At 33.8% G+C, this 125,912-nt stretch overlaps 11 protein-coding genes across 25 annotated transcripts; 4 read left to right on the forward strand and 7 right to left on the reverse strand.

The window, feature by feature from the left end:
* Nucleotides 1-2,821: 2,821 nt before the first annotated feature.
* LOC132308387 (V-type proton ATPase subunit e1) lies at nt 2,822-8,517 on the forward strand. Of its 2 annotated transcripts, none has more exons than XM_059806448.1 (4): nt 2,822-2,981; nt 3,220-3,355; nt 5,247-5,294; nt 8,210-8,517. In XM_059806448.1, the coding sequence occupies exons 2-4, from the start codon at nt 3,258-3,260 to the stop codon at nt 8,274-8,276; spliced, it is 213 nt and encodes a 70-aa protein (XP_059662431.1). In that variant the 5' UTR covers nt 2,822-2,981; nt 3,220-3,257; the 3' UTR covers nt 8,277-8,517. The 2 variants fall into 2 exon arrangements, with proteins under 2 accessions (XP_059662431.1, XP_059662432.1); XM_059806449.1 differs by having other exon boundaries at nt 2,854-2,981; nt 3,223-3,355.
* A 6,634-nt stretch (nt 8,518-15,151) lies between these two features.
* LOC132308388 (uncharacterized) lies at nt 15,152-34,469 on the forward strand. Of its 2 annotated transcripts, none has more exons than XM_059806450.1 (8): nt 15,152-15,490; nt 15,641-16,189; nt 20,238-20,619; nt 21,118-22,490; nt 23,196-23,309; nt 23,773-23,959; nt 32,653-32,779; nt 34,136-34,469. In XM_059806450.1, the coding sequence occupies exons 2-7, from the start codon at nt 15,749-15,751 to the stop codon at nt 32,727-32,729; spliced, it is 2,574 nt and encodes an 857-aa protein (XP_059662433.1). In that variant the 5' UTR covers nt 15,152-15,490; nt 15,641-15,748; the 3' UTR covers nt 32,730-32,779; nt 34,136-34,469. The 2 variants fall into 2 exon arrangements, with proteins under 2 accessions (XP_059662433.1, XP_059662434.1); XM_059806451.1 differs by having other exon boundaries at nt 15,157-15,490; nt 23,773-23,927.
* A 6,457-nt stretch (nt 34,470-40,926) lies between these two features.
* On the forward strand, nt 40,927-44,941 carry LOC132308390 (indole-3-acetate O-methyltransferase 1). The gene is made up of 4 exons (XM_059806454.1): nt 40,927-41,054; nt 41,510-41,926; nt 42,925-43,203; nt 44,144-44,941. The coding sequence occupies exons 1-4, from the start codon at nt 40,944-40,946 to the stop codon at nt 44,495-44,497; spliced, it is 1,161 nt and encodes a 386-aa protein (XP_059662437.1). The 5' UTR covers nt 40,927-40,943; the 3' UTR covers nt 44,498-44,941.
* A 390-nt stretch (nt 44,942-45,331) lies between these two features.
* LOC132308389 (uncharacterized) lies at nt 45,332-53,240 on the reverse strand. 11 transcript variants are annotated; one of them, XR_009482426.1, is made up of 5 exons: nt 53,093-53,240; nt 52,908-53,008; nt 49,525-51,759; nt 48,041-49,367; nt 45,332-47,622 (listed from the first exon to the last, which is right to left on the reverse strand). XR_009482426.1 is itself a non-coding variant. In XM_059806453.1 (2 exons), exons 1-2 carry the CDS (start codon nt 48,543-48,545, stop codon nt 47,579-47,581), a joined length of 549 nt encoding a protein of 182 aa, XP_059662436.1. In that variant the 5' UTR covers nt 48,546-48,678; the 3' UTR covers nt 45,332-47,578. The 11 variants fall into 11 exon arrangements, 1 of the variants encoding a protein (XP_059662436.1); XR_009482429.1 differs by having other exon boundaries at nt 48,041-48,711; nt 49,227-51,759; nt 53,093-53,239; XR_009482430.1 differs by having other exon boundaries at nt 48,041-48,711; nt 49,051-51,759; nt 53,093-53,239.
* Nucleotides 53,241-54,070: 830 nt separating this feature from the next.
* LOC132308391 (65-kDa microtubule-associated protein 1-like) lies at nt 54,071-60,994 on the reverse strand. Its single transcript, XM_059806455.1, has 10 exons — nt 60,789-60,994; nt 59,616-59,710; nt 59,250-59,453; nt 58,880-59,128; nt 58,560-58,775; nt 57,398-57,553; nt 57,003-57,314; nt 55,731-55,818; nt 54,901-55,049; nt 54,071-54,711 (listed from the first exon to the last, which is right to left on the reverse strand). The coding sequence occupies exons 2-10, from the start codon at nt 59,685-59,687 to the stop codon at nt 54,430-54,432; spliced, it is 1,728 nt and encodes a 575-aa protein (XP_059662438.1). The 5' UTR covers nt 59,688-59,710; nt 60,789-60,994; the 3' UTR covers nt 54,071-54,429.
* A 4,514-nt stretch (nt 60,995-65,508) lies between these two features.
* On the forward strand, nt 65,509-69,139 carry LOC132308393 (uncharacterized). Its single transcript, XM_059806459.1, has 3 exons — nt 65,509-65,908; nt 66,878-67,036; nt 68,644-69,139. Exons 1-3 carry the CDS (start codon nt 65,513-65,515, stop codon nt 68,806-68,808), a joined length of 720 nt encoding a protein of 239 aa, XP_059662442.1. The 5' UTR covers nt 65,509-65,512; the 3' UTR covers nt 68,809-69,139.
* A 971-nt stretch (nt 69,140-70,110) lies between these two features.
* Nucleotides 70,111-75,275, reverse strand: LOC132308392 (grpE protein homolog 2, mitochondrial-like). 2 transcript variants are annotated; one of them, XM_059806458.1, is made up of 6 exons: nt 74,838-75,268; nt 74,145-74,334; nt 73,864-74,060; nt 73,575-73,742; nt 72,276-72,404; nt 70,111-70,469 (listed from the first exon to the last, which is right to left on the reverse strand). In XM_059806458.1, exons 1-6 carry the CDS (start codon nt 74,985-74,987, stop codon nt 70,365-70,367), a joined length of 939 nt encoding a protein of 312 aa, XP_059662441.1. In that variant the 5' UTR covers nt 74,988-75,268; the 3' UTR covers nt 70,111-70,364. The 2 variants fall into 2 exon arrangements, with proteins under 2 accessions (XP_059662441.1, XP_059662440.1); XM_059806457.1 differs by having other exon boundaries at nt 73,864-74,334; nt 74,838-75,275.
* A 1,067-nt stretch (nt 75,276-76,342) lies between these two features.
* Nucleotides 76,343-79,903, reverse strand: LOC132308394 (upstream activation factor subunit UAF30). Of its 2 annotated transcripts, none has more exons than XM_059806461.1 (3): nt 79,667-79,903; nt 78,674-78,888; nt 76,343-76,779 (listed from the first exon to the last, which is right to left on the reverse strand). In XM_059806461.1, exons 2-3 carry the CDS (start codon nt 78,845-78,847, stop codon nt 76,651-76,653), a joined length of 303 nt encoding a protein of 100 aa, XP_059662444.1. In that variant the 5' UTR covers nt 78,848-78,888; nt 79,667-79,903; the 3' UTR covers nt 76,343-76,650. The 2 variants fall into 2 exon arrangements, with proteins under 2 accessions (XP_059662444.1, XP_059662443.1); XM_059806460.1 differs by having other exon boundaries at nt 78,674-78,871; nt 79,667-79,898.
* A 1,462-nt stretch (nt 79,904-81,365) lies between these two features.
* Nucleotides 81,366-91,749, reverse strand: LOC132308395 (EH domain-containing protein 1). The gene is made up of 16 exons (XM_059806462.1): nt 91,354-91,749; nt 91,173-91,252; nt 88,484-88,552; nt 88,291-88,348; nt 88,065-88,120; nt 87,935-87,977; nt 87,790-87,854; nt 85,866-85,979; nt 85,570-85,672; nt 85,429-85,478; nt 84,401-84,529; nt 84,059-84,310; nt 83,864-83,943; nt 82,925-83,051; nt 81,917-82,060; nt 81,366-81,825 (listed from the first exon to the last, which is right to left on the reverse strand). Exons 1-16 carry the CDS (start codon nt 91,436-91,438, stop codon nt 81,640-81,642), a joined length of 1,641 nt encoding a protein of 546 aa, XP_059662445.1. The 5' UTR covers nt 91,439-91,749; the 3' UTR covers nt 81,366-81,639.
* A 3,802-nt stretch (nt 91,750-95,551) lies between these two features.
* Nucleotides 95,552-103,307, reverse strand: LOC132308396 (uncharacterized). Its single transcript, XM_059806463.1, has 4 exons — nt 102,786-103,307; nt 98,078-98,527; nt 96,811-97,117; nt 95,552-95,983 (listed from the first exon to the last, which is right to left on the reverse strand). Exons 1-4 carry the CDS (start codon nt 103,185-103,187, stop codon nt 95,847-95,849), a joined length of 1,296 nt encoding a protein of 431 aa, XP_059662446.1. The 5' UTR covers nt 103,188-103,307; the 3' UTR covers nt 95,552-95,846.
* Nucleotides 103,308-110,834: 7,527 nt separating this feature from the next.
* On the reverse strand, nt 110,835-112,230 carry LOC132308397 (ethylene-responsive transcription factor 3-like). Its single transcript, XM_059806464.1, has one exon. It carries the CDS (start codon nt 111,931-111,933, stop codon nt 111,265-111,267), a length of 669 nt encoding a protein of 222 aa, XP_059662447.1. The 5' UTR covers nt 111,934-112,230; the 3' UTR covers nt 110,835-111,264.
* Nucleotides 112,231-125,912: the final 13,682 nt, after the last annotated feature.

Consider the following 125,912-nt stretch of genomic DNA (forward strand, 5'->3'; position numbering starts at 1 on the left):
CTGGACAATTCTTTGCCACTTCAATCTTCTCGATCTTATTGTAGAACTCGGATTATCCTTACTATATGTTGTTCAATCAGTCAAAACCCTAAGGCTCCACCTTAACTACTCAAGCTCCATGCCATGTAACCAAGCAAATTGACTCTACCTACAACTGAAGCCTTTTATAGCACATGTTGAGGCTTCTTGTGTTTTCTAGATCTCCTTTACCTTTGGCTCTGATACCAGTTATTGGGGCACAGCGGAAGCAAAAGAAAGAAAGAAAACAATAATTCAAACCACAACACAAGATATATACGTGGTTCACCCAAAATCAGGGTTACATCCACGGATGAGAAGAGATTCACTATATATGTAAAAAAATATTACAATAGTAGAGAATTTCAATATCGGACCATGTATACAAACTCTTGACCGAGTTCTCCGTGTACTCCACGAGACTCCTTCTCGCCATCAGTGTTCACTCTACCAAACCCGTAACTCACCCCTACCATCAACGTACTCCCTCATGAGGCTACATATCTCTCAACTCATAACTCTCAACAATAACCTAAGTGTCTATTTATATAGTCACATACCAATTCCTTTGTGGACAAGGATTACAATTTCTTAGAGCTCAATTCACAACTCTATAAGAAATTACCATAAAAATACACTCTAAAATAGAAACTAATAATAATGGGAATTTGAGACATAATTCATAACAATCTCCACCTTGGTTCAAATTTCATTACGTCAATCATCGCTTCTCATGGCAATTGAATCTGAATAATTCTCTGCCACTTCAATCTTCTCGATCTTATTGCAGAACTCGGATTATCCCTACTATATGTTGCTCAATCAGTCAAAACCCCAAGGCTCCACCTTAACTATTCAAGCTCCATGCCATGTAACCAAGCAAATTGACTCCACCTACAACTGAAGCCTTTTGTAGCATATGTTGAGACTTCTTGTGTTTTCTGGATCTCTTTCACCTTTGGCTCTGATACCAGTTATTGGGGCACAGCGGAAGCAAAAGAAAGAAAGAAAACAATAATTCAAACCACAACACAAGATATATACGTGGTTCACCCAAAATCAGGGTTACATCCACGGATGAGAAGAGATTCACTATATATGTAGAGATATTACAATAGTAGAGAATTTCAACACCGGACCATACATACAAATTCTTGACCGAGTTCTCCGTGTACTCCACGAGACTCCCTCTCGCCATCAGTGTTCACTCTACCAAACCCGTAACTCACCCCTACCATCAACGTACTCCCTCATGAGGCTACATCTCTCTCAACTCATAACTCTCAACAATAGCCTAAGTGTCTATTTATAGAGTTACATACCCAATTCCTTTATGGATAAGGATTATAATTTCTTAGAGCCCAATTCACGTTTCTACAAGAAATTACCATAAAAATATACTCTAAAATAGAAACTAATAATAATGGGAATTTGAGACACAATTCCTAACATGGTTTACAAGTCAAAGTTTAGGAAATAGATATATACCATATACTCCTTCTGTAATTTTTATTGCCATAGAAGAACAAATATATATATATATATATTATTTTTCCTTCTGTAATTTTTATTGTAATAACTTCATATATGAATGTTTTAGTATAGTATATTGTAAATGTTTAACAAGAAATTTGGAACTTTTATTTCAGGAAACTGATGATAACTTTATTGTGATTAGATGATGTGTTTCCTTGGGATTGTTTATAGGGAGGATTTGTGGCCATCTTTTATTAACATTGTTCATGCATTTAAGATGATAGGTTGGATGCAATTATTTCAATACTACACTTGTCCAAATCTTGATTTATACATGGTGTGATATGGATGAAAATGCCTTATTTTATTGTGAAGATGACAAATAGGTTCAAATATTTTAAATAGAAGTAATAGGGATAAAAAAAAAGTTTCAAGAGGTTGGAAGGAATCACTTATGCATGGTGTGATATAAATGAAAATGCATTTTTCTCCTTATTCAACTCTCTATCTCTCTCTCTATCACATACACACACACGTCATCATTTCAGCTCTGAAGAAATGAATTTTTTTTTTCCAAATTTTCAGTTCTTTATCTCATTTCCTCTATTTATTAAAAATAAAAGTAATACCACTGATACAAATATTCTAAAACTTTGAAATAGGAATATAATTTGATATTACAAACTGTTCTAAATTTAAAGTTTGAAATTCATTTCATTAATGTAAATTGAATTTATATATACACACTTCTGTTTTACAATTTTTGTTGGTTATTGAATAACATTTTTACAAAATTATGATATTATTTATATAATTTAATATTATTATAAATAATTTAAAATAATAAAATATATTAATACAAACCGTCTTTACCAAAAATATATTTTCACAATACTGACGTTACGAAACATATTTTTTATGACATGTTTCCAATATTTTCACAATACTGACATTACCAAACATGTTTTCATTTTTTTGGTTCCGAAGTATGGACGTTATCAAACATGTTTTTATGTTTTTTTGCTTCCGAAGCATGGACGTTGGCAAACATATTTTTATGTTTTCGCTTCCGAAGCATGGACGTTGGCAAACATATTTTTATGTTTTTGCTTTCTAAAATCTTACAACAAATAGATGTTACCAAATAAATTTCAAAACAGCATTTAACACACCCCAAAACCAAAAATATTAATTCTGTTTCAAATTAAAGTAGAAGTACAAAGGTACTGTGGTTGCCGAACCGCCCTAACTTTTTCAGAATTGTATCCAGTGAGCTCAGATTGGTCCAGCCCATTTTCACTCAATTGGTGGGCTGGGCCGTTTAAGAGTTCTACTACTTGACACGTGTCCAAACTCGATGGATCAGAATCGTTTATTGTACTCCGACAAAGACGCTGGTTAATCAAAAACATCGATCTAGTAAAGTAAGGTCCAGTCGACGACCTTCGGATCACCGGAAGAAACATCGCCGATCGCCGGAGATTAAGGTTTTCTCCATATGTATATTTGTATATACACATATATATGAATATTTATTTATATTTTAGGTTCTTTATTTGGTTCAATCTAATTGAATCGTTTCAGATATACATGTCGCAAACGCATTAAAATTTTCAAAATCTAGATAACTATAACTTGCAGATAGGAAAGCAATTTTTTTTATATATTATTCAAACATGAATTTCTTTATCCTAATTCGATTTTGAACTCAAAATTTCGTTGCAGAAGTTTCGCTGCTTGTCGGTCGGTGAGATCCAATCAATATGGGTTTTCTGGTAACAACCCTAATTTTTCTTGTGATCGGGATCATTGCCTCTCTTTGTACAAGAATATGCTGCAACAAAGGGCCCTCTGCAAATCTGTATACCTTCAATCTCCATTTTTCAAATGTCCTCGCTTAATTTAGATTTGCCTATCATAATTTTTGTTATTAGTGTTGTGGTTTTTGTATGTTGAAATAGTATTAACGTTCTCGAGTTTGTTGATCAAAATAACCACTTCGTGAACCAGTAGGAGATCTTATTATCATTACGGCTTCAAGCTAATTGTTTCACGAACGAATTGATTTGCCGCATATAGCATGATTTCCATATTTTCTGTTGTCTCAATGTGAATATCAAATTTTGGACCTGATTAGGTCGGACTTGGAAAATCCGTAATATCGATGGGTTTCTACTTCTACATTTTTCTGCAAAACCCTGAATTTTTGGCAAGTGGTGAAAAAAACTTTTCATTCATCTTTTCCAAGAGATCTTTTTGTCTAAGGAACTAGTAACATTAACTATACATATATTTGCTAGCATGGCTTGCTGATCCACTGGTTATCAGTTCGATAGAGGTGGTGGCGAATTTGAAGTTCTTGTCAATTTCGAGTCAGAAAGAAATAATATTATGACAAATAATATTATGACGTATTGTCACAACCAGCTCCAAACTAAATATTTGTTTAGAAAAGGATACATGGTTTCAGTGGTCCAATGCAGTCCATCCAAATTGTAACAAAGTGCAGAAATATTTGTACTATATTACAAGTTAAACAGACAATTATTATATGCAGACAGTAGACACAAACCATTATAGAAACCAAAAAGTCAGCTCAGAGCTTTCTTGCTATAATTCTCTCCTCAAAAAACTGATCTTTTTTTCTTTTTTATTTTTTTCTTTTTTTTATTTTAAATTTTTATTTATCTCAATATAAGGATACATTAATAAGTTCTCTTTTTCTTTTTAAAATTTTCTGAATTAGTTAAGCTTTGTACACATTTATTTGATATATATGTTGGGGTATGAAATATGAATACATGCCTAAGTTTCGAATTTATCAAATCTCAAACCCAAGAATATGGGGCATGGCTATTTTTAACATTATTCTGCTATTTTCTAGTTAAAATAATATATTCATATAAGATACAGTGTTTAATATAAAAACTTCACTCATTTGAATGAGAATGTAACTAAAGGAACGTGATGGGAGTGTTTTATAACCTCCCGTCCTCTTTATAAAATTTTCTGAATTAATTAAGCTTTGTGCACATTTATTTGATATACATGTTGGGTATGAAATATGAATACATGCCTTAAGTTTTGAATTTATCAAATCTCAAACCCAAGTATATGGGGCATAGTTATTTTTAGCATTATTCTGCTATTTTTCTAGTTAAAATCATATATTTATAAAAAGATACAGTATTAAATATGAGAACTTCACTCATTTGAATGAGAATATAACTAAAGGGACGTGAGGCCTGGGCGTGGGCAAAAAAAGTGTGTGTGAGTGTGTTTCTTGTCAATGAGAAAAGAAGAAGGAAAAAAAAGGTGAACTACTGGATGCTTGCTAGGTACATGCTTAATTAGGAATGTTAGATGTATTTTGCATAATCATCCAAGTATGACGATATGAGCATTTCAAGGATTAAGAAGAGCGCATAGAACATAGTTGATATGTCATATTGTACTTGTCAAAAATAAATAAATATTGGGCACTACTTTTTTCACTGAAATTTAGTATTGGATAATGAATCCAGAGTCCGGCATGCCTATTGCAATGTGTACGATGATCTGCATTACATCTGTCGGCACTTAGAAAAGATATAATAGAGCCTTTGGAATAATTAAAGCTTATTGATCTTGCTAGTAGTTATCTACTCTTTTGTACTTGTTTTCTCATATAAGCTTTCAAATTATCTTCCTTTTTTTTTTTTTTTCTCTTTTGCATATGCATATTGCTAACGTGTAATTATTATGCAATGCAGGTTCCATTTGACGTTGGTTATTACAGCAACAGTATGCTGTTGGATGATGTAAGTTACGAGTTCAAACTGATTTCCTCATTTCAGCCTCAAAACTGAAACATATAGTTTTTTGTATTTCAATCAAACTTCATTCCTTTGTCTGGTGTAGTGTTTAGAAATCTATTTTTTATATGGCCAATTCCAATTTTAATGTGCAAAAGAAAGAGGGTTAGGGTTTGAAATGAGAAAGTAATTCATTGGTGATGTACTGGTGTTGCTTATTAAGGGGTGGAACACAGGCTGGTTAGGTGGGTTGAGTTTTAGCCTGGGCTCAATCCAGTGTATGAGATCCTCAACCCAAGCCTAAAAAAACTCAAGTTGTCCAATCTGAGCTCAACTTGTTTCTTAAATCTTTGAGTCTGAATTAATCTTGAGTTTAGAAATCTAGCTAAAATTCGGGTTGAGCTAGGTTGGGTAACTTGGGTTGGTCGGGTAAAGTTACAAATTATTCAAAAAGCCCTTCAAAATAGCAATTCTAGCACTAAGACATCATCTTTGACAAATAATTTCTCTAAAATTGCATTATACTTGAGTAAATGATTGAAATCTCATTAAAAAATCTCACATTACATATAGATTCCTATTTGGGTTAGTCTCCTTCATGCTGCTTTTGGGTTGTCCCGACACCTTGATCCAAGTAAGGTTAGCAGATTCAGCCAGAGTTGATCTGTTATGGCCTGATTTATAATTGAGAATAAAAATCACAAGGGACTATTTGTTACTCAGCCTAGCCTCATTCAAGTTGCACTGGCTCTTTAAGCTAGTAAGCTCCATTTTGGTCGTTTTCCCCATTTTTTCCCCTTTAACAACCCTCTCTCACCTCTAAACTCACCTGAAACCCTAATAATATATGAAGAAACCTAAAAAATATGATCTTGGCATAAATTTTGATTAAACCACTCCAAGCTATTAACTAATCTTTAAGTTTTCAATTTTATTTCACCTGGATTTAACATGAAAGTTCTTTGGACACTAGATCTAGCCTTTTTTGACGTTGCAACTTCCATTATAGGACATTGATATTTATGTTATATTGTTCTTTTATTGTGTTTTATTTGGTCATTTTTAGTTCTCCTATTTAAGTACATTTGGAGTCATAAATTAATAAAAAGTTGCAAGTTGGTAAGTTTTAATGCCGATAACAATTTAAAATACGATATATAGGCTGTTACTTATAATAAATCGCCTTTAAATCTTCTTCAAAATTCAGTAAAAATGATTACAAACTCATAATTATTAGATTTTGGAGTTAGAAATACTCATACTGGCTTGATTATGTCATAGTGTGCAATGTTGAACAAATTTCATGACCTTTCATGACCATGATTTTTGAAACCATTATGTTGTGCTCATTACATCCTGCATTCGTTACACTGCGACTGCATCCACTTCTGCGATTTAAAACCTTGGGTACAACATGGTTGATTTTTATTTAATGGAAGATTACCTATAATTATATGACTCTTGTAGTTAACCCCCAATTGTTAGCATAGTGTTTTCTCGAGTTGGGTTAATATCACATGCAATGACGAAGCCAGAAAATTAATTGAATGGGACGGTCTTCAATAACTATAAGATAAAAAAATAGAAAATTCCAACTACCATAATAAACAAAAGAATGTCAAAATTAATTGATATTTTAATTGAGTAGGTTTATAATTGTTGTCTCGACGCGATTTCATATTTTGAAAATATTGCATGATAGTTGAAAAATAATAAGCCTTAACTATGATCTTCACGAGAGAGAGTCGATGGGCTACATTTAGAGAGTGCGAAAATGTGAGAGCGAGGGTTGAGTATGAAGATTAAAATGTCAGTGGGGGAAGGTTTTTTTTTTTTTTTGGGGGGGGGGGGGCGCGCGTTATTAAATATTTTCTAGGGGCATTATTAAGATTTTAACAAAATCATAGTTATAAAATGTAAATAAAAAAAGTGGGGTTGCTCTGTCCTTGATCATGTGTATGCGTCCAATTTTGAGATAGCTATCAGAAATTTGTTTACCAGCTTCTACCCATTTCCCGTGTTTGATGTTATGTGGCTTCTTTTTTGAGCACAGGAGTTGAGTTCATTTCACATTTGTAGTGCAATTTTAGAGGAGCCGCTTTCGGAAGCAGGAATTTGTTGCCAGTGTTTACCCATTCTCCGTCCTTGTGTTAGATGTGTTATTGGTTCATTTCATATATATATGTAGTCTAATTTTGGAGGAGCGCTGTCAGGAGTTATTTGCAGCTTTTACCCATTCTCCATCCCCGTGTGAGATGTGTCATTGGTTCTTTTTCGAGTACTGAAGTTGGGGAGATATTCGGGTTAATTTCCAAGCTTTCTTATCTATTCAAGCTCCATTAGCTTCTATTGTACTGTTGGGCTTGGGCAGTTTATTGTAGAACTTCAGCCATACTCACAACCTTAATGTTCTTGAGGTTGAATGAAAAGCTTCCCTTTCTTTGTGTTGTTGGGGGATTACCCATTAAGCTCCTGTTTCTTTGTTATCACTTGTACCACTGCATCTTTTCACCTTCTTTTTCTTTTTGTTCTATTTTCATTTTTCAAGGAACTGTCATCGCCTAAACTTTGGGCACCCTTTTCTGTTTTTAACAAATTCTGTTCTGCTGTCAAGGATAAAAGTACATGCCATTGTTGAAGATGGGTTTCAAATTGATAGGCAAAACATTTTAATGCCATGAGATTAATGTATTGTTGTCTACCCTTCGAGTCTTTTGATGCCTGCTTTGTGAAACTTGAAATGCTGTGCAAGAATTTTATGCGTAACTTCTTTCCTGGAGTAATTTGCTTTAATTTATTAAAATATAAAAGTAGACTTGACAAAAGTCAGTATTATAACAGTACATGTTATGCGTTTCTGTTCTTACCCACACTGTCGTCTTTTAGTGGTAGTTAATTTTTTATTGCATTTGATTGGGCAGGTGGGCAATCGTATACCTCGCGCAGATGAAACCACTCATAGTCCCAATTTTGAGTGAAGGAGAGTGAGCGGCTCTGGGAAAGAACATGTACAATCCTCTATGTGGCCATCATTGTTGATCATGAATTGGTTTGGAGATTGAGGATAAACTTAATCCAGGTCTCGTAGAGTTTCAAAGGTCATGTGTGCAACTTTTATTGATGATAAGAAATTTAAATTGGTTTTGCATTATTAACTCTCTACCTGCTGTATTCAGATAAATTAGTTCTTTATAAAATATCTACTGGCACAGATAAACTTGTTTATCAATCTTGTTGCTACCATTTACAAGGTATGCTTCGTGAAGATGGAAGAACATCTATAATAATGCAGTAGGAAACCTGAAATGAGTAGAATCCGGAAGCCGCTCAAACCCCAGTAACACCAGAACTCAGTTTCGAATCAGACACTAATTGTTGACTACTACTAATAATATTCTGTGGCTTCTGCTGTATGCTAAAAGCATGACATTTTAGTCTGTCAAAAAACTTCACATTATTATCATAAACCATCTAAGTGAAGTTTATATCTCCAGGAGGTGTAGGGTTAGTAACTTTACATTCATAGGAAAAGACCATTGTTCAGAATTAATCTACATACTATAACCTTTGGCATTATTTTAGATGTTGTAAATGTTATAATTTTGAAAAATGATCCTCTCTAATCGAATATGTGGTTGAAAACAATCGGCTTAACCCAATTATTTTTCATAGCCAGTTGTGGTTGAAGACAATGAGCCCAACCCAATTATTTTTCATAGCCTGTTGGGTGTAAAATATGGACTTACTATTTAGTTGGTGAATTTATGGGACCGATCCATTTGAATAGTTGGTGGGATGAGTATTTTATCAGATTTCTTTTTCATTATTATCTTTTTATTGACAATGGTAAAATTGGTTTTTTTTTTGTGGGGAATTTGGTAAGCACTTATTAGTACATTTCTACAAATTGACAGAAATTATTGGGTCGTTCTACTCGACCACGTATTCAGCTCTCGTGGCACAAGTGTCAAATGTCTGTAACATTTCTTCTATCCCTCGTGGACGCTACGCTGAATGCATGCAAAAAATAAATCATTTAAAAAACATAAAAAGAAAAATCAATATTGTAAATGAAAAAAATACTCATCAATTTGATTGGTTTATTCCAAAATTATGAGTCTAGAGTGACAAGAATTTAGCCATTAATTTTCTTCCAAAAGTGCTGAAGTTTGAAAATACAACAACTGTTTTTTTTTTAATGTAATTTTTTTTTTTTTTTTTTTACAATGGATGGTAATGGTAATATTAATTTTGAAAACCAAAAATAAGGAGAGAGTAATTTTGAAGAGATAAATGAATTTGAAACGTGATTGTTAAGAGTTATTGACAAATAAAATATATAAAAGCACGTACAAGTAAAATGAGATTTATGTACTTCAACAAATTGCCTGTGTCTTTGCTTCAAAACTTAATTACAAACTCTTTCTCTTTTCACTAACTCAAATCATTTTTTTTTTTTCTCTCTAGAATTATTTCTCTCTCTTTATACCCAAACCCATCTCTATTTATAGAATCTACAAAATCTAATTACTTATTGTACAATAATTTCACAACTTGACTACAAAGAGTTACTACAATGGTCACAATTGTAAAATAGAAACATCACAAACCGAAAAACAAAATTAATTTTAATTTTGAGCCTCAAACCCAACAATCTCCACCTTTGCACGTCTCACATGCTCCTCCATAACTTCACCTCGGCTGAAGATCTTTCCACCTTGAACATAACGTCTTCTTTTTCCTTTATCGTTCTTCGCATTCCGCCAAACTCATCTATTCCTAGTAAATTCCAAGTTCCAATAATTGAACCTGTAATCTATTTTCGTATCACCAAATCAAACTATCCTTGCTTTTGGAATAAATGTTGGTGTTCTTATAATTGCCAAGACTTCTTCCTTCTCTTATCGCTCTTGATCCTCCAAAATAGTAGATCTTGAAACGAGATTCCGTTCAGTCTTTACAATTGCTCCACCTACCATATTAGTCCCAACAAAATAGAGATATTAGTGACCTTCCTTCCCAAAAGCATAACATGTTGTCCCGTTCTAATTTTCATCAATCCATTCTTCATTTCATACCAACAACCTTTGTAATTCAATGCTCCCATAAAGATCACATTCCTTCTAACACTTAGATATGACGTACATTTGTTAGAGTTTTTGCCAAACCATTCGTTGTCTTGATTTTGATAGTTCCAATTCCAATTGCATCATAAGAAGCATTATTCCCGATAAATACCTTACCACTTACAGGTTTGTAAGTAACAAATGACCCTTTATGATACACGTGGAAGGATTAAACAAAATCAAGTATTCACTTCTTAGTTTCTCCCTTGTTATTAATGATTGATAACACTTCATCATTGTCACTCAATTATTTTGTATCCCCATACACAACAGCAACAGGGATGCACCTCTCATTTCTTTTCGTACAATACCACTTAATTTGTTCTTTTCTCCCACACTTGTGGCATTTTTTATATGGCAATGACACGATGTTTCTTGAAATTCGAAATCTCTTTTTCTCTTGAGCAATAAGAACTTGAGCTTGAGCATCACGATTTTCTTCACCATTCAACTTTTCATTAGAGAGCAAAACACTATTAACTTCGTTCCATCGAGATGATATCTCTCTCATAAAACAAGTTATTGCATAAATACTAATGAGTAGAGCATACCAATGTTAACAAAATAATTGTTTTATCCTTATCATTTAACTTGACATCAACATTAGATAAATCACAAATAATTTTGTTAAACTCACCAAGATGTTCTTGTAGGCTTACCTCTTATTTTCTCATAAATGAATAAATCTCTTGCTTCAAGACTAACCAATTGGTGAGATTCTTTCCCACATACAAATTCTACAACTTCTTTCACACGTACACTACTGAATCTTTTTCTATTACATCAAACACAATATCATCTGCCAACATCAATCGAATCACACGCATTGCCTTCGAGTTGATCTTTTCCCAATCTACATCTTCCATTTTTTCCGATTTCTTACCCAAAGCCTCTCCTAACCCTTGCTGAATTAGTAAATCTTGTATCCGAACTTGTAATACCCCGTAATTTTAAAAAGAATTAAAGGGATTTTTAATTAGTTTTATTTGATTTTAATTAAATTTTAATTGGTGTTTATTTATTTAATTGTTTATTTTTAATTAATTAGTTTGTTGTTTATTTAATTGTTTATATTTAATTAATTGGTTTGTTTCACTAAATTATGCGCATGTATTTGGTTATTTAGTTGTTTGTTTGATGTGCATGCTTACTTGACTTTACTTGTGTTGATGTGAGTTAGCTGTGTAAAATATTTGTTACTTGTATTTATTTATTTGTTTACTTATTTATTTTGTTTTTGGGTTGGACTTAAGGTTAATTGGGCCAAATGAGCTATTTGGGCCATGAAAGAGGGCCTTGATGGGCTGTACTATAATTTATATATTATTTAGTATCCTGGGTGGTGGGGTTAGTATCCTACATATAATCAAAAGACAGAGAGAGAGAGAAACTGAGAGGCGAAGAGGAGAAGGCAAAACAATTAACCTAGGACTGCCGGAGTTGGAGAAGAAAGATTTGAAAGGCTTGAGACATTGTCTTCATTACGAAAACCTAAGGCAAGTCACTAATCTTCTCTTCCCATTTGAACTTAAAAACTCTTTACCTTAGATACCAAAAACATATGGTTATTAATTATAGTATAAACATGATTAATTTGGAAGAAAAATACGAATTTGAACATATATATATATACATGTATGTCTTTGTTTCTCTAAAATTGTTAACTTAGTTTTGAAAACCCTAATTTGATTAATTGTTGTTGTTTGATGAATTTGAACCATATTTATGCTTTGATTAATTGTAATTACATGATTTAATCCATTTTGTACAACTATTACGGATATGTAGGATAGAAATCTGCACCGAATTCTGAATAGCAGTTCAATAAGTCATTTTTTGACAAGATCATAGTATTTTCTGGGTGGAAACAATCGATTGAGAAAAACCTATTAGTTATAGCTTGTGAGCCATGTCAGTTTATGACGGAAAACTGCCGTTTAGGGCTTTAAATCGTGTTTTTTAATATGTTATGAGATATCAGAATATTTTTGTGATTTTTGTTGGAGGCTTAAACAAAGTTCAATTGTTCTCATATTTTAAATTTGGTAGTTTTTGCTGATTATGTTTTTTATTCAATTTTTTAAGATTTTTTTTAGAAACTTTATTTTTAGGTTTATTTTCGAAATGGCTTTCGTCATATAGGGTGTATGATGAACTTTAAAACTCGATAAACTTTAAATGATTAATTAAATACAGGATGTATGTTTGATAAATGATATTAGTCCTAATGAAAACATACTGTGTATTGTATTAGAATATAATAATCATAGTTGAAGTTTATGGTGTAATGTGATAAACGCTATTAAAGATAATTATTAATTCTTGTTGATAAATGATACTTATCATATCAGAGTTATAATTGGGTATTTTGATAAATTATATTAATCATATTATAAATGATGTTAATCATAATGTAATTTATTATGATTTATGATATTAATTATATTATAAATGATATTAATCATAATTGGATTTATAATATTAATCATATTATGATTGATATTAATTATAATGTGATTTTAATTTTGAATCATGATATTAATTATGTTATCGAGCCTAGTAGATAGTAATTGTAATTCATAGTATTAATCATGATATTTATGATATTATTCGTATTAGAGTGGTAGTTGTGAATTATGACACTAATCATATTGGAATATTATGAAATGTTGTAACAAATGATGTTGATCATGCTTATTTCTATTCTTAAATGTTGTTTATCATATTAATGATTTATACTATGCACATGGATGGATTTATTTAACTTATAAATTTTAAAAGATAATTATCATTTGTATGTTTGTTATGTGTAATGTGGAAAACACGTGGATTGGTTAATAAGCATATATTCACTTTTACTCTCTGGTGTGGTTAAGTTGTATGTTATGCCATTGTAAGGATATGGCTATGTTGTTTGTTTATTGTGACATTGTAATGATATATCGATGTTGTTTGTATATTGTGTCCTTGTAAGGATATGACGAGTTATGTGATTTGATTGAGTTGTCTATTGTACCATTGTAAGGATATGGTTATACGTGGGCTGGCTAATAAGTTTAGACTCATGTATATTATATTATTGTGGGATGATCTGATTAATAAGTTTAAACTTACTTATATTGTGTCATTGTTATATATGGTTTGGTTGATGATATTATATATATGTATTTGCCCTGATACGAGTTGATTCGGGATCAGTGGTTAGGACTGAGACATATATTGCCGGAAACGAGTAGCTTGCATAGATGATTTGTTTGTCCTGATAGTATAAGGGACTCTTGACCATTTTGTGTGCGATTTTTCAAGTGATATCCTCTATTAGGTTGAAGTTGCCTTATACATAATGAACGTTTATTAGCGTGTATATATATGTATGACTATAAAGCTATTGAGATGGTTTTGGTTAGAAATGGCTAGTTTATTGGTTCTTTATTGGGCTGTAGTAGAAAGGGCTTGCTCATGAGTTTAACCCACATTTGTTGATATTTTTAGGTCTTCGTCCGATCCAACCACAGGGATGAGGACTCAGCTGTTTAGAGATCGATTTCATCCATCTTCCATTCTTCTGGATTAAAAGTTCTAATTATTTTATTGTCATTAGATCTATTTATTTGTATCATTTGATTTTTTGAACTTTGTTTTAAGGGTCTCTACATTATGAGATTCCCGAGTTGTATTAATTAGTATATTAATGGAGTTGTAAAGTTAGGGATTAATATAATTGGATTTTATTTATTAATTAGAATTTTATTTCTACTTTTTATTTCTTTTTATTTTTTCCTAGTTGGTACTCACACACACTTGTCTCTCTTGAGACTTGAACCCGTGACTTCCCTTTGGGAGGTAAGATCATTTTGTATTCCGTGTTTGTTTATTATCAATTATTTATTTATTTTATATCCCCTGATTTTTGGGTGTTAGTCTATCCAATCTACACGTGAAAATTGGGGGTATCATAGAACTTGCTAAAGATTGAAGTTTATTCTTTCATCAAACTTCTCGATGATGTATTTTTTATCGGTAATAGTTGCTGCCATGGCTATGATATCACTTATTAATATCACACACACTATTGGTAAATAAAATAGATAAAAGCGCACACAAGCAAAAAGAGATTTATGTGGTTCAGCAAATTGCCTACGCCCACGGGCAAAGAATAACTATCTTTACTTCAAAACTTAATTACACACTTTTTCTCTTCTTACAAACTCAACTCACCTTATTTCTCTCTACAATTATTTCTCTGTCTCACTCTCTTCCCAAATCCATTCCTATTTTTAGAATCTTCAAAACTCAATTTCTTGTTATACAAAAATTTCACAACTTGACTGCAAGTAGTTACTATATCAAACACAATTCTAAAATAGAAGCATCCTATACGAAAAATGAAACTAATTTTAATTTTGAGCTACAAACCTAACAAATCTATAATTGTGAATAAATTATTTTGCTTTCCAGAGATCACCCTTATATATATATATATTATATTTTATAAATTAAAGATATAAGAAAAAGCGTTGAACACTTGATAGCTATTATTCTCTCTATTTTTCCTTCTCATATCATTCATAACATGTTCTTAAAATTATACATAAAAAATGCATTGAAAAAATCGTTATAATTATTATAGCTAGGATGTTCTTTCCTAAATGAATATTTTGGCTCCGCACTTGAATTAATAGAAAAAGAAAATGTTATGGTTTTTTTTTTTTTTTGGCAAAATATATATCAGATGTGATGATAAGTTAATAAAAAAAAAAAAAATAGAACAAAATAAAATTGGGAATATGCAAAAAAAAAAAAACTATAATGGCATTATTGGAAATAAAAACTTTTATCAATGGTAAGGGTGAGAAACAGCGTAAAAGTTGCACAGCCAGAGAGTGCAACCCTCGTTATCGTAACGTAGTAGGAAAAAAAAAGCCCCTCTCTCTCTCTAAAAAACGCTCTCTCTCTCTCTACGTCCCTCTGCTCTGTTTGCCCAAACCCCTACTCTCACAAGTCACAAGTCCTCGCCATATATCTCACTAATCACTTATACACAAAGCTCTTTCTCTTCAATTACGCGCCAAAAAGGTATATATTTAACTGATCAAAATTTCGTGAGTTCAAAAAATCTTTAAACGTCTCTCTCTCTCCTCTCCCCTTCTCGCTCTATTCCCCCCTTTCTCTCTCTCTAGGGTTTCTCTCCCCTCCCATGTCTTCTCATCTCTCTCGAATGTGCAGGTTTCCCGGGGTCACTCTGTTTTTTCCAGGTATTGTTCTTCAGAATTCGGCGAGACAACGGCATTTATGGAATTCTTTTGGTGAGAGACAGTTAGGGTTCGTTCCGAGATGGAACCAACGGACGAAATCGGTGGCACTGATCCATCGGAGGCGAGATCGGAAGGTTTAGCTGTGCTAATCGGCGAAAAGAGACCGGCGAAGAACAGAGAGGACAATGAATTTTGCGTTCCGTCACCGAAGAAGGCGAGGAATGGAGGACAATTGGTTGGTACTATGAAGAAGGTGGCGGAAATGGTATTGGTGTTGGCGTCGATGGGGAAGATGAGGGCAGGGAGGAGTCCTACGGCGGTGGAAAAGGAGATGATGGTTGAGGCGAGGGGGAAGTTGGCGGAGGTGTGTGAAGGTTTTGCTCCTAAGGAAGTTTTTCCGAGGGATGCCTTTGGTGCCGTTATTGAGGATATTGGACTCAATAAGTTGAAAGAACAGATGTCAGGGTTTCGCCCTCCTAAGGTATCAATTAGTGAGAAGTTGCTGCTCACCAAACAAAAGGTGAGACTTGAATTGGCTTTTAATTTTATTCTTTCATTTGTATTCCCTTATTTGTAATATTTTCACTATAGAATGTAGTAGTTTTGCATGTATCAGTGAAATTCATTTTTACAATGAATTCTCAGAATAATTATTAATGCGTTCTAGGAACTGCTCTTATTGATTGTTAGCAATTGTGGAATGCCATATATATATTTTGTAATGTGTGATTAATTTAGGGATTTATCTCCAGTAAGAAAGATTTATCTGGAGTACTAATGGGATTTATTTTATTTTATCTTTGTAAGGAGTGTACAAGTAATTTAAGGTGTTTCTCATGTAGCATGTGGTAAACATGTATGTAGGGATGTAATTGGTGATTTTTGACAGTAAAAACAGTTAAAATTCCGTATTGGAATGTTACTTCTAATGCCCTAGGATACATTCATTAGCTAACTTCTCAAAATTATAGAGTTGGCTTGATTAGAATTTACTAATCAAAAAATATAGTTTGATTAGAACCTTAGAAATGGAAACCAGAACTCCATTAGGAGAACAACGGAACCTCCTGCCTATGTTGAAATAAGAAGGGAATTTTGTTGCATCTAGAGCTTTCTCATATATGGGCAAACTTGTGCCGTCGTTAACAACTAATTTGAGTTTCATCTCTGCTTCAGCAATATGTATTGTTATAGATAAAAATAGCATTTGCTATTTAATATTAAACTGAAATGATGTTTTATATTTGCAATTTAATAACCTACTAAAAGTTTAAGTTCCTGATTTCCAAAATATGTTATTAGCAATGCGATGGAGTGACTTATTGTCACAACAATCTAACCAACGAGTACCAAATATTTTCCCAAGTTTTCTAGACAATCATTGTGTTTCCACAACCTATTTTTGGGATTATATGGGGGGCATACACACATGCATAATTATGTTGAGGTGGCTGATTGTCTTGTAAGGTCTTTTGCTATCCAAAATCACATGGTATGTATTAAAACTTGTTTTACGATGTTGTCATAATGATGGGGAACGGGATATGATTCGAATACATGAGTTGCACATGCTTCATCATTACTTTTGGAGAAGAGGTAAAGAGAAATAAAATTGGGGATTTTAGTAATTTAGGGTTTTATTTATGCTTATTGTTATTTTGATAATGTTTGAATTTTAGGGTTGCTTTGGTATTTTTATGTTTTAGGGTTTGCTTAATAATTTGCCTATTTAAAGGCTCCTTTGTAATTTGAGAACTCAATTTTTGGAGAATATTGATTATCGTTTTCTTTAAGTCTCTCTCTGTGTTCTATTGTTTCTGTCATTTCTGTTCTTGCTTTTCTCACCTTTTCAGTCCATCCTGCCCATCTATTCACTCTGTTCTCACCCCCTTTCGTCTATTTTCTCATCCCCTTCTTCTAGTCTATCTATTCTTCTATTTTCTCATCCATTTCTTTCTTTCTGGTTACTTGTCCTGCGTCACATAATTTACTCATTCACTTTTTCTTAAATATCATGAGTGGAAAATTTTATATGGTATTAAAGCAAAATGGTTGAGTCATAGTTTATGAGAATATTAAAGTTTATGCATGAGAGGACATGTTCTAACTTCATAACCATATAAATTGAAATTTGTCAACATACTGATTGAAATTTGTCAATAAATTTATTTTGAATTTTACTTTTACTTAAACGGGTGAAATCTATAATCTTTCGTTTTCATTTGTTTGTGTCTTTTATTTTTTTTGAAGACATTTAGCTCAATTGTTGTTTCTAAACAAAGCATTCCCCTTCAGAATTTGTATTAGAAATTTATTTCCATCAATTTCTTTAACTCGAGTAGTCTACTAATCTCAAGACCATTACAGACGTATGTATTATGTGAGGCTCACGTCCCTTTTCATGACCATGTCCTCTTCTGAAGGGGAATGCGTTATTTGGAAACAATTGAGTGAACGAATGATTATAAATTTCACCTGTTTAAGTAATAGTAAAATTCATATTAAAATTTGTTGACAAATTTCAATCAATAAGTTGACAAATTTAAATTTATATGGTTATGAAGTTATAACATGCTGTTGAAGGTAAAATGCTTTTTAAAGTCACTAATTCAAGATGAATGTATAGGATTTTATAGCAAGATTGAAATTAACAATTAATTGAAAACCTTAAAAGCAGGCACATCTGGTGGGTTAGAGAGTTTAATAAAAAAGAGAGGGAAAAAAAATACTTGAAAGTATCACAATCAATTGGAAAATCATTAATTTCAAACTTAGTGTGAAAAGCTTTTTGAGGATTGCTTTAAGGTTTGTCTCAAAGTGAAGCTGCGCATGACGCCTTTCAACTTCAAAATTATGCAAGGTTCTCGTAGAGATTACACCTCTTGAACCAAGGAATTGCCGAAGGTTTTGTGTTTTACGCATTTACTTACGAGGAATATGTTTCATGTTTTTTTTTTTTTTTTTTTAATTTTAATTTTAATTAATTAATTAATTAATTATTTATCGATAGCAGTTATATAACCATGGATCTTTTTGCGCACACATATTTCTTTTCTTGATTCATTAATATTTATTATATTTCAGTAATGTTTCTCGAACCACAATTTTGCTACTTCTATATATATTCTTTATACAATAATAGAAGTGGCATAATGTTAATTATTTTATCCTCTGAAATTTGCTAATATGCTATTATGGAGTATGATATTTAAATGAAGTTTTTATGTTATTTTTTATTTACTTCCTATTCATCATTTACTTTTTTCTTCTACTACTTTTTAGTTTTGTGTTTGAGGTTTATGCCTTCCTCATGGGCAAAAGACCGTTTTGGATTATTTTATCACCTTGACCAATATTCATGTTTTAAATAAATTTCTTCACTATTTCCAAGTAAAAGTCGGAAGTTAAAGTGGCTATTTGATACATGTATTCACATTCAAAGATCCCTCAAAAATGAGAAAACACATAAATGGAAAATTAAGTGCTGTTTGATAAAATTAAGTGCTAATTGTAAATTGCAAAAATTATTTTAAGCTTTCCATGTTCAGTATAAGTGAAGTCTCCTTTACTTAAAATTGTCTGCCATCTTAAGCGAATTTTTTTTTTTTTTTTTCCTGTGATTTTTTAATTGCGTTATCAAACACACTTAATTGAATAATCACTTAGTTTATTTGTAATTAAGTACTAAATTGAGTCATCATATGGCTCTTTAGTCTTAATGTTTCACTGGCTCAACCTAAGACACATGGCTCTTTCAACAGGCATATAAAAGTCTTGAGGCGCTTACTTTTGTTAGGCTTACTTTTGTTAGGCTCCAGACTCGGAAAGAATGCCCCTTTGTTTTTGATAATACTATAATATCTACTTTTTTATTTTCCTTTTCTAAATGCCATTGATTGACATGCTCTTCTATATCATATTATGGTGTTATTTGATAGATTATATTATTTAATTATATTGGATAATTGGGGAATGGAATTTGTGGCCTTATGGTTGGTCTATTTGCATTAAATGTTTCTTACATTTAAAATCTTTATTTTTGTACCTTTTATTATTGCACATTTCTGATGATCTTTGAATTAGTTGATGCATAGGTATATTAAAACAATAAAGGATATGCACATTGATTTACCTAACTCCTATTTGATATGAAAGAAGGTCCATTTTAAATTTTTTTTTACTAGTTTCAAAGTTGTATATAACTTTGATTAATTGAATGAATAAGTATACAATGATTTAGCCAACTCTTTAAATTGATACGTTGAAAAATGTCTTAGTTCATGTTTAGTTCCTTCGTTTCGGAAGTTGTTCCTATTTCTGCTTTTGTTTCTTTTACACTTTCCCTCCTTTCATCCCTTTTTGAGGTTAGAATTATGTGGAAAGCCGTATTCAATGAAAGTCGTACGCACGGCTTGTACGGCTTGTAGGCGATATTTGATGTTGATTAGTTTGTGTTGCATATTATAGATCTTTTAAATTGTAAGTATATTTAGTATGCATTTCTTCCCTTTGAAATTATGCCATTTATTCTTGCTGATGTTTGCTTTTGTTTCTTCCTCCCCTTTCAGATGGAAAAGTCTGAGGAATTTTCTTTACATTCTACTGCATCTTCATCTCAGCGGTTGCAAAGAAACTCAGATGCAGCAGCTGAAAGCCGTGGGACATCACATACTTCTCGAATGTTTCCATCAGATAAACCAAGTCATCCATTGATTTCTTCTGGAGGTTTCCAACCTGCTTCACCTTTAGCTCATGTTTCTGCAGCAAAATCTACATCTTTACCATATCAGTTGCCTGCCAGCGAAATAAGATCACCTGTTATATCAAGTGGATTGCCTTCCAGTCATTTAGGAAGGGATTCTTTGTCGTTAGCATTGCCTAGTGTTGAGAGAGTGCATTTTAGATTGGACGGAAGATCAAATGGTTCTTCATATACATCCCAAGTTCAAGGTAACTCTTCTTTCACTTTCTCAATCACATATAATGATAGAAGATCTGTTTTGTGAATTTTATGTGAAGATCGCCGAGGGGAAGTCAAGGATTTATCATCTGGAAATTAGGACAGGAAATTCAGGTCTAAAGGTTATGCTCCTTATAGAAAAGCCATTTTTAACTTAATGTTCCTTTTGGTGATTTTAACCTTTTTGGGTGGGTACTAGAACATCACCATCATTATCATAGTGAGTTGTCATCATTATGGATATTAGTTCTCACTGTAATGCAAATTTGCTTCATTTAATTTTGCATAATTATTTTCTTGATCACAAATGTTTGGTTGTTCAGTAATAGTTCGATATTCCAAGTTTCTAGCACTTGGGAGGCTTAAGTTAATTTGTGAAACATCATACCCAGTTTGGCCTTCATTTTGTTGATATTTTCGCATTAGTTTTCGATGTCCTATTATTTCTGTTGATTTTTAATGATTATATTCCTACATTCCATTTACAGCAAATTCTTCAGGAAGAACTCCAACTTGGTCTCTGCAACACCAATCTGCCACATTTGATAAAATTGGACCAGATAATAAGGTGCCAGCTCATACTCCTGTTAAGTTTGATGGACCTACTGATTTGAGCGCATCACGGGTGGCCCCTCATGTAACGGCATCTAAACCATTTATCTCTCAGACTGCATCAGGAAATCTACCGAGCATACATCAGCATTTACAGGGCATGAACTTCGTTCAAGGTCCTTCACTTTACAATAGCCACAATGAAATTGGCAAAATTGTTCAGAAATTGTTACAACCACAGCTTGCCGAACAGCCCACATGGACTCCTCCTTCGAGGGATTACATGAATAAGGCTTTAACTTGCCAAGTGTGCAAGCTTATCGTTAATGAGGTGGAAAATGTACTTCTATGTGATGCTTGTGATAAAGGTTTTCACCTAAAATGTCTTCAAATTTACAATCAAAAAGGGATTCCTAGAGGTGAGTGGCACTGCCAGAAGTGTCTGACGTTAAGCAATGGGAAGCCTTTGCCCCCTAAATATGGTCGTGTCATGAGAAATATGAATGCACCAAAAGTTTCTTCTGACAATCCTACTATACAGTCATCTCCTGATAATAAAGTGGGATTCTTTGATCAGCAGATCAATCAGCAGAAGATAACAGCGAATGGAAACTCTAATTTGCAAAGTGCTACTGTTACCATGGGCAATAAACATAACAATTCAGCATCCGATTCAAATATTCTGAATGCAAGAGAAATGCAAGGGGATGATGTTTCATCAAGTAGAGTAATAATGGATGATAAGCGTGGATCAGGACCTTGTCCAAATGATGTAATGAATAATTTAGATGGAGCTCATGATTCTCCTGCTGGCTCATCATTGGGAAGATCATTTGAAGTGGATACGGTTTCTAAATCAAAACCACATCCTCCTGTGCAATTGTCAGAGAAAGTTATAAATTCTCATGACGACTCACAAGCCTCCCACAATTCTCAATATAATGTACAAACAGAGCTGCCAAACAGTGCTGATATTCCATCAGAGCAATGTCATGACAATGGCCTTATGGTTAAAGATACGAAGAATTCCTGTAGTACAGAAACTTTTGACTGCGATTCAAATTGTGAAATGAAGCAAGTTGCACGAGCTAATTCTGTTGAAGTTTCTGGAAGCAGTATTGGGGCTCAAAAGCATGTTAGGTCCTTAGCAGATGGTTTGCGTGCTGTTGATTGGACTGGTGATGTACTAAACGTCGTGGATGAGAAGACATATTACCAGTCTTGTTGTGTCAATGGAGTAGTATATCAAGTGCGGGATCATGCTCTTTTTCGTTCTAATGATGGCAAATTGATGCCTCATAAGATTCAGGTAACCAATTTTTTATGTGCAAGTATACCTTGATTCCTTCAATATCTTGTCATTGATCTATTAGTTACGGGGAATGGATCCTCTCCAATAGTTTTCCTCTCCATTTATTTACAAGCCTCCATCCAACGGATACAAAAACACCACATCAGTATCTTGTTTGGATTAAGTTGGTTATAAAATCATAACATGGTGGGTAGTTAGACAAATGATGACATGGCACATTTTTTATCGTTGGATGAAGCCTTGGAGATGTTTGGAGAGGTAAATTATTGGCGAGGATCCAAATCCATTAGTTACAACCTGCAGCAAGGGGTGGCAATTTCTGAACAGGCCTGCCAATTGAACGTAAAATTTGTCTAGTTTTGAACTGTGCTGGGTTTCTTTTATTAGACTTATCCTAGTTCTCAAGTCCACTTGAGTCGATGTAAACCAGTGTAGACCTATCAACCAAATGGGTTGATGATTTAATCTATGAACTCAAGCAGCCAGTTTATGATTGTCTATCCCAGCCCTGATTGTGTGTATCAATATGACCTGATTTGTCTCTTTGTGCCATCCCCTACAGTGAAATTAAGAGAAAATATATTTGTTCATCTAGCTGCTCACGGGAATCATTTAACTTTTCTTGCCTTGACAATAGTTTATGATTTTCAAGTCTACGATATTAGTGTTTTTATACAGAGAAATCTTGCCTTTCCACTGCAGGCCATGTGGGAGGATAGCAAAACTAGATCAAAGTGGGTTATCGCCAATAGATGCTACTTTCCTGGTAACTTGCCAAAGGTTGTTGGCCACCCCTTTACTCCGGAAAGCAATGAGGTGAATTTACTACATATCATTTAACGATGTTTTCTACTTTTCTTGTTTATGTGCATGTCCACAAGATTAGGCCTTAAAATCACGGTCCAAATGGCCCAGGTTCGATTCCCCATCCTATATATGTTAGTTGCTTTAACTTCCAAATTTTTACTTATCAAAAAAAAAAAAAAAATCACTGTCCAAGCATACTTTTGGCCAAGGCTATCTGTAAGACTAGCTCTTGGGTCAGATTGAGCAACATCATAAAAAATCTACATATTTCCTTTATTCAATTATTTGGATATTTTATTTTAATTGGTTGGTTGAGTAGAACTTTTTTTTCCCCTTCCCCCGATCACATACAATTTAGCGCACACTGTTGATGCCATCACTTCTCTCACCACCTTTTTGATTTGGCATTATAGCAGGAAGTTTATTATGTATAACTTTTAGTATGAACTTCTTGTTGCTACTGCTACTGTAGGTCTATGAGTCTGATCATGATAGTACCACAATGGCTGGCTTGATTCAAGGCCCATGTGAAGTTCTTCCTCCAGGCAAATTTGTTGAAGAAAGTGAAAGGAGAACTCGTTTAGGGAAGGGGGAAAATAATGGTCTACGGCCGCTTTTCCTATGCAAGTGCGTCACTTTTCTTCCTCCATCCATTCCAAGTATTTCCAATACTCGCAATTACTTTTTTGAAAAAGGTGCTTGACATTGAAGCATCTTTATGCATGTTATGGATGTGCCAGTGTATGGCTTGACTTGCTATGAGGATTTTTGTTTGTTTGTTTTTAGATAATGTTAAAACTTCATTGTCAATTGGATTTCATGATTTTGGTTAATGAAGAGCGATGATTGCGATAACTGGATTAGTTCTACACTACTACCACTACTTCTTCTTCTGGCTGTGCTGTTTTACTTAGTATTATGAAAACATTTTTCCTCCATAATATCAGTAACTATTTGTAGTTGCCTAGGACACTTCTTAAACCAATGTTGTAATGATTAAGTTGCATATTTAAGAAGAACTTTGATACACAAGCTGTTAACTTTTGCATATGCATCTTTGATACGTGCAAACAACCGAGAGAATGTGAGTAAAAACCTGAAGGTAGTTTATATCATTAGTAAAGAGGTTTATACTATTAAATTTGTGTTCTAAGATTGTAAAGAAAAGATGATCTGTTGTAAACTTTGTGGGTCCATTTGCTTGGTGCAATTGTGAAAGCTTATAATACCAAATGTTAAGTCTATTACCAACGGGCCAGTGGCCCAACAGTACCAAGCCCCTATTTCTCAAAGGGAGGTCAGGGGTTCAAGCCTCAGTGGAGATATGGGTGTGTGAGTACCAACTCAGAAAAAAAAAATTGTTAAGAAGGGTTAATTGGGTGGCTTTGATGAAATAAGGGATTGGCAACACCTGTTGCTAGGAGAGTATTGTTGAGATTGAACTTTGAAGACCTTCAATTAGAATAGGTTTAGAATTCCTTTTTGAGTTTGTGCCTTCTTGCATTAGTTTACAAATATAATTATAATTTTCAAAATGAGTTTGTTTGGTATTTGTGCATTTTCATATAGTGCGTCATTGGTTACCAAGATGAAAAAAGGAGATGAATTACAAACTGGATTGTTTGCGTAAGGCCTTTGGTGAAGTCACATTAAGATGGAACATTAGGTTTGCAAATATTCTTGAGCAGTCTTATTTTGGCAGCGACTTGTATTGCTGATAGTGGGTAGATAATAATGTTTGGTTGTTTCTACCTTCTAAATTAGTTTCACTCTCTCTCTCTCTCTCTCCCTTTGACACAGATTGGGCTGAAATTCAATTGTATTAAAATCACAATGAAATTACACTGATATATACACTTCAAAGGATCTAAATTAGGAAACTCTAAAACTAGGAAACTATCTAATCCTAGAGATATTGACTAAAAACTAATTCCCTAAAATTAGGGATTACAATGACTAAAACATTACAAAATCTCCTAGCTAATGATAGCTATACACACACAGTTTCCTTAGCTAATTACAGCTATACAAACATGGTTTCCATATTTATAGAACCGAATTTTCCACACTCCCCCTCAAGCTGGTGAATGGATATCATCCATTCCAAGCTTGCTTGCTAGTCTCTGAAAAAACGTTCCAGACAATCCTTTGGTGAGTATGTCTGCAAGTTGATCGCTAGTGGAAACGAATGGAGTGCAAATTAGGCCACTATCAAGCTTCTCCTTTATAAAGTGCCTGTCCACTTCAATGTGTTTCGTATGGTCGTGTTGAACTGGATTATGTGCAATATTAATGGCCGACTTATTGTCACAATATAGCTTCATTGGACATTCCCACTTGACTCTTAGATCTTCTAAGACAATTTTCAGCCATAATAATTCGCAAATCCCAAGTGCCATTGCTCTAAACTCGGCTTTTGCACTGGATCTTGCCACGACATTCTGTTTTTTACTCCTCCAAGTCACAAGGTTGCCTCCTAGAAAAGTGTAATAACCCGAGGTAGGTCTCCTATCAATTACAGACCCTGCATAATCTGCATCAGTATAGGCTTCAAGAGTTAGCTCCTCCCCCTTCTTAAATAGTATTCGTTTGCCCGGTGTGCCTTTCTTGAACTGTAGGATTCGATACACAGCCCTAAAATGTGACTCTTTGGGATTGTGCATGAATTGACTTACAACACTAACTGCATAGGCTATGTCTGGTCTTCCCACAAGTCTCTGATAGGAACCTTTATCTACTGCCGTGTCTTCCAGAGCATCTCCAAGCTTGTGGTTGAACTCTATAGGCGTCTCTGCTCGTCTGCAACCTAACTTGCATGTTTCCGTCAGCAAATCTGTTACATATTTTTGCTGAGATATGAAAATTCCTTCCCGAGAATGTGCTACCTCAATGCCGAGAAAATACTTTAGTTTGCCGAGCTCTTTGATTTCGAATTCTTTCACTAAACACTTCTTTAAATTCTCCATTCCTTCCAAATCATCACTGTCACTATAATGTCGTCTACATAGACTAACAATGCAGTCACTCCCCCTGAAGCCGAGTGCTTTACAAACAAGGTGTGATTGCCTTGGCTTTGTTTGTATCCCATATCGAGCATTACCTTGGCAGACCTTCCAAACCAAGCTCTTGGAGACTGTTTTAATCCGTACAACGCCTTTCTTAACCTGCATACCACCTGTCCTGTATTCGAACCAAACCCCGATGGAACTTCCATATAAACTTCCTCCTTGAGATCACCATGTAAAAAGGCATTTTTGACATCGAATTGCTGTAATTTCCAGCCCAGATTAGCAGCCAATGAGAACAACACTCTAACGGTGTTCATCTTCGCAACAGGAGCAAATGTCTCAAGATAATCTATTCCATACGTTTGGGTATAGCCTTTAGCAACCAACCTTGCTTTGTACCTCTCCGACGAACCATCTGACTTGTATTTCACCGTGAATACCCATCTACATTCCACTGGTTTCTTCCCTTTCGGCAATTTCACCAAGTCCCATGTCTTGTTCTTCTCAGGTGCTTCCATTTCGACCTTCATGGCATTATTCCAATTCTCATTACCTAATGCCTCGGATGTGGTTTTGGGAATGGAGATTGTGTTTAAGCTTGTGAGAAAGGCTTTGTGGTTATGGGACAGATTCTTGTATGACATGAAGAAGTACAGAGGGTGTTTAGTGCATGCTTTAGTTTTCTTTCTAATAGCAATGGGAATATCATAATCACTTTGATCAAGAACTTCAGTGATACCATATTCATTAGAAATAGGTTCAGTAATTACCTCGCTAAGTCTAAGAGCAGGGGTTGATTTGGGTGATTGAACCTGCACATATTGAGTGATTGGTGCCCTTCTTCTTGAAAAAACCAGCAGTGGACGAGTAGAGTCTTGAATTTGCTTTCCCTTTATCATCTCTTGTGACTTGGGTGTATGAGGCTCGGTTTCAGGTTGTATGGATTCGGATTGAATGTTTAGCTCAAGCTGGGCTAGCTCAGGTTGATCAACAGGAACGGACTGAGTGTTTGGTTGGACAATAGAGACAAGAACTGAGGAGGAGGACAATGGAAAATCAAGAAGAAAAAGATCCTTGTCCTTATCTTCCGTGAATGAGGTCTCCCCCTGAAGATAAGAACGATTAAAGTAATGATCTTCTTCGACAAAAGTGACATCAGCTGACACATAGAATTTTCTTGTGGGAGGATGATAGCATTTGTACCCTTTTTGAGTGGAAGAATAGCCAATAAAGACGCATTTGACAGCCCGTGGATCAAGTTTTCCCCTGTTTTGAGAATTCACATGGACAAAAGCAACACAACAGAATATTTTGGGAACAAGACTACTTGAAGCATTGAAAGTAGGAAAGAATTTCGTTAGAATTTGCATAGGACTTCTAAAATCAAGAACCTTTGTAGGCAATCTGTTTATCATATGAGCAGCAGTTAAAACCGCTCCCCCCCAATATTGCTTGAGAACATTTTCTTGAAACAAGAATGCACTTGTAATAGCTAAAATGTGACCATTCTTTCGTTCAGCCACACCATTTTGTTGGGGTGTGTTAACACAAGAAGATTCATGTATTATACCCTTTTCTCGGAAATATGGTGAGAGAAACTGATTAAAATAGTCTTTAACATTGTCAGAATGAAATCTTTTTATTTCAGTACCAAATTGTGTTTTGACCATGTTGTAAAAAACAAGGCAGAACTCATATCAGATTTATTTTTCATAAGAAAGATCCAAGACACACGAGTGCAATCATCAATGAAAGAAATGAACCACCGAGCCCCAGAAATGTTAGGAACAGTGGACGGTCCCCAAATGTCACTATGAATAAGAGTAAATGGAATAGATGTTCTTTTATCGCTTATTGGAAAAGAAGCACGTTTGTGCTTTGCAAGTTCACAGTGAAATTTTTCAACATCTAATCCTTTGAACAATAAAGGAAACATAATTTTAAGGACTCTAAATGACGGGTGACTAAGACGGAGGTGTTGAAGCCAAATCTTGTCTTTATTGGATTTAAAAGACTCTGAAAGAAATGATAATGGTGAGGAATTCGCAACACTAACTTGACCACTGGGTTATTCAAGATAGTAGAGACCATCCCTTTCTCTAGCATGTCCAATCATCCTCCTCGTGCCTTGTTCCTGAAATACACAACGAGAGGGATAAAAACACCACACTGCAATTAGAATCTTTAGTGAGCTTGTGGATTGACAAAAGGTTGGTAAATAATTTTGGTACATGGAGAACATTTCTAAGTGTGAGGGTTTTGCTTATAAAAACATCTCCCTGACCAGCCACTATTGTCACAGAACCATCGGCTATGGTTATCTTCTTTTTGCTAGGACAAGGTGTATATGAGATAAATTTTTGTGGGGAGTGGGTCATGTGATCTGTAGCTCCTGCGTCAATGACCCAGGAGCTTGTGGTGGATATATCCAAGACTTTAAAAGCATAAGCAGAGGAAGATATACCTGAGAACGCCAAAGTGCAAGTACCTGTTGTAGATGGTTTCTCCAAAGATCCCAATAGATTCTTCAATTTCTCAATTCCTTCTCCATTGAACTCAATAGATGATTCTTGAGATTTACCTTCTCCAGCTTGTTGTATATTTGCCACATACGCCTGCCCCTGTCCCTTTGGCTGTCCAACTTTTGCTGTCCAATTTTCGTTTGCCGTCTCCGGTTTGCCATAGAGTTTCCAGCATTTATCCCTAGTATGGCGGGACTTTTTGCAATATGTGCACCATAGAGAATCTTTATTGACTGTCCTTGTAAAATCTGCCCGCTTGTTGTCATCATTAGATGGCTGTTTTGGGCCAAAGTTCCTCACATTTGCAACTTTTGTAACCAAGGCCGAACTGTCCACTGGGTTATTCTCAATCATAACTCCTCTTCTTCCTTACTTAGCACGAACAATTGCAATTGTTTCATTAAGTGATGGCAGATCTTCCTTTCCGAGTATTTGGACTCTTACTGCATCAAATTCAATGTTCAGTCCTGCAAGAAAATCATAAATTCGGTCTTTTTCGACAAACCTCTTAAGGAGGGCTGCATCCTCGCTACATTTTATTTGAATGCACTGGTAATGATCCATCTCTTGCTATAAGCTCTGCAACAGATTGGAGTACTCTGTGATTGATCGACTTCCTTGCTTGGTGGATGAAATCTTGGTCTTGATTTCATAGATTTGTGCAGCATCCCGGACTTTAGAGTAAGTTTGCTTCACGGCCTCCCATATTTCTTTGGCTGTGTTAAGAAACATACATGTATCACTGATTTCTGGCAACATAGAGTTCCATAACCAGGACATCACCATAGCGTCTTGTTCATTCCAAGTATCAAATTTGGGATCCCCTTTGTTAGGACCAGTACCGAGTAAGTGACTCAGTTTGCCTCTTCCCTTCAAGAACGTGCGAACCAGTTGAGACCACTTTAGATAGTTCTTCCCGTTCAACCTGTACACTGCCTAGATGTTCTGCAATTCCCCTGTTGGAGTTGAGTTGCTGCCTTCAGTCAAGGGGACCTCCGAGGTAGTCGTGGTGTTGCTGTTGTCAGCTGTTTCTGACATGGTCTTTTGGTAAAAGGGTTACGGTCTTGAGGGGTGATAGTGTGGGGTTGGAGATTGATAATAATTAGTCTAGCGATATGAGAGTTCGCAAGACCAGAAATACAATTCCCAGAATTGAGCCTACGGCTCTGATACCATGACACAAATTGGGCTGAAATTCAATTGTATTAAAATCACAATGAAATCACACTGATATATACACTTCAGAGGATCTAAATTAGGAAACTTTAAAACTAAGAAACTGTCTAATCCTAGAGATATTGACGAAAAACTAACTCCCTAAAATCAGGGATTACAATGACTAAAACATTACAAAATTTCTTAGCTAATTATAGCTATGCACACACGGTTTCCCTATTTATAGAACCGAATTTTCCACACCCTTAAGTGTGTTTTTGTTGGAATGGGAGCTATGTTACCTGGGCTTGGTAGGTTAGCCCAGGGTGTCGGTGTCGGTGTCGAGGCCACACGACACGGGCACCGACACGGGATATGGGTCAGACACCCTTTTGCAACCATCGGACATGGCCGATGAAGACATGCTCATAGAAGATTGTATCGGTGGATGCTTGCTAGGGATTTGAACTTTTTTCAAGTCTCTTTGTTAGATCGGATGAGTTCTGTAAGTTCATGGAGGTGGCTGGTTCAAAAATAGGGTTTTTGGAAGGTTGAAGATGGTGGTTTCTTCACGCGCAGCTGTTGCACTTTGACACATCATTTGAATCCAATTCTGGGATTTCTGCTTCTGGCAGAGAGTGTATTCACGATTTGTAGACTTTTCATATCTCTATTTAATGATTATTTAATGATTCGCGTGGCAGACTAATGGTCACCTTTGTTTGTTGCTGCCAGCTGTGTGCTTATCATGTAGCCCTATTGAGTTACTTATTAATCTGTTTAAATTTTACGTTTACTTTTTACTACCACAACTTACTTTTCAAATAAAAATAAATAAATGTTATAGAAAACCATGTACTGTACCAAATAAAAGAGTAAAAACAGATGGCATATATATTTCTTTTTCATTTTTATTTATAGAACTAGGTAGGATAGATGGTCTCCTCTTCATTTAAGAATATTCATCACTCTTAAATAATAGATAAATGGCCTATACTTCTTACCACTATTTATTAATTATAACTGCGTCCAAGTGTTTGTGTCCAACTTTTGAACTCTTTTTAGCCGAGTTCCCCGTATTCCATAATTTGAAAGATGGACAAGTCCGACTTCTAGACACACACCAGTGTCCAACACCAGTACCCGAGTCCCTGCTAACATACCATGGGAGTTAATTTAAGGGAAACTCTTGCATAAGAATTAGGTCACCAATGCTACTATCAAATGTCTTGACAGCTCTAACTTTTGGTCATGTTGGCTAACTACTATCAGAACCATCAGCTTGGATTTGACATTATTAGACGGTGCAATTGGATCCTATGTGATATGAAGGCATAGTTGATGTAGAAAATGTTGGAAAATAGTTTTGACTAGAAGTTGAATAAATAATTTAGTAGACAGCATGGGTCTGTACATTGTAGCATGCAACATAACAAGCCTTTGGCACATTATCGGGTTCCACAGTTCTTGGTGTTAGGCAGCCCTTGATGCGAGATTTGGGTGGCAGATGTGCAATATCTGTCAGGACTTGGTGAGTTCTTGGTTCAAGTTGTAAGTACAGAATTCTGGAAGATTATGACTGCTTTTTTAATCTGGTGTCCCATGCTTGGTGCGTGGTGGCATTTCTTTAAATTGCCATTGGAGTGTTTCTCTAAATAGCATTCTAGGATTATGGCTCGAGGGGTGTAATGTGTATTCTCCAACCACATTGGTAAATTCTATTATTGTGTTTACAAGGGATATTCAAACTCTGGCTTTGTACTTTTGACCTTCCCGCTTTAATTGTAGTCAGTGCTTAGTGCCAAGTGCCAAAGGCCTTGTGCCTTCATTATTAAACAAGGAATGTGGCTTATGGTCCTAATATGTCATTCCTCCTCGGACATTCATTTCACAAATCCTATTTTAGGTTGCCTTTAGTGGAACTCCCTTTTAATTCTCGATTTCGCCTTTTAAGCCTACAGACCTTTGAACTACAGAACTTTAATCCATCTTCATTTTATAAGCCTTGAAAACATAAATTCTCTTATTTTCAAATGCTTTAGTCAATTACTGTGTTAAATCTTCAAATTGCATCGGATAAAAATTGTTTTGTTATGATTTGTTTTGATAATGAAAAAAGGTTGTATTGTGAATTGTTATAATACTCAATGATCTATTTTATTTGAAATGCTTCAGTTGCGATTTATGTAAATTATTTGAGTAGTTCTCTTTCAAAATTTAGTCAAGTTGTTCATATTTAAATCCAAGTTACTAGTTACCTTTATAAAAGGTCGGGCAACAAACAGTAGAAGATACATGTGGAGGCGCGTATAAAACATTAAGGGTCTGTCTTCCTAACGTTCCACTAGGGCCCAACAAATCAACTTATATTATTTTCTTCATAACCTTCTTTTGACTAAATTAAGTTAGGAGATAAAATCTTTAGGATTCGACTCTCTCTCTCTCTCTTCCACCCATTTATAGTTAGGTCTATATGTATCGCCCTTCCTCCCACCTCACCCGTCCTAGGTTGGTTTGTGTCCACACACCTTTCTGCACTTTGTGTGTTTGTCTTATTATGAGAGTGTTTGTTCATTGTGTCTTTTAATTTTTTAAATTTTTATTCAGGTGGACGAGAATTGTGTTATCATGGATTTTATGTAAATTGAGAACAAAATTGTTTTGCAGATGGTTTTATGATGAATCAAAAGGACTATTTCGAGATGTTTCAAGTTAGTTGCAATCAGACATACACTTTTAGCTGACTTATATCCAGGCTCTCATGCAGCAAGTTCATGGATCTCCCTTTGATCAGGTACACTCAACACTTTGTAACAATTGATTTTCCTCTTTAATTTTTTTTGGCAAGTATTTTCCTCCTCGAGTTGACGTTTCTTATATTAAGGATATCTAGTCATTTGGAATAAGGGACTTGGTATTTGATATATGACGCATGTATGCTAACATGGGGGAAATATATAATTATGATATAGATACATCAACACAACAAATTATAGAGAAGGTACTAATAGTACTGCAACAGTATGATATGTAATATAGTATTTGTGTATATTATTGGAGGATATAATTAAATACATACTCTTTTTAATAGCTTAAGCTTTTAGGGAATTGATAATTTAACATACTACTAGAGCCCTGATTTTAGGTTTTTGAGTTCAAAGTTTTCCACGTCTGCATTTGTTTCGTCATTTTGTTTGTTTGTGCAACTTTGCACTCTGTTATGTTGTTTGTATGCCTCCATGTGAGAGATGGGATCAGTACTGCAACAATATGATGTATAATATTAGTACGTGTATATATTTGTTGGAGGTTTTTGAGTTCGATCCCTTGTCTGCATTTGTTTCCTCATTTTGTTTGTTTGTGCAACTTTGCACTATGTTATGTAATTTGTATGCCTCCATGTGAGTGATGGGATCGCACGTGAGAGAGCATGTGAGCTTGATATACATTGTTGTGCCCTTCCCTTAACAATTTAAGCTTTTAAAGTTGATGGGGATTAACATGGTATTATAGGTAGTAAGGTCTCAGTTTGAACCTCAATGCCACCCTGAAAATTATAATTTACACTTGTTGGCGGGCCCCCACTCATAAGGAATAGTTTTGGCCACATACTAGGGGGCATGCTTGTGGATATATATTAATGAATTCACATACTAAGAACTTAAGCTTTTAGGGGAATTTTAAGTTTAACATATATAAACAAGTAGTATGTAAACAAATAGAGTTACGCCATCTATTAACTTTAAGTTTTCAGGGCAACTGTCAATTTGGCTTATATTGACTAGTAAAAAGAAAATGTTAATTTATCCTTACACACAGAAGTTTCTGTGCTACAACATATTTGATAACCAAAATTGCCTGTAATGCTTGTTTATCAATCTAATAATTTAGTGTGTATTTTTCAGTAATTTTATAACAGTCACACCTTTGCAAGGTTCAAATGATGGACTCCTCAGTCATCTATTTCACAACAGACAAAATGTGTGCACGAGAGAGGGAGAGGGAGAGGGAAAGGGAGGGAGTAGAGTGCTTGGCCTACTCCCTTCCTTTTACACTATTCTATGATATTATTTTAGCATGCTTTTTGTTTTATTATTTCTTATATCATGCATCTGTTAAGGAACACAACTGAGTTAATGCTTGCAAACAGGTTGCGCAGCGGTGGGACATTGGACAATTGATCAAGGGGATTTCCTCCAATGCTCATTTCATGTACAATATGTGGCTTTAGCTTAGTCTGTAATCCTGTATCACATTCTTGATTGTAATTTAAGTGGAATTTTTTCTTGCCCATTTTTTGGTGCCCCAAGACTACCCAATAGAATATGAATCATGTTAATCATATCAGCTTGCTCAATGTTTAAGTTTATTCGTTAGATACAAAACGTTTTTATTTTTCAGATGTTGATTAGGCCTTGCTTTTTGTGCTTCTGATTTCTAAATGTTGATAAAATTGAAGGGGAAAGTGGTCATTCTGTATGTAAGTAGCTGTATTTGCATGTTCTCCTACTTCCTGCAATGAGTACAGAACCTAGCCTTTGTGCAGCTTGAGTACATTTGACCCTATCCAGATTTTGTAACACTGTGAGCCTCGTACACTGGGTTTATACTCTTTTTTATTTTTTTTTATTTTTGCCGGTTTATAAATGGTTAATTCTTAAGGTTGATAACACACTGTAGCGTTGAAGGACGTGATAAATTCATTGTGCTAAAAAACCATATCATCCAGTTTTGGGTTGTGGCATCATTGACATTGTCCGGTATTTTCTCTCCATGTGACCCTATAGGGAGGAATTATTGAAGTAACTTCATAATGATCATATATATATATATGCTTGGCGTATCGGCTTAATCAATTCACATCATTTGAATAATGCAAAACCCTAAATTTCATGCATATCTATTGTTCCCAATGCAACTGAACTTGATATCAATTTCTGCCGGCTATATTTTGCTTCTACTAGAACCTACATCTTGAAGACTTGCCTGTGTTTAACAAGACATCAATCCAAGTAAAATTTAGTTACATTATTGCGCGCGCGAATGAGTGCGTGTGTGAGAGAGTGTGTGTATGTGTATGTGTGACAGTGTGAGAGAGAGGGAGGTGTTGAACTGTTGAGCTTTTGCTTTATAGTTTTTTTATAGGTAGTGGTAATTTTTGAAGAAAATGTGCCTGCCTATATGAACTCGAGGTATAGTGAGTGTACTTTTAGTTTCTGTGAGAGAGAGTTTTTAAAACTTCTTTGACCCAAGTTTTAAATTTGTAACCGTTGGTTGAGGACAAAATTTAATGAGTCTATTTAGATTTTAAATTTACAAAATTTATTATGCTTCATTGTCTATTTATTTATTTATTTATTATTATTAGGACGAATTCCAAAAAACACTATCACTCATTTGCAAAAAAACATCCCTTATAAATACTTTTAGTAAGAAACCCCCCTTAACTATACTGAGGGAGTATTTTAACTTATCACCCTGTAATGATTTTTTGAGATAATTTTGTGAACCAAATTACCCCTCAACTGTATGAATTGGGTCATTATTCAGTCCTCTATTAAATTCAGTGAACAACAAATTCAGTCAAACCCAAATTTTCTAACTATATTCATATGCCCAAACAATACTAAAATTATTACAATTTATGCCAAAAAAAAAAAAAAAAAAAAAACTGCATTGACAACCATTTACGGTGAAACTTTTAGCAACTTATTTTTCATTTGTATCGTTACAATAGTTTAGAAATCAAGAAGCAAAAAATGAGAAATGAATGGTAGTTGAAAAGCCAGATGAAAAATAGCCAATTCACGCGAGTCCCCACCTTCACTAGAACCCCGGACCGTGAGAAAAGGGATTGCCCACTAGTAACTAAGATAGCTTTGCCCTTGGAGATCAATAGAGTGAGACTGCCGGCGGGCCAGAGAGAGCAGCGACGGAGGAGACGCCGCGGCGGGCGGTGCTGGACTGCCAGACCAGGTCGCCGCCGGGAACGATCTCATCACCGCACCATGAAGGTTCATCCAGCTCCGAGGAAGAGGAACATCAAGCTGCAATACGACGTCGCTTCGACCCTCTCCAATGCACTTGCTTGCCAGCAAAAGAAGCTCCGGAGACTCCCTCACATCTTTGCCAGAGTTCTTGATCTTCCCTTCCACTCAGACACCGATGTTCCGATTGCCGTTACCACCGACAATATCGACGTCGACGCGATCAAGTACTGTGATCAATCGCCTAAAGCACGGAACCGCCGATGAGATGGAGAGGAGTGGCCCCGTGGTGTATGCAGGGCCAATTTCAGTGCCGGTTGCAGACCTGGTTCAAGGGGGGTGTCAAGGACTTGAAGGTGTAGACGACGCAGGTGGGGACTGGCGTGATCCGGCTTTTCAACATCAACTTTCTTTCGTCATTAAACACCCCTCAAACACCGGAGATGCCGGCATTGGGAGTGCGTCTGGTTACCCATGTTTCGGCGAGCCCTTCTCTGACAGCTACCCAACCGGAGGAACGGGGAAGAAATAGCCGAAATCGAGTCACTACAGTAACCTCGCTACTCAAATCTCATCACCCGACTGTTGAACTCACCATCCTCATCCACGTTCTGCTAAGGGTTAATTTGGTCCAAAAGTTTACCTCAACAAATTATTACTTGGTGTTGAGAGAGCTCCTTGTTAAAAGTATTTTTTTTTTTATTTTTTTTTTTTATAAGTGAGTAATAGCCAAGGAAGATTTTTTTGCAATTTGTCCTTCTTCTTCTTCTTCTTCTTCTTATTATTATTTTATTATTATTATTTTACTGTTTTGAGTGTTTAAGGAGAAATAAGTAGCTGTTGTGCTCTTAATTTATAAATAGTTAGGTTGGCCCAATAGAAGAGAAATATAAACAGGCCAACAATTCTGCTCTCTCTTTCCTCTTTTTGTCTTTGAGTTATATTTCCGTATTGACATATATTTTAAAAGGGGGGATGAGTGTTTGAACTTGGAATAGGAAAAATTGGCATTAATGACGGACTCATAAAATTTTGTGAGAGAGACTGTCTTTTAATTTGTTGGGGCAAACTTATTTAGTGGGTCAATTTTTGTAATTTTAATAGAATTTTCTTCATAAATTTTTAAAATTTAAAACATAAAATGCAAATGCAAAAAAAAAAAAAAAAAAAAAAAAATTCAGTGAGGGCAAATTATAATTTTAGTAGAGGCATCTTCATAAATATATAAAAATTTGAAATATAAAATGCCCAAAAACAAAAAAAAAAAATTCAGTCCGGACGAATTGTAATTTTAGTGAAACATCTTCATAAATTTAAAAAAAATTAAAGTATAAAATAAAAATATAAAAATTTCAGTAGGGTGTTGCTCCGTGCCTAATTGACACGCAATTTTATTAAAACTTTCGAAAATGAATTTTTTATTTTTTTAAGAAAAAAGTACATAGAAAGAATTATTAATAATATTGCACTAGTGCTAAAAAAACGAGTAGAGTCTATATATATGTATATATAACCTAGAAGAGGTTACTTGTTGCAAGTATCCATAATAAAAGTACCGTGGTAGACTTGATAGCTACACAACACAGACCGTGTTTGATATTGCCTGATGAATCCGAAACAAAACCATCAATATGTTTGAATGATTGAAGGAACAGTGTCCCTTGTATGTATTGCAACCATGCCTTTGGACAAGGTGTTCCAAGCATGCCATGACAACCACCTCTTTCAATTTGCTCACATATATTTTTTCAAGTTTAGGGTTTCGTGAAGTAAGCTATTGTAACAGATGGACGCCTTATTTATTTATTCAAAATTTTAAATTATTGGATAGTGTTACATACCCATCTATTTATACTTAATCATTTTTTCATTCGGATCCGATGTGGTATAAATGACCCTTGTTACAGGTATACTAAACACAAGTCACAGCAGCATCATCACCTCACTATTCGACAAATTTTGCAACTAGTGATTTGATAATCGATCTTGATTAAGAGTTTCTTGTTTTAGGAGTTGGGCGCTCTACCATTAATTAGGCCACTAAATAATATCCAAAAATAATATCATTAAATAAACCTAATGACAAAATGATACTTAATACTCAGTTGATTCAAACTTCAATCTCTAGCTATTTCCTTGTAGTTCCGTTGGTATGAGGGAGCAACATGCAGAGGAAAGAGAAGGATCGAAAAGGGAAGAAATCGAGAGAATTTTCTTCATTTTGATAAGAGGGAAAGAGGAAAGCAACAGGAAACAAGGGAAATGTTTTTCCTTCCTGTCATTTTCTCTGTTCAAAATGGAGGGACAAAAAAGAAAGATAAAGGAAGAAAATTATAGTATCTTTTATGTTTTTGACCTTATGTTACTATACAAGGACATAATAGTAAAATCAAACAGTATTCATGTACATCCCTTCTTTTCCTTCTTGCTGCATCAACCTACAAACCTACTAGGGAGAAAAATAATTCTCCTTTTCAGAAGTACTTTTCTTTATTTAATTCTTTTTAAAATCATTCTTACTCAACCTTTTTCTAATTAATTTTTCACTAATTCAAATACCACAAGACAAGCACCTAAAAAATCCATTTGTTTGATCGATCCCTTTATTTTTACAATATAAGGGGCCATATATTGTTGTGTTAGACAAAAGCTCGTGAACAAACATAACTACCACCTTTTTTGACCACTCCACCACTTCTCAATTGATCATATTTATATGTAACTTTCTCTTCTCCCTTTTCTGATCAGAAACTAACCAACAGAGCTGATATATATATATATATATATATATATATATATGCTCTATCAATCTAGGCAATCCAAATAACAAATAAATAAATAAAATATTATGGAATGGTACGTCGTCTCTATTGATGATTTTGACGAGGGCCAATCGAGAGTAATAACTGTATATATATATGTTATGATACCAAAATCACTTTTAATTACTTTAATTAACTTTGCATGGCTTGATTTGCTGATCTATATAGGGTAGTTGATGAACGTTTAAGATAAAGGCTAGAGAGAGAAAATTTACTACAAAAAGAAAATAAAAAATTTGGTCATGGTCCGGCCTAGTATCACGTGAACCGGCGACTATCACGGCGTGTGGACTAATTTCACAGTGATGTTGGACAAAGAAGAGAACAAGATTCCGGGTCTTTGGAGCGAAATATAAAGATGATTAATTACACTAATTACAAACAACACTCTCTTTCTCACACATTCACACAGTGCGTGACACTATCACTACGTTTTGTACTTTCAATAACTTTGTCAAACCCTACCTAGCTAAATCCACGTTGTTAATTTGGACATGTACATGGTTGGCCTTGAATATCGAAGGTTGAATTTAAATACTCTTGACTAATTTCATGGCTGATTAAACGTTCCAGATCCCATTCAGACTATTTAGTTAGAGAAAATTTTCGATATGTATAGCATTAATCTTGATTATATGGTCGTACCTCCTAAATCAAACATTTTGTTAATTAGGTACGAAAGCAAATGTGTAAGGATTCAATTGATGAACGCGCGAACTAAGCGCGTTGAAGAGGCTCCAACAATCCAACAAAGCTCTCTTAGTCTAGAGCTAGTAATAGTAGTAAATTAAAGTCTAGAGCTAGTAATAGTAGTAAATTAAAGTGTTTGGTGCAAACTGAACCTTGATTTCTGGGAAGACGGTTTAGAGAATAATCAATCATCATTTGGCTTTTAATTGGCTTAATCCGCATTAATTATCTCGAAAAGTCTTCTCTTACTGATTATAATGAATTAATTAGCGAAGTGGATTAATTATGGCCCTAAACTAGTCGACTATAGGACCTTCTACATATATAATCACTTTTTGGGTATTAAATACAGTGTTCAAAGTAACATGCATTGATTGTCTTGTCTCTTCTGTGCTTGAGTTTGTTGTTTGCCATAGACGTATTGTCCTGGATAGGATTAACAATTAATTATTTAGTTTTCTTTAAAAGTACATTGCATATTGTCATAATCAATTACCATTACATATTTTTTATGCCTTCAAATATATATCTTAATTAATCATTCCATTCACATAATTCAGTAGGTAGTTTACACTAAAACCCATTTATATATTGCATGGATTCGGTCAATTTCGACAATACATAAATCATTATTTTTATTTGTTTAGTAACTGTTAACAGTAAACTATAGCAACCAAATCCAAACAATATTGATATACTGTGTTGTCCCAACCGAACTTTTTCCTTTTATTACATTGTTTAGAAAACAAAAAGCAAATATATAGATATATATATACACACACATTAAAATACAATGTATGTAAACGTTGCACGCACTAATTACCCCCCTGCGATGTCGTACAATACCATAAGGAATTTTTTTGTATTCTTATTGTGTCCATGATAATTAAGAACAAAACAATTAATCAAGATTTGCCTGAATCTAATTGAATCGCATCTACCCTCTTTTTGTTTAGTTTTAGTTATTTATAAATATATATATACATGTGTGTGTGTGTATTTGCTTTCATTTGTGCAATATTTGATTAGAATAAATAGAGAGAGGTTGGGTGGGTAGCCGGAGAGGGGCTAGAGAGACAGAGTTGCTTAGAGATGCAAAAATAGAAATCCGGCGTCAATCTTGGGCCTGCTTTAATTGTTATTGCATGTGAGGCCCATATATCGCATATGTGTGTGACTGTGTGTGTGGATTTGTTTGTGTGTGCCCACCATGCACCTCTTTTTTGCTTTTAACTCTGTTTATTCTATAAATAATGGACATCCATTATTCATCTTTTGCATGTACCCTACCCATAATACAAACACAACCCTCCTCACCCTTCTCTCTCTATTTCTCTCTCTCTCTCAACAATATATATATATATATATATATATATATATATAGCCTCCTTTCTACCTCAAATCCAAATACCAATTAATCTCTCTTAATTAAATTTGGTTAGAGATCGAGAGAAGTTGTATGGCCCCTACAGGAGACAATGTTGTTGTTTCTAATATGAATCTTGAAAGGATGCTTAGCATGAAAGGAGGCAAGGGAGATGCTAGCTATGCCAATAACTCCCAAGCCCAGGTTCTTAATTTCCCTTTAATTTCTCAGTTGCTTTCATTTCCATAATTTCTTATATATATATATATATTTGGTTCATTTATATATTTATCATGAATGGTTAAATTATATTAGATCATGAGTTTGAGTAAAATTAAAATGAAAATCTATATACATAATGTCCCATTTGAGCTCTTTTTTTTTAAAAAAATGGATATATGTTTACTAAAAGGCTAGTATTATTCATAAATTATTGTAATAGTAATTACAAGTTACAACTATTAATATCTTTTAACAGAATTCTTTTATCGTTGCTTTTATTTTCTTTACTACTTTTAGTTAATCTATTATTTACTATGACAACAAAAATATAATTCTTTTATCAGAAACTTCAGAAAGCAATGCTTATTTATTTTTTCCTCTTTTCTTCCATTGAATATTGTATTCACTTATCCAATCATGCGATATAATATGTATAGGCACAGCATGCTCTGTCCATGCTTCATCTTCTTGAAGAAACCCTAGATGGGGTGCAACTCAACTCCCCGGAGGTCCCCTTCGGGGTGGTGGACTTGGGATGCTCGTCCGGCAGTAACACCATCTTCATCGTGGACGTCATCATCAAGCACATGATCAAACGATACGAGGCGCTAGGGTATGAGGCACCGGAGTTCTCCGCATTTTTCTCCGACCTCCCTTCAAATGACTTCAACACTCTCTTCCAGCTTCTTCCACCCTTGGCCAATAATGGGGGTAGCATGGAAGAGTGCCTAGCCGCCAACGGCCACCGCTCCTACTTTGCAGCTGGCGTTCCCGGTTCCTTCCACCGCCGCCTTTTTCCGGCGAGGTCCATAGATGTTTTCTACTCTGCGTTTTCCTTGCACTGGCTCTCTCAGGTTAATTTTGATACCTTAAACTTTACTTATTCTCTTGTTAATTATTTGTATATTAATACGTATAAAAATAATTAATAAATTAAGGAACCTAGTTTGTTCCCGAGAATGGTATGCAGTCCATAAGCTTTATATACACCAAATATATATATATATATATATATATATATATAATATGTTGAGGGTAAAAAATATCTTAATTCACTCTATTTATGGCCCCTGGTTTGACAAAAACCGCTTTGAAAAGTTCTCAAGTTAGCTTTTAGAAAGAGAGATTTACCATAAATAAATAAATAAAAATCATATATATTTAAATTACTTTCGGCTGATTTTTAATCAGATTTTTTCTTGTTGGGTTAGGAAGATGTTATATATTTTTATTTTTTTTCCATTTTTCTTTGTTATAGGACTTAGCTTTGCCTACTTTTTGTGGTATTTCAGTTTCTTGCATGCATGTCTTGCACATATTCCTTTTATCTGGCAGGTTGCAGACTTCGTATAAGTCACCATGTGTATATATATATACACACACACACATATATACGTGAATCAGCATCCTCCTGTTTGGATTCTGTACAACACAGTTACATCATATATAGTGCAACACAATTATTTCACAGATTCAAATGCAACACATCTCAGTTACATCACAAAATGTGTAACATTATGATATTAAATTAAAATTTTACATCGTGCTTTAATATTATTAAATAATTAAACTGAAAATTTACAAAATTATATTGGATTCATGATGTAAAATATTGTATTAAACATGGGACAAATATGAGAGAATCCGTAGGCATGCATGTTTTATAATTCATTTCAAAATAAGGGCTAAAAATGAGAGAATATAGTTAAAGAATGTTAGAAAAGATCAAGATTATATTATTTACAGTATATATTTGTGTGTAAAAAACCAAATAAAAAGGACAAAATGAGGTTTGTTTGTTCATGTGTATATAACTCGCACTGAATTATGGTGTTTGTTGTGGACTTTGCAGGTACCGGAGATAGTGTTGGATAAGAGATCAAAGGCATATAACAAAGGAGGGGTTTTCATCCACGGTGCAAATGAGAGCACAGCAAAAGCATACAAGCAGCAGTTCCAGACTGATCTAGCAGGATTCCTCAGATCAAGATCACAGGAGATGAAGAGAGGTGGGTCCATGTTCTTGTTGTGCTTGGGCAGAACCAGCTCTGTGGACCCCACAGACCAAGGTGGGGCCGGCCTCCTCTTTGGGACCCACTTTCAGGATGCTTGGGATGATCTTGTCCAAGAGGTAATCATATCCTCCCATTCCCATCATTCTGATTTTTACATGCACCCTTCCTTCTTATTAGGCCATGTCATGAGATGACTACTATCTTCTTATAAAGGGTGATATGATCAAGTGTTCTTATAACAACATCATTCTAAATTGTCACTGCTCATCATTATTTAAGTTAATCAGGGCCGTTCAATACCTTTATCATTGATGGATCGGACCCTCAACTTGTCCATATCCCTTGTCGGCAATATAATAGCCTCATGGCAGGTTGGGGCCCAATTCATTGACCATGGTTTGGATCTTGTGTGTTACTGTTGTGCAGCCCACAGCACCAACCCATAATCATACGTATGAAAAGACACAAGTTGGTTCCATCCATCACCTTCTTGATCACATAATTATGAGTCTTCATGAGGGTGTGCTTGGTTAATAGTGTGACCTAGCGATCCTGATTCAAATAAAATAAATAATTTTTTTATAAGTAATGACAGAAATCTCTTGTATTCAAATGTAAAATACAATCATTTTGTATTAATCTAAATATAAAATTAGGTATATCCAATATCTTTTTAAAATTAAACTTCTTAAAATTAGACCCAGCAATAACGGAATCTCGTAAACTGGCCTAACTCATTAAAATTTTATCAATTATGAACATTCATGTCTTGCCTGTGCTTGTACTAATGGTCCTTTTCCCTCCTCAATCAATAATGTTCTCTTGTCAAAATCGTACACATATTGTACCTTAAGAATGTTCAGACAATCAGAAGATGAATAGATTTTCAATCCCATGTCGACAAACAAGGCCATACCATATTTTACAAGCCTACAGGTCCACAAAGCCAAGCCCAACTAAAAATGGGCCAAAGTTGGCCCATTGAAGAATGCCATGTATTTTGTGGTCCTATGAAAAAATAACACTTTTTGATTGAGCACATGATGAATAATGTAGGGACTCATTACTAGTGAAAAACGTGACAACTTCAACATTCCGGTTTACGCGCCGAGCCTACAAGACTTCAAGGAGGTAGTCGAAGCCGACGGCTCATTTGCCATCAACAAGCTCGAGGTTTTCCGGGGAGGAAGCCCACTTGTCGTTAATTGCCCCGATGATGCAGCCGAGGTGGGTCGAGCCCTAGCCAACAGCTGTAGGGCCGTGAGTGGGGTCCTAGTCGACGCCCACATAGGCGACCGGCTTGGCGAGGAGCTGTTCTCACGGGTTGAGCGCCGAGCCATGAGCCATGCAAAAGAGCTACTGGAGAAGCTACAGTTTTTTCACATAGTTGCCTCTCTTTCTCTTGCATAGAGAAAAAGAAGACAAAGAAAAAAGCTCACTCTTGTGTGTGTTTTTTATGCATAGTAAAGATAAGAGACAAAACACAAAAAGAGAGTAGAAATCAAAAGTTCACCATCTTTTTCTCTCTCTCTTTTGAGTTTTTCTGTGTAATTACTGACGGTAGTTACCTTTATACGTGATGGATTTGTGTTTTTGGTGTTCCCTTTGACTCAAAACTCAGTTAAAAAAAAACTGGTAGACCCTGTTCATTTCACTTGCTTTTATGGGCTCATTATCATGTCTAGTTATGTGAAATTGTGTGACTTTTGAGTCTGCTTTTGTACCTAACAACATGTGAAATGCCATTTGATTTTACACTTTTAAGTCACTTCAATTGTCATTTCTCTGCTTTTGTACCTAACTACATGTGAAATGCCTTTTGATTTTATACTTTTAAGTCACTTCAATTCTCATTCCTTTTTCTTTTCTCTTCTCTTGGTCCAATTAATCATTTATTTATTTCATTCCTTTGAATTATGGAGATGATCAGTGTGATGGACAATGGTAATCACCTCGGATAGGCCATACTATCTTTTATTAAAGTCAAATTTTCCCTTTTTAACTTGTAACTGTAACCACAATATTAAAACTACAAAATAAAGTGTAACTAAAAAGTAGTCAATATTAGGGTATCCCATTACAAATTCTGCACATTTTCACCACCCAAATACATAGTAATTTTTTAGGATTTGGTAGCACTACCATACCAGAGCTTTAATGCATATGGAGGACTGGACCTGAATATATATACCAAAAGAGAATGATACATGTGTGTGTGTTGTGTGATCATATATACTCATCAGATTATAATCAACAACAAAACTTTATAGAATAGAGGTAAATATGGAGGAAAGTATGTATGGTATTAAACACTTATTTCTTGCACTACACCAAGAAGAGAAAGGAAAAGGGGTGGTAGGGAATCTACAAATCCAAACAGGGCTGAAACCAAGAACAACAAACTGCAAACCAGATTTTCTAATGAAATTAAGTACAGTACAGAGATTCTTAACCACTCTTAATAGGATTCATCCGATAAATCAAGCACGATAATATCAGCCACTTCTGGTAATCTAAAGCTCACCCTCTTCTTCTTCTTCTTCATCTTCACACTTTGGCTTTTGCTTAGTGATGAATCTTGCATCTCTCCTGCATCAACCTCACAAACGTGCACAGCACTCTTATCTTCATGTTCTGAAGCTAAAGACGGGTGAACCCTATTCGAGAATTGCTTAAGAACATGGAACTCACCTCCACTTAAGGAACCTTCATTTAAGCCCGGTGAAGTGGAGAGCCAATCCTCTAGAGTATTGAGCTGATTCATTTTCTTTAGCAGCAGCTGTTGCTTCCCTTGTGGCTGCAACTGCCTCTTCTTTTTCTTTGCTGTCCATAGACATATCGGCTTCATGAACTTGATAATGGATGTTGTTAGGACAACATGACGATCATCAGAGTTGTTTTTCGACGGTCTTTTGGGACTTTTTTGCCCAAAACCACAGAGGGTTACTCCCATTTCTTATACTCAAATGAACCAATGAATGATTAACAGAACACCAGGTTGAAATGGTATATATGGAATAATGTTCTGAAAGAGATTACAAAAGATACCAAATTGGATTCTCCAAGGATCTTTCTTAGGAAGGTAGCTTAGTTATTATCAATATCCAATGTGGATAAAATCAGATTAGACCAAAGTGAAACATTGTGTTATGTACACACAAGAAGTCAACTACTGTTGGCTTGTCCAAACTTTTTGTAGGACAAAGAATGCATCGTAAAATTGGTGATGAAAGCAAAGGAACTTTAATGGTAGATTAACATTAGGATTTATTTTCCTATTTAGGGTATTATTGCCTTTCTATTTTATTAGACTTGCGATTGAATATATAGAGCAATTCTTCTTCTTCACTATGCAAATATAACCGTTATAAATCTATCATGGTAACAGAGCTGCATGATTCGGGCCCTAGACTTCATCGTGTAGCATCACACTTCATCTTCAGTTATCTTCATCACACTGCACTGTCTCACCGCAAGGCAAACTCATTGCAAACCCTAACAAACGATTGAACCACAGTGCTGTTTGCAATCCTAACGATTAAATTTAACAAACCAAGGGAGACAAAGCCATCGATGCAAAAGATAATATAAGAATAGAAGTGGGGTTATGCAAAGATCGAAAATCTAGATATATCAAAAGAATCCATCACTTGGTTCAATTGTTTAAGGAAGAGAGAGAGATTGGAGATGGTATTCCCTATAGAATCAAAGTATGGTATGTTTGCATTGGTATTCACTATAGAATAGGTTAAAAATATGGTTCAAGTGATGGATTTGGTGAAAAAATAAAAATCAACTAAGCTACTTCTATCTGTGAAGGGATTTTTGCCAGAAGAGTATAAGTAGTGTGATCAATCTTCTGCAAAGCAGTAGCGATATCTATCAAAAGAGCAAGTGCACATCCTAGGTTTGACATGATACACCAGGCTATTGAAATATTGAACCTAAGAACAACATGCGCCCCGTTTACCCACCAGCCAGAAATAAGATATGGACAACCTGGGGCCAAGACATCAGAAATTTATTTTCTGATAAAATTAAGGCTCCGTTTGTTTGGATGTAAAATATTTTTCAAAAAATATTTTTAATTTTCTGGTGTTTGGCTGTCATAAAATATTTACGAATTTTTTTTTTATTTTTTTAAATCTAACAAAAATAACTCATCCATCAATTTTTGGCAAATTATTGTACACGCCCCGCCAGATAGACTCGACCTAGACTTTTGCCAAACACTAAAAAATAAAAATAAAAATAAAATATTTTACTTGAAAAAGAAAAATATTTTACGTCGAAACAAACAAAGCCTAAATGAAATGATTAATCATTTAACTTCTCAAAGTCAGGATATCCCGATACCTATATATCATAAGTTACTGTCCAGTGTCCATGCAAGATAAAGTTACTAGCCATGTGATCTAAAACAAGTCATTGAGAATTACCGTGCATTTAAGTTCCACCAAAAGGGGGCTTCGAGCAATGCAGCCCTGGGTTCTAAAGTGTAACCTGAGAATTGTTGCCGATTAGCAAGAACTGCCCTGTGTTGAGAAGAAAAAAGTGAGTGAGGAAATGTGTTGTAATTCATAACTGCATACCCACCATATAGATGAATTTAATATTTAACAAATAATACATTGAATCGTTTAATCTATACGAAATTTGAATATCGCTCATTCAGGGACAAGAAAATGAAATCGTGATTTGGATTGGATCTTGATGGCTCCTTGAATAGCCGGGACATTGAGGAATATCCAGAAAATCATTTTGGGAAATATATAGAGAGAGATGCTGCAAAGATTTTCCAAAACAACTATAACTTTACTTTGGCATAATATTGAAAGCAGTAAAAAAATTCATTAAAAAACCAACGAACTTTACACAAAACCATACAAAATCAGAAAAATTAAAATAGATTTAAAAACCGCTGCTGTGAGATCAAATAATCAACTTACTGACCTGCTGATGGATTTGTCAGTAGTTCGAGTGATTTCCTTAAGGTGGTCCACTGCAACAGACACATCATCGAATGCCAGAGCCCCAACTGCGAACCTTGCAGCCTTGTGTGCCTCACCAATTTTCTCAGGTGGTGCCTGGTTATTGCTGTCATATTGGTATATCTGTGCAGGATCTGGTTGAACTTCTGGAAAAGTTCCATTTCTGCTGCCTTAATTGTATTGAACAGTTGGTGGGTAGTTCCTATTGGAAGGAGCTGACAAGGTAGGGTACAAAGAATCAGAACACTCCGGATAGGAAGGATAATGAGACGGTGCTTCTGGGAGGCTACTCTTTGCAAAACAAGGGTAAGATTGGAAATTGGGATATGAGTACGAGGGAATTTCATGGGATGGGTAATTTTGTGCCACATGCAGTTGAGGCTCTTGTGAATATGGTTGATGGTTATATGGCTGAGAATAAGTAGAATCTTCTGATATGTTGGTTGAAGTTGGTAGATTGAAATCATTGGAAAAATAACCGGGAGTAGGGTAAGAAGGAGATGACAGTGAAATAATTGGAGTAGATTATGGAATGTTCGTGGAATTCTGGGGGTTAACTTTATCGTAGGACTGAGGTGATGGGTCAAGTTCTGGAGCAGGTTTCATAGTATCAGTAATGCTTGGTTCAGGGTCCTGCAAAGGTAGAACCATATAAATAATCAGATTCGTCAGAAGTTCTTCAAAATGTCCAACTACTACTATAATTCTTTCCTAATCAAGGTCTAAGCAGATGTATCTTCATGTGTGCATGTGCATGTATATATCTGTGTGTATGTTTGAACGAAAAAACTTGTTCGATTCTGTAACCAATGCATAATGTAACCCTCTACAATGCATACTTGTCAACATTTTCACCATCAAATACAAGAACTATTGCATTAAATGTTAGTTGAAAGTGATGTTACATATTCTTTTGAGGATGTAATCTGTTTCTTTGTCTAGTTTTCATTATCTGCTGTTTCAGAAAAATACCAATTCTTCTTTCACTAATGTTTGTGGCCTACAAAATCACATTGATTCTGCTCATTCCCGTCCTTCTCTTCAGGGCCGTTTAATAGGAAACCCATCTTGCCTCCCTCACAAGATTCACAATAACTATGTTACCCTATCAACAAGACAGGCAGAGCCTATTAAGTACAGAATCATACAAATTCCCTACTAGGTGTACTTGACGGTATATATAGATCTTTATCACCACCAGGGGTGCCAGGTTCAGGCTTCCTTCCTTCTGTCAAAGCTTTTCCTATATCGGCAGCTTTCCACGCTGCATATAACTGTTTCTGCTCAAGCTGTTTAGAGGGTCATAAACATAAAAATTAACCCAATATTAGCCAATATAATAAATCAACTATGCCCAGCTATTTTAACACGATATCTATTAAATATGAACATATAGAGTAAATGAACCCATCAGTGTAAAAATTAATAATGTAATCAGAAACTCACATCAGGTTGAAATTGACCAAACTGATTAAGAATCTCAAAGAAAATACTTGCAGCATAAAATGTCTTTGTAGTATTTCTGTAACAAATTCAATAAGTTATAACTATTATCAAACAATTACCAAAAAATAATCAACTTTAGAGAGAGAGAGCTCTTCATAGACAAAAACACTTATGACCATGGTTTAAATGAGAATCGGCATGATCCAGCATTCATTTACTCGCACAGGTTAGGTTTGGTTGTAAAAAGAGGGACTAGAGTGGCAGAGACAATACACATTGACTTTGTGTGCCTGTTCTTTAGTCACAATATCACTGAGGATTGGAAAAAGTACTTATGTTGGAGGAAGATGTGCTTAACTTTTATACAATCATCGTCTCTCATATAATGACATTCTTTTACTCAACTAGAAAAAGAAAAAAAAAAATTTAATTTTTTTTGTCAAAATTGTTCCTTGTAGATCTAATGAACAAGCCTAGTTTTTCCCAAACAGATCATTTGTTCAAACTTCTATATATATCAAAGTTAAAAGTGCAAAGAACAAACTGTTTTATTTATTTTAATCTAGCTTTCAATCCAAACAAACAATTGATAAGAAGTACGCTCAAAGATCAGCAGCAGATGTATTGTTAGCCATTCCTACGATGACGATGAACCCGATAAAAATCGATACTGGCCCAGTGGCTGCCCAACTTAAATGGGTTAGAGAAGTCAGTAAACAGAGTCGGGACAGGCTTCAGCAGGGAGTACCCACCATGCCCCGTATATAAGAAGCAACAGGATGAGAAGACCAAAAGGACAGAAGGCACTCAGGTCTTTATGTGAAATTAAGGAGCAACAGGTAATGCAACCATTATTACCTTTGCAAAAATTATTGATCTATCTTGCTACACAACATGCCCACTGCTTGCGTCCAAGAAGATGCTTAAACTTTATAAAACACTTTCAGGTTACAATCTGTCTTAAGTGTGTGACCAGGATGACTGAATTACTGCATTGCCTCCAAAATGGGTGATACTACATCATTTTATGCCTTTGTCGAGTTTTACGATAACGAAATCGTGTGACCTCACATCCACAGTAGATATTGGGTATGCCATTGCCATGCCATGCACACCAAGTTATTGGTATGTCTACCCAATTAAAATGCACCACCCAATGAAATTTGTCCCACCTATTTATAAAAAATTGCTGATTCCAAGTTGATATGGTGCATTTTCATTGGTTGGGCAATAGCAATGACGTAGTAAGCCTTGAGTACCCTATATCTTCTCCACATCCACTACCAGACTTTTGGATACAGTACTCCTGCCCCACATTCAAAGTGTAGTAACAATGAGGATTGAGAAAACCTATTTCTCTGTAAAAGTAATAAAGCCTTTCAGCACTCCATATATTGAGCTTAATCAACCGTGTCAAGGCATGCAATGAGTACATGCCACCTGTAAATTATTTTCTTAAAAAATGGTTTCGGAAACACTTCCCTAATGAACAACACCACAATGTTAGAAAATAACTTTTTTGAACCCAATGGGAAGACCTACGAACCCCATCTGCTTGAAATTTTAAATTGGTTGCACCCCCACCAATCACAGGCTTAAGAGTGATACCTCCGCCCTCGGGCTAGGTCAGGGAAAAGGGACCAACCCAAACTCAACCTGTTGCTCTCCTAGCCATTCCACTTCTAAGGGCTAGACTAAACAAAGGTGTGCACCTTGCAGAAGCCCATTCTCAATGTGTAGCATCTACTAACGTGCTACAAACCCTAAGATACAAAGCGGATCCAAGAACATAACAACCTTATATAACAGTATAGTTTAGCTTGTCCACAAGAGTAGTAGTCCAAATGCAAGCAGATTGGTAAATATCATAATGGGAGGAAACGGTTTTCAAATCTAATTTTGTGACAGGAACATTGGTTGACACATTGTGCACATATCACAAACATAAAAGGGAACATCATAGAAACATGTATGTACTTCCAAAATGCCTGTGTGTGGACCTCAAACGATTTGAGAGAGTTAAGATTACACCTAAATGTGGACCTCATAACACGTGTTCCAATTCCTTGTATAATAATCATCAAAAAGAAAATGAAAAAAAAAAACAAAGAAGGAAAAACTTATCACACAAATCAGCTCACCCGGTCCGGTCTTGCTTGTCTGCCTTCGCGAAGACATTCAAGGCAAATCCTCCCAGGTGTAAGTGGACATCAGGTCCCAACTTCAGCGATTATCCTGTTAAACGGACCCAAATAATTGAAACAAATGAGAAGATAGTTGTAGTGAGCATACTAATTTCAGATACTTGCAAATCATTAATGTGCTTCAGATTGATATTGCATCTATAGTAATCACTGGAACAAGTTGAAATCTGCAAAATATGACTTCAAGTTGAAGAAGTACAGACACAAATTATATCTTAAAATGATCCAGATATACTTCTAGTAATATTCGTGATGTTGTTTCTGCTTTTTCTCATAAATGCATACCGGTTAACTACTACTATCTATCAGATATTAGAAACATAAAAGGTCAAGGTGAACAAACTACTTAGGACATGTTTGAATATCTAATATAAGTATATAACTGAATGGTCCTATTGACATTTTTTAAATCGTCCTGATGCAAGTTTTTTATCACCATAAACAGAGCCAGTAGGAAAAATAGCAGCCAACTCTCAAACGATATTAAAATTTCAAATTTGGTCATTTCAACAAACCTAAGCAGCACAGCGAAATGAAACATTGTAAAGTATTGTATTTTCCTTGATGCCCCAATTTTGGGTGAAATGTTCTTACATCAAAGTGTCAAAGAAATTGCCACTAGGCTACAAATTAAAAGTCCTCAATATGTGGACCAGACAAAAACATGAATTAGACAATCTTGAACAAGGTTTTGGCAGTTGATTTTGAACATATTTGAGCTTATTATGAGATAGAAGTCAATCGGTTGGAGTCCAAATTCATCCTTGGAGAGAGCATACCAAAATGCAAAATGTAGTTAGTTTTAAGCCTAAACTCTGATACAAAATGTTATGTTCCTAAGTAATTAAGATGGGGAGAATATCTGTGTGTGTGTGTGTGTGTGTGTGTGTGTGTGTGTGTTTTAAAGAGAGATGATCACTTTTATGGGTGATCTTCAATACTTCATTTCATGACAAATACCTCTCCAACTTATACAGCGAACTTCCCAAAACAAAGCTAATCCAGTCTAATTTGAAAAATGAATTAGCTAGTAGTACTCAAGCCTAACGATATGGATACAAACTTTAAATTCCAACATGTTTATTCAAATAAGTAAAATGTATATATAAGTTCGTCATATTTTCTAACAATTAAAAAATTGATTGTATCCTATCAGCGCATAAAAAGAAATAATTAGACCTTCTCAAATTGATTCATGATGGAAACACGGAATGAATTAGCGTATATGGTACGCTCGCTCTGCGGAATTTTCTACCCTCCATCCATTGCATACAATCGACCTGGACAAGATTGCATTAAAATCCGAATCAAACGAAGAAAAAAAAAAGAAGCAAATTTGAAAATTAGGGTTTCATTTGTGTTACCAATAAATAGTAAGGTTTTTGAAAATTTTCAAAGGATAGAGAGAGGGTGTGTTACATACAGGAGTAGACAAACGGGGTTGGTGTTTCTGCAACTCATGTTGAAGGTAAGGCAAGATGAGCGGTAAAAAATGATACAATATCAGAGACAGGTTTCGATCCTGTGACCTGTGGGTTATGGGCCCACCGCGCATCCGCTGCGCCACTCTGATTATTTTTAGCTTCCCTAAGTTATAGTTACTCCACAAATTATAGTCAAAGGTGAAGTATAATGACGTTCAAATGTAATAAAAATGAATCATCCACCTAATATTTCATTTTTTTTCCAATGCAAAAGACAAATTTTCTCAAGAATAAATTTATAAAAAAAAATTTTAATTAATTAATTTAAAAAAATGGACCCGAGCAATGACTCCTGAATAGTATATTCATGTGAATAGTAACTGTTATCATCTTGTGAAATTTATAAAAAAGTGAACACGAGCAACTATAAGCCATGTGATCTCATAAACTTCTAGTATCCATTTTCCTTTTCTGTTTTATCATAAAAGTAAGGGGTGGAAGAATTTTTTTTTTTAATACTAAATACGACTTCCTTTATTGCGTCATATTTGTCATGTCTTTTGATTGTGACATTATATTATAGGATTTAGCATTATGTCATTTAAATTGCTAAATAACTTGTCAAAAACTGTTAATATGGCTTGCTAAAATTATAATTAAATTTTTTGCTTATTAGTTTTGACCTTAAACTAAAACTATAGCTCAAGAACTAGAGCCTAACAAGTCAAGTTCAAGCTAAATGATTAAGAGCATGAAGTTGAACTTAAACAAGAGATGAAATATTACATAGTCCAGGTCAATCACAATCGCATAAGTAAAAAAACTGAATAAAACTAAAATATTTAACTACTAATGAGGTTATGATTGATCAGGTTCATGTTTTCTCGGGCTTGAACACACTCCCTCTCTCTCAGAGAATAACCAAATTCAACTCCATTTCTTATTTCCTTTACCATTAATAAAAGAGAAACACAACAGCTTTTATTGTCAACCCCAGAAGCTTGGAACACGGGCTTGTACTCAGTTAGTGTCTGCCTAATAGTAATACTGAAGTTGGAACAAGGGATTGAACTCCAAAAGCAAACTCAGGAGCAGAAGTTAATCTTCAGAGAAAGTCCCAAAAAAATAAAAAAAAATAAAAAGAAGAAGCAATTAACCAGGTCTCAACATTCCAGTTACTCAATGTTCATATATGTATCCCACTGCAGCAACTAATCTAGTCATTAACAATCACAATATCACGGGTGTGTAAGCTACAGATCTCTCTTATTCAATTATTATGGTGAAGCCGGAACAGGTTCAGTACCAGAAACGTGTGATGCAGCATCCTCTTTCGACATGGCAACAGGCCTAATATCCCTTTTCCCCTCTTTATTTGAGGACCTGGCACCATTTTGATGAGCATTCAAAGATAGCCTTCTGCTAGGAGTTCCATTTGCACCTCCATTTGTGCGTGGGCCTACCACCTTTTTTGCACCAACTGCTCGTCCAGGGCTGGACTTTGAACCAAAAATGGTTTCCGGTTCTGTGTTTAGCTGTTCATTAAACTTCTTCTGATCCTGTATCATAAAAAATAAAAATAAAAAACAAGAACATTTGTTTAATTAGAAAAGCAGATTTAGACCGGTTATTACTTAGCTAGCCTAAAAGCTAAAATTGGGCCGTTCAAGGACTAATTGGCAAAACTTCTTGCAATGTGCTAGACCCTCCCTGAATATCTCTTGACAATTCCGTCAATATGGACTTACCTTCATCCTTCGTTTCTCTTCTTCTCTATCATGCCTGAGCATTGCATATTCGTCTAGCATGGCAAGTAGAGGAACACCATCATAAGTAAATGATACGCCACGATCTTCTTCCCATGCTCGGGTTTTGGCGACCAAGGTGTCAACAAGAGCTACATGGCAAAGAAAACCAATCACTACTTGTGAGAATTCTACATGTAAGGTGTCAAGCAGATATTACATGGTTGCACCCATGAGTTCCCATGTAATGTGCATAATTAGACAATAAACTTTTTAGGTAGTATCCCCAGTATGCAGCTTCATACAGCATTAATAATGATCACCTCAGAAAAATTAATAATTTTTCACCATTTTGTTCAATTGAAATTATGGCTAACATTGAACTCTGTTTATCTATAATTTTAATAAATATAGATTTACAATTAATCAAGAGAATATCTTAATCTCCTCGCCAATTATAAGTCATTCATAATCTAAAACAAGGTTTTAAGGATAATATACGCCATGCTACGCCTACGCGTATACAGTATACGACACATCCACAAAAAATATAATAATAATAATAATAAATAAATAAATTGCACACGCAGATTGTAATACATGAAATAAACAAGCATGAGCATACTTCATCCTTAATGTGCATATTAAGTATGGAAATGAAATAACATTTTATGTCACACAGCAATTGTGGTAACCTTGTAGTCCGATTCTACATGAAATAAACAAGCATGAGCATACTTCATCCTTAATGTGCATATATTAAGTATGGCAATGAAATAACATTTTACGTCACACAGCATTGTGGTAACCTTGTGGTCTGATTCTGTATATACCTGGAATTTTATTGACCAGAATCCGTGCTTTTTCAGCCCTCTTGAGATTTAGATGTGCACCTCTGCTCGCATTATACCTGTTTTCATCCTGTTTCAACAAGGCAAGATCAGTGACAAAGCAAGACCCTAATTGTTGCTGTGAGAAAAAGTAACCAAGCATGAACTTGACAGACACTCCCATTTTGCTATATAACCCTACCATTGCCCATAGAGTAATCCTACAATGCATGATCGTTTTTTGGTGCGACTCCGTCCAACAAGGACTCTTTGTCAGTAATAGATAAGTTACACTCCCTTTCCTCTTAAAGTGTTACTATCAATATTGCCACATCATTAACCAAGATAGTATTTTTCATTTTTGGATTGCAATTCTGCTTTTCATCAGTAATATTTTCAACTTGATTGCTGGGAAGGCAAAAAAAAAAAAATTTTGCCACATCAGTCGGTAACAAAAACTGGCAAATTTATCCTTTTCCTTGCCCATAAAGACGTGAAACCTTTGTGAGCCAATAGGTAGAAGAATGTGCCCTTTATACAAGGAACATCAATAAGGTCATGTGAAAAATGTGCGCGCCCTTTATACTAGGAATAGGGAAATTTATGTTCTAGTGTGTGTATCATATAGGACTCCAGGCTACTAATAGTTTAGTAGGATTATACTAACCATAGATCATAGATGAAAAAATTAGAATGCTACTCGAACTTGCGCACAAGACATCCTCAATTGTATATCCTCAAATAATAATTTTGACCAATAAGTATGTGTGACTGGAACAAGGATCAGACATTTTAAGTTCCGACTGCATAATAAGAAAGAACAGCATGTAGAAGAATCACATAACTTTATTTTATTTTAATTTTTTCCCAATTGGGACTCACAACCTCACTTTGTCCTATGGAGACTTGAACCCTCAACCTTCTACTTTAGAATGTCAGAAAGTACCACTGGGTTACAACCCCTGCTAGTAGAATCATATAAAAATATATATATTTCTTAGTTGGTACTCACACCCCCATGCCTCCACTGAGGCTTGAACCCCTAACCTCTCTTTGAGAAGTAGGGGCTTGGTACCGCTGGGCCACTGGCCCATTGGTGAATCACATAATTTTAGAAACAGTAGATCGCATCAATCATGTAATAGAAAATCTCTCCGGCATTGAGATAATCAACTGAATCGCATAGACTGCATTGACAGTAATCAAAGTTCCAAATGTTGCTGGATCAAATAAATAGAAGAATAATATTGAGAGAGAGAGAGAGAGCAGAAATACCCTATTGTAGTCTTCAAGCCAACTCTCTTCTTCACAAGCTGACATCCATTTCTCAACCTTATCCAATATTTCTTTTCTACTGAGAGACTCTTCTTTTGCGTTTACTATCTGATTATCCATGTCAGCCAGTAACTCAGTCGGCTCCACATTCCCAGAGTCAATCAGTGCCATAATTTTTTCTCTGGCACGCTCCGGATCAATCTCAACATGAGCATGAGCAAATATCTCTTCAAGCTCAGCTTGCTTCTTAAAAGCAATTTCCTTCATCTTGCTAGCTTTGAGCTTATCAAGCCGTTCAACTTCCACTTCAGCCTTGACAGAGGCAAACAACTACATGAGCACACTGATAATGCATATTCAATTAAAACTTCAAGAAGGTAGTGGAAATGAATTACCTGCTCTATCAGATCAATAGCAAGGGCCCCAGGGATGGTTACTTCGTCTACTGAAGCTGATATGTTACAGGTAACGTGATCAAACAAACTCCGTTCTTCTTGGGGGGTATCCATCAAATTCCAAAGATCAATTAGCTGAGTTGCTAGCTCTTGAAGCTGTGTAGGAAAAATGAAAATATTACTCGTGTCCCGAACCATGGGTACACCACTAAGTGCAAAGAAGAACAAATTAACTTCTGTGTTTGGACATGTGCAAAGAAGACCACTAAGTGCACCAATTTGGAAGAATGACATGGTCCAACTTCAGGATAATGCTAGGAGAAGTGGAGGACTAAAATTAACATGAGTATAAGATATGTGATAACATGCGCTTTGATTGAGCCTATGGTCTTAAATAAGGCGTAATAGAAAAATAGGATTCATGTAGTCGACCATAAGAAATTGGGAAAATACTTTGTTGAGTCAGTTCAGTTTCCCTAAACCATATTTTACGGAACCAAAATGTGGCCAAAATCACTTCTTATACGTTGTACCAAATTACTTAACTATATACAACAACAATCATTCCATAACTGAATAAATATATTTATTAAATATTTTGAGGATGCAACACAGTACCCAGAAATACCATATGAAACAAGAGAAAATCTCGAAAATCAGCACAGTTATTATGTGCATAAGTAGCAATCTAAACATAATCTGGTTAACTTAAAAGGACAAGTTTCTCCAGAATTGAGAAGAAGCTGCCAGATACAATAGAATGAAAGGACCTATCAAAAAAAAAAAAAAAAGTGCAATAGAATGAAAGGACTTCTCAGAAAATATTCCCTGTAAAGCGCATAATAGCAGAACAGTACAGTAGAAGGCCATATATTTAAACTCTTTTTTGGTAAGGCCAACAGTACAAGATCTGATAGTGCTCTTAAAGTTCTATTGATTCTAAAAAAGTAATTCACATAGCATATTTCTGCAATCTTAAGATATCTTCTAATAACAAATAATATGTGCCTTGACAAAACAGCAAGCAGAGCTTTTTAGTAACTGTATTCTCGATAGAACACATGTCTAGTCCATGTGATAGAAGTGCAAGGCAAAATAAATAAATAAAAATTCTGATGAACTTCTCTAACCAGTATCAAAAGCTGAATACTGAAAGACTTACCTTATGCAATCTCTGCTTCTTATCTTCTTTTAGTGCTAAAACCGTCTTAGCCAGCCTAGATAGGGTGTCATTGCTAATACTTTTGGATTGCACACCAGTTGAGTCATTTAAGCTTGGATGAACTTCAGTAACAGTGCTGAAGAAGTCCATCCCAAGGACAGCGCAGAGATCATGTACAGTGCTTACAAACTCAAGTACCTTGTGCAACCTATCACTCTGCCAGATCAAACAAACAATTAATAGTCAGTCACAAGTTAATAAGTGTAGTGGTTCCAAACGGCTATTAAGTAATGAACTGTTGACTGATGTAGAGAATTTACCTTTTCTTTTTGAAGTTCTTGGAGCTGAGATTGAAATTCATCTAACTTCTTTAAGGATAGGTTGGCCTCATCAACAGCAGGACTACCTACCTGCTCAGTTGCCCCTGCAATTTCTCGGCATATCTTTTGTATTTGTGACTGTACATCAGAAAACTCCTTTATCCTCTCCTCTTTTTGGTTCCACAGAAGTTCAAGTACTGGTGCTATGGCAGCAAGTTGTTCCTTGATTGTTCCTGAAGTCTTCTCAGGCTGCAAATGACCAAATATATATATAGAATAACCCTGTTTACTAACTTGAACAACTTCCACAACTTGAAATCCAATGAGGCTCATCATTTTTATTCCACATAAAAGTGAAGTGGTTACTTACAATCTCAACATGAGTTTTGTCTCCAAGAGCCGAAAGAAGACTTGAAAGTTCAACCTTAGCATCTGCCAGGGCTTGAAGAAGGTGAGCCCTCGACTTTGCAGCCTGATCAACCTTCCTCTTGTACACGTCCAAGCACTCTTGGTCTATTTGAAGAAGCATCTTGTCCCGCTCTTCATCACTTTCACCAACCTCATCCCAAATTTGCTGCATTAGAATACATTGTTTTTTTAGCCTATCATATTGACAGCTAAATAGTAGTTCCAGTCAAGAAAGTGCTTTTTCGGGCTCCGCTTATAAAGCTTCTCAAATCCTCCCAAATAAAATTTGATCAAAATTGCAAGTCAAGAAAAATAGAAAATGGATTGCCTGCAATTGCTGCAGCAGAGAACCGCAGGTAGTTCCTCCAGCAAGAGAATTTTGAGCATCCGCTACAGCCATGAATGTTGTTATTGCAATCTATCCTGCATCAACAATGGAATATTCAAAATAGTTTCTCAATTTTTTTATGGATTATAATATATTCTCCAAAGCAGAAACAAGATACAGAGCCAACGAAAAACAAACCAAATCCATATAAGATATATACTAGCAACAATATTTCTTTACCACAGAATCAAAACAAAAACACATGCGCTGGCATGTGTTTTTAAAAAAAGGTCGTTGGTGCAAAGGAACTATAATTTACATAACTAAACAACAACCAAGAAAGGAATTTGTAACTGTCAATGAAGAAAGACTAAACAATTTGGGGGGAGACGAGGATTCTACATTTAAGGTTAAAAATCATCTAAATTCATTGTCAAATTGAAAAACCCCAATGCCATAAACAACTTGGAAAGTATAACAATGGAATTATTAGAACATGAAAATGGTGTGCAGTAGATTTATCAAAGAAACCCTCTAATTTGTTGAAGAAAAAAATTAAAATTTTATGTACAAAAGATGTAATTGCCAGCACCATTTCGTGAAACAAATACCAAATTTGACGCATTAAATGTTGAATCAATTTAAGATTTTTCTAAATCATCTTTGACCTTTACAAAAGACACAGCACCTGAAACCACATTACAAACTTCTAAGCTTATAGAAAGTTTATTCAAAACTCATTTGCACCTAATCCAGCTTAATTAACCAAATTATAAGACTATATGAAAAATTAAGACCTCATTAACAAAAAAAAAAAAAAATTATTCACAAGATCTCAAGCTCAATCACACCAAAAAAGACAACAAAACCATGACACGAGGAATCAAATCCACTAAGACAGTGCAAAACAAGAAACATTTCAAGCAACGTAGAACAAAAATCCCCAAACCCTTGATCTAGCAAAAAATGGGTATAATCCAAGATCATAAACACCACATTAAATACAACAAAAGTGCTATATGAACTTCAAATGTCCCAGATCTCCAATTAGATCCATTTTAGCCACTATAATGAAGTTTATTCAACAAGAGATCACCATAGATAATCCACATTTTTCCTGAAACAATGTAAAAAAAAAAAAAAAAAAAAGGTTGAATGGCAGTGAATGCTTACCGAGATTGTACTTCAAACTAGGGTTTGTAGGGTGTGTGGTCGCAGATCTAAAAGAGTCTTCGTCTCAGTGTTTGTGTCGAGGAGAGAGAGAGTGCGTAAAAGAATAGTGATGATCGAAGCAAGCAAAGGACGGAGGAAGAGCAAGGCATTATAGGAGAAAATGGAACGTGTCTGGTCCCTTTGTACATGCCGTTTATACTACTAGTGTATAAATAACTAGTATATATAATTGTGCTGAAGATTTTGATGTCTTATGCCCGTGGTTTTATGATTATTTACGAACATGACACTGACCGTTGGACTAGATTACTACATGTTTGTCCCTAATGTAATCTAGTATTGTTTGAATCAGAAGGGCCACAAAGTTGTAATCGCGGTCGGAAACAGAGAAAGAAGATTTCAGTATGATGGCCTTAACCAATAAAAGAAAAATGACAGATCATTAAATGGATTGTGTGATAGAGATGATATGTCACCTATATAGTGATGTGCTTGTTCACATGGCGGCCACGTCAGAATTAAATGTCCATCATTCACTACTTGTATTGGTTGGAATAATTAAAACTTACATAAATAAATAAATATGCCCACATTTTTTTTTTTTTTTTAGGTAAGTATCGACCTCACTTTTTTCAATTTATTGATAGAGTTTGAAACTCTCACCTTAGTTTTTCGAAAAAGATGTTATATTATTGAACTAATAATTCATTAGTTAAATATATTTATATTAAAATGATCTAAATATGTAATAACAATAGCTTATCTAAATATTCTGTCTCCGCTAAATACTTTATTGCTCAAGTTATTTTATTAATCACGTGGTATTATTAATTTATTAAATATTGACACGTAATGATATGTCTTATTAAAATAAATAAAAAATTTACTTACATGATAAAATATAATTAATTGATGGCACTAATTATATAATTTCATCGGAAGGGAAAAGTCTACATCTGAGATTAGATTTTTTTTTTTTTTTTTTTTTTGTTCTTGTGTTAGTAGTATGAGAAATTTCAAAAAAGAATATTAGTATTGTGATATTATATTCAAAGCAATCAAGTAGACTTTGAAATACTTGAAAATATATCTTAATAGTAAGAAGAGCAATGAAACTAGAGTTGAAATTGAATCATTAAGAATTTACACCTGGAGCGAATCTGGTTCCTCTTTATTAATTTATCCCTCTAAATATCTTCTTATAATATTTTTTATTAGGATTTAATTGTATATGTAATTATAAAAAATTAACCAAAAATTTTCATTTCCATTGACTAAATTAAGTTTGATAGGTGAATTGAGTGGGGCACATGAAGCTAGGGCTAGCCTGCTAGACAGGTAGCAATAGTAGCAACTGCTCTTACCCCACGTGGCACAGACAGTAATGTACTGAACCGACCAGAACGCTCACATGCATTTTGTACTGTTCTCTGTGCTCGGTATTGTTGGCCATTAAAAATACTTTGTTGGCTAAAGTTAAGAGAGTGAAAAGACTCATTTGTAAGTGGGGCTTAACCACTTCGTTGGTTTTTAATTAATCAATTAAATACTGTCCTATATTGTTCTTATCTGTGTTTCCTCTCCCAATTTTTTATTTTTTCTTCAGGTAAGTGGCACCAACACATCTAGTGTTCATTAACCTTCGCAAAGAAAGGCGGTGGCGGAGAAAAGAGATAACGGTGCCACGGTGACAGTGGTAGTGAAAAGCGGTAGAAAATGGTGGTAAAAGATAAAAGTAATTTTTAGAATTAGATTGTGAGGATTTTTTAAAAAGTTTATTTTTTAAAAAATAATTTACTTAAAAATAAAATAGTCATCAGTTATGAAATAGATTTTTATTTATTTATTTTTTTTCATTTTAAATTGCATACTAAACGAATGAATTAGAATAAACATTTCATTTTATGCCATCACACCAAATGTAGCATAGAGACTTACAAATTTTTAAGTTTGCTAATAATTGAAAATTCAACATTGCGTTATGATTAAAAATAATAATATTAGGCTATTTAGAAATAACCTAATTCGTATAACCAATTTAATGTGATCTGTGAAAATATTTAATTCGATTTGATTTAATTTACAAAAATAACAAAATTAAATTAATTTTAATTTTCACCAATCCAAAATAATCAAATTGAATTATATTTAATGCCTACTCCAATTATATCCCATGGATGGCCACCCCTGTCATTTTGTTCTATTGAAAACTCCAACATCATAACATTTGAATACAAACTTGGACCAGATACAAACTTTATTTGTTAGAATTAGCCTCTAGCTCAAACCATTATTTAAATAAAAAAAACCCTATACATTAAAGTACCAAGTACTATTGATTTTTATTATACTTTATGCCATACAAAGATTTGACATGTGTTCGCTTGATTTGTTGGTTCAAATGTTCCGAAGATTACCTTCTTAACTTTGAAAAATTATAGTAGAAATTTTTTTTTTTTTTTCATATTGTTAAATTTTTCAAAAAAAAAACTGAAGATAACAAGAGTTGAATTAAAAATAAAATCAAATCTCGACTAGCATATGCTAGACGATTATTAATACCAATAGAAGGTGAGCATCCAAATGTTAGGAAAATAAAAATGCATCCAACTGCCTGTATATAAGTAGGATAATAATTTGGAATTCAAAAATTAGACAACTTTAATTAAATTTTCGTGAACGAGAGTTGATGTATCATAATGTTATTAATAATAACACGATTACATCATCAACTTCAATTCACATAAAATTAGTCATCATTACTCATAGAGTAGTGCTATTTCCGACTAGTAAAAAACCTGCAAAAATACGACACCAACATGTATATATAGTTGTGTGGGGCCAGCGGTTCCTCCTCCCTTTTTTTTTTTCTTTTTTTTTTTCCGTCTCTCCACCAAAGTAATCATGCATCATCTCTCTTCCAATCACAACAAACTCTAATAGTGCCGGTATATTCATCAAGTCGCTAAATTAAACATCCCCAAGAATGGCTACTTCGGTTTTATTTTTTTTTTATTTTTTTTTTTTTTATGCATCAAACTAAATTGAAATTAAATAATTCTCTATACCACTCAAATAGCTAATTCTAGAAAGAAATTAAAATATATATATATATATACATATGATCAATGATCTCAAATTCAATCCAGGCATATATTACCCAAATTCAATCCAGGAATCACTTTCGATTCAATGTTGTTCAAGTTGTTTTTGATGTGATTGTTTGGGCTTCGACTAGTGTCGAATTCGACAGCGATGATTAGGGTGAGACAGTGGTATTGGAGAAAACATTGAGGTAGAGTTGGAGACGATGAAGGCGAGATCAAATTTGGAATTGAAATTGATCTCCGATAAGGTGAAGAAGACAAAAAAATGTTTAGTTTTATAGCCTTAATTGTTTCAAAACGTGAATTGATTTTTTTTTTTTTTTTTTTCTCAATAAGAGAGAAATTGGGATATATCTCTGAGATTCTGGAATAATTTCGCTGGCAGAGATGAATCTCTATCACCAAGTCGTCGTGGTTACGACCAATGATTTCAAATGAACAGCGACAAAGCAGAGGAGATCGTGTGAACAAGAGAGAACATTTACGATTATTTCGTTACTTGTCAAATTAATATTTTTTATTTATGTCGATTTTAAGTGTCAAAATTATCATTTTTCTTGCTCGTATAACTATTAGTCATCTTCAAATTTGCCAGTTGTGCACTCATTGGGCTTCTTGATGTTCGGTAATTAATTAACTTGTTCAGTCCGGGCCTGGGAATGGAATGAGGCCTGTTGGCCTTTCTTCTTGTTGCACCTAGTGTAGCTGTGTGTCTATATTGTTGGTCCACTAGACTTTTTTTTTTCTCTACACAGAAGGTTTTTTTTTTTAAAAAAAAAAAGTGCGAGCAAATATCATATAAAGGAGTGTGTTTTGCTATATACAAAAATAATTTTTTTTATAAAAAAAAAAAACATATAAAGGGGGCATATCTTTGGTTAGGACTATTGTTAAAATAACTTTTTTAGGCCTATTGCTAAAATAATTTTTTGTACGAAAATATTATGCATTTGTATCTCAATTACAATGAAAATTAAAACATGAAAATTGCTCTCTCTACTGGGGTTCATTTGGTTAGTCGGAAATCGGTGGTGGAAAGTGAAAAGAAAAGAAAATGCAGTAAAAAAAAAAAGAAAATTATGTTTTTATTATGCACTTGGTTAGTATGATTTTTTTTTTTAAAGAATTTGTAGGAAAATGTTGTTTCATTAGTTTGGTTAGCAAAAAAGTGAAAAGAAAATAATTTATATATCAAAATTATCTGATGAATTCAATACTAAGTAAAATACATCATGCAAGCATAATAAAAAATATAAATAATTATTTTCTATATCTCAATTCTCAAATGTAATAATAAGTCCATTTCGTGTTATACTTTTTATATATCTCAATTCTCAAATGTAATAAAATGAAAATATGTATACATATTTCAATTATTTTTTCACTAGAAAAGACCATTTTCATGGGTAATTCTAGACGTTTCCTGAAGGGCGTATTAATTTTCTTTGGAATTCTCAGTTTAATATTTAAATCTATTTTGTAAATTAATCTTTTGTCAATAACTTGTAAGAATAGTTTGAATATGGAAACTTGCTAGTACTTCTTTTTTTCTTTTTCAAGGCTAGTTTTAAATATTTTATTTAGTGCCATAAATATGGTACTCTTTCTTTATACAAAATGTTCAGTGGTACTACTTTGTACTATAAAACTCCCCCCATTAAAGCTCTTTCTCTAGTAGAGAGAGACAGAGCACTGGTTTTGTCCTCCCAACGACAGTCCGACACACCGGAATTTCGACAGGAACAAATGGAGGGAGTCAGTTCCCGACTCGGCCGAGCGTCGGCCAGGTACGGTTCGACCACCGTTTTCAGCGGCCCGGTCAGAAAATGGAAGAAGCAGTGGGTCCAAGTGTCATCATCGTCCACTCTCTCCTACCAGAACAGCTCTCAGTCCAACGGCACCGGTAACGCCTCTGCCCTCCTCCTCTGTCGGTGGACCCCAATCTCTCCGCCCCACACTGCCGACTCCGGCGAGCACGAGGAGCCACCGAGACGGAAGTTCCGATACACTCCGGTTAGATAAACCCTCTTTGAGTGACGTCACTTGTTGGTTCTTGTGTTATGAAGTTTTTTTTTTTTTTTTTTTTTTGTTGGAATTATGTGAGGTTTAGGTAGGGTTTTGGTACTGGAGAAGTGAACTTTTGGTTGTTAGGGTTTTTGTTAGAAATGAGCGGGTGTTTAACCGTTTAAGTAGGGTTTTTCTACTGGAGATTTGGGATTTTTTTCTTCTTCCTATTACATTAATACGTGTGAATATGTGGATTGATGAATAGACAGATAGATCGACAATTAGAAGTGGTTTTAAATGAATTGGTTTGAGTTTCAAACCCTAGGCATTATATACAACTCTTCAAGATGTTTTTGTTGCTACGGTATTTGAGAATTACTGGGGTTTAGCCATTTAGGTGAGGTTTTTTCTATAGCGTATTCGTCTTTAGGGTATCAATGCTCATTTAGCTTCTAAAATCACTGGATGATCACTGTATGGTTGTGTAATTTTTGGATCTTTCTTGTATTGACATCTTAATTAATTTAATATGTGCTTATTCATGCAAGCTTTGTCACAACTAAATGAGCTCCATCCGGAATTTGGAGGCAGTATTTAAGCTCACAGAAGAGGAAGCCGTAAAACCATAGCATCTTCGGTTTTGGGGAGCAGGAAAAAAATAAAAATAAAAAATAAAATTATGAAAACACTTCAAGATGATCCACTAGCACATCTGCAGCTTGACACTGAGAGTAATGATTCTATTCAGTTTTGTTATAACAAAACTCAGCGTCCATACTTGTGCCATAGGGCAGGATGGTGAGAGACTCCAAACAGAGAGTCGATTTTTCTTAGAGATTTCTTATTTCTTGCCTTTGTTTTGTTATTTTAGCTCTTCTTGTCTGGATGTTGAAAATAAAATAAAAATAAAAAATGAGGATATTAATTGTGGTAATTTTCACATAGAATGAGTTATTGAAAACTTGTATTGTGCAGATTGTTGTGCTAGAAGAACAGAAAAAGGAGGCTGCTAAAAAGGTTGATGATGAAGCTAAAACAAGCAAGACTGACCAACCTACAATGAGGCCAGTTTCAAAGGTTGATGATAGCTATGAAAGTCCTAACATCGATAATCCTATTCTGGAAGAGAATCGGGTAAGACTGTTGAACTTCTTGTTTACTTTATTTGCCTTGAACTTCTTGTTGTCTTTCTTTCATAAACCGCTTCCAGTTTTTGGTGTAGTTTTTCTTTTCGTGATGTTACATTCATGTTATCCTCTAGATTATGCCAAAGGGTGTAACCTAGGTATTATTTTCAATTGCGCTGATTATTGTGAGGACAGTTTTGTTGTAGCAAAAAGAGGGAATTGCTTTGAAATTTGATGATGCAGTAAATGTAGCTAAAACTTGTAGAACTTCTTATTAAGCAGTAATCATCAAATAAATTTATAGTGACTAAGTATAAAACTTGGTCTAACATGGCTTTAAGCCTAGGAACTGTATTGGTTCTTACCTAGTGTGGCATGCTTTACGGTAAACCATAATTAGCAATGCCACTCAAATGAATAAGAATAGATTAGGAATGTCTTACAATGTGTGCAGGGTTCTCGAGGTACTTTCTCATTCAGAGACATATTAGTAAGTCCAAATGCTAATAGGAGTAACTAAAGAATGAATCAAACAAGTGTTCAAATTTTTTTTGTTAATTTTCTCTTAGTGAGAAAATCTGTCTTTCGTCTCCTATCAACTCCAAAATAACATTAGTAATTTGGTTAGCGTCAAGATTTGCCTCCGCCCTCCCCCAACAACATAAGGGAACAGGGGCTGGAAGAAAAAAGGGGAGGTAGGGGTTGGAAGATGTTAATGACAGGTGCAACTTTTTACAGAATGTCATTGAAGTGCAATTTTCAGCATTGTTTCCATGTAAACAGTCTTTGAGAATCAAATGTCATAAAATGGTCAGATTCAACACAACACTACAAAAGTGGAAGAAGGGCATGACGGGCCTTTGTAATGGATTTTTGAATACCCATTTTGATTAAAAAATAGTTAAATTAGTTAATATTTTACATAAATATTTTCTATTATCCATTACCAATGTACACTACATGCTTAATGCTGGAAATTAGAGACTGTGAGCTTTGGATATCTTTCTTATTGAAAGATGACCTTAGATGGTGCAATATGGAGTGAGTAGACTCTCCCTCTTTCCCTTTTGTTGTGGCTTGGTAATTTGGTTTGTTAGATGAAGTCAGGTTATATATCCATGGTTTGATTCTCTTGCAACACACTGTCCACTGGTACTGTCTTGAGACATGTTGGGTATGCAGAGTGGAGCTTTTAAGGTTATTGCCAACATTAATCTATTCAAATTTGTATCAGTTTGTTTCCGGGTTTTACTAACTAATCTTCATAACAAGTTTCCGTAGCCTGAGTTCCTTGCAGATCCACTAGAATTAGCAAGCATATGAATGATGTAAAATATTCTTGTCCAATTATGTTCTCTTATTGTATACACTCATAAGAAGGAATTAGAAGTTAAGAGGTTTCACTCTAAATTACTAGAGTTTCTCTACTTTTGCCAGAATTACTATCAAATTTCACAAAGTTGCCTTAAAATTCAAGTCTTTTTTATAAGTCGTTCCCCATTCTGCATGAAAATTTGAGGTAAAATTTGGATATTCTGTTGGAGATACACGTATGTTATTATTCATGACATAATATAACAGGTTCTCAACAGTTTTAAACTGTCTGTGTTGCAGGCACCAAATGGGAATGGCTTGGCCTTGCAACACCCAGACAAAAGCCATCTGGACTTGAGTTTGTGCTTGAAAAACCCCGAGAAGAATAAGGAGGATTCAGATAGCGAAAACAATGAGGCTCAGCTTGGGAGAGTGGGCTCGGGTGGGTTTAAGGCACTGCACTGATGCAGAGCTTCTTCTGGAGACTGCTGATAACCATTTGGCGATCCATTGCGGTGCCTAATGTAAATGATATACTAGCTTCTAGCATAGAAGATGCATATAAATTAAACTTTAGTAAGCTTTTGTATAAAGTAACTTAGGTTTAGACAAGTAGTACATGATGAAAAGACCAGTTGAGTCGTTAATGTAGTGGTGGTGAATGATAATGCCGTTGAGAAGCTTGCATTTCTTAGTGCTCGCACCTCTTCGGCTGGTGCAATCTAAGTCCTTTTGTATAAAACACCTGACTTCAGCAAGTCTTCTTGGTTCTAACTTCCAATATTTCACCAGGCTATCATAATGAGTGAATAATGTTGGGATCTCAATATCTGGAATTATTACAGCCAAAAATGATAGATGTACCAGAAATAATTAATCCTGCTGGTCTTTAAGGAGTTAATTTTGCAATATGCCCAAAATAGCATGAGGTCTTTGCCTTTTCTAATCTTTAAGTAGCAAGTAGTTCGTCACTACACACAAAATATTAAATTTTGAACTACATTTCTTCCTTCAAATTCAAGGTACTAATTCTGTGCAATCAAACAAACATAATATTACAGTATTTAGAATCTCAAGATTCTTTGACACTATTAGATGATTAATGGGACCAAGTTCGGTCTGAGCAAAGCTTATTTTATTTTATTTTTTTCTTTTTTTTGGTGTGTGCACCTGAGCAGATCTTAATGCAAAATATTTCATCCATCCGCATATACACGTTTGTTTATTTAATAGAACGATCCTACATATTGTTGTAATCCATGTTAATACTCTTTTACCTCGAAATATATAACTTTAATTTAATTCTGAATTTGAATTTGAATTTAATATTAATATATGCATATATATATATATTATGTCAAAGTTATATATTATAAAAATATTTGTAATCATCTTTACACACATATTTTGATGCAACCGTGTATTCCAAACATCATATAATATAGCTGTATTTTTGTGGAAATTTGAGAAGTAAAAAACATGTTCTCGCTGTTTTTGAATGAAAACAACTTATATTCTTTACTTGCTTTAACACTACCCCAAAGAAAATATGTTCATAGTTTATTTTTAATCACTGGATCCATTTTTTTCTAGTAATTTCATTATCTTACCATATTCTTGTATTTTTCTCTACATATTTTCATTTTTTAATTATGGAGCAGAATGAAACGGCAAAAAAAGTGACACGATTCAATATCAGATTCCTTCAGACAACCATGCTACAAATACCCATGCGGTGCTACCAGAGCCAACAATATCAACCGTCCATACCATAATCAAAACTGTTTTTATAATTTTATGATGTAAATGTTGGCAACATATTTATAAAGTGACAATAATAAACTGAAAAGCGAAAAAAAAAATAATAATAATAAAAAAAAAAATAAAAGTAGTAGTTCCATCCTTTGCAATAAAAAGGTTACCTAAAGCTTATCTAACCTGGGAAGAACTAACTCAATCTCTCACAAACAGACGCAAAATTTTCTAATATCATCCAGCAGGCATCCTTCGTGGCCATTCCTTCAAGCTTCTGATCCTTGGCCTTCCTCCTTATTGTCCTTTTCCAGTTCCACAGTCACACCGACTTCAGCTGGCCGAATAACTCTATCATAGAGCATGTATCCAGCCTGCAACAATAACACAATGCACAAGTATTTAAGCCAACCATTCAACCGCAATCACAAAAATGGGAAGTGTTCCAATTCCTTGAAGCATTTAGAGGTAAAATTTCCACACAAAAGGTTCATTGTATAAATACCGCCCCTTCAGGGCATTTTCCTCAATTAAATAGTCCAAGGAAAGCTGAAATGGGGCAAAATACTGTCCAGCCCATCAAAACCAAATGGTCCAAATATTGGAGGAAAACAAGGAGGAAACTTTAGATGGGGGTTCATTTTCACATTTTTGGACCGGAAAAGTCAATAATTGACGACATTGCAACACTGACTAAGAGAGAGAATGATGCAAAGTGGTGGACCCCACACAATCTCCTCCCTCTCAGTCGTTGTGCAATATACTAGTCTCTCATCTAGGGGTGGCAAAAATCTCCAACCCGGTGGGGAACCGCCCCACCCCCGCCCCATTTAAAGCGGGTTTGGAGAACCGTTTACTTAAATGGGGTGGGGATGGGGGTTAAAAAAAAAAAACCGGCCCAAAAATTGCCGACATTGCGACACTGACTGAGAGAGAGAATGATGTGAAGTGGTGGACCCCACACAATCTCCTCTCTCTCAGTCGTCATGTAATGTACTAGTCTCTCATCCATCCCCCTCATTCCAGAACCGAAGAGTGAAAAGTGACACCCTCTCTTTCCTGTTCCAGCAAACAGAGCAGTATCCTTTCCCTCCCTCCCTTTTTTATTATGGACTCAGGGATGCAGCTCAGGTGGATTGGGGCTATGGGTAATCCCAAGTTCAACCGATGGCATCCAACCTTCAACCAAAGCCCAATCCAACCCGACCTTCAACCAACCTCCAAAATCCAAGCCCAATGCACATTCCAATTTCTCAGTTTAAAAACCGGGTTAGCCTCAAGTTTGGTTATTCTTACACACAAAAATCTAAGTAACTGAATATAATTGTATAAAAAAAATATAAGCAACTTCACAATAAATTGATACTCAGAGGACTGAGATAAAATAAATCAAGATTTAAGAAAAAGAAATTGGGAAAAAAAAAAAAAAAAGGTAAATCACATTTATAAATTTATATAGTATATAAGAAATTATAAATATACAAAAAGTCATGTTGTAATTAAGGTTTTGAGTTGTTGACACGCCAACCCAAGCCTAAACAATTAAGTTTGAAATGAGTTTTAGCTCAAGCCCTTGTAAACATGGTTGCCAACCCTTGTGAAAAATCAAGTTGGGACCGACCTCCCCAAGTTGCACCCATATTTTCATCATTCATACCAAATGAACATCAAGGGCCATTGACTTATCAAAATAAAATAAAATGCACCCCTAGTTTTCACCATTCATACCAAATGAGCATTACGTAACCACTAACTTACAAAAACATAAATCATAAGTAGCCACTGGAAAGAATGACGACCCAAAAACTGAGACCAACCACAAAGTGATTTCATTAGAAAATTATTATCAGCTGTATCCAACGGTTTTTTTTTTTTTTTTTTTTTTTTTTTTTTGGGGGGGGGGGGGGGGGGGGGGGGGTGGGGGGGTCAACAAAAATATATAGTGGAGTATTATAAAAAATTGAGTGGGGGCACTGTTAAGATTTTAACTAGGTAATTTTGTAAAAAAAAAAATTTTCAGTGAGGGGTGTAAAAAATAAATAAAAAAAATCAGTGGGGTGGCTGCCCCAACTGATCCCTTAATAGGTCCGTCCCTTGGGAGATTGGTTAAGAAAAGGCACCCATCCTACTCAATTTCTCAAGGATAACACTTCAGAAAGATTCATTCAGTAATTATTTACCTTCAAAACAACAGCTACGGTGCCAGGAGGCTTAGAAGCATCTGGTACTTGGAATACTGCATTATGACTGTTAGGATCAAATTGCTCATTTGTAGGATCAAACTTTTCCACTCCAAACTTTTTGAACACCTGGAATCATCAACATTCATAAGCCCAACAAGAAAAATCTCCAAATTACATTTTATATAGCAAAGCCCATCTTAGCACATGATAGTGCATGGAACATCAATTATGCCTAGTCCTCTTGGACGGGCTAGACATTAAACTAGCTACTATCATGAATTCTTTCTAAATAGTATCCAACATAGTTGTTATAGGTAGCTGCCTAAGTAGTGGAAGCTGCACAAATTGCCTGTGCAACCATTGTCTGGACAGACATGACCTTGACATCCATTTACCAAGTTTTACCCTATTAGATACATTTAACAGAAGTATCCATTATTTGCTAAACTTTAAACTAGCTGCCAATATGAAATGTTTCTGAATGACACCTAATATAGTTGTTATGGACAGCAGCCTAACAGTGAAAGCACCCTCAAGCGCTATGGAAATGACATAGGCATCACCTAGGTTTTTAGCCCTCTCGTAGGTCCTTGGGCAGCCTCGCAACTAAGGCTTTGGTAGAAATATTTTACCTGGTTATTATCCTTCTAGAATACATGTGGAAGAAACATGCATTGTTTGGTTTTATTGAATAATATGTAAATATGTGCATATAATAGATGTAAATATACACATACAGACTTTTTTTTTTATTATTTTTCTTGACATGCAAGACTCAATCATCCGCATTTAACTGAAAGTGGTAGAAGACACCACCCAAGCAGGGAGTCTTCACATACAAACACATGCAATATGGATGCTAAGGTGAGACTTAGAAATGTCAAAATGGAACTTAAATTATCATATACAATGTTCACCTCGTATTCCTTGAGGCATGTCAACATGTTACCTTATAGAAATGAGCCTAAAATCTGAAAATACAACTGAGGTATATTGTCCAAATTAAAGGATGAACAAATATTATGTTTTATGATTTCTATCACTGTTGCCTTGACTATAGGCCAGCTCTATTGCCTAGAGTCACCAGAGGTCCAGAATGTTTTAAACAACTATGATATCAAAAGACTCACACTTAAAGCAAGGGAAACTCAACTAACTGAAGAGAAAGACAAAACAGACACACACACAGACACACTTATGGTACTGTGATGCCTTAGCTTTTAAAGAGTCTCATGAAAAAATAAATATGCAATAAGGAGATGTGCTGAATTTTGCTGAGTAAAGAGAAAATAATACCCCTGCAAGCTGTTTTTCAGTCATTTCAACGCCTTCCAGAAGTGTTTTAAGAAGGGGCACAGCTCCAGAGGTGTCTTTAGATGCATCAATCTTTGAAAAACTCTCTTTTACAAGAGAAGAAGCCCTCCCCAGATTATCTGCAACATCCAATAAGCTCTTTGCAAAGTTCTGCAGCATACTTTCAAAGAAAGGGCAGAGTGAGACACCCATATACAAATTGAAGCCCCTTTAAGTGCTGGTCCAATATGAAAGTACATAATAATTATTGGAGGGAACTGCTAAGACAAACCTGTATGGCAAATTTTTTTGAGTTCTCAGCTTCACGTCTTGTCCTTTCCATGACATTCTCCGCCTCTGCATAACTCCTTAGAACTTTATCTTGCATGTTCTCAATCTCCTTGTGCTTTAACTTTAGCAGTTCTTCCTTCTCCGCCACAAGTTTCACCAGATCCTCAATGGACAAGTCTTCATCAGAATCAGAAGAATCTGAATCAGAAAATGCAGTTCGTTTAGTAACTCTTCTCCTTGTGCCGAAGTTGGGCATGTTAGAAAGCGATTCTGAATTAGAACCTGATTCTTCTTTCTGATCAGGAGTTTTCTCCTGTCCCGAAGCGGATGCTTGTGTTTGATCAACAACTTCAGTATCTCCACTTGATTTTGCATTCTCTTCTTCAGTGGCAGACGATGAGATTCGAAATCGTTGGAAGCCAAATGTACTGGGGATTGAATGATGTAATAGAGACACCTTACCAGTAATCAACTGGAACAGTAAAAGTAAATGTATTATGCTCTGTTTTTTTGTTTTTGGGTGAATGAAAATTTCATTAGGAGAACAAGCAATAAAACAAAAGAAATCATATAACAACCTCAACATCAACCCTAAAGACTCAAAAAATGCCAACTTTATGGAAGAAAAATTAAGAATAAGATTACAACATTATTTCAATGTAATCAAAATTCAATACTGAAGTCCCCAAGAAAAAAGATTAACTTGCAAAATCAGAAGCATTGAAAAATCTAATAAATCGAATAGAGAACTACCAAAATTAAGTATATTTCAATAAATAAATAAATAAACTGAAAGTCGAATCTCAACCACGAGAATGCCAACTTTATGCATTTAATGGGGGAAAATGGTTTGGCAAATCGGAATTGAATACTGCCGTGTCGCTAAGATGCCTAAAATTCACAGCGTCGCTAAAACCCCGATAAAACCCTAAGTCGAACTAGAGCATCAAAATCAGGAAGATTGAAAGGGCTTACCTTGTTTTGAGAATCACTGAGCAAGTGAAACTGATTGGAAGGGATCGGAATGTGGTGGTGTTGGTGACGAGCGCTGAAGAGCAAGGAGTTCCGGGACTGAGCCAAGACACTCCTCGAAAGCCGAGAGGAAACCCTAGAAAACAACATCATGGATTTATTGGCGGAGAAATGGGATACCTGTTTAGAGAGAGAGGGTAGAGAGAGAGCGGTGGCAACTGGTTTGGATGACAGAAAACACAGAGAGAAAAATAGGGGTTTTACGGAATGAAAGGAGAGAGGGTTCCTCTGAAGCGCCGTCGTATGATTATTTTATATTGCTTTTTATTTTTATTTTTTTTTATATATTATTTATTTATAAACGTAGGTGTCTATTTTATTTGAGGACAGGATTATTAATCACTTTGTACATTTTTATCTTTATTTTTTTTCTTTTATATTTTCATTAAGACAAAAAATTAAACACAGTACCCCTTGTAGAAACTTGAACTCACATCTCATAACATATGTTTTTTTTAATTTTTCGTTAGGTGACTATCACATATTTTCTTATTAAAAAAAAAAAAAAAAAAGCAAACAGGCTTCTTTTTTTTTTGAAGAAATTGAAATATTTTAAGAAGGGCATTATTGTCCATGCATAAATAAGTTTCAAGTAAAGTTGGTTTTAGAAGCGTCCAGAACCTTTGGGTAAGAAGCGGGTGGGAGACAATCGACGCGCCTCCGCAAAATAATATTACAATTATTTTATAAAATGGTTTGAGGTGTGAAACCCAGATTTATTCGGTTTTGAAATGTATTCATCATCTATTATTTCATCTAAAGCTAATTTCAAACAAAATTTTTCAATCAGTGAAAAATAATAATTTCACTAACGGGAAACGTTTTGTGAAAGCAAAAATTATGTTAATAATATATATATATATATATTTTTTATAATAAAAAATATTTATCATGTTTTTGAATAAAATAGAAAATACAACCTTTGTTTTTTCAAAGTAACAGGCAAAACATTTTAGTACTGTATCCTCATTTACTATATCTTTAACCTGAGAGTTTGATATGTTGATAATTTGTTTAATAAATATTATTTTCAGATATGTTGTTAAACATTTTAGTACTGTAGTGGTCATCTCTACTACATCATATATTTTGTGACAAGAGGAAGGTTAAAAACGTTATGTCTAATTCTGTTTTATTTTATTATTATTATTTTTTTTTTGTGAAAGTAAAAATAAAAAAATGAAAACATTAACGAACGCAGCCTTAAAAATAAGTGCAGGATATATTGGCATGTAACAAAAATTGCATAAACTGGAAAAAAGCAGCCAATGTGGAGAAAGCTATATGAATTGAGAGTGAGAATATAAAAAATAAATAAATAAATAAATTCTCTCCATTATAGATTTCATGTGGATTTTGAGTAACATCATCATTATAGAAAATCCTAAAAGAGCACACTGTAAACCTGAGTTCCTTTGCTTGTTCTGATTACCTGAAATATTTCCTCAGAAATGATGAAGATAAAATATATATATATATTATCTTGGAGCATCCATAATTATGCATCAACCACGGTGAATCTCAGTACAGATATGAAACATTGTTTACGAAATAAAGCAACTAGTCCAAAACGAAAAAGAATATAACGGAGATAAACTAAACATTCAATTCATCTAGCCATTCAGAAACTAAAAAATCAAAAATACTCCGTCAATTAATTCACCGCAACATGAAGCAGCTAGAATTTTTGGTAAGGCGGCATAAGGAGTGCATGCGTAAAGAAGAAGACGGGCACCATGACCTCAAATCCTGAAAGTCAATTTGACGCCTTGGGAAAATGCAGTTTGATTAGTGTAGGAAGTTCAGCTAGCTCAACCTGAGGCTTACCCAACAAAATTTTCTTCAACTTTTCATCACAATTGACCACATTCTTGTTGTTTGGATCCTACAAGAAAAAAATAAAAAATAAAATACTTTATAGTTGAGGCAAAAATCATCAAAATCTGGAAAAATATTGTGGAACAAAGGATGATAAGACAATGACAATGCTGGAACATGGTCTCACATTTGTTTCTCAAAAAACATAGGCATCATGGAAATCTATAACTTTTTAGGATTTCGGTGCCGTGTATGACTGCTATGAAACTGAGCCGTGGAAAGAACAAAATGTGCATTAAGATAAAAATATGGAAAAACTGGTGGTCATCGCGTTGGTGAAAGCATACAGTACTAACGGAAAAGAGTATCAAGCACATGATGCAAAAGTTCACATGCCTGTCTTTGGCTATACATTGGATATCTAAAGAAAGTAGAACAAAGAAGGCGGTGGAAAGTGCAATTTAGTTCACTTTTGAGAATTATTGATGCTTTAATACTGATGCTCAAAATTTTGGAGAGTAAGCTGGCTTAAGTCAGATTTGTGCAAATTGAGATTTAGTGAAGCAAAACCATTTGTGCAAATTGAGATTTAGTGAAGCAAAACCATAAGTGATTTAACACTTCAATTCTGCTGAATAGAGAGCAGCAAATTGTGTCAGCTCTGCTTCAAAAGCTTTAAGAAACAAGTTGTTAATGGCATTTCAGTATGCTTTAGTAGTGTTCAAATTCTGAAGTGCCCTTTATTGCTGAAGAAAGCAGTTTCTGACCTTCTTGCTCACCATTCATGTGTTCAGAGTTCATTCTAGCCACATTCACAACCTTAGCCTATTTCTTTTAGTATTATTAATTTTATTCGTGTAAGCATCACACTTCTGCTGCTGCTATTTTTTCAAAATTCTTTAAAAAATATCATTGCAAATGAATTGATATGATCACAAGTTTTGAAATAATTGATGCCGAGTTTTCTTAATTTTACAGGCAATCAATGCACAGGGTGGCTTGATACAAAGACATAATAAATGAGATGGATAAAGTGACAAACAAACTTTCAAATCTACACCGAGATGAACAATCTCCATTTGGACTATTGAAGTGCATTTTGTATGACAATAAGCTTAAATGAAGTAACTTGATACTTGTTGGACGCTTTAACACGAATTGAGATAGTAATGCTAGGTTCAATTTCTTTTAAAGGAGATAATGTAATTGATATGGTTCCATCTGGTTGAATGTGTTGGTTTACTAAATCCTGATAGACATTGCAGAACTTTCTCTTTTCCTGATCGTATAATTCAGTCTCCGAGGAGAAACGATCCTATAGACCCCCTTTTCTCCAAAACATATACACATTCTGAAAGAATTTCTTAGAGCATGACACCTGAATTAGTTTTTCACCTCTTGTTCTGAGATATTATTTTGCATTTCTCTATGCTTCACTAGGATGTTGTTGGCAAGGATGCAAATGGATGCAAAATATAATATCGCAAAGCTTCTGTGCAAAATTGATATACATGGACCTTAAAACATAATGCAGATAACGAGATAGACCTTAGGATATGAGAGACCATGTCAATACAGCCTAAAAGTAGAATCCTTCAAAAGACCAAAATAAACATTTTCTGTTCCCCAAAAGGGAGATTTTTCTTTTGACGACTGAAATCAAGTGAAAACATATACAGTCAAAATATGGAATGGTAAATAGATCCTATGCCCATTAAATATTACTGATCCTCGGGGAGACATGTCACAAAATCACAAAAAATGAATATATAAATTCTGCATTTCCTCAATGAAATGAAGGGCCAATTTCCAAATAGGGTGCTTAAAGCCGGGGGGGGGGGGGGGGGGGGGGGGGGGGCGCATGAGAAACAGGAATATAAGTAGAATTATGTGCATCAGCTAAAAGATAATCTTTCATTTTTTACTAGCATAAACAAATATGTTGAAGAAGAAATTATTACCTGCAGATTGTTGGTCTTGATGTATGACCAGACACACATGAAAAACCCCAAACGAGAGGTCTGCGATTGACCCACAAATTCTCGAATTGTTGAAGGAAGATTTACAAGGTCAATCAAGTCGGCAACTTTCTTTGGGTTATCTGTGATGGCCTTCTTGAACCGCTGGGGCAACATTATTCTCAAATCTGTTTCTGATTTCTGCAGCTCAAAGTCCACTAAAAGGTCATTTAATTTTTATATATATAAAATTGGCATTTGAAAGACCAAAGATTATCTGGTACTTGTCCTACTTAACCCTAAATTTAAAGAGAACAAAAGGAAACCACAACCCCCCCCCCCCCCCCCCCCCCCCCCCACCAAAAAAAAAAAAACAAAGAAGGCCTGCTCTTTAGCATGATGGGTGCACAACCACAAGCACTATAAAGTTTTCACTTCAAAACAATTGTCTAAGTCGTGTAATATCTCATGAACAATCTATTAAAAAAAAATAATCATCAAAACACAATGAAAATCAAGATTCATAAAAACAGCAATACAAGGCATGCAAATGGTCATAAGTAATTCTTCTGAAATAGAACACCCAATATTTCCAGCTTGCAAATTTTGTTAGTATCTAATAAGTTCGAGAATCATACAACCAATTAACAATTGGGTTGCAAATGGATGGCTGGGAGGCTATTATACATTTATGATATACACATACACAACGATAGTGGCTAACAAGTTGAGTGCATATCTTTATTCCTCAAAATGTTAAAAGACATCAATTCTAAGGGGAATTAAATCAAACACCTTAACTTCCATTAAAAGAACTACAAATTCAACATACTGACGTCGGTATTCAAAGATTCGAGTTTAGCTTTGCAAGTTTACGGACCTGACTAGAACTTAATACAGCTAAGCTAAGGTTGGATAGATACGCGCATAGGCATAATCAAGCGAAGAAACTATTACCCGCACACAGTTACACACACATACGTACAGGGATCATACCTGGCGAATGAGAGAATTAAGAGCACAAAACGTCAATAGTGGACTGTGTGTGTGCGCGCGCGCGAGAGATTTCAACGAGCCATCTACCTTTATATGGGAATTTTCAGAAGTTTTTCGAAGTACTGTATACAATTCTTATGTGCCCAAATTACATATTTTTTTCGGCAAACCAGAGACATTAGGGTAAATTATACTAAGCCTTAACGTGTTTTTAACCGGGAGAACTGTTTGCCAAATCGTATAAAATGACATCCTTATATAAATATATTTAATACTACGTATATGAATATTATTAACATTTTATATTCAAAGTCACTTTTTAATAATAGATGAACAAAGAATGTCAAAATAATAAGTGCCCATCCATTTATTCATGTATAATATTTGCCCAAATTTTAGAGTTGTTTATCCATGCATAATATTTGTCCAAATTTTAGTGTGAGACAGTATTTCTAGGCCAAAATTTTTATTTTTTATTTTTTTTGTCATTTACACGATTAAAAACGCAAAATAGGATTGCATATATCAAGCAAAGGGTGATATTACTTTCAGAAGATATTTAGCAACATATTGTCTTTATGATGGCAATTAAATGGGATTATTTTAGTATTTTATTATTATTATTTTTTTTTGGTAGAAAGACATTAGGGTGAAAATGCGGTTGATTTGAACAAGCTAGCTCTGGGTTCATTACTACCAAACACTTAATTAAAGAAAGTACATCAAATATAAACAAATCATAATTCAGTTTTCTACTGGGAAAAAAAAATATTGTATTAAGAAAAAGATAATACTTGGGCCTCCGTTAAGAGGACAAGTCTCATCCTCTGAGTTAAGGTGGTCTAATGAAACATGAACACTCAAAATAAAAATTTTAAAAAATTAAAATTATATCATACCATCTTTTACGGGTAACCCGAATGATTTATGTGAGTGAATTCATCATCTCCGACCCTCACGCAATCGATGGCTCCATCGCCGTCATTGCCACACCACTCTCCTTGTAGACATCATTTCACGTCTCTCCGCCGCTACCCTCTGTAAGTTTTAATTATCTCTTATATTTATTTATGAATACACATATCTCTTATATTTATTTATGAATAGACAAGCGTTTATATATATATATATATATATTCATCGATGGAAGTTAATTTTTTCACTTATTACATTAAAATGTCCCTCCCTCAGGGCGTGGGCAAAACAACTCGGATTATTAGAGTATTGGAGATTCTTTGAATTTCAATCCCTAACTTAAAGTTTAAGGTTTTTTTACTCCAATAATGTGCTGAGATTAAATAAGTATGGATAATAATAATTCTGCTAGAAAACAATTTTTTCACTTATTACATTCAAATCTCCCTCTCTCAGAGTGTGGGCAAAACAACTCGGATTATTAGAGTATTGAAGATTCTTTGAATTTCAAACCCTAACTTAAAGTATAAGGTTTTTTTGCTCTAATTATGTGCTGAGATTAAATAAGGACAATAATAATTCTGCTAAAAGCCTAAAACTAACAATGGAGATATGCAGAAGAGTGAGAAGGGGATGAAGAGAGAGATATGACCGATCTTTAATTATTTTCTAAAATTTAAACAGGTGTCTATATTTTAGTGGGCTACGTATGAAGTATGTTCTCCCAACGAAGAACCAAAGTATTGTACATAATAAAATTGTCTCTTCTACATATACATTAACCTTCCAAAAAAACTGTCTTTTTGCCTTTTCAAATTTAAACACCAAAGTATTTAAAAGGTGTACAAAGAGTGGACTAACAAAACTTACATTATTTGAACTAATATCTCTTCCACTCTTCATATATAACAATCAAATTATAAGTTTAGGTAGACAACTAAAAAATAAGTATTAAAATAAAGAATACATAGATGATGCTCCAGCGTGGATTTCTGAAACTGCATCAATTTCTGTTTCTCAAACCACCATCTTTGAATATCTCAAAACTGCTAACATCTTTAATCATAGGGATTTCGGAAACTCTTGAGCAGTTCTGGGATGTCATACCCGAGCATGTCATCAACAGCTTGTATCATTTTAGGCTTCAACTTCTCAAACTTATCGAAGCTGTAACTATTCAAGACCTCCCTAAACTGCTCGACGTTTGGGAAATCTCCTGCTGGTAGATGCTGCTCTCTTTGAACCTGATTTAAAAGAAACAAATTAAGAAATGAAAATATATAAAATAATAACGACAGACACTAAAAGTGTTGTGCCCGGGGAGAGAGAGAGAACCTTTCCGAACTCGGTTTCTAGATTATCAATGAGTCTCTGCTGAGTCTTAGCTTTGCCCATCATAGCAGGCATCTCTTTCCTAAGATGACTAATAATGTAAGCATGAATCTTGGCAGCTCTGGCTCGTTTTACAAACTCATTGATCTGCATGCAACACATAATGGAATATTATTACATCATTTTTTTTTTTTTTTTTTTCACATGGACCACTAAGGCCATATTTGGTAACACTTTGAGTTTGGGTTTTTTGTTGTGGTTTCAATTTTTTTTTTTTTTTTTTTTTAAAACGGCAACAAAATCATTTTTGGCAACTCTATTTTGACTTTTCACATTTCAAGACTTTTGAAAATTAGTTGTCATTTACTTCAAATTGAAGATTTTGTTTTTTCTTTTGGTTTTCAAATCCGGATATTTTATTATTCTTCAAAATGAGAATTAGAGAAATGTTATTTTATTATTTTTCAAAATTAGAGATATGTTATTTTGTTATTTTATTATTTTTCAATAATACTCAAATATTAAATAAAATAATATTTTATTATTTTTCAAAATGAGAATTAGAGAAATGTTATTTTATTATTTTATGATTTCACAATTAGAAAAATGTTATTTTATTATTTTTCAATTATACTTAAATAGTAAATAAAATTAAAATATATATTTTATTATACTCAAATAGTAAAATAAAATGTTATTTTATTATTTTTCAATTATACTCGAATAGAAAATAAAATATTATTTTATTATTTCATTATTTTTCAATACTAGAATAATAAATAAAGGAGTTAATTTTTTTTTAAAAAAATTACCAAACATATTTTCCCCTCTTTTCAAAAATTCAACAGATGTACATTACCAAACATGTTTTGATTTTGACAGAAATGACAGTATAACTTTTCAAAACTACCATTTTCACATAAATGAGAGCAAAAAAAATAAATAAATGAAAACCACAGCTTTACCAAACGAGCCCTAAGATTGTAATGAAAAAAAAAAAAAAATTCTCACCCGACGATCACAAGCTTTCTTTGGTATGTCTTTTAAATCGGCAAGAAGGTCATCCTGTTCTCTCTCAAAAAGTTCTTTACCGATTGGACCCACAGCAGCCTCATTTACAGGTTTATCATTGAATGAACTGCAAAAGCAGGAAAATAATCCAACTTATGGTAAGAACATATAAGATAATCTTGGTTAAGTTTAACAATCTCCTCCTAAGGAAACATGAGAAAGAAAATTCAAAAGGTCATATTAGTTATCAAATATAAGAAATCATATATCTTTTTAATTTGTATACAACACATAAATTAATCAGGATTAGAAATACCATTTTCTGAACATTCCGGTTACTCAGGCTCAATTTTCATAACAAAGAAGAAATTGTCAATAAAACAGCTATTAGACCAGCTGTACTTTATGGAAAAGAATGTTCAGTTAAAATACAACATATATACAAAGTGAGACTAGCGAAAATGCAAATGATGCGATGGATGTGCAACAATATAAGAAAGGGTAGAAATAGAAATGGGCAAGTTCGTGAAATGGTTTTAGTAGCCAATAGGACAAAAATTGAAAGAAAATAGATTAAGATTGTTTCAACATGTGCTAAGAAGACCAATAAGTGTGTCAATGGAAAAATAGGATACATGTAGCCAACCCCAAGTAATTGGAGAAATTCAATGGGCGCGGAAAGACCAAAAAGTTAATATGGGTAGAATAAGTGTCGAAGAAAATGTTAACATGTGATTTGACTGATGTTATAAATTTAGCTATAGCGAATGAAAAAATAGAATTCATGTAGCCTGGGAAAAGGCTTTGCTGGGTTGAGTAGTTATAAATTAGTCATGACTAATATTACAGTTAGGTTTTGCATTTCATTGTTAATTTTAGACATGGAAGCAAAATATAAATTATTTATAAAAAATAATCCAATTAAGATAGAGAGTCTACCCAATGTAAACACGCATAACCTCGGGTGTGTTTATAACTTTTCCAAGTGACCACATCAAAGCTCCATATACCCTCATCAGCTACAATATAATACCAATTAGTAAGCAGATCAAATAGCTATAGTGCCAAAGGTGCAATTAAAAGATCAGTCTGGAAGGAACCGAATCCTAACAAGATTGTTATACACTTTCTTACTTGTTGGGTATCAATTTGGTCAGCCTTGTTCAAGACCACACGTATTTTGTCATCATGACCTCGTAGGGATGAAATCACACGCTTGAATTCATCACTAATATCAAGTTTATAAGGATCAAACAGAAGAAGAATGAGGTCACACTTTGCAGCAAACCACGATGTCACGCCAGTAAAATCATAGCTTCGTTGTGTACGTTGCTTTTCTCCCGATAGGACTCCAGGAGTATCAACAAACGTTAGGTGCTCCAATAGCTTCAAAATTTCAAAACCCAAATATATTTTAGGAACCACGGAAAGATAATATGAAGACTATACATGAAAATTTTAAGAGAACTAACTCACAGGATGTGGCATTTGAGAACACTGGAACTTTGACAAAAAAGCAGTTCCAAATGATGTTAGACCACTAAATGGCATGTCTGCTTGTACAGCAACGGTGTTTCCTGGAACACTTCTTTCATCAAGACCATTCTGAATGGAAACACAATAAAAAAGTGAAAACTAATGAACAAAAAATGACAAGGATTAAATACAATTAGGTAGTGAACACCACTGAGTGAAAATATTATGTTAATCAAATAAACAAAGTAGAAGGCACAATAACTTCTGAAAAACAAGAGAGCCATTCCAATTTAACCATAATTATATGAGAGGGTGAGAAAGAGAGCTCTTTGACCATGAATGCGAGAATCCCCACTACTGTTTGGCATGCCGGCAGGGCGTCAGTTCGGTGGGAACTGCCTTACCAAAAGGCCAAGCCGGGCCAGGTCACCAAACTTTCAACAATTTTGTTAAAACCTTGTATTCTGCACTGAGCAAAAAACTAGGTTTCATTGTAAAATGCATGCCTCCAGTTAACCCTCGCAGAGGGGGACATGGGGCAAGTTCAAATTTAAAACTTAAAACTATATGTTGTATTCAAATATAAATACCAGTGAATATGTTGAGATCTCAAAATCACTTGAAGTTTTCAAACAGTTAGAAGTAATATGTGTATTCGTGAAGTTTGATAAACTATTCAGGAATTACAAACTTGACAGTTTTTGATCAATTTGCCTGCTGATTGCTTTGGTTCTTCGATCATTTAGGGGCAGTTTTATGTGGGAAGTAAGTATATCAATTGATTTCTCAATTTTGATTGCCAATGGAGATACAGTATCTAGTTGCTTGTTATTGTTAATAGAAACTTAATGTCTTTGATTATTAAGTTTATTTGCTGTTGGGTATTAACGTTTTTTCTTGTTGCTTTTTTAGGCCTTCTAGGTGTATGGCCTTGGTTGGCAGTCTATATTTTTTTAATGTGGTAATATATTCACAAAACATTCAGAACTACAACACTGACAAGGTAAAACAAAATGGTCTTTAAATACCATAACAACAACAAATCTGTCCGTTGTTGGCTCTGGTCCAATATGAGCTCCTGTAAAGAAATGGAGAGAAAAAAAAAAAACAAAAATTACTTCTTCTTCCAAATGAGAGAGAGAGAAAGAGAGAGAGAGACAGTAGCATGCCTGGATAACTACTTTTGAGCATATGTTTGATGAATGTTGTTTTCCCTGTGGAGTATTGACCCAGAAGCATCACCATGGGCTTGGCGTCAAAATCACTGTTTGTCTAGCAAACACATAGCACCAATAACAAGAGGTAAGCCAACTATTATCATCTGTCCATAACTAAATGTACAACAATAATAAAATTTAAAAGAATATAAGACTTCACAAGAATTAGAAGAAAAGTAATGAAATAAAAGTATGCTGGTAATTCTCAATGCCAGAGAAGTTAAAGGGCCAACACATCACCTACTCACCAGTAACGGGGACACAAAATCGTTAAAACGATATGTAACTTCTAATGGCTTCAATTTATCAATGTACAACTTCTTCAAGCCATCAAAGATTGATGTAACAGAGGATAGAGGTACCTGGGAAAAACAAAAAAATCATAATAAGAAAGCATCATTATAGACTAAGATAAAGGATATTGCACCTACAAATTTTTTTTTTTCAAAAAAAATCAGTAAATAAAAGAGAAACTAGAGTTAAAAAGTAAGTCAAATAAAAGGAAGACCTAAACTATTTGGGGTCATGGCAACATAAGAACACGAATAAGGCCAAAATTGTTCTTTAAAGTACAAATAAGTTGAAATCAATTTATTTAAATCCCGGTTCTTCAAAGCATTTTATTTAATAATCATCAATCTCACCTCAACTGAAAGTTTTGCTTATCTGGGCTATTTTAAGCCCAGTTACATTTAAACCTTTTCCTGCATTCATCTTTTTCTAGAGTCATATCCTATCAAACCTTTGTAATCATTTCTTTGTTAAGCCTCGACTCATATTTCGTCTTATCCTTGCAATTCACCAATTCGTTAACCATTTGGTGCCTCAACTTGAATGAAATCACTATTTCAATAATGTTCAATGCACACGGCAAACCATCTCATATGAATTTCATTAAATTTGTCTTGCATAAGTGCCATCTAGAATGCATTAATTTTTATTCTACCTTTTTCTTCAATTTTCTAACCATCCATTTTGGCATCCTCACTACCAAAGTTGTTCCGTATGTCGTAGAGATTCTTAATCCAACAACTTGCAATATAAAACATAGCTAGCCTTCAAATCATCTAAGAAACATAACCATTTCTAAGGAATTTTTCCCGTTCTCCATCAAGCTCTTTAACAATTATTCTATGCCTTTGGTTTAATGTTCAAGGGGCACAAAAATAATGCGAGGTTTTTATAGAAACAAACATGTAAAAGTTGCAAAAGAGGGCCAACTAACACAAGATTCACAACTCAAACACTACATAAAGGGAAAAGTACCAGGCATGATCATCAGTTTATTTACTTATCAGGTAATAAAGATGGGAGAATGCTACAGATAAATGTAACAGACAAGGATTAAACTAGAAAGCAGTATCTAATAAAATAGGAATCCATACAAAAAATCTTGTTATGGACTTTGAGGAAAAAAAAGGTCCTTGTGGAACCAGTAGCAGCAATTTTAAAAAACCATATTAAATCTGTAAAATGTTCAAACTATCTCCTCACTTGTCTGAACATGTAAAAACTCCATCCTGTGTTAAGATGATCGAATGTTGAAATTTTAATTAGTGTAGATATCCATAGGCAATGACCCACCTTACTATGTTGAGCTGAGAGCATAAAAGAAATCTTTAATAGTTCTTTAAGAGATTTTATTTATTTATTTATTTGATAAATTCTTTTAAGAGATTTTAGAGAACAACATAGGATTAATATCAGATAATTCTCTATTGTGACAATTCTAAGTCGAACTCCATTGAAGATATAGAGATCAACAACCATGACATCTTTATATCATATCTTGGTGTGAAGGCCTGGCTCATTGAAGGCTGGTGTGCTCACTATCTATGATAAATTTATAGAAGAGTAGGTGGACTTGTTGCTGCCTACATTAAAGACATAGAAGCAAGAGTTGGCTGAGAATCACAATAAAGAAGGGTGAATTGCATGGGACAAATTCATTGATTGTACACATCTAGACTTGTTTCAAGTTACAACAAAGATCAAGAGTGGGTTAGACGTAAATAATTCCTAGGATAAGAGTTTGTAACATAAAGTTGTACTTCTTTCTCTTATAATAGATTGGTTGTTGTGGGAAGGTGCCCCCACGATTTTTCCTTGTCTGGATATCCTACATATAAATTGATATCTTAATGAAAGCACCAAAATAACTACAACACATACCTTCTTCGCAGATTTTGAAGAAGTGAACCAATGAGCAGTTGGAGAAGGTTGAATTTGAGAACTGCCTGTATCATAGCCAATTAGCGGACTTCAAAAGAAGATAATACCATTACCCTTTTAGTATTTTAAGGAAGAACTTTCTTACCATTCAGTTCAGGATCACTTGTTTTTGGTAAGCGCTTATTCTTCTGCATATCATCAGTAAACAAGTTTATACTATCAGAAAATGAACCCTAACGAACATAAAGGGGAAAAAACAAATGAAGCATACTTACAGCCAGTAATACATCCAAACCATCCATGAATGGAGGCTTTAAATTTTCCAAATCAACTGCAATAAATTGTTATGTTTTAACTCCAAGTGAGATCATCATTATAAATTATATACAAAATCCAATAAACAGAAAGTGCTCACTCATGACTAAAGTAGTCAACTAAAACTTGCAGTAAAACAACTCGGGAATGTTCCTACAAGACAACAAACTGAACCGTACTGCATACCTCCAGCATCCAAGAGATCCTTAGTTAGTGCATGCCCAGCTTGCGACAGAGAAACAAGCTAAAAATCAAGAAGCAAAGATAGGTCATTTCCTAGAAAATAAATTAAGAATACAAAAGAAAAAAAAAACAAAAACAAAACAAAACAAAAACAACACAAAACAAAAATAAAACAAACATATAAGCGAATTAGAACCTGCATTGCAGTGATGAACTCTTTAAAACCAAGAAAGCCTTGTCGCTTGGAATCAGCAATTGCCCACACCTAATGAAAAATAAAAGAAAAGAAAGACACGCACAAACATACATATATAGAGAATGAGAGAGTCGATAAATAAAAGCCATCAAAATATTCTTGCAAAATCATTTAAATCACAAAGCCAAACATACTAGTTGACTAACACCTAAATTTAAATGCGAGAACACGCTGACAATTAAAATATTCAAGCACATAAAATTTGTAAATAGGTCAAATACATATGTAGGGATGTATATCTGTGCACGTAATCGTATAGCCATATATATGTCCAAGAGAATGCCACTCGGGTTAATTAAATTTGCACAATTTGTCCATTATCCTCGGTCAATTGCAAAGAGGAGGCATAGTTGAAAGGACACCATTCCTCCCTCCCAAAAAAAATATACAAACAAATCTCTTATAATGTATTAGATATGAGAAAAAAATACAATAAACCCCATTAAAAATCTTACATGCCAAGCCAACAAAGAAGGAAAATGTAATATCTAACACAGTAGTATATCCTAAAAAAAACTGTAAATCTTCCCCTTATCTCGAATTAGTTTTCTATTTATATTTGTAAATAGTAACCACCAATTTTGTCCATTAAAACTATAAAATCTTCCCTTATCATGAGAGTTTCCAGTAATAATTCAATTTTTTTTTTTTTTATTTGAGTGAACCCTAATGATTTTAAGCATCTAGAAAATTAGGGTACCACATGTAGTTACATGACTCCCTCGTTGCCTGTGGCACCAGGGAGCATGTCATGCCTAGTCACGTGGTATAGATGGCAATGAAGGACAACTCTGATTGGTGGCATGTCCTGTATAACCCCAATATATATATATATATATACATATATATATATATATATATATTTGATAAGTAAACTACATTAAAGGCGATCAAAGGGGAGCGATTCCGAAGAAACAAATATAACCCATAATATTGAGGCATTTTCTACGGGAAATAATAAGTAAACTTATTGCCGATCTCATGACCTTGACACTGATATTGAGGTCAAGGAATTGTAAAAAAGGGAATACCTCACGACCTTCAAACTCTTGTAATCAAGGTAAAGGTACTACTAAAAGTAGTACCTAACACCTTCTGGCCTTGTTCCACCATGAGTTCGACAACTGTTATCCTTTTGATTTACATAATGTTTGATTACAAATACCGTCCATTTTGGCCACCTTGGCAAACTTATCTCTGATACGCTAACCTAGCTCACGAGCTATTGTCTTTAATGAGAACATCTCCAGAACAGATTATTTATTTCTCGAATTCAAAGAATTATCTTCAAACAAGCATCGGTCCCTGGCAATCTTTATCTTTTCTCTCATCGCTCACCTATCCTGCAGACTGTCTAGTCCTATGGCCTTCAACAAAACCCGAACACACTCCTCTGGCCATAGAATCTGTCTATCTACTGGATCTTTTTATTTCTTAACCGTGCAACGTTCTGTGTATTATGCCCATAAAGTATAACTAGTCTAGTACCTATTTTATAAAAAATCACCTTTCAAATTCAAAGATTTACATTATTCACAGAGTATGCAAAAGTACTCCTCCATTTAACCCATTCTTGTTTAGTTCTATTATTTCTATAATAACCGTTACCTCCAATTTCTCCCTTCTTGTGAATAATCAAGTTTAGGGAACAAAAGTGTTCACTTTTGGTATATTTATCCTCAATTCACACTATATCTCCACTAGTATTTCCGGTTACACTAGAGTTAAATTTCATAGATCAAACTGCAATCTTATCTATCTTGAAGCCTGTTTTGAATCTAGAATTTCACTCTAGACCTCTAATTTAGCACTTAGCCCTAATCTAGTTTTATCAACCATAAAATAAAAAGTAACACTACCAAATACCATACACCAGAAAATGTCATCATAATTGTGTTTTGATAATTCATCATAATTAAGGTCAAAAGATGCGGACTTAATGTAAATATTGATATAAACCTATATTGATTGCAAATTTATTTGTTTCTTCCCCAATTGTTGTTAGTCTGATAATAGTTTCCTGATAGATGTCCTTTAGCATACCAATATGCCTACTTGTGATCAAGCCTCAATTGCATACTATTCCTTCAAATCCACAGCTCCATTGTCCTTAATCAGTACAGAAAACTGTGGTCATCACAAAAACTTCCACATAAATGTATAATTTGTAGCTCTATTCGGAACAATTGTACTAAATGAGTGTTAGAGGCCGTACATTTAACAAAAATAACTAGCGCAAGTTTGGTTCTTAGCATTCAGAGACTGTAGTTCCATTGAAGAAAGAGTGTACCATGTTAGGCCATCAATTTTACCGATACAAAGTCAATATTACATTAGGCAATTAAATGATAAAAATTAGTATAAAAATCCGTGATGAACACTTTAATTTTAGAATTGATAATTAAAAAAGAAAAAGAAAAAAGTAAGCAGCACAACCCTAGTTCTCCATTTGGTTGCTGAGAAAATATACATAAAAAATAGGACCAAAAGAAAATTAAATAAATAACAATCCTCAAGTTATCTAGAGAAGGAATTACTCCAAAAAAGATATATGTCTGTCCATGCTCTTATTCCTTTTTCTAGGCAGCCAAACAGATAAAAGAACTGGAGTAAAGCACAGAGAGAGAACCTGCTTGAGATCTTGTCGGGGCACGTTGGACATGGAAAAGAACTTAATGGCATCGCCACCCGTAATGCGCCCATCGCCATCTGAACTATTAAACGGTTGTTTAACAACAGATTTACACAAAACTCGACAATCATAGATCAATATACATACATATACACACATATCAGTGTATAAGACAAACCTGAATCAGCGAAATTGAACCATTCCTGGTAGATCTTCTGGTGCTCTTTGGAGCACCGACTAATCGGAGCCGAATCAATCTCCATTTACTATACTCAAATTGATCTTGGTAACTCTGAAGTTGAAGACAGAATTTTGTTTGTAAAGTTTTAAGATCCACGGCGAAGAGAGTCCCCCTCTTGCCGACGGAATGTTGCACAGGCGCGAAAACAATTGTATAAAACGGCGCCGTAGTTGGGGTATATACGGAGAAAGAGGGGTGTAGATATATACTGAGAAAGAGGGGTTGATTTTATATTAGTATTTATTAATCCATGAATGTGTTCCGAAAACAGAAAACGACTACCGTAAATGAGAAGGGGATCGTTTATAACGACGCACATAGAATGAGTTACGACGTCGTTATGATGAGAGAGGAAGCTTAGCTTCCTTTAATTCTGTGGAAGTGCCACTTTTGCCAGTTAAATCTCACAACTGGATGACAAGCCAAAATAAAGACATAATTTAGCGTGCAATTCGGGTTATGTTCCATTTGAGGTTGTCTTTTTTTTTTAACAAGAATTAGGGTCAGTTTGGCGCAATGAAAAAGAGAGGAGAGGAGGGAAGAAGTAATGGAGGGTGATTAAAAAATTGTGTTTGGCATAAATGGTTGGAAGGAAATAGAAGGTTGTCAATAAGCTTAAACAATAATTTCCTTATTCTCCCAAAAATGGGAGGAAAGTGAAGGAAAGGGTTAATGTGTTATTTGTGATGCCAAATTTACCCTCAAGATGACAATTATTTTAGGGCAAGAGAGTTGAGAGCCAACGGGCCAGCGAATCAAGTTAGTAGTTGCAGAGAGAGGGGGCGAGCAAGAGAGTTGAGAGACAGCGGGCCAGCGGCTGAAGCTTGTGAACGGCGAACCCAAACTGGAGCAGCGGGCAATGGAAACTGAAAGATATGGGTTTTGATTTTTTTAACAATCTGAAATGATATGCCGATATGGGTTTTGATATAGGTAATAGGTTTTGAACTTCTTATTCTCGTAGATTTTGTAGTTTGCAGTTAGAGAGAGAGAGAAAGAGAAATGGCAAGTTCAGAGTTGAGTACGATAATAGAGATAGAGGCAACAGGGGAGGGTAAAATGATTTGTCCTAAATATATATATATATATATATTTTCTGGTGACCCATCATCCATGGGCTAATAAATTTTGAGCCCCATAAAGTTATCTTTTAAATTATAGAAGGGCATAATAGTAAATTTATTAAAATACTTTCATTTTCTTTCTTTTCCCAAACATGATTATTATCATTGCCTTTCTTTTCCTTCATTAATCAACCAAACACGATAAGAAGTTAAAATTACCCTTCCATTTCCCTCATAACTAATGTTATCCTTTCTTTTCATTCCCATCGTACCAAACATAGTCTTAGAGTGCGTTTATATGTGATGATTTGAAGGGATAGGGAAATAAAAGAAATGATATGGTTTAAGTGTATTTTGGTGGTTTAAAAGGAGAGAAAAGAAAGAATAGTTTATCCCTCCCTATCCCTCATTTTCTATCTCTCAAAAAATGAGAAGATAGGAAGAGAAATAATGGTGTTCAAGTAGTATTTTCATTATTCTGACATTGCCTTCATTAATTAAAAGGAAAAATTATTATTCCACTTATATCACTTTTATTTAAAAGGATACGATAGTAATTTGGTTGTTATATTTTCTCCGATCTATAATATTCAAACAATAATACTGTTATTTCTTTTTCTTTTCTCTTCTACCTATCCAAACATAAATAGAAATTATTGATATCATTTATTTTTTCTTTTCTCTCTTAACTAATACTATCATTTATTTTATTTTATTTTATTTTCTCCCTAATGCTCGGTTCAGTAGGAAGAAAAAAATTTGAATAGAAAGGAGAGAAAAAATGATGACTGAGACATCCGAAGAAATTAAGTGTTTCCCTCTTTTTGTTCGGTTAGATAGAAGAGAATGAAAAAAATTGACAATTTAATTTGATCGGTGGGATAAAAGGAAAAATAAAATTTTAAGTTATTTTTACCATTAAACCCATCCCTTACTTTATTTATGGGATTTATTAAATATTTATAAAGGATGATATAGTAATTTAAAACTTCTATAATAGGTTTACTTGTTTCTCTCCTATCTTTCGTCCATATTAAGTTATTTTTATCATTAAACCCATCCCTTATTTTATTTATGGAATTTATTAAATATTTATAAAGGATGATATAATAATTTAAAACTTCTATAATAGGTTCACTTGTTTCTCTCCTATCTTTCGTCCATATTAAGTTATTTTTATCATTAAACCCATCCTTTATTTTATTTATGGGATTTATTAAATATTTATAAAGGATGATATAATAATTTAAAACTTTTATAATAGACTCACTTGTTTCTTTCTTATCTTTCGTCCATATTTGGGTAAATGAAATTTTGTGAAGAAGAAAGGATAATTCATCCTTCTTATTATCATTTTTAACTTATATCTTCTACACCTAACTAAGGAATTTATTTAATTTTTTTCTTTTTTTTTAAAAGACTTAAGATATGAAACGAAATGAAAGTTAAGATTTTATTGGGACAATCCTCCCCCGAAATTGTCCAAATCCTGCCGAATTTTTCAAAACAGGCTCCATCTCCATATCCCATCTACATAATTGGACCTCCATTTACGTAATTGGGTCTCCAAAATATCTCTTTAATTGTGGGCAGCCAAAATAAAGAGATATTTTAGCGTGCAAATCCGGTTTTGTCCCAGGGAATATCCAATTGCTAAATTCAGTGCTATATGCCAAACCAAACTTAGTCTAGGTTTCTTACTTGCATTCCATGTTTCCCCACCCATAATTGTAGGCTCTTTTTGCATGTTCACTTGCTTTAATTCTAATCTCTAGCAATAAAAAAATATTTTCAAAAAATTAAACCAAACACACACCAACACAATCTAATTGTAATTATAGTTGTGAAATTCATTTTTCAGTGGAACTATTTAAGAAAACATGCGTACAACATTTATACTATTTCTTTAAAAAAAATTAAACCAAACACACACCAACATAATTTAATTGTAATTATAGTTGTGAACTTCATTTTTTAGTGAATCATCTTTGGTACACTGGCCACAGAGAATTTAAAAAACTGAATAGAACTGAAATTCTCTTTACACATGAGAAAATAGAAATCACTCCACAAAGAGTGGGGTTCATTATTATACCTGCAGATGACTAGGGTCAGTCTCTTGGGAATGAAGTGATCGCCCTGACACAAGAGTTTTACCTGAATTCAAAAAGATGTGTGGCTCAAAAGTGTTTTGACACCTAATTTTAAGTACGCCACACAATATAAAGAGCCCACAACCCGACTCAAATGGTCACAAATCTAAAAAAAGCCAACAATATTTTATTGTCTTGTTTTTAAGTATAATATTACCTAAGAGAATATCTAGCGAGGCGTTAAATTTTTTTTTTTTTTTTTTTTTTGTGTAAAATATATATGTAAGTTTTTTTCATTTTCAAAAATATATTAAAATATACTATCACATCACTAATATATAAAATAATGTACTATTTTTTTACACAATCACATCATCATATTTTATTTTTCCTCTTTTTTTCATTCCATTAATGAATCAACTCTATATTAAATAAATTTGTAAAAATGATGTAATATCTGAGTGATTGGGATATATTTTTATACAAAAGGTATAAAATAACCAATGTAGTTAAAAACAAATAATTCAAATTTTTTTGTCAAATTTACATTAAAAAAAATATATACACAACTGTTAAATATGCTCCAAGTGTGTGTGTGTCTATATATATATATATATATATATATACACACACTTATATATATAAACGAAATAAGTTTCAGATTTGGAACAAAAGATTGCTAAGAAAAAAAACAATGAATTTCTGCTTCACTCCTGCATTAATTAAAGATTTCACAAAAGATAAATAAGAAAGGCATCCTCGCCTAGTCTGCATAAAGACGGGGGTTCTTGCATTTGTATCAACGATTTCATCAGTAGAACCAACGTTCAAGCCCTAAAATTATAATTTTCTTTTCTTTTTATCTTCCACACATAAGTGCCAAATGTTAAAAGAGAAGATAGATGATTTACAATTAGCAATAAAATTACAATCAAGATTATAAAGCTTTGGTGAAATTAAAATCAATTTGAAAGAAGATAAGAAAAATAAATAAAAATTCATAAACTCATCTTTGCTAATTTGTATGGCCAAAAACATAGTTTGACCATAGCTTCTCTCACCTAAGATAGCACATGCATGATTACAATAACAAATGACAAAAATAAAACAACTCATGAAAATAAAAAGAAAATGAATAAATAATACAATGAAATAAAATACAAAATCTGAAGCCAATAAATAAAAATTAAAAAAAAAAAAAAATCTACATGCACCCGCCACCTATCCACAAGTGGGTAAGTGAAAGCAGCCATATCATGATGTAAAGAATGGCTTAAGAAATACCAATGGTCTTCCCAAGCAACCAGAGGACAAGGGACAACTCTATTCCAAATATGGTGTGAAGCGAAGTCCTGTCCAGCATGAATCCATATACTGTAATCCCAGCTCTGTTGTTCTCAAAATATGTCACTGTTCAAACAAATAAATGGGTAAACAAAAAAAATATCATCAGATAAACCATGTATTTTTTGCTGATACATATTATTATTACTCATGAACAGAAGTCGACAAACTCTGTCATCACATATAATATCATTCACTTTTGTAATGTATTTTCTTCAGTAGCACAGCAGTGACACTTACACATATACAATGCACGGAATAATACACAGAAAAATTCTTTCTTCCTAATTTCTGCATCAAAGATCCAGTTATGTGCTTTATCCATTACCACACTGCAATTACAAAAGAGAACATCTAACGCCACAACGAAAAAGCCATTCATGTAAATCTAGGCCCAACAATTATTTTCACAAAAATCTGATTTTCTTTTTCAAAAACTCAAGCAAACTTGCACACACACTCACAATATTGTCCCTAATAAGACTCTTAACGCTCAATCTCCACTTTAGAGGAGGAGAGATACTAATGCCCATAGGTGGAAAAATATGAAATTTGATATATATAATAATACATATAAATCCAGGATTTCATCATAACATGATGAAAATATTATCTTAAACTGCGGGCATATTTTTGGTGTGCAAATAATGTCTCCCTTTTTTCTATCAAGTGGATGGATATATATTTTGGTGCATGAGCGGCATATTGGTAATTTTTTGGGAAAAGGGCAAAAGGCTTTGCTATGGTGAGTTGAGTAGCATATTGATAAATGAGAGGAATCACCTAATATAAATTATAACGGTAAATAAACCAACAAAAATAAAATTTTACAATAAATAAATAAATATATATATATATATATATATACTGAGAGGTGTTGCGAGGTGGCTCACCTAAGGCTTGCCTTTTCTGAAAAGAAATTGAACTATATGCATATGCTGGGATGAGTTTGGTGTTGTCCAGATCGTCTTCTTCATCACCAACATCATCGATGTCCGATGACAAATCACTCACTGGAAAAATTCGGTTACTGGTAGCCTGAGCCATTGGAGTCTCACTTTCGGCTGTATCAAAATATTCTATTGTTGCAGACACATGCCACTTAGCTGCAAGGCACGTGATAGCTTGTGCCTTGTGTGTGATTCTCGTTGCACTTCGCAGTAAAATCATTAGCCCAACAAGAAGGCTGATGGAGCATAGCTACCAAAAAAAAAAAATCCAAAATCATTAGCCCAACAAGAAGGCTGATGGAGCATAGCTACCAAAAAAAAAAAATCCATGATGTATGACATGTCCAATGAAAAAATACAAAATAAATAAAATAAAGCCCAAAATCCAAACTTTTGCATTTCATAATTACTATGTTTGATGTTCTTTATATATCTACAATTGCATATTGATCATAAACCAGATATACAAAAATTAATTCAATCTCATGGCTGTTAGTTATAAGTTTTGCATACCACGTATATAATATATATATATATATATTTTTTCCTAGTTGACACGGAGATACACATGCCTCCATGGAGGCTTGAACCCTTGACCTCCCTTTGAGGAATAAGGGTTAGGCCACTAGCACGTTGGTATATATATTATATATTATAATACATAAGCAAAATATTAATCACTTTTCAAGATTGATTAAAATCAAATGGCTTTAGGTCACATTTTGTTTAAATTACTTCAACAGACTGTGATCATTACATAAATGATTATTAGATAATTAAAAGAAATTTATATGGTTTATCAAAAAAATCATGTTTGATTAAATAACAAAGAATAAATTTTATAAGCTTTCAGTTTTTTTTTTTTTTTTTTATTATTACTTTTTTTAAAATCTAAGGATGCATTTGTTTGAATAAATTGATTATGATTTAATTAATTTATTGCTTGATATATGATCAGTTTCATTCATTTAATCAAACTCTATTGAAAAAAAAAAAGTCAAAAATAGTCCAACCGGAACAAAACATGCATATGTATGTATATCAATCACTTCATGATTTCAGCCTCTGTAAGACTCAAAAGGAATTACATAGAACTGAAATCATAATGATAGTAAGGTGACATTGCACGGCGCTCAAATCAGGCTCATTGTCATAAGCTGCAAGCATATATCTTTAAAAGAGAACAATTATGACTAGCAAGAAAGCATACCGCAAGTTCACCAGCTTTGTATATATTGACATCCGAGGAGGAACTTGTTGTCATGAGAAGGGAGGCAAACTGACTCACTGTAATGAATATTAGGGCCCACAAGATATATACACGGTACCTATGACTTATGATCCGCAGATGCCTCCTGATCCTGAGGTGTTCTCTCAACACTGATTGCACATCAGAATCCCCCTGGAAAACTTGAGCAAAGTCTTGTAGTCGGAGAATCTGTAGATAACAGATCAGACGGAAGAGAATACAGACCAGGAAGAAGACCACTGTCCGATAAAGCCATGAACACAGCTCTAGGATGCATGCTGCAGTGTCACTCACGTAAACATTGCCCAAGAAGGGAATACGAGTGGCCCCTGAACTGTACCACCAAATCTTGTATGCACTCTCAGCAGTGAAACAAGGTAGAACGAAGAAGAAGAGGATCTTCAGTGAACTCTGCATAAATACGAGAATGTGTAGTAAGCTAGCTATACATCCGCAGCCAACAAGATGAAACCTTAATGCCCAATTGTCAGATTATTAGAAGACCACGGGCATGATCAGTAATTAGCAGGATCAGATCCTACTATCAACTCTTTCTCTCATGTGAACCTTAATTTCAGTGTCAATCATATTATCATATATACATAAATTTAATGCAGTGATCTCTGCATAAATACGAGAATGTGTAATAAGCTGTCTATACATCCACAGCCAATGAGACAAAACCTTACTACCAATGTGGGACAAGACTCCCCTGGTAACAGGAGTCATCTTCCTCCGTCCCCTTTTCCCTATCCCCTTTACCAAACAGGAGAGGGTCCATTTCCATTTTTCCTCACCCACTCCCTCCATTTTTCTTCCCTAGCAAGCATTACCAAGAGAGTTTGTTCAATAAATCAACTTGGTATCACTTAAAAAACATTTTCACTTAATAAGTGTCAAGATTTTAAGTGAAAGGCACTTACCTATCAGTTAATGTGGAACACACTCAATTAAAAGATTTTAGAAGCTCTTTTATTGAGACTGACAAATACTGCAACAGATGGTAAACAGAAACATATTTTGTATTTGATCATTGGTAATTGAAAGAAAATTATATTACAGATTGTGTTAAAAATGAATATCAAAAGCCATACAGAACCCTTTTTTACTGACATAATGATTCAAAAACCAAATGTCATCTTATTAGGGTAAAAGATTTCTTGCCAAACCCACAAGCTAATGAATATTTTAGGCCATATGAAATTGTCTTATTTGATGCTCCAAAATTCAAGGAATTATCATCTCTGATAGACACCTAAAGAAACAAGGGTTATTCAAGGACTTGGCAAACTATATAGGGAGCTGAGACGATAATCTTAACTCCTTCATGTTCCAAAAGGAGGAAGAAATTAATAAGTATACTCAATCACGGTACGTTTTTGTAGTTCTAAAACTTCGCATTTCCTACTGTTTCAAGGAGAAGATAGGAAACTTAATAGGGAAACCCTAGAAGTTGATGCGCAAAGAGAATATGCAGCTGGGCAACAAGATCCTAACAGCTAATAATTTAATTCAATCAGTAAATCCCTCGTTTTACATACCCAAAATCGTGCTTCTCACAATTTCAGGTATAAACAGTGGATATAGACCTGAATTAAGAGCAATACCTTACCAAACTAACAGCAATGGAAAAGGAGGAGTGAGAAAAACTCAAGATTCAGGCCAGTAAATGACGGAGCGTAAAGCGTGACGCCCCAATCTGAGTATGGCTTGAGTTAAGGACTGCCCTGAAAACCCAGAGATCGGTAGTTGCAGAGCCAGAGGCGACGGCGCGTGTGGCGCCTTTACGTCGCGGTTGTGCAAGTGATCCCTTTAAACGGTCGGAAAATAGAATATGCTCGGCTGTGTAACACAACGCAACCCATTGAAAGCCCAACTTGCCAAACTCTTCGGTTCAGTGGGTCCATCAAAGAATGGGCTTTAATGAAACCGATCAAGACTTAATATTGGGCTATCACAATTTTTATAGGTGACAGAAATCCCAACTTCCAGAGGAAGCCTGCCACGAAAAATTAGATATAGAGGTAATGGCAGCTGGAATTAATATTGTGTTTGGAAGCGCCAAATTAGGTATTGGAATTGAAGAAAATTTAGCATGAAGTTAGAATTAAATTTTCTTCAATTCTAAACCAAAACAACAATTCAGTACTTCCAAACACAGCATAACAGAAATTCAAAATACCGCATGAGCATTGAAATTAGTACCAATTGGGACCAATGAAGCTCATCAATTGGAACTGACTAGGGTTGGAACTCGATAGATTAACTACTGAAATTTGAAACTATTATGCAAGCAAGCAAAATGGAAAGCTTGAAAAGTATCCAATGCCTGACTGTGGCTGTAAAGTGGATCCAGTGGCAGTTGGTTTATCGGGTGGAATTGGAATCCTCAATAGAAAGGAACCCTCAATAGAAATCATAGAGAATATTAGGATTCTCATAGATGTGGAATGCCAATTCAAGCAAGACCAACTATCATGACACCAATGTGAATCTAGATTTTTCACATTGGCATGGTGGAACAACATGGAAAGGCCTAAGAAGAAGCTTAAGACCTTCAAACAGCAGGGATGGGGAAGGAAATGTCACAACAGTGGAATGGAGAACAAAGTATTCTTTTGCAATAGACACGTTTACTGCTCGCCCTGCTGTTGGCTCAGATACAAGCCCCTTGGTGGCTGACTTGGAACCAGATAGTCCCAAAGCAAACAGAAGATTTAAAGTTCAAGGTGATTTGGATTGAGGACTCCAATATATACAAACTCAACAAGTTGGAAGAATGTAGTAAGCAATTATCTAGATGGAGCTCTGCTACCACCTTTGGTAATGCAAGGAAGGAAATCGAATCTATAAAATACAAGTTTGTTGTATTCAGAGTGCAAAAGAGGATCCAGTGATCCAGACCTTGGAGAGGAAGCTCGTAAAGCCACGCATGACCTGGAACACTTACGGAGGAGGCGACACATCTATTGGGGTCAAAGGTCTAAACTTGAATGGCTTAGGTAGGGTGATCAGAACATCCAGATTTCATGCAACCACCATTTAGTGCAGGCAGTAAAACAAAGTTATAGGACTTATGGATGAGAATCTTCAACCTCAACTTTTTGATCCCACGGAGTTTAACAACATAAATAAATGGCACCACTACCCACTAAGGAAGCCAAATCAGCAGAATTATTCTCCCAAGAAGCAGTTAATGCCATAAAAGCGATCTCAATGAGCTAAGGAATCAGGAGGATAGGCTTATTTGGCCAAAAATACCCTAATGTGAGTTCTAAAGTTGGCCATGATCAACAAAACGAAAGATGAGAAAAGGCCAAATATCAAAAGCTTCTTTATCCTACCCCTCCTCCAGAGCTATGAAAATCCATTTGGCAGGTGAAAGTGATTCCAAAGGTTAAAATGTCTGCCTTAATGCCATTGGACCTAATGTTTGAGGAAGGTCTTCAACGTTGTTGAAATAGTTAAAAACAATTTCTCGTGTCACTGCTGTTCTCACTACTGTTCTCACTAGGAATGTACAGTTTGGAAGCCAAATACATTGCTATTTAAGCTGAATAATTTTGTAGATTTGATCAATAGCTACTCAGTCTACTTCAGAGGCAAAATGAAGATAACACTCAACCACATCAAATCAGATCCTTCTCCTCTTCGATCTTTGTTGGTCCGTATGGAAGGTCACAAATAAAAAGTTCAATCCCATGTCTGTAAAGCCGATTAAAGCTGTTACCAAAGCTTAAGTTGAAGTGGATGAGAATCTTCAACTTCCATTGAAATCCAATGCCACTACATCACCTATCAGAAAAGATAGGAAAGTGGGAGGAGAAAAGCTAATCCTATAGACAACAATTGCCAAGAACTTACAATTAAAAAATAAAAAATAAAAATAAAAATAAATAAATAAATAAAATCAGCTATGTCTAAGCTTAGGAGGGACTCAAAAGCTCCAAACTCATTATCTATTTGACTATTTGTACCTTTTGCTCCCAGGCTTGTGCCTACAGATTCGCATATGCATAAACAGTAGTCAATAACTAGTCCAATTTCTCTCTCTATCTTCTCTTTTCAAAATGATTTGTGGTTCAGAAAATGGACTTCTTGGCTTTTGGACAGATTACAGTTGGGCATTCAGCATCAATCAGTTTCAGGCACAACTAAAATTTAGGACTTTTTAAACCCTAAATTTGACTTATACACTTATACCACCATAAGCTTCTCTGTTTGATGAATGACCTTTAGAAAAAATGAAAAGTTAAGTTGGAGAAAAGCAAACTATATAAATATTATTTTTTCCTTAAAAAAAAAAAAAACAGTATTTCCAGTCGGAAGAATCAAGCACCCATATACGATCATATTTTACTCAATAGAAACTGTTATCTCTGTCTATCTCTGTTAAACAAGTGTGTGTTTGTGCATATACATCATTTACAACTATTTACACTCAAATGTGAATTCAAACGCTTGCAAAGATGATTCAGATAATCAAACTCTTTCAATCTGTGCTCATGATATTGGAACTAATTTTTTCACAAAATGCTTATATAATGAATTCCCAATTCATTTTCGGACTAATATTTACTTTAGACCATAATTAACTGCTATACACAATTCAATCAAACCAAATTCAAATATTCAATAAAAAATATATAGAGAAAGAAAGAAGACATACATTGAGCTGTGCTGTATAACCCTTCCTCACCGTCTCGCTCTCATCACAAAGCTTATCGAAGAAGAGGAATCTCCTGAGGCCGAACTTCTTCACGAAACGAGTGAGGCACAAAAACGACAGCGTGGCGACGCTGCTGAGCGAGAGCTGGACGACGGCGTCGAAGGGCCTACCGTGTTTCGCATCGCAATCGGAACAGGCGAGAAAGAAATGCGACAGAGCCGGAACGGCGATGGCGAAGAGAAGGAAAACGAACCACGAGAGACAAGCGGTCCACCAATTGGATTGATCCACACACATCCATCGAAGCCACGATCTGAAGCTGTGTAACTCGTCGTACGCGTGCGAAACACTTCGCGAGTATGGTTTGTTGCTGATTAGAAGCGATTCCCCTTCATCTCCCATCTTGATGTATCATCAATTTTAGAGAGAGAGACGGAAACAGAATTTAGAGAGAGAAAGAAGCGGACAAATTGATTGACACTCTTTGTAGTAATTGCATAAACACACGCATATATATATATATGTGTGTGTGTGCATGTAAATAGCTGTGACGATGAAGGTGTCTTCAATGGAAGATAAAAAAAAAAGTTGGGTTTGCGCTTAGGTGGAGATGGAGGTGGGGCTGAGATTACCTGTTTCGGCGATTGTTTTAGTTTGGCCAATGAGAGAATGCAACGTGGCGATTTAAGGTTGGTTATAGTACGGGATTAAAGTGGACGAATTTAATTTTGTCATGTAGTAATATAAAATGGAAAGTTCTTAATGTAGTGTTGGCTTTGTTTTGGACTCTTCCAACCGTTGTATTCAAGGACTACCGTCCGATTTTGGTCGTCGAGTGTGGTCTACTGATCCAATGGTCATGTTTTTTTAGAGTAAAATCTCATATGGTTTGTTTTGGGGCACCGAATTCACATTTTTAGATATAAAATCAGAGAAAATTTACTACTTAATATAAAGTTTGAATTAAACCCTATCCAATTTTAAATTCGGTCCCAAAATAAATATTCACTTTTAGAAGAGAGAAGGTAAATAATTTAAATTACACAATCATACAAATATTCTTAGAGGAGTGTTAATTGAAGTCGTACCCACAATTGCACTCTTAATTAGTTATGATTTCTAAAATTACACGCTAATTAATTTTATATCTCCTACCATTATGAGACATTAAATATATAAATTTATGAGCTAATTAATTTTATATCTCCTACCATTATGAGACATTAAATATATAAATTTATGAGACAAAGTGCTTTTTAATTGTTTATTTTCTTCTAAGTTTATCCGTATACATATATAGATACTATGGATTATGATTATTTTCTTTCTTTCTTTCTTTCTTTTAAATTGTCTATTGGGAATGAATTTTTTTCTTTCTTTCCTTTTTTAAGTGTCTTTCTATATCAGAGTGTATATATAATTTTATATATATACACAAACTATATATGAATTCATAATAGAGAGATAAGATGGTTTGATTATCAAAAATTCGATGATATATATATATACAAAAAAAAAAAAAAGAAGTAGAAGCTATCCCCCCCCCCACACACTTGTTGCTATTTTATTGAGCCACATTAACATGTTTGATGTATTTAAATGTTTATTGAGGGGAGTGAAAAAAGTGTTAAAAGGGCATTTTTGTTCTATAAATTTATATTTTAAACTTTTCTCTCTCTTTAATTGTCTTTCTATGTACATAACATGTATATAATTTTATGGATTCATAATAGAGAGATAAGATGATTTCATTATCAACGATTAGATGATATATATAATTATATATGTGTGTGTGTGGATTCATAATGGAGATATAAGATGGTCAAAGATTAGATGGTATAGATGTACAAAAAGGAAAGTAGCTGTTTGTATATATAGATACTCAATATATATGGTGTATCGAAAAAAAAAAAAAAAGAGAGAGAATTTAGGTGTTATATATATATATATGCCATCCGACTAAGGGGAGACAAAAAAATGATGTTTAAATGTTCCATAATGGTAGAAGACCTCCTATTAATTAACGTATAATTTTAGAAATTCTAAACCAATTAAGAGTGCCATTGTGCAAGACAATAGGAGAAGATGGTACTGTATTAAATCGGAAAAGATAATAGTGTATTAAATAACTAATTTGATTTTTTATAAATCATAAAAAATTGTTTCATTCTATAACTATTTGATAGTTAAATTAAATATGAAGAGCTCATAACTCTTCTCATGATAAGGTGTTTCCATTTTTGTTATTATTATTATTATTTTTTTTGTTACTATTTTTTTCCAATTGAGTTTGAATTAATCACATAAGAATGGGTTTTAAGAAATAGTTAAAACATAATTAAATAATGGTCAAGTCTAAAGTTCCAAACCAACACCTTAATCCAAAAACTGGTTGACACACTACCACAACAATTAATGTTATTAACCAGTTAATAACAACATATAAAACAACATATATATACATATATTCAATTTTCGAATCAACTAAACCAAAAATCAAACTAGCTACAAGGATTTTTAAAAAAAATAAAATGTTAAATCTTTCAAATTCAAAAACACAAAATGAAATGTTAAAATTTAACTCAATTTTATTCAAATTGTGGCTAGAAGGACTTAGTGTGAATCTTTAGTTGAGAATTATAATCTCACTAATCAATTGAAATAAGTTGCAATGGCATTGGATTAAACAACAATACCAAAAAAAATCAAGTAGTAAACGACAAAATCATATGACAGTGTATATTGTACCCAATATCGTGTGCCACATAACTACTCCTTGGGGGTTGGTTAAAAAAAAAATTCATTCCTACAGCTGGCGGTGGGGCCAATGGGTGCAACGTGTACAATCATAGCGTGAATTAAGGAAATGGGCAACATGACATTGCCACATGGGTTTTCTTCTACTTTGGTTAAATTATACGTAGTAATTGATGCCAGCAAAGCTTTACCACTGCGAGGATTACACTTAACCAGTTACAATTCATATAATATTTTCTTTCTTTCTTTAATAGAGAGAATAAACATAATTTAGGGACTAAAAAAATCACCAATGATGGTCAACGGTTTTGGTTCACAGACATTGCTTGTGAGTTGTGACAATTTGATTGGCTCTAGATCCAGCACCCTTGCCTTTATCAGGTAGTAGAATAGAGCAGGAGTAGGTCATTTTGAATTTGACCTATTAGAGCAACCCAGCGCACAAGGAAAGTGTACAATATCTGATGAAGTGTTGAATGAATATCCTGCCCATGCACATTACACACTTGTGGGCCCCTTTCATATTCCACATCCAATTCTTCAAATGTGTGGAATTAAGTAGCCACTCTACCCATGAAATGGTGAGCCTTATAAAATAAATTGATTGTGTATTAACTGTACGTGGGTAAATTTTAAAATAATAAAATGTATAATTAAAAGAAGTGTACATAATAAGAGAAATAATTTTTTTTTAAATGTGTAGAGCTATGTTACCATAATTACTGACATGGCACTATAGAATGAGAATGAAAACGCTGCAATGGGGATACTATTAGTGTATTCCAACAAAAGAGGTTCTTCATTTTTTAAAAAATTGGCTATGAATAAATATATTTAATGAAAAATAAAAATTGTATTAAATTTCATTTGGGTATAATTTATATATATATAACTATAGAAGAAAATGATATTTTATTGCATACGATATAGTGTACATTAATCTAACAATTGTGAGAATAAATATTTTTAAATAAATATTTCTAAATAACAAAAATGCATATTTACAGTAATTAACTACGTAAAAAATTTAATTTGTAATCTTGAAAACACTACTATTAACCAAAAAATTTAAATACATTCTACTTCATGAAAAAATCTGTGTTTTTAATTTTCACCCTGATTCACACTATGTCTCATATAATTTGATAGTAAATAACTTGGAATTGCACAGTTGTTAGTGGCATTTTTAGTATTCATCAATGCTACTTTTTTTTGAGATAACAGGCACCCCCACTCTACGTGATTTGATACAAATACTCGGATTTGAAATCAAAAAACAAAATCAAATGTGACTGGCAATGGTTTAGAACACAATAGGTCGTTTCACGTTTGATCGTGTACGTATTATGTTGATATAACCATAAACCATTGGATATATCATCTATAAAAGCAAAAAATAAAAATAAATAAATTTACTAAAAAACAATTCATGGAATGCTCGTGACTGTCATAATTAACGTTAGAGGTGGATGAATTTGGATCACCCGTTATTGCGGCATCTGAAATTTTGAACTACATGCATCTGTGTGATCCATACTTGTAAATACAAGTTAGTTGACATATTCACATTCATCTCTACATCTTTTAGCCCTTACATGCTGACACGTACCAAAGTTGTTGGAGAGGAACATTTTTATTATTTCTACTTTTTTTTTTTTTTTTTTTTTTGATAAGTAACGTTATTATTTCTACCTTTAATTTATATGAGAGGAATTTTGAACGAATACTGCGTCTTACCTAATTAAAAAGTTGATAATGCATATTTTTAATAATTCATCCACGGTCTACTATAGCAATTTTATTTATTTTTCAAAATTTTGAAACATATCTTTTTCTATGAAAAAAAAAAAAAAAAACATATCTTTTTCTAGACAAATGAGAAATTAACTTTTGTATATGATCTCTAGTGACTGACATGTTATTACTAGGGTAAAAAGTAATGTAATATAAACTTTTACCTATAATGAATATTTTAAATTTTAATGAAAATAAATTAAGACTCAAGTAAATTTGAAGAAATTGTCTGATTTCTGGGGTACTACGTTATCATGCTTAAGGTAAGCAGCAATGAAAAGAACGAGTTACTGATTCTTTTCTTCTTCGCTATCATAATAATATAGCGATTCTTTTCTTATTCGCTATAATAATAATAATTTCAAGACAGGAATATTGTAACTTAACCAATTTTTGACCGGTGTTTTGCAATTCAATCCAAAAATTTAAGTTATTTATTTAGTAGTATAATATTACCACCCGACCATATATACTCAAATACTTTCCTGGATTCATCATGGTACAGGGCTCCCCAAATAACACCTAGCGTGAGATAGAAATTGCTGTTAAAATTTGGAATGATGCAAAGAAAAGAACCAATACTGCATATAATATGGCATCCTCACGCTAACAAAGAAACATGCAACCAAAAAGTAAAGCTGACACCCCATTATGCTATTGCGTCCAATTGGTACCAATCTACCATGTACTACAATCAGGTTCAGGCCACAAGGTGAGAAAGAGCTTGATGGTGATGGTGCATTATTCTTAACCCCAACACACAACGGCACTCCAAATGCGCACACATCTTCTACATTGCCATGCCCCCCATTTCTCAGCAACCACTTCAGCACATCTATAGATTCGCTTGCATAGCAGTTTATGTCTAAATAAAAGCAATGTCAACATACCAGGTGAGGAACAACAGATTTACGGAAGGAATGCATACACCGAGCAGTTCCAAATTATGGATTTTTCTAGTAATACTAACATTGCTACCACCTTATAATAATGCTTTCAGACTACTACAGGGAGTAGAACAACAATTTCTACCAAGAAAGAAAGCAGTGGCCAAATTCTTAAATATGTACGGATAATGGACCTACATTACACCTAAACCTTAATAGCTACTTGTGAACCATGGATTCAACGATCTAAAATGTTGTTCTGAAAAATGTTCCATACAAAGATGCATGTTCTGCTGGATTCAACTATAAATCAACCATCCCATACATGAAAACAAAATGACATCTACGTTTCTTCAAACTTGCAATGAATCAACCCACATCAAGAAAAATCATACACTAACTTAACAAAAACACATAAACATGCATGCACGTACATATAGACATATAAACATAATAAATGATAAAAATGAGAGCAGTATTGGAGACCATAAATATTCTCATCAAATCGAATACATTATACTTACAGAAAATGAAGGGTGAGAAATATCAGAGATAGAGAGGAGGAAAAACCACTCCAGATTGAAACTAATACACTACGTTTACATGCAATACAACTTCAACAACAACAGTATAGTTCATAGATTTAAAAGCCTGTGTAATAATTGAAGAATTACACAGATCACTAAATGAGAAGATCATCATCCACAAAACAAATCCATTGTATACTCTTAAGCATAAGATTAAATTTTGAAAGGGAAAAAAAAAAAGTTCATTTTTTTCAAAGAAAAAGATGAGTAGACTTGTAGAAGTAAAAGATTGATGTTTACCTTCATCTTATCTACTACCATCATCTTCTTCTTTTCTGTTACTTTGCACGAAAAAGAGAACCAAATATGGTAAAAGATTGAAAAGTGATTTTGAGCTGTTCAATTATCAGAAATTGGACAGTAGATTATGACGACCATAACTGCGGAGGATGAATGAAAAAGAAAGCCAAGGGTTTGTGAAAGGACGAAGAAGCAATGTTCCGGTCGATATCGTCTATGACCAAAGACGATAAAACAGACTCACTGTGTCAATCACCAGACAGTACTAGCAGCATTCCAGGGTGTCACCTAAACAACGAAAGTTGTAACATCGTTCATCTGAGGTCACTTGAGTCCAAGGAAGACTTGGTGGTGCTACTAAAACTGCCTTAATCTTATCTAAGAAAAGAGAGTTAATTTTCTTCAAACAACACGTTAAAGATGAGAAGACAGTCGAAGTAAACAATTGATCTATACCTTAATCATATCTATCATCATCTTCTTCTTGTCTGTTACTTTGCATAAAAAAGAGAACTAAATATGGTAACAGATTGATTAAAGTGATTTTGGCCTGATCAATTATCTGAAAAACAGGACTGCAGATCACGACTACCATAACTGCGGAGGGAGAATGAAAAATAAAGTCAAGAGTTAGTGAAAGGACAATGAAGCAATGTTCCGGTCAACATCGTCTATGACCAAAGACAATGAGACGGAGTCACTGGGACAATCGCCGGGAAGTACTAGCAGCATCCCAGGGTGCCACCATGACAAAGGCAACTGTAACATTGTTCATCTGAGGTCACTTGAGTCCACAGGTGAACATGATGGTGCTACTCAAACTGCCTAAAGTTGGCCTCTGGGAAATGATCTGGTGATCCTAAAGGTGGTTGGAAGGATATAACAAGTGGCCCATGAACACATTGTTGGGGTTTTGTTGGAAATGGAAGTACAGCAGAGGTAATGAGGGGAGCGAGAAAAGTTGGTCTTGGCCTTCAATATGTGAAGTGTTCAAGACACAGCATCTTAAACTAGGGCTCCGACTCTGGCAGAGCCGAACACACAAGTAGGCCAATGCTTAATTTAGAAGACAGAAAATATAGAGAAATTAAAAGACCCTACTAACTGGGATTCAAGGTCAAACCGTCAACGTACAAGTCTTATGATTCCAAAATGTGAATTTTGTTAGCATCCAATTGGTGCACAAGGAATATTCGCAATACAAGGCATATTAACATAGTCAATTACAGCCAAAAGCTAATCATTATGATCAGTTATCAAACTGTGCAAAAAAAAACACATAAAGCATCACAATCCCATGAAAAATCTACGCAAATCTATCCTTTTATGAAGCTTAAGACCATAACGATCAAAAAAATAATTTTCTCCCAATAAAGAATGAAGCAATCATATTATTGCCATTTACAGACCTACATTACCCATGCACCAAATTATTCTCATAAAAAAATGACTAAGACGACCTCCAAATCCGGGAAATCATCCACATCGACATCACGATGCATGTGTACCATAGATTATTTGTTCTAAGAGGTTCTTCTGCAAAAGGTTCCATATAAAGATGCATGTCAAATTAGATACATCTCTAAAATAAACGATCCCATTACATAAAGTGAGATTTACATTTCCACTAATCTGCCATGGATTCATTTACTAATTCAAATATGCAAGCAAGAACACAAACTAATTCAACAAAAAACAAATATGCAAACAGGCATTTAAACATATACTGCAGATGCATATACACAGACATATACATACAATAAATTATAAATATGAGAACAGCATTAGGGATTCTAATTTTTCTGAGTAGCATTAAATTAAATAAAAAAACATTTTTTTACAGGAAATGAAGGGTGAGAGGCATCAGAGATCAGGAGGAGATGAAAACCCACTTCAGATCAGAACTGATACACTAAGTTTATATGTGATACAAGTTCCATAAAAACTTAGTAAAGCTCATAAATTTAAAAGCCCATGTAAGATCATCATCCATACACCAAATCACTCTAACCATGAGATTAGAAGGGAAATAAATAGGTAAATTCTCTTCAAACAGCATGAAAAGACTGAGTAAACTCGAAGAAGTAAGACGATTGATCTTTTTCTTACTTAACCTCAACTATCCTCATCTCCTTCTTGTCTGTTCCTCGGCATAAAAAAAGAGAACGAAGAATTGTAAGGGATTGATTCAAATAGTTTTGGGTAGATCGATCATCAGAGACATAAAGCCGTGCACTGCAGATCATCGTCACCATAACCAAAGTCAACCCCATCAGGAGGAGGAGGAAGATTGAGATCAAAAGGCAAGGGTTTGCGGAACGACGACGAAGCGATGTCTCTCTCTCCCTCTCCATCGTCGATGACCGAAGACGATGAGTCGCAATCGCTGCGACCATCGTCCGCCAGCACCGGCGGCGTCCTAGGGTGTCGCACCACCGTCTGCGTGGGCGGCTTGGGACCACTGAAGGACTCGACGGTGCTGCTCAAACTGCTTGAGGTGGGTCTCTGGGGAATGATCTGTTGGTCCTGAAGGTGGTTCGGAGGGTAAAACCGGTGGTCAATGAAGGGATCGTTAGGGTTTTGGTGGATATCAGCGTACGGAGAGAGAGGGAAGTTGGTCTTGGCCTTGGGTCCGCGGAGGGTTCGAGCAGCTGCGTCGTAGGCTCGAGCGGCGTCTTCGGCGGAATCGAAGGTCCCGAGCCAAACCCTAGTTTTCTTCCAAGGGTCTCTGATCTCTGCAGCGAATCTGCCCCACGGTCTCTTTCTCACTCCTCGGAATCTAATCTCGTTGGCGGGGTTTCTGGATCCAGATCGGTTGGCTTCTCCGGCCACCGTAGTCGGTGGCGCCGCCTTGGCCGCTGCGGTAGGTCTGACTCTCCGCATTGGCCTGATTGATGAAAGGAGGAGGCTTTAGAGAGAGAGAGTGTGTTAAAAAATAAAAAATAAAGGGTGAGACAGAGAAATGAAGAATCAATTGATATGAAACATGGTGAAGATCAGAACTCCACTCTTTTTTGAGCAGAAGACGATAATCTTCTCTTTCTCGTTCTGTATTTTACTCCCTGTTTTCTCAATATTTTGTGGGGAGAGATGAAATCGAGAAGGCGAAGAAATAAATAAATAAAAGGCGAAATTTCTCTCTCCACAGACTCCACGTATCGACTCTCCTCCAATTACTCCTTCGCTTCTTTTTTCCCTCTTATTTTCTTTTGATTGTAATCATCATGTATGAAATGACGAAAAGTTCCTTAGTATTACTTTTTTTATTTTTATTCTGTAGCAATTTTTCATTTGCCAACAAAAATAAAAAAAATAAATAAGAACATCCTCAATTATTAATGAAAAATAAAGAAAATAATTTCTTACACTGAAAAATATGTATTATCTATCACAGCATATGCTATTGCTATGCGTGAAAACTATTTTAATATTGTAAGGAAATAAAACTATTTTAATAAATTTATCAGTATACTCTTTTTTATAAATTTTCTCTTTTATAAAAGTAAGAATAAATTTAATATTAATAATGTTTAATTTGAAATGCTAATTTTTCGTTTTCTTCCCTTTCCTAACAAAAATAGAAGAATATCAAGAATTAGTATTCATACAATCATTTTCAAATCTTTTTGTTTTTATTTTTTTCCTTTAATTTTCTTTCCAACATTTTGTACCAAACACAACATTTCATCTTCCCACATTGTCTTCCTTTTCTTTTTCTTCTATTTGTTTTCACTCACAACAGGCATGGTATCAATGGCTTGCTGTAAGTAGTCGCCACGTGTTCAATTCGAAAAGATTTCATGAATTTTTTGTTTTTTTTTTACATTGTAAAATATTTTATTCAAAAAAATTTATTTTTTAGGTAAAATATTTTTTATTTTTTATTTTTTTATGTTCGACAAATATTTAAGTCGAATTCATCAAGCAGGGAATGTAAAATAATTTGTCGAATATTAATGAATACATTATTTTTGTTAAATTTTAATATTTTTTTTTACGTAAATATTTTATAATAAACAAACATCAAAAAAATAAAAATATATATCTTATAAAAAAATATTTTACATCTGTCTTAAAGCATAAAAGTTAGTAAACTATTCATGTCAAATATATTATAAAATTAATTTGAATGCAACTTTGATACCATGCGTTAATCGTTATTGCTGACTTGCATCACCAAGATATGTGAACATATGAAGCCCATAATTTGGAATATGTATTCTTCATTTACCAAAAATTAACATTATTAAACAACATCACTAAGCAATAAATTTTTTAACTTTTGTGAGAAAAAATAGGCAGCCTCATGTCTTAACAAATGTAAGAAAAAATAATTAATCTAAGCTCTTATACAAGATTCGTCCCCTAAATTATTGTCATTTTGCAAATAGCTTCGCTGAACTAAAAATTACCCCTCTAAACTATTGATTTGTTGCAATTAAAGATAAATCTATTACAAAAAACTATTTTACCATTTCTCATTCAAATTTTATTTTCTTACTAAATTATTTTTATTATCTTTTCTCTTATGTAAATATTAATTATACTATTTACCTTAATTTTATTATCAGTATCAATTTATCATAAAAATGAAAAAAAAATAGATAAATTGATTTGTAACTGCCAATTTCTAAATTGGTTAACTTATTGTTAAAATTTATTATTTATAATAAAACATATTACAACCAATTTAAACATTTTTATCATAAATAAAAAAAATCATCTTTTTCATACAATATATTGATGAAAAACTAATAAAATACTTTTTTAAAAAAATACCTTATTTTCATGTAATATATTCATTAAAAATTAAAAAATTATACTAAAATTTTTTATTTAAATAATTAAAGGTAAATTTATGCAAATTTAATGAAAAATATCTCATCAAATTAGTATGAATTTTTTCATAATTTATTTAGATAAGAAAAATATATTAAATGTCATTCAATAAAAAGGGTCATTATGGTCATTTATTGAAATATAGTATAGTCATTGGGGTATGTTGCAATAAAATAAGATAGTTTAGGGGGTTTTATGTACAAAATCTAGTTCAAAGGGGTTATTTGTAAATTCAAACATAGTTCAAGGGGTTTTTTGCACTTTACCCTAAAAAAAAACCTATTTCAAAATTTTTATCTTAAGGCTCCGTTTGTTTGAGGACAAAAAATATATATATATTATGTTTTTCGGTGTTTGGTAGTAACAAATTCAAAAAAAATTATTTTACAAAGGAAAATAAAATTTCAAAATTTAATTAAAACAACTTACCAATTAATCATCTAAAAGTCGTTTTTTGAGCCTATCAATTTCACTCTCAATATCCTTAACAAAAGTATATGGCATAAAAAATATTAATCAAGTACATAAAATAGTTAGTTACATAGTAGCCAAAAAAAGTCTAGAGAGAGAGAAAGAGAGCGTTTAGAGAGAGAAAAAAAACCATTTTACATGTGTTATAATGACCAGAAACAAAATAACTATTAAGAGAATAGTCAATAAGCCCATACCGTAGGCACGAAGGAGGGCACGAGGCCAATATTTTATTTAACAACAATCATACAATTTCCTAATTTTGATTTCTTCAATTTATTTTTATTATTATATTTTTTTTTTCATTATTATTGGTTTAGCGATTAACCTGTAGTACTATTTTTTTAAACCTAAAAAAGTGATACATAAAGTGGAGAAAGAAACGAAAAGAAAAAAAAGCTTACTTGACATCAACATTCGATAATAGAGAAACTTGTTTCGGTTTCTTTATATTTTTTTCAAAAATCAATTGATTATTTTTTGATATTTCTTGTCAAATAATTATTATTGTTGGTATAAAAATAATTGTACCAATTGATAGTAAGAAAAATTTTGAACAATCAATTACTCAAATAAGAATTTTAATTTAATTCAAAAATATTTTTAGAAGCCAAACACAAAAAATATTTTCAAAACCTTTACCAACCAAAAAAAAAAAAACATTACAGATTAAAAAATGTTACATAAGTTCAAACAAACAGAGCCTAAATCTCAATTCATATTAACCGATTCTGCTAAAAATATTTCACTTAATTAACCTCTCAATTTAATAATTAACAAAATAAAGTGATAGTCAGAATCACAGTAAAGATGTTTATCTATTTTAATGACTTTGACGTTATTTGATAAAATTGTAACTTTTAAGTGATAATTAAAAAATAAATTTTTGATTTTTAATTATTATTTTTCAAAATTTAGCATTGATATAAAAAAAGGATGCCCCGCAACATAAAATTTTATCAAACACATGTAATTGAATAAACTATTTTAATTATTTTCTCATTTGGTTATCAAACAACTACTACAAAATAGCTTCTTTTTTTTTTAAGTTAGCACCAAGAACTGTTCTAGGCAGGGTTCCTTCGGGACCCATCTTAGGCTACAAACCTGAAGGTGCAGAGTCTCACCCCAAAAATATACCAGATAAGTCAAGAGTGATAATGAAATTAATAGGGATCGAACACTGACCTAGTGTGACTCAGTGCTACTACAAAATAGCTGTAAGCTCTTTCTTGCAATTTAACCTTTAAGAGGACAAAGATGTCATAAAATGGATCTCCGATGCCCCTGAAGAGTTCCACAATCCTTGACCAATGACCATGCTTGTGGTGGCCCACCGCAACTGAACCCACCAGCCACTGTCCTGTCCATTACTCACGCTGGCCCACTTCGCAGCTCCTATACTAGTAATTTAGTAGTGCTATCCACTACCGGTCCAGCCCAGTCTCCGAAATAGAGAGACGCTTGTGGGACCTACGTATCAGTGTCCGTTGGATATTATCAGCCACACCCTTCGGTGTGATGTGAAGCATTCTGACTTCAGACCAAGAGAGAATGACTAGTGGAGGGACGTTGCAATGCATATAAACCATACTTCTCCACTCTTGTATTTGAAAAATATGATTATTTTGATTTCGTAAAAAATATATACGGTATACTTTTTCACTCTTCCAAATCTTTACCAAATATTTTCATAAAATTTTAAAATCTCTAATATTTTTAGTTTCTATGATATGTTTACTCTAGTTTTTACTTCATTACTAATAATTTTAAAATTTTACATTCTTATTGAGTTATGTTAACTACGGCGTAGGCACGTTAGTAAATTTGTGTATGCTACGCGAATTAAACGCGTACATATGAATTTTGGAAAAATATTCTTATTTATCGAATAGAATTGAAAGATACGATAAAATATATATTTTTTTTCATCACCCATATGCAACACATTTATTCATTTTGCTTACCCCGTTTAATTCGTATTTATACTTTAGGATAACTTTAATTGTTTTTTTTTATTTCGTTCACGTTTATAATTATATTTTTTTCAAATACACATTCTTAACTCAAATTACGTCTTTTGTTTGGTACAACCATTTTCTTTCACACTATCAAAATAATACTATTTGTAGTGCAATTTCAGAAAAGGCTGTTACCCCTCAGTTATTCTACTATCACTCTATTTATTTTTTTTTAATCGCTTATTATTGTCAATCCAATACTTGATCTTTAATCAAAGTAATGAAACACACATATATAAACACTATAATTTTGAAGAATCATAAATTTTTATTAATGTTTGTAGACATTTATAAATTTTTTGTTTTGTTCGGAGATCTTTTAAATTTTGTTAGTGTCTTTATTATTATTATTATTATTTTGGAAGTTTGTAAATCAACACATTCACTAGATGTTTTAGTAAAATATAAAGATATTTTCACAAGTATCACACCATATAATTATGCATTTATTATAAATATATAGGGAAAAATGAAAAAATAAATAAATATATAGGCTAACAAGGAAAGATGAAAAAAAAAAGAAAAAAAAGAAAAGAAGAAGATGCATTTTGGGATCATGTTGAACAAAACTCTAACTATCATGGAGATATTTCAATAGTCAAATCACATTTATCTAGGGTAGAAGGTAGATATATTAAAATTTGTTCAAAAGTATTATAAGAGGTTCAAGTAGCTGCATTTTATTTTTAATTTAGGCAACATAATTGATTAATTGAATTATAATTTTTTTAATTAATTTTGTGATGAATTGATCATGTTATGGACCTATAATTATTGATTAATTATATTTAGATAGTTTATTTTTGCTATGATTATTGTGATAGTGTTAATTGTAATATATTTATTTTATTATTTGTTACATATTATTCATTGTAATTACAAATATATGATATATAAGAAAATAAAAAGATGTATATAGCTGAATTTTTAGTACATATAATATATTATACACGTATGTATTCGTATTCATATTTTTACGTTTTCATTTTTTTTAAACGTGTTTTTAAAAAAATATCGAATTATATTCGTACATTTTTGTATTCATATTTTTTTCACATCGTATTTTACTAACTATGCTAATACTGGTATTATTTTACTTTTATTGGATCCAAAAATTACATGACCTCTTAGTTTTTTTTTTTTCTCAACACTTTCCAAATCCTTGAATTGCAATGTAACTTCAATGAATGAAAGACATAAGAGATGGCCAAACACATGACAATATTTCCACTCATTCTAAATGAAAATAAGTTTATGGAAATCAATTTTGCATGCTTTGTATCTTTTTAAGTTTTAACATATTACAAATTTAAAAAATATTCAAATCGACTCTTTTTTTTTTTTTTTTGTTTATATTACATTTATTCCAAATAAAATAATGACAATTTAGATGGGTACAAAAATAGATTTGGATCAATTATGACAATTCATTAGTTACAGATAGGGGTGGCAATTCGTGTTCGTGTTGTGTCGATGTAAGGGTATTATACTAAATAAGTAAGTTCAAACCGAACCCATTTAATAATCGTGTCAAAAATTTTCAATACTAATCCAACCCGTTTATTAAACAGGTAAACATATTAACCCGTTTAATAACCTGTTTATCAAATTGAGACATTTAATATTTAATAAAATACTAAATAAAAAAAAAATTGTCATAATTAACCAAAATATTCAAAACAAAAAACAAAATTATAAGACATAGACAAGGTTTATGTTGAAATGACTTAACTATCCATAATAATTGTGTTTAAACAGATAACATATTGTATAGGTCATATTCACAATTATAACATGTTGAGTTAAATGGGTTACGCGAGTTGAACCCCTCAACCATAACCTGACACGATTAAGTAAATGGGTTAATCGTGTCAACCCTTTTATGACCCAAACCCTTTTATGACCCAAACCCTTTTATGCCAAACCCTTTTAACTCGTGTTGTGTTCGTGTCGTGTCGTAATTTACCACCACTAGTTACATATCACATTATATAGACAAATAATACATATATTATATTCGTCTTAAAAAAAAATAGATGTACTATTTTTTTTACATCTCTAAATTATCATTTTGACTAACACAAATGCACTAATTATAACACATCCTAACCCAATTTACACTATTTAATAAATTGAACAATTGGAATGTATCTAATCATCTGCATTAACCTTATTCATACTTGATGTCATCATACATCAGAGTGTCTGCTTAATAGTTTACAATTTTAAACAACTATAAGCCCACTATGCAGTTCTGACAAAACATAACTGTTAATTACAAGTTACACTATTAAATTCTATTACAATAGTTACATCTTATAGAAAAGACGTTTTATTGTCATTTTCTCTAGTTACACTTAAGACTTTAGACCTGGCAGTAGCAATCCACCATTGTACCTGAAAAATTATAGATAACTTACAGCTTTACAAACATTAAAATATAATACTCTCCTTTTAGACCAGAATATGGACTTTATATAATATATATTACTCTCTTTCGAGGCCAGAATATGAACCTTATATGATATAGTACTCTCCTTCTAGGCCAGAATATGGACCTTATATATGTATATTACTCTCATTCCAAGTATGAATCTTATACAATATAATCAAGTTATATAAACAACTTTATTTCACATAAACATCTTCATTTTCTTCAATTAACACATTCAAGTGTAAAACTTCTAGTCAATACACTCATCTTGGCTACTTCCCAATTTATTCACTTATCCTTTGGTACGGTCGAAGTTGTCTGCTCTTTTTCCTTGCCTGAATAAAATTGTAATCACGTCGTATCTATTTCTAGAGAGAAATAAATAATAATTATCACTTTTATATAATTCTCAATTCCATACACAATTATTATGAAAATTCTAACTATAAATATTATATTAACTTCATCTCATCAATCCCAGCAACTATCAATTATTCAAACCCATATAATATAATACTTGAATCAAGTAAAATAAATAAAACAGATATAATTTATGTAGAACTACTTAATCAAGTTGTCCATGGAAAATACCAAACAATAAACCTTCAATAGAAAATTCTCTACCTTTAGTACTATTAACCAAAATTCCAGATAGCAATTTCGTCCCATTCCTTCTAAATTTTCTTCTTCTCTCTTTCTTTATCTTTCCTCCACACTCTCTCTCCAGCCATTTCCTCCCAAGGATTTCATCTTTTGATTAATTTTTTTGTGGGTTCAGTACAGTGGCCATAGAACTATAATTTTATTTCCTTTTGACATAACACTTTTCACACAAAGTTTCCACAACCAACTTCTAAATCTCATCCTAAACAATAATTAAATATATATTAAAGGTATCAAAATATATCTAATTTACACATACCCAGCAGATTTATCTCACTTTATAGAGATTAATAATTCAATTAAGAGAAAGACAATAAAATAAATGAAGAACAACTCAATAATTAAATTCTCAAGGAATTTGATCGAAAAACTTAGAATAAAAATTTCCAATATAAAACCCTCTACCTATACGTAGTAATTTGTCTGAAACTCCCAGTTTTTTTTTTTTTTTTTCCCTCCTTTCTCTTTGGCCGTATGAAGCTACTGATCTTTCTTCTTTTCTTTCTTTCTTCTCTTTTACTTTATTTTTTTCTGTTGCCAACGCATAGCCCCAAAACCGGCCCCTAATTTAGTTTCATATACAAAATTTTTTATATCTACAAGTTATATCTATCTCTATGTACACATGGTGGGTGTGTGTGTGTTTTGTACTAGTAGCTCCCTCTTTAGTCACCAACATAAAAAGATAAGTTTTGACTATAAAAGTATCAAATATTATAATATATGCTTAAAGGTACTCATCAATTCTTACAATTTTCATTATTTACAATCAACAAATACCCACCACGTATGACATCATCCATACCAACATGTAACAATTTTGCCTATTTAATTTTCTTTTCATTCACTTGGTTGCTACTATTTTAATTAATAAGCTTTAACACAAAACAAAACTTCACAAAACAGCCTATCCCATAAATATAATATATAAGTTATGTCTGATTAAAATAAAATCATGTTAATGAAATAAATTTTGTGTCGGGGTCTTACAAATTATGAAGTATTATTTTGCCTTTTAACAATAGTAAATTTGAAATTAACTATTATTAATATAATAAAAAAGTATTAAAAATTCACTATCATAAAAATTAAATTCTCCAAAAAGTTTAAGGATGTCTCAAAATTCATGTTCTATTCTAAAATTGAATATATTATTTTTTATATCATTCTCAAACTATCCATTTGACATTGACTAGTAAATGCACTATTACGAAATACATGTCCCTTTTAACAAGAATAAATTAAAAAATTCACTCAAATAATTATTATGTGTTTGATATATAAGAATGAAATGAAATGTCCATCCCTACCATTCTTTTGTTTAGTATGCAATTTAAAATAGGAATGGCCATTCCATTGGAATAAAAATCCATTCCACAACTAAACTTATGGAATGGTCATTTCATTTTCAAATAATTTTTTTTTTTTAAATAAATCAATTTCCCAAAAAGCCCTCATATTTAAAGTCCGAAAACCTCCACCACCACCACCTTCCCCACCACTGCCGCCGCTATTGCTTTCCATCACCACCATCGCTTTTATTGACTTTCACCACTGCCGCCTCTATTCGCTTTCATCACTGTCATTGTCACCGTCATAATTGTTGCTGCCTTCAGCCACTACACCGCAACCACCTCTATTGTATTCCACTATAGCCACCTTTACTGTATTATGTTGGAAACGGGGGCATTAAAAACATAAACTTTGGATAAGATTTGAAATAGATTCCGCTACTAATTTTTTACGGATCTCTAGACAAGCACGTTTCTCTCCGCAAGGAGATGAACGTGGTATATTTACTTTCTGAAATCCGTTTCTGGATGAATGAGAAATTAGCTCCAAAGTGTAGTGTTTTGATAAGCCTAAATAGGTATGCAAAATGTGGGAAGTGTTTGTCCCACATGGAAAAAATGTTGAAACAAATTGAAATTTAAATAAGCTGAGTTTAGGATTTGGGCTTGGGCTTGGGCTTGGGCCTAATTGTAAAGTCCAGATTATTCTTTTTTGGAATTTTAGATTGGGCCTAATTTTGGGCTGGGCTTATTTAAATGGGTTTTACAAATGAGTAGGTTTTTTTGGGTGGTTGGTTTTTTGAATTAAAAAAACTACTTTTTAGTTTTTCTAAAAGGTTACACCTTTTAAATTAAAAAAAAAACCATATTTTAGTTTTTCTAAAGGGTTACACCTTTTAAATTAAAAAACCACTTTTTAGTTTTTTTCAAAAGGTTACACCTTTTTTTTCGAACCATCATGACCTATGGTTGCACCCATTCGAAAAGACACATTGCAACCTATTGGAATGGATGTGTCTATTGGTGAACAGATACCATGTGAACCATTGCAACCTATTGGAATGGATGTGTCTATTGGTGAACAGACACCATGTGAACCATTGCAACCTATTGGAATGGATGTGTCTAGTGGTGAATAGACACCATGTGAACCATTGCAACCTATTGTAATGGTTGTGTCTAATGATGAAGAGACGCACCCAATCAGAAAAGGCATTTCTGTTTCTATAAATACCCCCCTTTGGATCATTTGCAATTTATTCATTTTCATTTTCTTCTATCTCCCTCTCTAGACTAGAACCCAACCCAAGTGGGTTCAAACCTTAGGTTAAGTGGTCCGAGCCACTTCGATCCTAATCCAATTTCATCGAGCTATATTAAGATTGGTCCGAATCATTTGGTTCGGATTACACCCAATTCAGCATTTATATAGTATATAGATGCATTTTTGAGTCAGAGAGAGTATTACACGGAGGAGGTTCGCCGTATCCACGAGTTTGTAGTGCTGCTACTGGTGGATGTAGACCGTTGTATCCTGGGAGATAGACGCCACTGAGTCCGTTAGCACCATAGCGGGGCGAATCTGTCTTAAGGACATAGTATCCAATACTAGCCTCGGTCCAGGTTCATTCCTTGCATATTATTATTATTTTATTGCTTTATTTTGTATATTTAATTAAATATAGAGTTGCATATTTAATTAATGATTTATTAGCATATTGTTAATTATCTCATGACATATTAGTATAAAGGTTGTTATATCTTAAAAGTCACATTAAGCATATATTTTACCAACAATCTTAAGACAGATTCCTTCCTTGCGTAGATTTTATTATATGTTTCTATTTAAGATATAAACAAGTAGATATTATACTAATAGTTGAGATATGATAAAATAATATTATATACATTATTATATGATAATATGTTAAATATTAATGCATTCAATATTATGTGAAATTGAAGCATGTTATATAAGTGGATTATTGAATTATTCAATATTGGTTGAATTATTTACTTTTTGTAATATGATATTATGAAGTATATGACATTACCTTAAACATGTATCAACTAGAGGTGAAAAAAAAATACTTCGTTACTTTTATCATTGGTTGCACAAGATACCGTTATGTGTATTTGCCACGAAGCAAAGATGAAACCTTAGAAATGTGACACCATATGAATTATAAAAAATTCGAAGACCTTCTTATAAATTCTTAAAAATGTGGGGGTGTCTAACTAAGGTTGTACTTTCTCCTAAGAAAGTTAAAGTGAGACATATAATGTGGCAACCTTGTGGGTAGGTGTGCCGTGGGCGGGTGCAAGAGGCATTGACATGTTATCACATTGAGCAAGTTACAGGTGCACAGTCCCACACCACCTACGTAAGGGAAAGGTAAAGTGATTTTATGTAGTGGTGTTATCTCCAATTGGTACGAGGCTTTTTGAGATAAAATCCAATAATAAAATCGTGCGGGCTTGATCCCAAAGTGGACAATATCATACTATGTGATGGAGTGGATCGTTACATAAAACCTTTGATAGGTTATAACATCAGTGCATATCATTTTCTTGTAGGCTAGAACGTCTACATCTTTTGGTCCTAATTTTCTAGTATGTTTATTAGAGAATGAGCCACAAATCTTTTTTTCTTAAATTAATTATGTGATATAATTAATCATGTGATATAATATGAAACTATATTGTTATGCAAATTCAATATTATTTTTACAAAAGTTTATTATTTAAAATTATAATATTGAGATATGTGGTTGAATTACTTAGTTTGCGTAGTAATTTAATTTTACAATATAGCTTATTTAATGTGTGATATTATTAATTTTGTATGAGTTCATGACTGGTTTGTGTATTTAATACAACAGACAAAAATTGATTAGTCTAAGTATGTCAATTCTTCCAATAGTCAAGGGAGAAAGATCTATACTAGTGTCTAAGACACGTATAGCTGTGAATGGGCTAAATAAGAAAAGATTTTTCGATAACTCTAAAGAGTTTAATGTTATGGATATACTAAGCTAGTACACTGAGACAAGCTAAATCAAACTAGTTAACTCTAATGTACAATTTAGCTAAAAGCTAAAATGTTACTGAGTTGCAAACAAGGTAGCTTAGCTATAAGCTAAAATGATTAATGAGGTGCACAGAACCTAAGAGGAAGATGGAAAATCTGTTAGTTGGTTCTAGCTCTCAACTTGATAGTAAAAAACACGAGGGTGATGAGTAGCTATTTTAGCCATAAGCTATTTGAGCTATTCATCATATCTGCTCATGTAGGAGGGAATAATACTACTTATAAAGTAGTAGTTTTTGAAGAATATTCTTTAAAACAAATTACTCTACTACCAAGGTAGACTACTTAGATAAGTATGCACTAAAACTATGAACTACTAGAATTGATAGCTAAACAAACTTAACTTCAAGCTAGCGGTAATAGCTAAAAAGTGGGTGCTCATCATAACCTAGTAGTGAAATATGAGAAGAGTGTACTTAATCTAAGCTAGTAATGATAGTTAAGAACTCACTTTTGACTAGTAATGATAGCTAAGAAGTGAGTGCTCACTCTGTGGTGATTGTATCCAAAGCTTAAATAATAAGATAATTATTTGCTTAAATGATTGAGTTATGTGATGTGTGACACATGAAAGGTTATAACATGTTAATATGACTGACTTAACATGAACCTAAACATGAATAACTCAATTTACAAATATAAAAGAAGTAAAAGCAAATATTAATTAGAACCCATTGTAATTAATATCTTTAGCATTAATTCACGGTAATGTCGGTGAATTATTATAAGAATATGCTAAAGATAAAGTGAGTACATATGCACTAGAGACTATTATATATGCTTGTTGAGAAGCGAATATGGAACCTTGAAAAGGTAGATGAGGTGAAGTATTTAATATATGGTACTTTCATAGTTGAAAAATCATAATAAATACATTAGAGATAAAATTTCAGGATTATCCCAAAGTTGTGGGGAGATATTATCCATAGATGAAATTTGTTACGAGTCACTCATCTTAACAGAAATACTTATAAATGTGGGGGGTTCCAAGTCCTAAGAGCTTTAGGATAGAACCAAAAATCATTTATATTATTATAACAATAGTACGTGCATATTATTTTCTACGAGGAAAATATTATGGAACAACTAAAAGAGTTCTTTTTTCAGTTGAAGTGCTGAGTTATTTGTTCCAGTTGAAAAGTCAAGTGTGTAAGCTTATAAGTCCTTCAATGGATTAAAGCTACTACCGAGACAATGACATAAATATGATGCGTAAGTCATTGTATGCCTTAAAATATAAATGATATACTGATTGGTATATTTTTAACATCTGATAATATAGTATATTCTCAATAGAGTGAGATTGAGATAATACTAGTTATGATAACAAAAGCCTAGCTAACTTTTGTAGATGTAAATCTCAAATATATATACTAACCAAAGTATATCATTGGTTGAGATTGCAAGGCAACTTAATAACTGTGTTTAATTGCACATTTTCAATCCAGGATCGGATCACTAAAAAACAATAAATTGGGTAGTTGAGATACACCCTAAATCCAATATTGCATAGATCGAGGTATCTAACTAAATTGGAGGTGTAACAGTGATGCAATCTGGATATGGGATATTAAAGACTTCAAATCCAATAGTGGATATGTCTTTTATATTAAAGGTGTAGTTCTATGTTCTTAATATAACTCAAAGTTAGAAACTTTGAATAAATCAAATAGGGAAGTCAATAGACTTCACTTAGAGGAAAATTCAAAGTAAGTCTACACCTGTGCCACTAAAGAAAATGATATTGCTAACAATAAGCAATTTTAGGCCACAAAGTTTACAGTTGCTCTCACCTGGAGAAATCTCTGCAGAGTGTAATATTTCTAAACACAACCTTGTGGCCACATATAAAATTGAAGGTTGTACTAGAGAGCAATTATACAGTTCATCGAGGGGAATGGGGTTTAAAGCCGAAAGCTAACGAGTCACCTTAATGGAAACCCAACCTAGCTGATTGGAGATCCCAAGATCTAGGTTCAAAGGGACAACAGAAATTCTGAGTGACTCACCAGAAGCACTGGGAAGATATAAATCTTCTACCCATTTCTATG

This window comes from Cornus florida, unplaced genomic scaffold, assembly GCF_030987335.1.
Source record: "Cornus florida cultivar Cherokee Brave unplaced genomic scaffold, ASM3098733v1 CherokeeBrave_3.0.0_Hap2_Chr05, whole genome shotgun sequence".
Taxonomy (NCBI): Eukaryota; Viridiplantae; Streptophyta; class Magnoliopsida; order Cornales; family Cornaceae; genus Cornus; species Cornus florida.

Coding starts and splice junctions, on each gene's coding strand:
- LOC132308397 (XM_059806464.1), bottom strand. CDS start 111,933: ATGCGGAGAGTCAGACCTACCGCAGCGGCCAAGGCGGCGCCACCGACT.
- LOC132308394 (XM_059806461.1), bottom strand. CDS start 78,847: ATGTTGCCCCAGCGGTTCAAGAAGGCCATCACAGATAACCCAAAGAAA. Junction 76,780..78,673: donor TCAAGACCAACAATCTGCAG/GTAATAATTTCT, acceptor TTTTTCTTGTAG/GATCCAAACAACAAGAATGT.
- LOC132308392 (XM_059806457.1), bottom strand. CDS start 74,987: ATGATGTTGTTTTCTAGGGTTTCCTCTCGGCTTTCGAGGAGTGTCTTG. Junction 74,335..74,837: donor TCAGTGATTCTCAAAACAAG/GTAAGCCCTTTC, acceptor TTACTGTTCCAG/TTGATTACTGGTAAGGTGTC. Junction 73,743..73,863: donor CAAAAAAATTTGCCATACAG/GTTTGTCTTAGC, acceptor AGTATGCTGCAG/AACTTTGCAAAGAGCTTATT.
- LOC132308396 (XM_059806463.1), bottom strand. CDS start 103,187: ATGGGAGATGAAGGGGAATCGCTTCTAATCAGCAACAAACCATACTCG. Junction 98,528..102,785: donor GTTATACAGCACAGCTCAAT/GTATGTCTTCTT, acceptor GTATTTATGCAG/AGTTCACTGAAGATCCTCTT. Junction 97,118..98,077: donor ACAAAGCTGGTGAACTTGCG/GTATGCTTTCTT, acceptor TTTTTTTGGTAG/CTATGCTCCATCAGCCTTCT.
- LOC132308387 (XM_059806448.1), top strand. CDS start 3,258: ATGGGTTTTCTGGTAACAACCCTAATTTTTCTTGTGATCGGGATCATT. Junction 3,356..5,246: donor AAAGGGCCCTCTGCAAATCT/GTATACCTTCAA, acceptor TATGCAATGCAG/GTTCCATTTGACGTTGGTTA. Junction 5,295..8,209: donor ACAGTATGCTGTTGGATGAT/GTAAGTTACGAG, acceptor TTGATTGGGCAG/GTGGGCAATCGTATACCTCG.
- LOC132308391 (XM_059806455.1), bottom strand. CDS start 59,687: ATGGCTGTAGCGGATGCTCAAAATTCTCTTGCTGGAGGAACTACCTGC. Junction 59,454..59,615: donor CTCTGCTGCAGCAATTGCAG/GCAATCCATTTT, acceptor ATTCTAATGCAG/CAAATTTGGGATGAGGTTGG. Junction 57,554..58,559: donor AGAAGCAGAGATTGCATAAG/GTAAGTCTTTCA, acceptor TTTCCTACACAG/CTTCAAGAGCTAGCAACTCA.
- LOC132308393 (XM_059806459.1), top strand. CDS start 65,513: ATGTTCAGTGGTACTACTTTGTACTATAAAACTCCCCCCATTAAAGCT. Junction 65,909..66,877: donor GGAAGTTCCGATACACTCCG/GTTAGATAAACC, acceptor TGTATTGTGCAG/ATTGTTGTGCTAGAAGAACA. Junction 67,037..68,643: donor CTATTCTGGAAGAGAATCGG/GTAAGACTGTTG, acceptor TCTGTGTTGCAG/GCACCAAATGGGAATGGCTT.
- LOC132308388 (XM_059806450.1), top strand. CDS start 15,749: ATGGAACCAACGGACGAAATCGGTGGCACTGATCCATCGGAGGCGAGA. Junction 16,190..20,237: donor TGCTGCTCACCAAACAAAAG/GTGAGACTTGAA, acceptor CTCCCCTTTCAG/ATGGAAAAGTCTGAGGAATT. Junction 23,310..23,772: donor TTACTCCGGAAAGCAATGAG/GTGAATTTACTA, acceptor CTGCTACTGTAG/GTCTATGAGTCTGATCATGA.
- LOC132308395 (XM_059806462.1), bottom strand. CDS start 91,438: ATGGAGATTGATTCGGCTCCGATTAGTCGGTGCTCCAAAGAGCACCAG. Junction 85,673..85,865: donor ATTTTGTGTCCCCGTTACTG/GTGAGTAGGTGA, acceptor TGTGTTTGCTAG/ACAAACAGTGATTTTGACGC. Junction 82,061..82,924: donor AGAAAGCTTGTGATCGTCGG/GTGAGAATTTTT, acceptor TGTTGCATGCAG/ATCAATGAGTTTGTAAAACG.
- LOC132308389 (XM_059806453.1), bottom strand. CDS start 48,545: ATGATTTCAATCTACCAACTTCAACCAACATATCAGAAGATTCTACTT. Junction 47,623..48,040: donor ACTGACAAATCCATCAGCAG/GTCAGTAAGTTG, acceptor TTCTCAACACAG/GGCAGTTCTTGCTAATCGGC.
- LOC132308390 (XM_059806454.1), top strand. CDS start 40,944: ATGGCCCCTACAGGAGACAATGTTGTTGTTTCTAATATGAATCTTGAA. Junction 41,055..41,509: donor CCAATAACTCCCAAGCCCAG/GTTCTTAATTTC, acceptor TAATATGTATAG/GCACAGCATGCTCTGTCCAT. Junction 41,927..42,924: donor CCTTGCACTGGCTCTCTCAG/GTTAATTTTGAT, acceptor TGGACTTTGCAG/GTACCGGAGATAGTGTTGGA.